We start from the raw sequence: 139,588 nt of genomic DNA, 5'->3' as shown, positions 1-139,588 counted from the left end.
TACAGCTTCTTACAAAAAATAATCATAGACCTTTCGGATAACGTTAGTATTACAACTTCCTTTCCCGTTACCTAAACCTTTAAGTACAGCGAGTTCGAGCTATAGACTAAATCCTAGAAGACTACCTTTCAACTACGTTATAGTAAAGCATTGGTTCAAACTATTCGAAACCGCCTACTATTTTTATAATATACCCTACAAAGATATCTATACTATAGATAAAAAAGAGGTATATAAAAGGCGTTAGGATAAGCCAGAATGTTATTATCCTTTAACGTAATACAAAAGCCTTTGTTATACAACTAGGTAACCGGGATTAGGTTTCCATTATTAAATATATCTCCGCCGGCGGCTACCTTCTTCTATTATTCGTAATCCTCTGAGGCAAGGCAGTCCAGCTAAGTTAGATCCCTAACAATATGTTTATTAACCCGAAGACTGTTATCCACGCCTCCCCAAATAGTTAAACCGATTATAAGATCGCTCTAGAGTAGATTCAATACTTTAACAGCTATATTACACCTCAGAAGCTATAAAAATATTACCTCCTTATCTTTAACGGCTACTCCAGCTATATATCGCCTCAGTTTATTAACTACTACGCTAACTATAATATTAGACTTATTTTACTCCTTTTAAATATTACTTATACGCTTTAGCCTCTGAACGTTAATATAATCGGCCCTTTTACAACCGAGTACAAGCGTCTAGTTAACGAAGACGCTTTGCTAGACGCTACAAGAATCTTAATCGCCTAGTTCCTTACTTACTATACCTAGGTAAGGGAGATCATAAAAAAGAATATTACTAACGGTTAGCATAGTACGGGCTTATTACACGTTAATCCTAAGAGAGTCTATACAACTTTACGCTTAGAACGCCTAGATAAACGTTTAACAATACTATTAACAGATTTAAACTCGAACGGTTAGTAAACCAAGTTCGCTTTTCTAAAGCTGCTAGTCTCCTAGGTAGACGATTTGGTTAACGAGTTAATACTTGTCTGTAATACTCCGAAGAGGAAGAAGATAACCTTTATTAAAGATACTTATAAAACTCTTTAAGCTAATAATATTGCTTTCCAATACTTATCGAAGATACTTAGTAATAAGTAGAAAAATAATAGAAAGAAGAGCAAGAAGCAGGTTAAAAGGGCTTGTCTTTTTACTATAGAAGAGCAAGGCTAGGAGGAATATAAACGAGAACTGTATTTAGCCTAGGAGGCGAAAGAGAAGGAACTGCTTACAGCTCGACGTAGGGTAGTAAAGCTTGTAAAGCTTACTTAGAGGGAGTTACCTATAGCAACTGATTTGTTTAATTAACTATACTGTTTATTCTATCTAACCTCTAGCTTTCACTTGGTTTTCCTACGTTAATATATATATATTTATATATATTTAACTACGAATGGCTTCAAGACTATATTAATTTGCTGCTCTTAGTCCTCGTAATGCCCCTGATCTTAGTATTGCCAGCTGGAGTAGTAAGTAGGGATCCAGGGGTAACTAAAAGCCCTGTCCGGCTAAGAACCCTGTCAATCACGTTATTTTGCTTATAATACGAGAACCAGGTACTCACAGACCTATATTCAAGCCCTGGAGCCGACTAAAAGAGAAAAGGTACGTTTGGATCCTGACAAGGCCTTTACAAATATTAAACAAATCTATATAGTCCAAGAGAAGGCTAGCCAAGTTTCACAGAGTCCTATCAAAAAGAGCGATAAAGAAAGCCCTCATTCCACTGCTTCCTGTATAATAGTTGATTCAAGGAGGGTTACAGGTAACAATAGTCGTAGTAATATATAGACCAGCAGACGTTGCAAGGTGTTCCCAAAGTAGGTCATTCCTCAAGTAGGTAGGTTAACTTAATTCTTCAGTACTTAATAAAATTTATTCTACAGGGCTCTATACAATTAATTTTAACCGTAATACAATAGTCTGGCCCTAGGGAGCTCGCTATAACATTATAATTGGTCGCGGGACGGCGGGAGAATCGTACATATAGGTAAGTAGCTTCCCGGATAGCTAAGCGTATTGTCCACCGTATTATCTAAATCTCACCAGGCTATAGTAACTCTACTAAACGCGGGTACGCCAGTAGCTCTACTATTATATAATTATAGGTAGCATTACGGATTGATACTTTTAGTATGTAGGCTATTACTAATCTAATACTGATACTCTAGGGCACGTGTTTTTATATATATGCCGAATTCTCCAGTAGCTTTATACAAGTTTATTGAAGTTTAAACAAGTATAATGATATAGAAAGAGATACTATATAATGAATAGTAGAAATCCCGCTATTAGCCCAACTACTGGGGGAGACGCAAATAAATATTATTGGGTCGATAGAGAATTGTTAAGGATCTAATTTAACAGGACCACCTTACTTTAGAAAAGTATAAACTATGGAAGAAGGTAGCTAGCTATCGGCTAACATATACTTAAGTAATAGTAAAGACCTATTCCCAGTTACCTAGTTCTAAAGCAAAGGTCGTTATATTAAGCCAAGGAAAATTACCCTTATAGCTCGTGCTAACGCCTTTTACACCCCTCATATTACCTATGTTATAAATGCTTTCGTAATATACGTCATAGATAAAGTAAGCAGTTTAGAGTTTAAACTCAATACCTTGCTATAACTTATAAATATACATATAGGCACCTAATATCTATAGAGGCGGACTAGAGGTTACAGCGAAGGCACTTATACTAGATTAGCAGTAGGGTAAAAAGGTATGGTAAATTAAAAACTTGTAAAGCAAGGACCGTAACCTTTAAGAATACCCTATTATAATTCGTAAAGAGTAATAGTAGTTTAAAGGTGTATCAGGTTTAATAGGTACCTATCAGCCCCTATCGGGTTTCAGGCCTATAAAACAGTTTTCGAGAGCCGACGCTAATGGCATTATAGTTACTACACCGACATACTAGTATAGGGAGTACTAGCAGACCCAAGAAAACCCAGTACCATAGTATACAGCACGTCGGAAGTCTAGGTCGCGGTTACTATCGGCATTCAGAACCTCTAGGACTTTTACTCTCCGTTAAGCTAAAGTATTACAAACTTATAACGTTTGCAAATATAGTTTTTCAACGTGCTATTACAGTTGGGTATACTCTTAAGATATAAGCTACCTACAGAACTAGAACTAATCACACGCGTTCAATCTAATCTAATAGGTATTCTGAAGGGCCCTAGGCTCTTAATCGATACAGGGTGCCGTTAATCCGACTACTTCTTTGCTTCATCTCCAAACTATAGGACATTACAGACAGAAGACACTAGTTTTCTTTTTTTTTAAAAAAATAACAACCTCTTCCTATACTATATAGTTTCCCCTCCCGTACCATAGCCCTACCTAAACCATAACCCTTAAAGATTTAAAATCCTAGACTACGCGTTTAATGCTATCTAACACTATCGCTATCAATGAGAATTAATCGCTAAATCGCCTAAGAACATAATACAATCGAATAACAACACTTCTACTATATTCTCTGCTCCCATTAATACTTCAGCACCCGTCGTAATCGTATCCCAGTATATCGACAAGGTTCGCTATAGCGAATAATTAACTACGGCAGCTACCCGTCAGTAACGAATAATAGTATTAAGGACTAAAACGCATTACTACGCCTGCAGGCGATTAGCAACAACGAGAAGTTAACCGCGGATTTAATGAAAATTAACTGAGAGGGATGGAAAATAACGATTTCGCGAGATTTAATTAAAGTAATAATGCCTTTAATAGTTTTATATAACTTTAGAGGTCCAAGTATAAGGTCTAAGTAGGGCTACGGTACAAGAGGGGAATATACATAGTGCAGAAAGATATTCACTTTTTAATAGCGTGGAGCAGTACAGACTTTCCTACGTTACACTGATAGCGGAGCTAAGTTATCGATTTAAGAGAAAAACGCTTAAAAAGCAGCGGTACACGACTATTAATACCAAGGTAAATGCTTAGTATTAGTTAGTTTATAACGGTGGCGGACTTCCGTATCAAATCACTACTTTAAAGCTAAAATATTTAGTCTGCCTGTTAGTTAAACAACTACCTCACAATATCTCAAGGTACTTCAACTAATCCATTCTCCAAACGTTTTTGCACTCCCCCATCATTAGTAATACACAGACTGATAAACATATCCACACTATATTTTCGGATACTATAATATATCTGTAAGGATGAATTATACGACTGTATTCGCTCAGGTATCTCTTAACATTGTTATTAGCTCACCCTAACAATATAGTTATTGTCAAAAGTAGATTTCCGGCAACAAGACACCACTATACGTATATCGCTTTCGTATACACCTATTGCACTTATATTACTTATTGGAAGCTCATTTAACATCTTACGATTAAAATAACAACGCTTAGCATAATACAGTCTTAAAACAATCGTATTATATTTACATTAATGAACCTAATCTAATATTTAGTATTATTAGAAAATAGACGCAAAATAAATGTTAAGCTTTCACCTATACTTTCGATTATAGCTATAATACAAACACTACGAAGATCTATATAAGGTTGTTGCGAAATATATTTTCTAGTATAAGTCAACCTATCCACCTGCGGAACGACCCACTTTGGGAACGCTTCGTAACGTCTACACCGTAACTTTACTATACTACTTTTAACTTCCAAAAAGTAAGTAAAACAATGATCTTCTGGCTTCAAAATCTAACAGTGGATAGATCTACGAATAGCCTACTCGGAAGCTGATTTATAATTAGCCTTCAAGGCTTTACATGCTGGAAAATCGAGTTTACGTAAGATCGCCCGTGACTTTGGTATACTAGTATCAACCCTTTACAATCAGTACTATAACCTCCGAACCTTGTAAGACTAAGCCTTCCAGATATTACAGGCCCTTAGTCCGGTCCAAGAAGAACGTCTTGTATAGTATACTGGCTCTGAACTAATAAGCCCTCGGCTACTCCAACTTATATAGAACTGCGGGAGTTTGCTAGCCAACTACTACGTATCGGAGGATCTAAAGATTCCGTAGGCGTTGGCTGGATAATACGTTTCTTATGTAGGTATCCTGCTTTTAAGACTTAGAAGCCCCGGAAAATTAACTCGGCTTGTATCGGGGGGGCTATAGTAAAGGTTATGCGGCCGTAGTTTCGTTACTTTAACGTTCTAGCTATTAACCAGATATAACTAGCTAACCGTTGGAATATAGACGAATACAGCCTTATAAAGGGTATCAGTAGTAATAGTCTAGTAGTCGGCAATGCTAAAATACCTGTCATTGAACGAAAACAGTTTGGTACTAGGACCTGGACCTCGTTTATCGAATACATTTCGGCAACAGGGGTATATCTCCCTCCTACTATAATCTTTAATGGGGAATACCTTTAATAATAATGGTTTCCGGTAGAAAAGAGCGATTTTAAGGACTGGGTTTTTACTACAACTTAGAAAGGCTAGACTAATACGACTGTTGCCCTCTACTAGCTTAAGAAGGTCTTTATCCCATGTATAGCATTTACGGATCTAAACAAGCTTCGTCTATTAATATTAGACGGCTACAACAGCTATATAGATTACGAGTATATATAGCAGTGTTTTAAAAATAATATCTACCTTCTCTACCTTCCGCCGTATACCTCTTATATACTCTAGCCCTTCGACTTAACAATATTTGGTCCTTTAAAAGAGGCTTACCGTAAAAGGCTTAACCGTAAAGCATTTTAGACCGATTTATCTGTTGTTAGTAAACGGATAATACTTTGGTACCTTATATCTTATATATAAAGAAGCGTTAACGAGCCGGAATATTAAGTCTGGGTAGCGAGTATTAAGCTTATAGCTAGTCTATACTTTTAAGCCTTTGATAAGCCGTTTATTATTAGAGAACTCGAATAACCTAGCAAAAGAGATATAGACTCTAGAGCTATAGGATGCTCCTGTAACCCAGCAACGTGTTCTATCTACTTGTTTAGGTTTTACAATGGTTGTTTCAATACTATATAAAAGAATCGAGATACAAAGGGGTCTAGCTAAGATAAGGGACGACTTCTACGGGTTACCTATACGTAGGCTTTTATTCCGTAAGATCCAGAAGGCTATTAACGAAAAGGACTTTTAGTTAGCTTACTTGGAACAGGAGAACCAGGCATTAAAGACTCGTATCGAGGCCTTGGTGCCGACTAGAAGGAAGAGGATGTATTTGGATCCTAACAAGGTCTTTATAAAAATTAAGCAAATCTATATAGCTTAGATGAAGGCTGGCCGCGTTTAGGAGGGCCCTATTAAAATAAGCGATAAAGAAAGTGCTTATTTACTGCCTCCTGTATAGTAGTTGATTCGATAAGGGTATAATAAGGAGGTGATGGTAGTTACAGTAGTGGGTGGGTCAGAGGACGTTGCAAGGTGTTCCCAAAGTGGGTCGTTCCGTAAGTGGATAGGTTGACTTAGTGTATTAAAAGGAAGAGTTATTCCATATAATATCTATTATTAACTGGGCTATAATAGACAATACTAAGTTAGAAGAGCACTATACTCATAGCGCAGAGGATAGGTTACCCTAAGACAATAAACAGGGTATCTGTATATCTAGGATAATGCATAGGACGCAAAATCATTCCAAGGTTCAATAACTATAGTATCGGGTTCTAAGTCTGCTTATAGCGCAACCAGTATCCAAGTCCAAGGAAACACAGACAAGCTATATATAGAACAAACGCTAGTATATATTACAATAGTATATACTGAACAAGGATATAGTAAATAAATAGAACATATCACATTCATTTTATATATTCCTCTAATGTTATCGGGTGTATCGATCTAATGTTATATAGGGCAAGAGACAATATCAACTTAAGTGCTTACTAATAGTTTTCACATCCCAGCAAACAATAGAATCAATATTATATCCGAAAGCCGGTAGACAAACAAAGTTAATTTTAATCAAAGCCCTAACATAATGTTCTAGGACCAAAAACATAGTATTGTAATATAGAAAATAAAGAAATAAAGGTATACGATATGCTATACTAGATACAATACAGGTTTGGATAGTGTATAATAGTTAAGAGAAATGCCTATTAAGAAAACGATCAACACTGGGAAAAGCAAGACATAGCTTGCAATTTACAATACAAGTAATTAGAGGGGTCCAAGTATCCAGATACCCTATTTAATTAATATTAATAATCCTACTAACTTATTAATATATCATTATACTTTAATAACGAATGCAGCGTTACTACTAATGCTATTAAACTTATCAAATTCTACATAGCAATAGTACCTGGGTAGCAGTATCGATAATAAGATAAACTGAGAAGACAAGTAGCAGAATGAGTACCCCCCCCCCCGGAACAGCCATAATATACATCATATACATATTTTCTTCACAGCTGTACCTATATATTTAGATCGGGCAGCTCCATCGCTAAACATACCCGTCTTCCAATCACCTCTACTTACAATAAGCCGGTTATATAATCTGTCAATTATGTTTTAAATATTACTAAGTATATTATCTGTCTAAATAGGTCTGGCAAGCAGTTGTTGACCTTTAGTTCACTACTACGGGTTAATGTTCTCCAGAAGATAAAGATCCCACTCAGGGATATATCACTACTAACACATATTTCAGCTCTTAAATAATCTTACAACTAGATAATATCAGTAGAGCGCCTCGTATAACGGAAGTCCTAGCTGTAACTGAAATAAGCTTACTAGTAAACGTCTTAGTTATATCGAAGAAACCCCCGGAAAATGCTCTACAGAATTGTTTTTAAAAGATACCTTCTATACATATTCTAATAGAATTTATACTACCTTACCACAAATACCGATACACATAGGAAATTCCAATATAAATTAATGTTAGAGAAGGAAAGTCGTTTGTCGGCGCTCAGCATTTAGCTATTAATATAGTTCTAACATTAACTATAATAAATTAACGTAATTAACGGGGTTATTAGCCGGACAGGGCTTTTAAGCAATGCAATCTCTACCAAAGCGAAGTATCTTCAGCTAGTTCAGGAGTATCATTTGCAATCAACTCAATAACCTTAAACATTACAAACTCCCTCTCTAAAGTAAATTTTCCCCTCTTTTTAATGCTTAGGAGATGTCCGAAGATAGCTAAGTATATTAACGACAAAGAACTACGTATAAAGCACCGCTAATCTAAAGCTGGGCCTTCTTAAACCTGCTTATCTGTTCGAATTTAATTATAAGTAATTACTACATTCCCGCTGTTTAGAAACATTTGTATAACGAATAGACTAATTGAACCCTCTTTTCCTTTTTATAGCGATACTGACTACTATAATAGTATTCTCAAGGGTTCTGATCACAATATCCAGGCTAGCGCCGTCTAAATTAAGTGCCTAAAACGTAGAGGCCGCGGAAAATCATATTAATTCAAGGAAAACCACTTCAGCTTAACTTTAGAAACGTCTAGGCTATTACTAATAGTATCCGTAAAGATATATGGAATATAGATAAATTCACGCATATAAAGCGCATGGGTACCAATAATATACTTCTTAGAAGCTCTAAAGCTAATATAGTTTAAAAGATATCCTCCTGTATATACGTATAAACCTCCTTTAACAAATAATTATCAGTAGCTAACCAGCCTCTACCGCTAATCGTTATTTTCAAGGGTAGCTCCATATAGTAAACTTGTTTCCCAACTCTTCTTATTTAAAGGCTAAAAGTATAAATTAACCAAGAAAGTCTATCTAAACTAATACATTAAAATGCATTGGTTTAAAAACGCATTGAACCACCGGACCTAGCTACGGAAACTAAGATATACCCATATACCTATCCATAACAGCTACAAAACTATATTATACTAAATTTTATATTGCTATATTTCTTATCCATCACTAAGTTTTATTTTCTACTATTGTATACCTCCTATATATTGTAAACATTTGATTCAACAATAAGTCGATTCCCTACATTGTGAAACACCCCCTTTTTGTAACAGCCTACACAGCCCACACCTGACGTACAACACCATTAATTTATACCATCACTACTCAACTATTTAATACAGCTCAGATACTTTCAGCCACTAGTTCTACAGACTAGGCTTTGCTCTCTTCATTGGCGTTTTCTTTTACTATGCCAGCTACTTCTAGACGCGTTTTATCTCTTCAATATTTGCGAAAAACTTATTTAGATCCGTAGCTACCTTCTTCCTCCGAATTGGTTTAATAGCTTCCGACTAAGCCTTTAAAGCCCTATTCTCCGCCTTAAGATAAGCCTTTTCGAAGGCTATTTTATCTAAAGCCTTCTTAACCTTCCTAAGAACTAGCCGCTTCTTTAGATTACTACGATAGGTAACTCCGAAAAGAGCTAGGCTTACTCGGATATCTAACCGCTTAGTTAGCGTTCGAACAGTTACCTCCGAAGGCCCAGCAGTAGCATAATTACGTTCAGAGGTTACTACCGTATATAAGAGGGTACATAACGATTTACAATATCTTCGTTATTAAAGTTCTTTCGCAACAAACGGTTTATTAGGAGCTTCGATATATATACCGGCTACAGACCCGATACCCGCTACCCTATAATAGTATGTTTAGCTACAACTGCCTCTTTTCTAACAGATAGAAGGCAGATAAATAAATTCCGTTTACTAATAACAGTAGAATCGGACTAAAATGTATAATTATTAAGTTTTAAACGGTAGAACTTCTTTAGGGGGCTAAACATAGCTATATTGAACGGCTAGAGTATATAGGAGGTATATAGTGGTAAGAAAGTAGGTAAGTCGTATTTCAGAAGTATAGCTATCTTAAATCTACTATAGTAAAACCATCGTAGCCGTCGAAGACAAATAGACGGGTATAATTTTAGTTCTATAGCCACGTCCCGAGGATAAATACTTTAAACTATTCTATCGTAATGTATAAATTTATCTAGCTTTTCTTAATTACAATAAACTTCCAGTTTTTAGATGAGGAGAGTACTATTAGAAACTATTATTATTATACGGAGCGGCCCTTAAATATAACGATAGAAAGCGGAGACGAGCCAATTGCCGATATATATTTGATAAAGGAGGTCTATACGTAAATACTAGGATATTTCTTCTGGATCGAACGAGTTTTAACGTTTCCGATAACTATACTATTAGTACCCTTGCCCTTTTTAATATTTATATTCTACCTATTTTAAACACAATACGGGTAACGGCTGGGAGGCTAAAGTACAAAGCAGCATTACGGAGTGTATGGGATAGTATCCTACAGGCTGAGATTGATAAGCTTATCGATTCGATGCCGGCTCGGATGGATACATTGGTACGGGCAAAGGGGTGGTATACTAAGTATTGAAGTCCTATAGCAGACCTTTCGAATAATAGTTTTATTTTACTATGTGGCCTTGTTTTTGCAGTGTTGTGGCTGTTCAAATCGTGGTGGTGATGATGGTGGAGGGGGGTGCCAAGGTTTTGTCAAGCTAATTGTTGATTGGAGCTATAGTTAAACTAAGGCTGTATTACCTCGGTTATAGCACTATTAACTTAACCCGAGTTAATCTTCCGAGGCCTCTAGATCTTAAGAGCTGGGTTATAAGCGACAAACTTATTAATCTAGCGTCTACCTGTATAATAGGCTATTTTAATTGTCCTAACGATACAGCTAGTAGGCTCCCGGACTTACATATAAATTAGTAGAAGGCTAAGGGCTTGCTAAGTTAAAATCTAGTTAGCAAGACGTTTCATTTATATTGCTACAAGCGTTTAATATAGTTTAAAGGCTTCGTACTACGTTTAGTAGCGGTCGTTAACGTAGTTAGAGAGAGTAGTTAGAGAGATACCGAAGTAAGCAGCTGCTTTACAGGAGCTATACCCTTAGGCTTTAATCAAAGCTACAACGGCCGTAAGATCTTCCTATATATAGGTTATTAGCAAAGTTATTAGCAGGTTTAATTTTTTCGTAATGGAAAAGCAAGTGGTTAGATGTTCTGATGTAGGCTATACATGTAGGCTGTTACAAAAAGAGGGTGTCTCACAAGGTAGGGAATCGACTTAATTCGCGATTCAAAAACGTTCTACCGCTCAAAGTTTCCAATTATATTTCTTAACCCGATTTTACTGTCATTAATCAACGGAATTTACTTAACGTAACTTATATAGAGTTCGGCAGACCATAGGCATTCGGCCGCCTATCATCCCGCTTCTCAGGCGGGAGGGGCATTACACCAGAAATCATTCATCACTATAAACTACAGCAACAATAACAAATAAATTTAAAGCCGTTCATATCCTAACAATACATTACAAACAAAAACGTACCGGTAGTCTAGTAGAGAATTGACCATTCGAACACATCGGGCTTTATTCGCAATCTCTCCTATCAGACGATTTTGACGAATCTGACAAGTGCAGCTACATCTATACAATATTCATTTACTTTACGTTCCTTAGCCTTAATATCTCATTCCCGTATCTATTAGAAACTCTCCTCAACGGTCAACACGCAAGCCCTATCAAATTCCTTTCCCTAACCCTTCATTATACTTTTCTATTTATTAACGAACTTGTTCTTCAGAAATTGAGTGTAGTTGTTAACGCGGAGACTGTTAGTATTTAGCTTAACCAGAGTATATATAGCGTCGCTATACGGCCATATATTATACTTAACTTAGAGGCCAGGGAATATATATAGCGTTCATGGGAGGGCAGGAGCTATAACATCGTAGTTAGTACGATATTAGAGGAAGCTAGGGGAGATATATAGCTAACGTAGCCGTCAAGGATAGCGAAGCAGTATTTTAATGGCTTTCGGAGCGTAGTATAACCTTCAAAATATTTTAGCAACTCGATAGTCTCGCTATCGGTCCAGCCACTCAGCGAAGGTCAAATAACCCTTAAAAAATTAATAAATACATTCCCAAAATTTCGGTTTTACAATACCGTCCCACCTTAGAAGATGACGAATAATAGAAAAACGAACCAGCCGCCCGACATATACTCGATAACATAAACCTAGTCCCCATTACCCAGTTAGATAAGAAATACCTTCATATCGTAACGAGAAATAATATCCTTTACTGTTCCAACGCCCTTTATATACCCCTTTTTATCTATATTATATTAATTATCTTTGCTGGTACTAACGTGACCGACAGGGTTTTTGGCCAGCCAGGGTTTTTGGCCACCCCCTTTTCCCCACCTGCCGGGTCAGCCCACAACACCAAAATCAGGAGTCTCGCGATGACCATGAGCAATACAAACAGGGCAGTTTTGAGGCTATTCGCAATTAAACAGATACATACAAACGCAGAGAAATTAAAAGAAGGCTGGCGGTAAGGAGACAAGCAAAACACACAGTCAATCAGTTAGTCAAATAAGTTAGTGGCTTTAGGCAGCTTTTTCTAAGCGATCTTTGCGATCTTAACTACCCTACGTCTAGATGTACGATGTTCCTTCTCTTTGGCTTCCTCTGCTACACGTACCTCTCGCTCATACTCCTCCTAGCGATAGTCCTCTACCGTCAAGATTCGAGCCCCCTTGACCTGCCTTTTCTTGCTCTTCTTCCTACCGTTTTTCTGCTTGTTAACGAGCTTGTTGGTTAAAAACTGGAGGGTAAGATTATCAGCTTAGAGGCTTTCGTAAGCGGATTTAATGTTAGTAACGTGTTGTTTTACTGGGCTGCCGTATAGCTGAACCAAGTCCCTAAGTAAGCTATCGATCCTGGATGCTAAAGCCCCTGTAACGAAGAACTCTGCCTGGCGACCTTGCAAATCTGTAAAGCGTACTGTTGGAGTTGCTGGGCGTAAGGCAGGGCTATCTCCTGGGCGCAAGGCAGGGCTATCTCCTGGGCGCGAGGCAGGGCCATCTCCTGGGCGAGGGGCAGGGCGAGGGGCAGGGCGAGGGGCAGGGCCATCTCCTGGGCGCGAGGCAGGGCTATCTCCTGGGCGCGAGGCAGGGCTATCTCCTGGGCGAGAGGCAGGGTAAGGGGCAGGGCGTTCAGATGGGCATCCTAGAGTAGCGTAGACCTTCTCGGGGTTGAAGGGCAGGAGACCTGCGCTACGCTAACCGCTGGCGATATTCTTCTTTATCGTCTTCCTCGCCTGGGTATAGTAGGTAAGGAACTGGGCGTTGAAGACCCTTACGACGCTAAGGAAGGCGCTTTCGTTGACTAGGCGCCTGTACTCGGTAGCTAAAGGGCTGAAAACGCCTATATCGAGAGGCTGGAGGGCGTAGGTAGCGTAGGGAGGAAGGCATAGGAGTACGATATCGTGGTTAGCGTAAAAGTCGACGAATTTAGGCGAAATATAGCTAGCGTAGCCGTCGAGGATAAGAAGGCGATATTTCGATAGCTTCCGGGGCGCGGTATACCGTTTAAAATGCTAAACCTACTCCATTGCGATCTTGCAGTCAGTCCAGCCATTCGGGGAGGCGTAAAGAACCGTTTTCGTATCGATAGTTGTATCGTCAGGGACCTAATTTAGCTATACTACCTTACCTTCGAAGATAATAAATAGTAGAAGAAAGTAGCTATTACCGGAGATATACTCGATTACAGAAACCTACTCCTTATTTCCTGGTTGTATAACGAAGGCTTCTATATCGCGCTAAGGGATAATAACCCGCTGGCTTATCCCAACGCCTTTTATACAGCCCTTTTCATCTATATTATAGATATCGTCGTCGGGTACGTTGTACGCGAGGCGGGCGGTTTAGAACAGCTCGAACCAGTGCTTAGCGGTATTGTAGTCGAGGGCATCTTTACGGGCTTAATCCATCGTACAAGCCCGCCGGACCTATAAGTCTAGGTGGCGAGAAAGGAAATTACGATACTATCGCTAGCCGAAGGGGGTTTTATCGCCTTTTACCTAAAGAAACTGCGTTACAAGGTTGCGAATAGCTTTAATAGTTATCGGCCAGCCCTAGGCATTAAGCTAATAACAGGCTTTAACTATTGCTTCTTTTTCGGCTAGCGAGAGGCGTTGCTCTTTCGAGTGTACGGTTTTTTGCGGCTGGTGCTTGTTAGAACGGCGGTTGGCGAGAGTGTTGCGGTTGAGATCGAATAAATAAGCAGCCTGGCGAAGGCTTATCTTTGGATTAACAGCAAGTACCTCGAGCGCGCGTTGAATACGCAGCTCTTTTTCGTCAACACTGTTCGCTATCTTGAGAGGCCTTCTAAGCATCGAAAAGAGGGAAAAACGTACCTTAGAGAGCAGGTTGTTGGTGTTAAACGCTGTTCGCTTAGTTGTGATCGATGTCAGGAGGTGGCTTGCGATAGTCGACTTGGCGGAGCTGCATGTAGCTAAAAACCCTGGCTGGCCAAAAACCCTGTCGGTCACGTTACTTTGAGAGACCTGGATTGTTGTAAACAACTTAAAGTAGTATCAAGCTGTATTATACTTTAAATTATCCTTCCGAATTTAATTTATCGTATACATATACCGAATACATAATCTTATTATAGCGATTTAGGAAGTTTGTATATTACTTATCGCTAAAAGCTTTAAAGTTATTATTTGCTTCAAAGAGAGAGGTAGCGAAGTTACAAATAGCTTTAATATAAAGAGGCTAGTACTAAGTATTTTGTTAGTAATGTGTTTTGGCCAATATTGCTTCGTTGGCTTATAAGAGGCGGTATTCGTATGTATAGGTATTTCTAGGGCTCTTGTATTTATTGTTGATGTAGTCTTGCAATACACTCTAGGGGATATATTAAGCAAATTAGCCGCTTTACGTATAGAGAACCTTGTAAATTACTTAGAGTCCTTACTATATACAGAGTTCTTTAGGCTTAGTATTATTAGCTATTTTCAAAGGTCCTCGATACATCAAAGGGAGGGGAAGACCTACTCATTAAAGCGAATTAATAGCATTAGTATTACTTATATTAATCGAAATAATATAGCGTAGAAGTAGCAAGTTGATAATATCATACCCGGCTCAACCCCCCAGTCAGTCTCGTGAGGTGTATTACATTATCTTTACAATTCCATAAACGGCTACAAAGATTCGTGCTCTAGGTAAGTCTGCGCTATAGAGTAAACCCATCAAAACTTACTCAACTATAGTACTGTAAAATTATAGTTGGTTTTATCTAAACTATAAGGCTTAACAACAATATACTTGACAAGTAAACCTACAAATATAAGTAAGCACAAGTATTTAAACGGCGTAAGGACGAGCTAGAAAATCAAACATTCTGTTGTATAATATCCAGACATTAATTATATAATCCGGTAATCGAAAGTGAGTTTTTAATATTATAGGAATCTTTAGCCTCGACTATATTCTTCACTACTCATCATCTTCAACTACAAAGAGTCGACTACTGAAGTTGAATCCCTAATAATAATTTTTTAATTGACCTGAAAGTATTACTTTAAGCCTCCATAGATAACTATACCTACTACTGTAGGATCGCAATATAGTAGTAGCTTTATCACTTTGATTCAATAAAGTATATTTTCTACTACCTGTAATCTAGACCGCTAGCCTTTTCTTCGTTCATTATTTCTTTCTTTACCAATCGCTTTCAAGACTACCGTACTTAGACTACCCTACTTGTCACTCTAGTATCAAGATAATAGCATTAATACTGTAAAAGCCCCTATATCATGGTAGGGTAGCCAACTTACCTATATAACGGTTCCCTGTCGGCCACGTGAATTAAAATAAATTCCAGAAAGATTTTAAACCTGTCCATAACGTACACTTTTCAGGGGCTCTTAAGATACCAAACTATACAACACGGATATAGTATAACCAGCTACTTTTATTCTTACTGATACATACCTTATCAGTATACATTATGTATTATAAGATTCCAGACGGCACATTGCCTCGTAGAGTACTCCTCGATATAAGTAAAGACCCGTACAGCTTCTTTAGGTCAATTGGCACAGCGTTAACTACGCATCACTTTAATCATATTCGTCAAAATACATACCACGTACTAATCAATAAAAGTTGTACATAACACTATATCCAAGATTACTTAGGTGCCTATTCAGTAGGACGCATATATGTATCGTATCCATGTCAAATTACCGTTAGCGCTGACTCTGTTGAGTGCTAGCCTCGTAGCGACTGCAGACGAGCGCACTGAATAGTATTGAACTTAGGGGAAGAAGAAAGAGAGTATCCTATCTACAGGGCGGCGGCGTACCTTTTGATATTCCTGTTGGTGCCTAATCCTGCCCGACTCCGGCACTTTGCCGGGACTTTTCCGGGGCTTCGCCAGGCCGGCGCCGGTCCGTCGCCTACGTCGATATTCCCAGGGCCGAAGCCCTTAGGACCTACCTCTAGGCAGAGCCCGGCTCCTGACAGACTTGTATCAACCTATTATATATTTTACAAAGTCTCTACGAGGCTGCTGCTTCTTCAATAACTTCTCCTGATAAGAACCCTGTGTAGTAACTATAGGGTAATAACTAGGGAGCGGCGTAAGAAGATAAATAAAGCCGGGTTATACAAAGCTAAGGCCTGCTACTTAACAACATACTACAACTCTTCTATTTAACTAAAACTATTAAATTTTATATATTGCTCTTTGGAAATACTAGGCGGTCGTGTTATACTTATTAAGATTGTAGATACAGCTAAAGTTTATAGTGTAAAAATCCACCAAACAATTGAATACTTTGGGACTTACGTACACCCATCTGAATAGTGAATAGTACAGGCTGTTCCCGTAATGCTTATACAAAACTGCTGTCATTCTATACTCCGTAATGCTACACTATATATGTACTAAACGGTGGAGTGTATAATAAACAGGTGTCTTACAAGTGTGTAATCTTACAGGGCGCTCGGTTGTAGTTGTGCTGTCGGGTTTTGTTATGATGCTACAGTTAAAGTGTTCAGAAGCGATATTCTTCGTGTAGAGAGACGTGTAAAACATAGAGTATACGTACGATATAAAGGATATTCGCTAGAAAAAAGTTTTCCCGAGATATATAGATACTAGGGCTTTGAGAATAACAAATTGCACTATAGCATTTACCAATATAGGCGAGGGCTAAAAGAATAGAAATAATCCATTCCTTAAAAGTCTCGCCGCCGTAGCTAAATACGAAGTATACTACTACCCTTTCTTAAAACTATCTCCAATTAGTAAAGTTGTCAACTTGCAAGTATATATATATGAGTAGATGATACTCTATACGCAGACCAGGCACACTATCGCCTTCAGCGTCTCAATATTGCGTTAAGGCTACCCTATTAGTTAAGTAAAAGCGGTGCCCTTCTTCTCTATATTCTAACGCAACTTTACCTCTTATTATAATTTACCTAAAGAGATCTAAGCATTGTTAAATAGTAAAAAAAAGAAATGCTTTTACTAACTAACCAAAGGTCCCTAACCTACCTTAAGTCTAAGCAGCTGCCAGCTAAACTAGGACCGGTATATCCTAATACCAGGCCTAGTTCTCCAGCTACCCTATTTTTCACTTTCTCTGACCTCAACAAACAACTCTTCACTCTCTATAAAAACCCAGGAAAATACACAGAAAGTATTTTAACCGCTTTGCGGACACGTCTAGTAAAAGATCCTAGTTATCTAATCTGTCCAGGGTTATACTTTTATCGTCCACCGTATTCTCTAGCGTTATTCGCCCTACTTCCATTAATCTATCACCTGCTTATCATAGGCCACTAAAGACAGTGTAGACGTTAATAGATACCACTAGGAACCTCACTAAATCCTCTTCGCCCGAGCATTCGATAGTTGCTCTATAGTCCTTATATAAACTACGGTCGTATACTAATAGCAGTCTTCTTACTTCGTACGATTAACCATTTAAAAGTTCTTTATCTACACCAGTATTACACTTGAGTCTCAGAGCCTTATTCTCAGCCTTAGGGCAAGCTTTTTCGAATACTACTTTATCCAAAGCCCTTTTAAATCATCCCAAGAACTAGCCGCTTCCATAGGCTACCGCGATAGGTAACCCGTATAAGAGCTAGGCTTATCCAGACATCTAACCGCTGAGTTGGAGTTTAAACAGTTACCTTCAGGAACTCAACGGTAGCTTAATGATATCCAGGGCTACTACTATATATAGGGGTATTGATGCGGCAGTAGGCCCCGGGAGCCGTTCTGGACGATAAGGTCCGGATGGCTTTATCAGCATCTGGCTTATGTAAACTTAAGGTTCAAAGCTTTAAGGTTCCGGACCTAAGGTCCAGGACTGATAAGCTGATAAGAGCTGGACCTCTTGTGTAAATAGTCTGCCCTGCGGATTTGGGAGGACTTCTTCCTCCTACAATCCGTAAGATACTACACTACGAAGACCTTCTTAATTGATTAATATACTGCAACCATCGCTATCGCAAACTATACCGCTATAGTACACTACTGGTTACGCCCCTCGTATCAAATTAGTAGCTGCAACTGTATACGGTTGCGTACTACTATTACCAACTACCCCGCCGGTCGTCGTACTATACGCGTAATATTATTTAGATTCGATTCTGCTACCTACCGAACGTTAGGTAGGTTGGTAACAGACCGACTCTTCCCTTACTACCCTTATTATCGCTTAGCTAGCCGAACTCTGGGTAGGCTAGCCGACTACCTTTATCTATCCCCTTCCTTACCGCGACGCTGTAGCCATCTAGACCCTGCGATAGCCGCTCCCTGTAAGGCCGACCGCCCGATACCAAGCGGCTTCGAAGACTCCGAGGTAGAAGGAGATACTACTAATATATAAATCTAAAACTAGCTGTTTAGCGCCCCAGAAATAGAGGAAGTCCGCGGTATATTTTATCCGCCTATTATACTAACCCGATACAGCCCTGGCCAGCTACGTTAGATTCTTACTAACCGCGTTCAATTAAGTAAGCCTACCGAGAAGAATCCTCCCCCTACAAGCTCTCCTACAAAGAAAGGTATTAAAGATAGCTTTACTGAACCCGTAAAGGACTTTACCGTAGCCTTAAGGGACGACTATTATAACGTTGTTAAGTAACTATAGTAGCCCGCCGAATACCGTTAAGGAAGTACCGTAGCTAAGTTTAATTGTACCCGACTAGCCGAAGGTCTGTATAACAATCGGTAATCGATTAAATAGCTACAAAGTAAAGTCGATTTCCTTTCCTAAAAAGCTAATAAATTTATCGAAATTAGTACCGACTATATAGTTAAACGGTGTAAGGACAACGGTAAAGCCTTCGAGGTACGTACTATAAGGACCTTAAAGTACCATAGCCGTATAAATAATGCGACTATAAAGCCGGAAAGATCTAAGCTATAAATACAGTTATAATATAATTATTATTCCTTCCCCAATACTTCAATGTACGTTTATAATTGACTGAGAGTGATGGAAAACCTACGATTTCGCGAGATGTGGTGAAATTGATAATGGCTTCGATGGTTTCACATAATTTTGGAGTTGCAAGGGTTAGCCTAAGGTCTAAGTCGGGCTACGGTGCGGGAGGGGAAACTGTATAGTGCGGGAAAAGGTTCTACTTAAATTAATGAACCGGATTTAAGAGAAGAACTCCTGTATTAGAAGCTGGGCTCAGGCTAGAAGTGGGCTTTAAAGGCCTGTACACTAAGGATTACAACGCGGGACCCGGACCGGCACCGGCCCGGCGAAGCCCTGGAGAAGTCTCGGCAAAGCGCCGGAAGTAGGGTAGCATTAGGCATCAACGGGAGTATTAAAGCTCGCCGCCGCCCTATAGATATAATACTTTCCTCTTCCTCTAAGCAGCCGTTACAAGGCTAGCATAAAAATATCCTGCAACTAACAGGTTTCGTTACATTGATCAGTCTAATAGTAATAAATATCTCCTGTGTCTTAGCTATACTTTCCTACTCCTAGGCTATCTACTAAAGCTATTATTAAAGCTATACCGGAGTTTAATACTTTTGACTGTAAAACGACAAGCTTTATAAAACTAACTATACAATTACTACCTGGCCCTTTATTAACGTTAACGGTATACTACTTATATTTAGCTAAGAGATAATTATAGCTGTATAGGATTAGGGAACGTAGGGACTTGCTAAAGGCTTAAAGATAAAAAAGAAATCCGGGTTAACGACTGTTGGACTCAGATAAACGTCTTTCTAGATATAGATATTAATATAACGTAATTAGCTGTAGCCTCTCTGTAATATACATACCGGAAGTTACCTTTTTCCTCTAGTCTAGCCTTACCTTATAAACAACCTTTCTATTACTACTAACAGGATCTATCCTTTAAGTTTCTAAACCAGGGATACTCTAAGGTATAAGCATACATTCCATTTATATTTCGTTATCGCTGATAATACTTATGTACCGCTATCCTAAGTACACCCTAGTATATAATAGTATAGTTTTAGTTTAACTTCTATAATAAATCCTCAACTTACCTACCCTCGCTTCGCTATTATAGTTTTATTTGTAAGGTCTATACCGGAGTGGATTACGCTTTACTTCGTTAAAATTACTTATAAACCATTAGACGATAAAGAGGCTCACCTAACGTTATTTATCCTTTTACATACATATACGGAGCATAAAAACGTTTTCGCTAGCGTTAAATATCTGCCGCTCCGGGTAAATACTGCGCTTAGGTATTATATCGACTTCAAATATAGCGTAGAACCGTTGTAGAAACTTATTTATTCTAAGGCTGTAACGTTATATAAGTAGCTTAACGAACTAATTTGGAAGGGATAGATCTAACCCTTTATACACTTTATAGGTGTATCTATTCTCTTCGTGCTTAGAAACAAGGGAAGCTCTACCTTATCGTCAACTGCGAAGCATTTAACCAGATTGCATTTTAGAATCGCGCCCCGTTGCTACTTATTAGGGAAACTTTAAACTGTTTAAGTTGAGCTGAGACTTTTACGAAAATTAACCAGATGCGTATTACTGGATTCGTAATAGGAGCAGCGATAAGTAGAAGACTGCGTTTTAAATTCGGTACGGTTACTAGAAATTCTTCATAATATTTATAGGGTCGGTAAACGCTTTTATTACCTTCCAGATATATATTAACTAAGCGTTAGCAGGACTGGTTAACGTTACTTATGTCGTCTACTTTAACATTATCCTAATCTTTAGCAAAAACGAAATACTATATAAATCGTACATGCGTAAAGTATTAAAATGCCTATAAAGAGCTAGTCTCTACGCTATTATAAAGAAGTATAAGTTCTATGTAGAGGAAGTAGGCTTTTTAGAGGGCCGAATATCGTTGATAAGCATTTTAATAAAACCTAAACGGGTTATAGCTATTGCTAAGTAGAAACTTCTATAAAGCATATACGATATCTAAATCTTCTTTAGGTTGATAGGGTGTTACTGCCGGTTTATCAAGGGCTACGCTATAGTAACTACACTGTTATCTAACCTATGTAAACGTAATAAAAAGCCTACGGACGCTTTAGCTGACTCTAGCCGCGGGTAAAGCATTCTAATAGCTTATAAAACGCTTCTCAGGGGCGTCTATTCTATAGTACTTCGATCCGAACCTCCATATCTATATCGAGACAGATACTTCTAAATTTATAATTAGGGCGGTTCTCTTTTAATTACGAAAGAGGCGTCAATACTTTATAGCTTTTCGATCGCGGAAGAGAATTAATAAGGAACCGTAATATATAACTGATATAGGCGAGCTGCTAGCGATATTTAACGCTTTCCGTATAAAATAGTATTATCTACTATATATCTAATACCCGGTGACTCTAGTAACGGACTATTTATACCCCATAGCCCTCTAAACTGAAAACCTCTTCGTACGTATGTAGCAGTGTATTAGAATAAACAATTAGCCAAATTTAATTTCGTTCTTTAGTATCGTTTAAGCCGGTAGAACTTAGCGGATGGCCTATTAAGACGGTTAAACTATGAGGATAATAGGAGTAATAAAAAAGAATCGAACGCTTTAGTAGTACTATTGTAGGAGCGTATAGCGCGAAAAGTCTCTGGGCTGGTAGTAGCGGTATAGAATACTCTACCCCTAGGTACGTTTAGATATATCCTGAGGATAAAAGGAGATAGAAATCTAGCTACGTGATATAATAATTTGCTAGAAATGGAGCGAAGCGTTTAAAGTACGTAGCGGAACTGGAAAAGAAAGCAAACAACGTTCTGAGAAACATCGCTAGAAGTACAGCTGCGTAGGATAAAAGCGATGGAGAGCAAAAGTAAAATAATAGGAGTAAAAGAAATAACGAGAAAAATAGAAAGTAGAATAATAGGTACAAAATCCCAATAGTACTATAAAATGCGGGCTAAAAATAGAAAGGTATAAGGAGGGTTAAAATAAGTAAAGCAAAAAGGCATTATAGTTGTAGCGGATACGTCTAATAAAAGAATATTCTACCGAATCGGGAAAGCTATACTACTATATTAAAGGAATTTACTGAGACCCGGGAAAACGCCCAATTATTCTGATCCCGTCGTTGCCGCTATAAAAATAGGGGAAAGGAGACTTTTTTAATACCTAAATGTAATGTAAAAGGGTCGGGGACCGGGCTTATAGAGAGATACAGGAGGGTCGAAAAACCCTACGGAAGCTAAAGGATTAAAGGACGAGGAAAATATATAAAAGCCGGGCTTATAAAAAGAAATGGAAGGATCAAGAAACCTTATAGAAGCTAGGCTAAGTAATCTAGACAAAGGAATAACCTTTAAAATGTAAAGAAGCCTGATTAGCTATATACACAGGATACGTAGGTACGGGACTAAAAGTTCCCGTTATAAAAGAAATTTCAAGGATAGTTTTAAAACAGTATAACATACGCAAGGTATCAAAGGCATATCTATATACCTACGGAAGTACGTAGAAAGCTATTTGCTAACTACTTTAATATACCGATAGCTAAATATTAAAGAAGAATACCGATTAAGGATTATGTAAAAAGGTACTAATTGTAAGGGTTTGTAAAGTCGGACCTGGAAAGGAAGTTCAAGGAATATAATATTTAAATCTGAACGAAAGCTCGTCGTTACAGTTCAATAATAAACTCGTATCGTTAGAGGTCCCTTCGTAACTATAGGAAGTAAATATAATAATCGTAATTACTAGGCTATCCTTTAAACCAATAGGCTTTATGACGCTATTCTAGGCGTTATATATAAACTTATAAAGTATTACTTTTCTATTGCTACAACAATACAGCTTACGGTATATACGTTTTATAAGCTCTTCTTTAACTAACATCTCCGACACAGAGTTTGCCAAGGCATAGAGTTCGCTAAGCCACCACAATCTCGCTTACAAAGGTCGAATCACTACTATTACCAGGACCATTACATTAATAACAACAATAACAAATATAAGATTTAAAGCTATTCACAAGCTCGTAATACATATAAATAGAAGAAAACGTAGTATTAAAGCAGCAAAATTAATTAAACAGCCCAAAACGTATCAATATCTCTTTACAGAAGACTTTTCTAATGAAACGTATCCAGCTACGCTAGACCAACCGGTATTCCTTTACAATACGCGCTGTTTCCTCCTTAGCCTAGTCTTATTTCTTCTTCTCTCTAGTATCCTCTAAGGAGAGTTGTCGTATATTATAAAAGTGCTTCCTAGTCTTTTATTTTTAACTTTTAAGCGTTTAAAAACGAGCGTAGAATTTAGCTGATATATAATAACGTTATCGGTGTAGAGTCTTTTATAGTTTTACTTAATCTAAGCGACTTTGGATTTAATAGGGCGGCTATAAGCAAAGATTAAGTCCTAGAGAATATTATTAATCCGGTTCTTCAGCGATAGCGTAGTAATCAGGAAGTTAGCGTACCGACTTTATAGGTAAAAATAATTATAAAATGCCGGGTATAACTAACTGCGAGATGCTGAGCGTAACTAACTATAAGATGCCGGGCGTAGTATTATAGTAAGGATCTTGTCAGGGTTATGCTGCACTAAACGCTAGGGATATTCTACCTTATTACCTTACGCATAGCCTTAGTGTAGTATTTAATAAACTAGGCGTTAGTACTCCTCTTAATACCTAGGAAGGCGCTTTCGTTAAGTAAACGCCGATACTTAGTCGCTAAAGGATTAATATAGCTTATATCCAGAGGCTGGAGCTTGTAAGTAGTATAGGGAGTGAGGTAAGGAGGTACAATGTTATAGGTAGCGTAGAATTCGATAAATTTAAGCGAGACGTAGCTAGTAACGTAACCGATAGGGTTTTTGGCTAGCCAGGGTTTTTGGCCATATACAGCTCCGCCAAGTCGACTATCGCAAGCTACCTCCTGATATCGATTACAACCAAGCGAACAGCGTTCAACACTAATAACCTGCTCTCTAAGGTGCGTTTTTCCCTCTTTTCGATGCTTAGAAGGCCTCTTAAGATGGCGAACAGTGTTGACGAAAAAGAGCTGCGTATTCAACGCGCGTTCGAGGCACTTGCTGTTAATCCAAAGATAAGCCTTCGCTAGGCTGCTTATTTATTCGATCTTAACCGTAACACTTTCGCCAACCGCCGTTCCAACAAGCACTAGCCGTAAAAAACCGTACACTCGAAAGAGCAACGCCTCTCGCTAGCCGAAGAAGAAGCAGTAGTTAAGGCCTATTATTAGCTTGATGCCTGGGGCTGGCCGATAACTATTGAAGCTATTCGTAACCTTATAACGCAGCTTCTTTAGGTAAAAGGCGATAAAACCCCTTTCGGCCAGCGATAGCATCGCAATTTCTTTTCTCGCTACCTAGACTTACAGGTCCGGCGGGCTCGCGCGATGGATTAAGCCCGCAAAGATGCCCTCGACTACAATACCGCTAAGCACTGGTTCGAGCTGTTCTAAACCGTTCGCCTTGCGTACAACGTACCCGACAACGATATTTATAATATAGACGAAAAGGGCTGTATAAAGGGCGTTGGGATAAGCTAGCGGGTTATTATCCCTCGGCGCGATATAGAAGCCTTCGTTGTATAACTAGGAAATAAGGAGTAGGTTTCTGTAATCGAGTGTATCTCCGGTAATAGCTACCTTCTTCCATTATTTATTATCTTTAAAGGCAAGGTAGTATAGTTAAATTAGGTCCCCGACGATATAACTATCGATACGAAAACGGTCCTTTACACCTCCCTAAATGGCTGGACCGATTACGAGATCGCGATGGAGTGGGTTTAGCATTTTAAACAGTATACTACGCCCCGGAAGCTATTAAAATATCGCTTCCTTATCCTTAACGGTTACGCTAACTATATCTTACCTAAATTTATTGACTTTTGCGCTAACTACGATATCGTGCCCCTGTGTCTTCCTTCCTACGCTACCTACGCCCTCCAGCCTCTCGATATAAGCGTTTTTAGCCCTCTAGCTACCGAGTATAGGCGCCTGGTCAACGAAGGCGCCTTCTTTAGCGCCGTAAGGGTCTCCAACGCCCAGTTCCTCACCTACTATACCTAGGCGAGGAAGACGATAAGGAAGAATATCGCTAGCGGTTAGCGTAGCGCAGGTCTCCTGCCCTTTAACCCCGAGAAGGTCTACGCTACTCTAGGATGCCTATCTAAACGCCCTGCCCCTTACCCTGCCTCTCGCCCAGGAGATAGCCCTGCCTCGCGCCTAGGAGATAGCCCTGCCTTACGCCCAGGAGATAGCCCTGCCCCTCGCCCTGCCCCTCGCCCTGCCCCTTGCCTAGGAGATAGCCCTACCTTGCGCCTAGCAACTCTAACAGTATGCCTTACAGATTCGTAAGGTCGCTAGGCAGAGTTCTTCGTTACAAAGGCTTTAGTATCCAGGATCGATGGCTTACTTGGGGACTTGGTTTAGCTGTACGGCAGCCTAGTAAAACAATACGTTACTAATATTAAGTCCGTTTGCGAAAGCCTTTAAGCTAATAATCTTGCCCTCCAGTTTTTGACTAATAAGCTCGTTGATAAGCAGAAAAACGGTAGGAAGAAGAGTAAGAAAAGGTAGGTTAAGGGGGCTCGAATCTTAACGGTAGAGGACTATCGCTAGGAGGAGTATGAGCGAGAGGTACGTGCAGCAGAGGAAGCTAAAGAGAAGGAATATCGTGCATCTAGACGTAGGGTAGTTAAGATCGCAAAGATCGCTTGGAAAGAGCTGCCCAGAGCCACTGACTTATTTGACTGACTGATTGACTGTGTGTTTTGCTTGTCTCCTTACCGCTAGCCTTCTTTTAATTTCTCTGCGTTTGTATGTATCTGTTTAATTGCGAATAGCCTCAAAACTGCCCTGTTTGTATTGCTTATGGTCATCGCGAGACTCCTGATTTTGGTGTTGTGGGCTGACCCGGCAGGTGGGGAAAAGGGGGTGGCCAAAAACCCTGGCTGGCCAAAAACCCTGTCGGTCACGTTATAGCCGTCGAGGAGAAGGGGGCGGTATTTAGAAAATCGTCGGAGCGTAGTATAAAGGTCGAAATGCTTAAGCTATTTAATAGCAATCTTATTATCGGTCTAGCTATTTAGAAAAGTATAGATAACTACTTTTAAGTCGCTAAAACTATTCTTAGATATCTAGTTTTATTAGAGTTTCTTCACTTTAAAGATAATAAATAATAAAAGAAAATATCTGCTAGTAAAGATCTATTTAATAATAGAGATTTATTCCCGGTTACTAAATTAGGCAATAGATACTTCTGGATTAAACCGAAGGATAATAACCGTTTAGCTTATCCTAATACCCTTTATATAGCCCTTCTTAACTATAGTATAGATATCGTAGTCAGGTATATAGTAGAGAAGATAAATAGTTCCGAACAACTTAAACTAATATTTTATTGTATTGTAGTTAAAAGCGTCCTTATAGTTTTAGTCTATAGTACGGACTCTTCGTACCTGTAATTCTAGGTAGCGAAAAAGGACGTTCCTATACTAACGTTTACTAAGAAGCTTTATATCTGTTGTATAAAGGAGTAACTACGTAGTAAGGTTCCGAATAATAATAATAGTTATAGGCTAGTCCTAAGCATTTAGCTAGTAATAAGCTTTAACTACCGGTTTTTCTTTAGTAAGCGAAAGGCGTTATTTATAGGAATAAGCGATTTTTATAGGTTAATACTTATCTTTAAAGCGGTTGCGTAGAGTAGTCCGAGGATCCTTTAAGATGTTGGCGGCTCTTGAGAGGGAGAGAGAAAAGTTGGCGCGTATCGCTAAAATTATATACTATATACGTAGCTCCTTCGTTACAAAGTCGTTAGCTATTTCTGAAGCTGTTAGTGCATTGGAAAGGAAGAAAAACGTATTTTAAAAGACGATCTTTAGTGTTAAGAGTTATTAAGTTGGTAGAAATAAGGTAGCTTGTTTATTTAAATTAGTACTAATTGCTATTCCTAAAATGCTAGCGGTCTCCCTGTCCTGGTAAAGACTATACCGAAGACGTTATATCTTGCGTCCCTTTAGCCTCCCAGCAGTGATTGTATTAGACTGAGGAAGCTTGTATACCAGTTAGTTTTAAAGCGCCCTGACCGAGCTTCTGGGAATCTAAAGGCGGTTAAGCATTACGTATTGTCTATAAACTGACGGTTAAACAGAACAGGTAAATTAAATAGTACAACAATACGTCTAAGCTTGGTAAAACTATCAGTAAAGCAGTTAGGTACTATACCTACAGCTTACAAAATACGTATAAAATACATGAATATACTCCGCCATATAATAAACGCTAGGATACCTCCTCTTCGGGTTTCAAGTAAAGGAACTAGAACCCCACTTCTAACCGCGAATAATATATACTTATAGTAGATGTAAGGGTAATATAGGTAGTTAAAAATGGGAAGCATGCAGCCTTCTAGAAAGGACTAATGAAATATACGTAAAGTAGTATATCAAAAAGCGTACCTATTGCTTAGTAAAGAACTAGAACTGGCTATTAATAAACAGTTTAAAGTGAAAACTGCCAAATAAAATACATTTGGATAAATGTACTAGGCCGTTTAAAGTCAAAGAAGTCGTAGAAAACGCTAGAATAGCCTACAGATTAAATCTACTATAATACTATAACCTTTATAGTTTGCTTTTAGTCTTTAGCTTCTAATTCTTCGCAGGCCCTGTACTAGAGGTGTAGGTCTATTATAAATAGGTTAAAATCGAGATTGAAGAGAAATAGTAAGAAGTAGAAGCTATTTAAGATTATTGAAATCCCCGAGAGAACCGTTAATACTTTATTAGGTAGCAGGACTACGGAGAGAAGGTCGATTTATAGAAGCTGAGGGACTAAATGGATGACGGCCTATTAATATAAGTATCCAAAGTAAAACTAAAGAGGGAGTAATTAAAATAAAAGCGCTCGATAAGTATAAAAGGCGTAAGGAAAGTCTATACTATTTTATTTAAAAGTATTAGATACTACGAACGGTACATTCAACTATAAAAGACGGTAAAAGCATACTAAAGGAGTTCATAATATACTACTTTCTTTATAGTACTATCCGTATTACTACTTCTATGCCTATCCATATTGTTATTCTCTATACTAACCTTTGTAATACTACTTTTACTAGTATTACTGTCGTTACTATTAGGTCTATAAATATAATAGTAATAGCAGTTTATATAACGGCTCTCTAGCTACCGCTAGTATATAGTAATATATTACTTCCCAAACTAAAAGTATAAATAGTATAACAGTAGGACTCTAAGGAATAGCGCTAGGTTAGTAACCGATAAAAGGATTAATAGTATAATAGGTATTTATAATCTAGAGAAGGAGGCTAGATAGCTAAAAGAATATTGCTAAAAGTAGTACTAATGGATGGCACGAGTATACTACCGAAGGAACGTAAAGACTTACGTAGCTCCACTTCGAAAGCTCCCTAGCTTTAATAGTTAACAAAGTTAGCGGACTTTACAAAAGGTAGCGAAAACGAGACCTTAAAGCTCCGCCTAACCTTACCAGCTGAGTACCGGACAGACTACTCGAAGTCAGCAGCGGATCCTGAAGCTGTAAGATTACAGAAGATATTAAAGTAATACAAGAACCTGCATACTATAAATAGAACCGAATATAATATACCCGCGACGAGGATAATACGTTTAGGGAAAGGGAGCTATTATTAGTATAACAGGTATAGTTATAATTAACGTAGTGAGCGTCATAGTAGCTATACCGGCCTAGGAATAGCAGTTAGGGTTATATAGTACGGATACAATAGTAGTATAATAGGAGTAAACTAGGGATAGGCCTTAGTTTAGTCCTATATATCTAGAAGGGTCTTTAAATATAGCTGATAGTTATACTAGATCAGTAATAGAGTAAAAGGCAAACGGGAGCCGCAGATACATTTATAGTACTAGCCGGAAAACATTATCACTATTTCTAGACCCTACCGGTTCCTTAGCAGGACCGGATATAGGCAGGCGACTAGAACTTTAATAACTCGTCAGGAACTAGGCAGCCTAATGGTATACAAACTATATACTTTATATAGACGTTTAGCTAGCGAACCGAAAGCTTTATCCTTCTTCTTATTTGTACTCTTTTTAAGTTTCTTTACCACTATTAGCCCAAATAATAAACGACTACTAACGAACGACTCACTTATATAATAACCTTCGAAGCCATATATTAGGTCCGGTAAGGATTAGCGAGATAAACGTAACGACTTATCGACTAATATATTGTCAAATCCAGGTAGCCGCGCTATTTACCTTTATAAATATCAGATACATTTCCAGGGAAGTAGACGTATTAGCAATATTCCTAGGGTAAAGGTTAGTTACGAAAGAACCTATATTCGTATCGATCTATCGGAAAAATAACGTTAACTAGCTGACCCGATATGCCGTAACGATTACGAAGCAAAAAAAACGTATTAAAGAAGTAATATAAGTAACAATTTTATTAGAAAGAATCGGGGATCGCTAGTAATTATGGTAAAGTAATTCAAGGGAAGGAGAGGAAAAGGAGGACTTTATAAAATGAGTATTATAAAAAGGAATGAGATAAATCGTTAAAGGATCGGGTAGCAACTAATTATACGAAAGTACGGTTACAACTATTTTACCTTATTCGGTTATAATCAAGAAAAGAGGATAAAGAACATAGCCTTTAAAGAAGATACCGGGGCAACTATAACCTTAAAGTCTATACAACCCCCTTCCGAACAGTACCAGCGTTAGACATCGACCCTTAATACTACTTAGATAGCCTTGCAAAACGCTACTAACTAATAGTTAAAGAAGACTAACAATATCTATACTATAGCTACGTAAAACCGATAGTTCCTAGGGATAAGAACCCAGAGAAAGGAAACTTTATTAGAGCTAAAAGGCTGGGAATGGGTCCCGGGCTAGAAAAATAGATCCGGCATCGAAAGTAGAGTCGATTATAGAATAGGAAATGAGTAGAGGTATACGTTAAGGATGCAGGGGAATCGCGAATAATCCGTGTCTACCTCTAAAACTCGAGATTATAAATCATAAAGAGTCAGAGTACGCTTCGGCAGCGTAAATGGAGCATATTTATCAGAGGAAAGACTATGGTCCATATTAAAGGTACGAAGGGACTACAACCCTTAAGGAATATTTATAATCTTAGGATTTTAGATAAATAAGAGAACTAAAATACGTAGTAGAAGCGTAAAAGAGGCGTTTCTACTATTAGATAGATTAGGGTACAGAACTAGGGCAATAGGCTAAGACTTATATTAGAAGTATAAAGGGCGAGCTAATAAGGCAAGGCGGGAACGGGCAGCGTAAGATTACAGGGAAGTATAGGAAGGCTGGATAATAAAGGATAAAAGAGAAGGCAATAAGCATTATATTCGTAGAGGTAGCGTTTAAAATACTACTTAACCCTAGTATTAAAGTAAGCTCGAATAAAGAAAGAATACAGTAGTATAATAGTTAGAGTTTAATTTACAAAAGCTTAACCGACTATATATACACCTTATAACTATATTCACGTACGGATATCTATATAATGTATCTCCTTTCTATTACTATAGATTATACAACTGATGCCTAAATACGTACATTTTGGTTTAAGGTATTGTTCGCTAACGTAACCCGTATAAAGTTCGGCCGACCAAGAAGTTCGGTTCCGTATAAATTGTACTGACTTGCTTCTTCAAGCTATATCATTTCGATCAACTCAAACAACATCAACAATAACAACTCGCTCCAACAAGGAGACTTTTCCCTTCTTTCCAATACATTGAGGACTCTTAAAGATAGTTAATAGTACTAACGTTACAGGACTGCATATACAGCACGTCCTTGTCATAATTCGTAAGGAAAGGCTTTCTATATATAAGGCGGCTGGATTGTACAATATCCCCCGAAGTATATTGTAACACCGTACTAACGGTGAGTATCAGTGCCTTCGAGACGCCCTTATTTATAAATAACGCCCTTTGCTAGCCGAAGAAGATGTAGCAGTTAAAGCCTGTTACTTGCTGGATGCTTAGGGCTAGCTTAGAGTTGTTAAAGCCATTTATAGTCTACAAGATAACGTAAAACGATATAGTAAAGCCGAATACATAGCGATATATCTATCGACCGATAAACGGTTGGTCGAGCTTGGCGCTATAATATATAACTACTGTCTCAGAATAATAAAGCCTACAGACTCGGTCGTATAATGTGTAAATTAAGACTATATAGTACATCGACGCTACTTAATAGAAACTATAAGACTAGCTACTCTATAGTTTAGACTATTTGTTTCCAACTCTGAAGTTTACTAATTTTCTTCTCGGATACTGATTTTTTACTTTAAAACTGTTAGGAACTGGGCCTTGCCCAGAGGTGGGTCCCGAGGGCTCCGGCCCTGGGAATATCGACGTGGACAACGGACCGGCGCCGGCCCGGCGAAGCCCCGGAAAAGTCCCAGCAAAGTGCCGGAGTCGGGCAGGATTGGGCATCAACAGGAACATCAAAAGGCATGCCACCGCCCTGTAGATAGGATACTCTCTTTCTTCTTCCCCTAAGGAAGTTCAATAGTATTCAGTGCGCTCGTCTGCAGTCGCTACAAGGCCAGCACTCAGCAGAAACTACTCTAAGACTGTTTATAGGTAGGACGGGATATAAAAAGACAAAAGAGACTCAGCAGCCGTACTAAAGCACGTCAATACGGCAAGAGGCCTCGAGAGTAGTTCTGGACGATAAGGTCCGGAACGGCTTTGTCAGCAACTATCTTATATAAGCATAAAGTCCAGAACTTTAAGGTTCAAGACTTAAGGTCCGGGAATAATATACTGATGACAACTAGACCTCTTATGTAAGTAATTTACCCTGCGGATTTGGGAGGAGTTCTTCCTCTTTTAATCTGCAAGATACTACAACACCAACACCTTTTTATTAATTAATTTAATATACTGCCATTATAGTCATCGCTATCGAAACTATACCGCCACTGTGCGCCATAGGATACGCCCATCATATCACACGTTCTCAAATAATAGCATGTTGTATTCTTTCTCATTCTACTGCATAGTATCTTTTCTAATCCAATAAGTTCCCACTTATCCGGATAAACGCTTCACTAGTATTCGACCTAGTATTATAATAGATCACTCCGAATTAATATTTATAGTATAGTCGTTGATTCTACTGTATAACTTCCATTCCTGGTCCAGGCAAAAGTATAGATGTAATTTCAGTATACTGTTCAGGGTGCTATTTACTATGAAGTAGTTGTATGAACATTTTTTACTAACTTTCATTATAACAGTATATAGCTCTTCACAGTATACTCGTTACAGTTTATTATACTATAGGATTAAATAAAAAGCTTATAAGGAAAAAACCTTATAAGGCTAATAACAAAGGATTTACTAAGTATATAAGTTTACTGATTATTACACAGTACTTATAATCCTATATATCAAAACCAACAATTACTCTGCCTTTCTCTACTGCTAAGATTACACTGAGAGCTGGATATATATAGAATAGTAGAGAAGCGTATAGCAAGAAAATAAACTATACAACATATATTATTGTAAAGTGTTTAAAAGAGCTTTTATAAAGGTTTTAAAGAACAGTGTCCTATACATTAATACTAATAATCTGTAGATTTCGTACCACTTCTACTAGTAAATCACTAGGTATATATTATACCAAGCATTAACGCTTTATAACAACAGTTATACGTTATTATTGTCTTTAGCCTACGAATATATAACTATATAGTAAGCGTTTAGAGGTACTGGTACCGTGCTAGAGCGTCGATAAAGTATTAATAGTTTTTAAATTTTCATAATTCTTCGTCTGTAGTCCAGCACAATGCTATAGATATAGTCAGCCTGCCTTCTCGATCCAGGACAAAATTAACTACCGATAGTAGTACTTTCAATATATTAAATACGTCTAGAATTCTCCAAGAATAACCTGCAGTCCATATCTCTACGCTTAATATAACTTCTTAGATTTCAGCACACTAGAATTCCCTTAAATAGAATAACCAGTATTAATTATGGGTATACTAATGTTGCAGCTTTTCATATTATTCTAGATTATATACTTTAGCTAAAGATAGCTGGAAGCTAAAACCTAAACCAAACACATACAGAATATATTAGTATCATTCAAAACGGGACATTGAATATTAAGACAAATTATAACACAACTGATACCTCTCACTAGGTATTAAATATAAGACGACTGTTTAGAGATTCGTTAATATTTTATTTGATAAGAAGTACTGGTTGTCTCTGATAAATAATTTTTAAATAGACTACAGTAAATTAGAGTTGTATAGTTAAAGGGATCACGGGCAATTAAGTACACCTTCACTTTCGCTTTATTCTCGTCTTCTCAATCATTTGTCGAGTTATTTACACTTCCCTTTCTACATCTAACGGGGTTTTAGCCGCTGTATAGTAATTATAATCGCCTTTAGGCTTGAAACTAAGGCTTTGCTATCGTTACACTGTATTAATTCTTCTGTACTATAATCATTTAATACTTGTAGCGTTTTAAAAGTTAAATGCCATATTATAAACCAGTATATTATGCTTGGAACTATCCTTTCAAATCTGATAATACTTAGATTGCGTTTTCTACAACGCTAAATTATCACCTCGGTAAAACAGCCTTACTGCTCCAATTACCCTTCTGGATTATGATACTACTAGGCTACGTAAAGTACAATAAACTGCTAGTATTAATACCTACTAAATATTTCGAGCATTAGTAACAAGACGAGAGTATTCAATACCTTCAAGCTGCTACTTAGCCCTGTTTATATTCGGTGAAGTTTATTACTTTTACCCCATTCCAGGTACATTATATAGGTCAAATCTATTATTATCATTATTAAATAAAACATAGCTAACAAATCTTTATCTAGATTGCCGATTCTTTGTAGTACAGAGCGATAAAAGCATTTAGAAAGTCTCGGCCTTAAGATATACTATTATAGCAGCAGACCGGAGGGTACGCTACCCTTAGGCTGCATCAACTGTTTTAGCTGCTTTTAAGGCAACCTATCTACTTAAGGAACGACCTACTTTATAGATACCTCGTAGCGTCTACACCGTAACTTTACTACACTACTTCCAACTTTTAAAAAGTAAATAAAATAATGACTTTCTGGCTTTAACATTTAATAGTGGATAGATCTACAGATAGCTTACTCGGATATCAATTTACAATTAGCTCTCGAGGCTTTACAGGCTGGAAAATCCGGCGTACCCAAAATATCTTGCGAACTTAGTATACGAGTATTAACCCTTTACAATCGGCATTATAACCTCCGTACCTCGCAAAACATAACCTTCTAAATATTGCAGGCCCTTAGTCCGGTCCAAGAAAAGCGTCTTACATACTAGGCTCTGAACCAACAAGCCCTTAGTTAGATACCCTCCGACTTAGATATAACTCCGGAAGTTTACTAGCCGACTATTATATATCGAAGGATTTGACGATTCTGTAGACGTTAACTGGATAAAACGCTTCTTACGTAGTCATCCTGCTCTTAAGATTCAGAGGCCTCGGAAAATTAATTCGGCTTGTATTAAGGGGGCTATACCAAGAGTTATCCGGCCGTAGTTCCGTTACTTTAACCTTCCAGCTATCGACCAGGTACAAGTAGCCAACCATTGGAATATAAACCAATATATAGCCTTATAAAGAGCATTAATACTTATAATCTAGTAGTCAGTACTACTAAAATCCGTACTATATAACAAAAACAGCCTGGCGCCAGGATCTAGACCTCGTTCATCGATTATATCTCGGTGACAGGAGTATCTCCCCTCTGTTATTATCCTTAAAGACAAACACCTTTAATAACAATAGTTTCCGGTAGACAAGAGCGACTTTAAGGACTAGGTTGTTACTGTAAGTGAAAAAGGCTATACTAATACAACTAGTACCATTTACTAGCTTAAGAAGGTCTTTATCCTATATATATAGCGCCTACGGATCTAAACGAGCATCGTTTACTAATACTAGACAGCTATAACAGCTATACAGAGTACAAGTTTATACAATACTGATTTCTTAATAATATCTAACTTCTTTACCTTCTGCTGTATACCTTTTATATACTTTAGCGTCTCGACTTAACGATATTTGGTCCTTTTAAAAAGGCTTACTGTGAAAGGCTTAATTGTAAAGTATTGTACACCGATATATCTATTATTAGTAAACGGATAATACTTTAGTACCTTATATCAGAGTATACAAAAGCGTTAAGGAGCTGGAAGATTAAGTGTATATAGTGAGCATTAGATGGTAGCTAGTTTACACTTTTAACCGTTAATAAACCGTTTACAACTAGAAAGCTTGAATAACTTAACGAAAGATATATATACTCTATAACTATAAGATACTCTTGTAACCCAGTAGTTTATTCCATTTACTTATTTAGGTTCTATAATAATTATATCAACACTACACCAGAGAATCGAGATATAGAAAAGCCTAGTTAAAATAAAGGACGACGTTAATAGGGTACTTATACGCAGGCTTTTATTCCGTAAAATCCTAGAAGGCCTTTAACGAAAAAGACTTCTAGTTAGCTTACTTAGACTAGGATAATTAGGTACCGAAGACTTCCATCGATGCTATAAAGCCGACTAGAAGAAAGAAGGTGCGTCTGGATTGTGATAAGGTTTTTATAAATATTAAGCAAATGTATATAGCCTGGGAGGGGGTTGGCCGAGTTTAGGAGAGCCCTATTGAAAAGAGCGATAGAGAACGTATTTATTCTACTACTTTCTGAATCGTTGTTAATTCGAGAAGGGTGTAGGTAGGTAATAGTAGTCGTAGTAGTATATAGGTCGGCAGACGTTACGAGGTGTCCTAAAGTAGGTCGTTCCTTAAGTGGATAGGTTAACTTTTATTAGCAAACTGAATAACAGGTGTTATTTTATATATATACCTTATTGGAATATACGTATTTGTTTTCCTACCAATTAAATTTAATATACGTTAAAATTTTAAGCTTAGGAAAATAGCCTTTTATACTACTACGGCTTCTTTAGCTTAGTATAAGCTACTACTATTACTATCTTATTCGTTTTAATCAAATGTAGCCTGTCTTCCTAAATATACAAATATATCAGCGTATATCTATCTTGCTTGGTTTTAGTTTATAAAGTGTATAAAGTACTACAGCTATTTTCGTAATCTAATATAGAGTAGCCGTAATAATATTAAAGGGCAGTATAGATTAATAATATATATAACGGATTATAGTATACAACTACATTGCAGAGCCTTAGTTGTAGACGTGAGAAGCAGGTTTTCTTATATAGATTGGTATATTTCTTGATAGATATCTAAAGCTACCATCTATATAGTGTATAAAAGACCGAATTTTATTCTCCCGCCTTTTTCTCAATTTTTATACCGAGCCTCGAACAGTTATTTACTCGCGGTTCGTTTTTATTCTCGACTAAATATATAGCGATGTTGTTTTTCTACAGAATCGGTTGAGTAATAACTCTGCTTATAATATATTTTACAGTTCCAAAGAATTATCTGTTAATAATACCTTTAGTAGAACAGCAATAAATATTTCTAATTTAGCCGATAAAGCTTGGTTAGGCACAAAGGAAGACTTCTACCTAAAGTAACTAACCTCTCGGTACCCTACTCAACTTCCTCCTGGTATCACAATAGACTAGATGTATACAACTACGTAGTATGTATATCCAGCAGTTATTCTCGGATAGTTGTCGCTATATACGATACATAATGTACAACCTATATAGGACTTAGCTATATAAAAGTCTTGGCTGTATGTAACAACTGTAAATCTAACTGTCCTAGGCCACAAACTATTATTTGCTTATTTTTATAAACTGGTCCTAACGGTACTCAAGACAACGGTAAAAGGCTGGGCTTTTCTTATTTCTTGTTACTCTTCGGATTCCTAATGAAAGTGTTGGATATTAACAACAAGTAATTATATATCGGTGTTTAATTAAAATATATTATACTAATGTATCGATAAGGATCCGAAAATAATGTAATTTGTCTATTGGACCCTACCGGGAACACTTAAGGGCTGTCTTCACAGTATACTTATTAAATAAACTACCTATCCTGTATTATATAATTTTTGTTTCGTAAAGAGTTTGTTTACGGTTTAAGTCGATACCTTATTTTGTAGAATACCCTTCTTTTAGAATATCTTGTAAACATACTCGAGAACACCCAACCATCTGCTTTTCTACTATAAAAACTATGTTTTCCTTTTTATTCTTTTATTATAAAGTGAAACCTTCTTGTAGCCCTGATAATAACTTCTATACAGGCTAATTTAAGGGCCGTAGTAGCTGAGATTCAAGCCTAAATTTATAGTGATTATATGGTAGCTACCTAGTTCAGGGTCTTCTAACTCCACTCTTTAACTATGTTAACAACCGCTGTTAAACGCGGAAGGGAACCTTTACGCTATTTTATGCTCTATTAGCAGTGGAAGAATATATTTTACCGACTAGGTTTTAACTAAGGAAGCTATTGGTTATCTACTAATTTATATATAAATCCGGGAGCTCGCTAGCTGTATCGCTCGGACGATTAAGAGTAGCCGACTATATAGGTAGACGCTATATAAAACGTTCTATCGCTTTTAATTACGTTTTTAAAACCCAGAAGATTCGGAAAACCGAGTCAATTTAAGTTGATAACGTTGTAACTAAGGTATTACATCTTTCGTTTAACTGCTTTAACCTCCTGACTATTTCTTACATTCTGGTTAAAAGTAGGTTTAATATATATGTAAGGTTTAGAAGGGCAAGGATATTAGCTCTATTGTTATTAGAAGATCCTAAACCTATATAAACCAGAGGAACTGTAGTAGTACTCGTGTATAGACCTCCTTTATTAGATATATATTAGTAACCGGCTAGTCCTTGCTTTCTATTGTTGTAATAGTAGTTTACAACAGATCTCTTCTTTTTATTTCAAGACTAGAAGTTTATAGTAGCTAAGATAGGTTGGATAATTATACTTAAAGGGAAAATTAAATAACGTAGCTAATCTATAAAGCGGCGGCGAGCCTTAATATTCCTATTAATGCCCAATCCTACCCTACTTCCAGCACTCTACCGAGACTTCTCCTAGGCTTCGCTGGGCCAGTACCGGTCCGGGTCCTGCGTTACAGCTCTTAGGGCCCAAGTCTTTAAGGTCCACTTCTAAGTAAAGCTGTCAGAGCCGGAGGGCTGAAAAGTGGGTCCCGGACCGGGAAAGTGGGCCCGGACTCGAAGAAGTGGGTCCAGGCTCAAAGAAGTGGGCCGGGGAGCGATAAAGGATAAGGGTGGGTCCCTAATCGATAAGAAAGGCTAATCGATAAGGGAGTCCTTTATACCGATGAACGGGCCTAGGCCTAAGAGACCGTACCTTTCGGGAAGGAGTAGTGGGGGAGCTGAGCCTACTGAGATATCGGAACCGGGGAAGAAAGGAGATGGAGGGCGTAGCGGAGGCGTAGAGGAGGCGCTTCCCCTTTAGATAAGAATATAAGTATAGGATTTGGCTGATAGGCGGAGGACGGTGTAATAGGGTACGGAGGTGTGCGGGGACCGTACGCGGAAGGTATAGGAAGGATAAGGCTAGGGCGACTATAGGTAAAAGATGAAAGGAAGGGAGTTGTATACTATATTAAAGGAGGTCAGAGTTTAAAATACTATCTAACCTCCTTGTAACTATCTACGTATAATCCTTATATAACGGCTACGTATACTTTACTTTTATTGTCTTTTACTTCGGTTAGTATACCCTTCTAAAAGCTTTGGCTCTAATATATTAAACTCTCCTTCCTAAGAAGGGCGTTAAACCGTTAAAGGTAAAAATGGCTCCGCGTCGTACTCTACGCTCTGTATAGCCGTCCCGCCCTATAAGCTTACACGATATAGGGACGTCTGCCTCCTCTAATCCGCTACTGTTAACGGTCCTTCCTAAAAAACCGCCTACTTCCTATAAGTAGGGCTAGTAGCCGGACGGAGGTATTAAGGTTGTACCCGACCCTCTGGACGAAGTATATAATAAGCGTTAACGCTAGGAGCTAGCCTAATTGGATAGATAAATAGCCGATACCCGATACGTAAAGGAGTTATGGTGTAGGCGAGAGACGTTTATACGGATCCTATACGAGGATAAAGACGTTTAAGAAGAGAATATTTAACTATAGTAGCTAACCCTTGTATATAAAAACCCTTCGGCTCCTCCGCTACGTATTTATAGCGGGGGTACCCCGCCTGCTAGGACCCCTATATACTCCGGAGAGGACTTTACTGCGTTAGACCTCTTTATTTACAAATATTAGTCTTTTTTAGCGTAGCGAAAGAGTAATACTAATCTTACAAAAGCTGTATATAGTTCAGGGTTAACTGCTTTAATAAAGCTATAAGGTCCGCCTAGCTTTAATACAATTATAGGTAAGGGTAATACGCGTTAATTAATAGTCCGGTAACTTAGAAAGAATTTATATAATTCTTTAAAGGGCGGATATTTAGTTTTAATAGCTCTGTATCCGATCTGCTTTTATAGTTTACTTAAAGGAAGGATAACAGGGTTTTTAAGTTCTTTGATTATTATAACCTACGTTATAAACGATATATTAAAGAGATACTGGAAGCGGGCTACGTTTAAAAGATAGTCCTTTAATTACGTTTAGAAATCACTAATAGTATCCTTAACCGATACCCTTCTATATTAATTACGTTTAGGGAATTAAAAACCTTTATATACGAGTTTAAAAATATATAGATCTTTAAAGGAACCTTGTAGTATCGAGGAAAGAATAATAAAAGCGTTACTATTGCGTTTACACTATAAACCTATACGGTACTCTGCCTACCCCTAGGGGCTTTACAGTCCTATTATATATACGGACGGGAAGGCTATTTTATATAGGACTGCTGAAGCTAAACTGTATTTATAGCAATAGCGTTACGAGAATATACTTGTTGTATATATAGAAAGCTAAGGTATATTATACTTATCTGCCTTTAAAACATCTGTTCAAACTACTAATATATTAAGTATTCTGCCTCTAAGTATTTTTAATTATAGGACGACTGGCTATATAAGTTCGTTTCGAGGGCTCCGACTAATACTAACGTTACGCTGATTAGATATAATTAAAGAATAGTTGTAGCAGCTTAAGATTAAAAAAACGTAGGGATATATTAAAGGATTGAAGCTAAAGGATATATTTAGGTTAACGGTACATAAGCCTAGATAAACGATTTTTTAGATATAAATACCGATATTAATTTAATTAGCTGTGGCTTCTTTACAAAGTATATACCGGAAGCTAACTTCTTCTTTTATCCTAGCTTTATATCCGTAGATAACGTCTTTATTATTACTACTATAACTTATCCCCTACCCTTCCGAATAAGGGATAACCTAGGATATAAATATATATTTCTATTATACTTTATTATTATTAATATTACGTTATGTACTACTATTCTTAGTATACCCTGGTACGAGATAGCGTAACTATAGTTCGACTTCCGTAGTAAATCTTTTATTTACCTGCCTTTGCTTTGCTATTACGGTTTATTTATAGAATCCGCGCTGGAATAGATCTCCTTTCATATCGTTAAAATTACCGTTAAATTACCCAGGGATAAGGAAGTTAAACTAACGCTTTTCGTCCTTCTAAAAGTATACGTAGATTATAAAAACGTTTTTAATAGTACCGAATACCTACCGTTCCCGGCATATACTACGCTTAAACATCGTATCGACCTTAAAGATAGCTAAAAACTACCCTGGAAGCCTATTTACCTACTAGGCGAATATAAGGCTGTTACATTATAGGAATAGATCGATAAAGTATTATAAAAGGGATGGATCTAGCCTTCTATAAGCCCCGCAGGAGTATTAATCCTATTTATACTAAAGAAAGGAAGGGAGCTCTGCTTCGTCGTCAACTATTGTACGTTTAATTAAATTACGTATAAGAATCGTACCCTGCTACTACTTATTAGTAAAATCCTGGACCGACTAAGCTAGGCTAAGATCTTTACAAAGATTAACTTTAAAGACGCGTATTATCGGATCCGTATTAGGAGTAGTAATAAATAGAAGACTACGTTCCGAATATATTATAGGTACTATAAATTCCTAATAATACCGATAGGGCTAGTAAACGCCTCCGCTACCTTCCAGACTTATATTAATTAAATATTAACGGGACTAATAGACGTTACTTATATTGTCTACCTTAATAATATCTTTATTTTTAGCAAGGATAAAGTATTATATAAGTAGTATATATATAAAGTACCAAAGCAATTACAGAAATATAGCTTCTATATTAACGGAAAGAAGTATAAGTTCTATATAAATGAAGTAGGCTTCCTAAAGTATTATATATCGTCTATAAGTATTTCGATAAAGTATAAGTAGGTTACAGCTATTACGGAATGGAAACTCTTATAAAGTATATATAATATTTAAATATTCCTAGGGTTTGCGGGATTCTATTATTAGTTTATTAAGGAATTTACTATAGTAATAACGCCCTTAACAAACCTATTTAAAGGTAATAGAAAGTAAGCGCTTTAACTAACCCTAGCTGCGGAGGATATATTTCAATAGTTTATTAAACGTTTCTAAGAGGCGTTTATCCTATAGTATTTCGATCTGAGTTTCCTTATCCGTGTTAAAATAGACGCTTCTAAGTTCGTAATCGGGGCGGTCCTCTCTTAGCTACGAGAAGGGCGCTAGTATTCTATAACGTTTTAATTACAAAAGATAACTAGCGAAGAAATACAGTATAGGACTAGTAAAAGTAAACTATTTATAATAATCGATACGTTTCGTACCTAACGCTATTACCTCCTTTATACCTAGTACCCGGTAATAGTAATAACCGATTATTTAAATTTTATAGCCCTTTAAACTAAGAAGTCTTCGGCGCGTACATAGCAGCTACGTTGGAACAAAGAGCTAGCCGAATTCGACTTCGTTATTTAATATCGCTCGGGCCGACAGAACCTAGCAGATAGACTATTAAGAAGGCTGGATTATAAGGGGGACGAGAATGGCGAAGAAAAGGCAAACGCTTTAGCAACGCTACTATAGAAGCGGGTAGTATAAGGAATACCCGGCCGAATAATAATAGCGTAGGAAATCTCCTTAGATACGTTTAAGCCCGTCCTAAGAATAAGAAGAGATAAAGACTTAACGGCGTAATAGGATATATTATTAGGAATAGAGCGGGGCGTTTAAAAAGCGTAGCAGAACCGTAAAAGAGAGTTAATAACGCTTAGAGAAGCGTTGTTAAAAGTAGAGCCGTATAGTATAAAAGCGGCGAAGAGTAAGAAAAGGATAGCGAAAGAAGCTATAAAAGAATTAGAAAGCGAGATAATAAGTAAGAAAACGCTAAAGTTATAACAGATACGTCTAACGAGAAAAGACTCTACTAAGCCTAAAAGGCAACCCTATTATACTAAGGAAAGTTTACCGAGACCCAGGAAAGCGTTTAATTACTATAATCTTATCGTTATTACTACTATATAAGCGGAGGAAAAGAGATAACCTAAGGGTACGAGAGTAAAGTAAGACGGTCCATTACTAGGTTTACAAAGAGAAGCGGGAGGACTGAGAAACCCTGCTGAAAATAAAAAAGTAAAGGAAGCGTAAGAAAAGTAAAGTTTAAGCCTATAAAAAGAAGCAGGGCGGTTAAAAGACCCTGTAGAGACTAAACTAAGCTGCCTAGATAAAGAAGTAACCTCCGAGATGTAAAGAAAGCTTATTAACCGTATATAAGAAGAGTAGGTATAAGATCGAACGCTACTACTATATACAAAGGCTAAAGGATAGGCCCGAGACAGTATAAGGTGCTGGAGATACTAAAGATATATCTATATACCTTTGGAGATATGTAGAGAGCTCTTCGCTAGCTATTACGATACGTAAACGGACAGCTAGACGGAACGGGTAAATTAGGTGGTTAAGTAATACCTCTAAGATTTCTATAACTATAAGTAAAGCGACTAGGCACCGTACCTATAGCTTACGGAGTACGCCTACAATACAGCTACGTATTTGGCTACATAGAAAACGCTAGCGTACCTCCTATTCGGATTCTAACTAATAGAACCTAACGACCCGTCCTTTAACCGTAAACAACGTATCCTTGTAGCGGAAGCTAGGATAATAGAGTTAACCGAGAAACGAAAGGATATATACAACCTCCTGGAAAGAATTAACGAAGTATATATAAAGTAGTATAATAAGAAGCGTATCTATCGTACATTTGAGATAGGAGAGTAGGTTTAGCTGGCGATAAGGAATCTAAAGCAGAAAAGGCTCTGCAGGAAACTCTTAAACAAATATATCAGGCCGTTTAAAATTAAAGAAGTCGTAAAGGATACAAAGATAGCTTACCGATTAGATCTACTACGGTACTATAAGATTTATAATATATTTCTAGTCTTTAGTTTAAAATCCTTTGAGGGGCTTACCCTATAAGCGTATGTATATTGTAAACAAGTCGAAGTTAAGCTTAAAGAAGAGTATTAGGAAATAAAAGCTATCCTAGACTACCGGAGTCCTTTAAAGAACCGTCAATACCTTATTAGATAGTAAAGCTACGGTGAAGAGGACGATTTATAGGAGCCTAGGGACTATATCGATAACAGCCTACTAATACAAATATATAAAGTATAAATAAAATGGAAGCTATTAAAGCCAAAGCGTTGGACAGGTATAGACAACGTAGAAGGAAATTAATACTGTTTTATTTAAAGGTATTAAATACTATAAACGGTTCGTTTAATTAGGATGAACGGCAGAAATACGCTAAAGGCATTACTAATATACTACCTACTTTATAGCCTCCTCTTTACTAGAGTTATTAACGCTACTCTCTTTATTATCCTTTTTATTTACTATTATAGCGTTATTATTATAATCGTTACTATTAAGTTTAATAAGTATAGTAGCGATAGCCGTCTATATAACAGTCCTCTAGCTGCCACTAGTATTAGATAGTATACCTTATATAATAAAAGGGGCGAAAGTAATAATAAGGATAGTAATCTAGAGAATAGTAACGGGCTAATGAATAGTAAGAGTAATAATAGTATAGTGGAAGCGTACTAGTTAAACGGGAAGATCCTAAATAGTTATAAGAACGTTATTAAGAATAGTAGGGACGAGCGGGACAAATATATTACTAAAGGAGCGTAGAAACGTATATAGCGTTACTTTAAGGGCCCCCTACTCGCTTTAATAAATAATAAAATCGGGGGACTTTACCGAAGGCGCCGACAACGTTATTTTAAAACGCTATTACGTCTCGCTAGTCAAGTACTAAACGCGTTGCTTAAGATCGGTAGTAGACTCCGAGGCTATAGGGTTATAAAACGCGTCGAAGTAGTAAAGGAACTTGTATATTACGGGCAGAACTATAGGATAAAGCTATTTAGAGTTAGCTAAAGGAATTTAATATATTTGTAGTAAGGATACTACGCTAAAGGAAGGGGAGCTACCTATAGCGTAATAAGAATAGTTGGAACTAGCGTAGTTAGCGTAGTAGTAGCTATATTAGCTTAAGAATAAATGGTTAGTAATAAACGGTATAGGCGTAGCGGAGGTATAGCCGGAAGTAAACTTATTAGTTTAATAAGGATAAGCCTTAGTCTAGTCCTTTATATTTAGAAGGGTTTTTAAATACGGATAATAGTTATACTAGGTTAGTAATTAAATAGAAAAGATATAAAAGTTACGAAAGGAGTTTATAATACTAGCCGGAATAGGCTGTTAATATCGTAAGAACCTTTAGGCTCCGAAAAAAGGTTAGGCAAAGATTAACGGCTAGAGCTTTACGAACTAGTTAGTAATTAAGCGACCTAGGAAACACGGGAGCAGCGTATTCAATGTAAAAACTTCTTCTTCTTCTTCTTCTTATCCTTTTTCTTTTTATCGTTTTTATTTTTCTTATACTTCTATACACTAGTTAGCCCGAATTATTAGGACCTACGCTATTAATATACTTATATAACGATCTTTACGGCTAGAAGATAAATCTAATAAAGATTAGTATAATAATTATATTAATCTATTAACGAAAGCGTTGCTAAAAAGCGAACGATTACACTACTTAGACCTGTAGGCGTCGGATATTTTTTAGTAACTTAGCACGTTAATAACGATCTTAGAGTAAGGGTTAATCGTAGGAGGACCTATTATTAGGTCGATTTATTAAAAAATAACGTTAAATTCGTCGATCTAACGGATTACGGTAAAATTAAAGGTAAAAAACGTATTAGGAGAGTAGTGTAAGCAACGATTTTGCTAGGAAATTTACAAAATCGCTAACGATTACGGTAAGGTAGTTGGGAGGAAGGAGAGAAAGGAGGGGATTTATAGAAAGATTATTATAAAAAGAAGGAAGAATTTAAAAGTCGTTAAAGGCTAAGCAGGAAATAATTATAAGAAGGCTGGGTAGGGCTATTCTTTGATTTAGCTATAATAAAGAAAACGAGGATAAAGAAAAGGATTTTAAAAAAGGAGCCTAGGTAACTATAACTTTAAAAAAACTATAAACCTCCTTTTAAACGAGCCTAGTTATAGTTATAACCCCTTAGCGTTATCGAACCGATTGATCGGCTATATTCGATTAAACGTTAGGCGGCGGTAACGCTTTTACCGTACGGTCCTGGAGGTTCTTAGGGACAGGAACCCGGGAGGAGGAGGGCTTTATTAGAGCCGGAGGGTTAAAAAGTAGGTCCCGGACCAGGAAAGTAAGTCTAGATTTAAAGAAGTAGGTCCAGGCTTAAAGAAGTAGGCTAGGGAGCGATAAAGGATAAAGGTAGGTCCTTAATCGATAAAAAAGGCTAATCGATAAAGGAGTTCTCTATACTAACGAACGGGCTTAGGCTTCAGAAACTGTACCTTTTAGGAAGGAGTAGTAGGGGAGCTAAGCCTACTAAGATATCGGAACCGGGGAAGAAAGGAGATAGAGGGCGTAGCGGAAGCGTAAAGGAGGCGTTTCCTCTTTGGATAAGAATATAAGTATAGGATTTAGCTGATAGGCGGAGGATAGTATAACAGGATACGGAGGTACGTAGGGGCCGCGTAGGGAAGGTATAGGAAGGATAAGGCTAGAGGGACTATAGGTAAAGGATAAAAGGAAGGGAGTTGTATATTGTATTAAAGGAGGTCAGAGTTTAAAATACTATTTAACCCCCCTGTAACTATCTACCTACAATCTTTGCGTAACGGCTGCGCGTACCTTACTCTTGTTCTCCTTTACTTCGGCTAGTATACCCCCCTAAGAGCCTCGACTCTAACAAAAGCCTAGCTTCTAATACCTACAGAGCAGTTTGCAGGGTTAAAGAAAACTTAAATAGAGAGAGTAAAGCTTAGCCTACGAAACAAGTAGCTTAATGTATTATAGTTATATTAAACCGTTGAGTAGCAGTATTAAAAGCTAATGGGTTATATTTTTAACAAGTTCGTATAGAGTATTTTAATTTATAAACCGGGGTATTAGCTTATTTCTTATAAGATTTACCAAGGTAATATAAAAAGAGGTGCTTATAACCATTATCTCGCTTAATAAGTGTATTGCCTAAGTATATATCTCAAATACCTGGCCGTTGCTTCAGCCTTGGAATTTATACTAGTATTTTTATTTACAACTAGCTTTAAACGCTACGTAAGTTATTGCTTTAATAACTACAGGCTAATAACGTTAGTAACATAAGAGCCGATATTAAGTTAGAGCAGCTTACTTTCTTAAATGATTAAGTGCTCGCTTATTACATTTGCTTAAGCCAGTACTCTTCGGGGTATAAAGTAGTAGCAGGGTACGAGAATACTCATCTTACTATAAATATATAGGTTGTATAGAATACCACTTTCCAGGATTACAGAGCGAGAAGAGAAGTTTTGAACTCTTACCTTCATAGCTATTTTATTAGCTGCATTCGGAACGTTTTTAAATAAGGAGTTGCATTACGTTGTACAATTGTAATCTGTGTGAATATCTTATATAACACCGTGGAGCCTAAAATGACTGTTGCCAGACAGGACTGTCCTTGCTAGGCTTTCAATACGGTTAAATTGTTAGCTTCGTAGTCTACTATTTTAACCTAAGTTTCAGAGAAATGACATAGCCATCAAAAACAGCACTTAACGAAGATACAGTCACCCTAACCTGACCTCTTAACCCAGCACAAATTCCTGCAATATTTAAAAAACAAAGCACACCTTAGAAGCGACGTCTCTCCTAGTGCACGGTATTAACTATTCAACCGTATCTCGTAAATTTACACCGCTCGTGTCCTACAGATAAATCTCGTCTGAATACTATTAGAGAGATGTTGACATGTATAAAGACGTGTGGTAGTCGGAGCCCTCAATCCAATGAACTTGGTTTGCCGTGGCCCTTGGAATCACCTTTAGCAGGGGGTGCGGAGACCAAAAAAGTACTCGGATATCCTGAGAAATGGATAGGAAGCTCTGGAGTGTGACTTTTGGATCAACGACAGTTATAAGGAGCGCCCTATCTTTCAGACGTTGGTCACCTGATTTAGTAACGTCGATTTGCTCCTATATGCCAGAGTAGCGTGCAGTTAACCCTAGTACCCGGAGCAAAAGATATTCCCTGCTTTCGATATCTGTTGAGTATCATACAATGCAACACTGTATTTATGGAGGGGTGCTGTGTTGACAGCATATAATCTCGTGACTGCATTGACGTTCGTTCAATTCTGCTGCCCAAGAGAGACTATACCTGCTTCGACCGTGCTTGACTACCTAAGGCTTGAAAAATCAAACATGGAAGCCTCATATCGCCTCCGGCAACTTATATACACTGGTTGTTTAAACCCCGAAGTCTGACTTGCAGTATTTGTCAATTATCACGGCACCGTTTCGTTTCCTAGACTCCTGCTAATTGAATCCCATCACGGGTGCTCAGAGCAAAGGAAGCATCAAGAGTCCTGTCCTCGCTCACCATACTCCCCTCCCTGTCGCTGTCGCTTCCATCAAGCCTACCGACATATGCTCCTCTCTTCCCAACAATGTACCGACCACCGTCGTGGGATTCAAGATCCGAGTCCTCCAATTCGCTCGTGGAGCTTGCCATTTCAGCTTCAGACGTCTCGTACTGGTTTCCACTCTCCGATTCTTCCGCAGCCATGGCCAGCTCCTCTGCCAGGGACATCCGCCGTTTCAGAAGCGGCCTTTCCGGTGGAGGACCAAGTGCTGCATGCTGCTTAGCATTTGGGTACCTAGGTAGGATGGGGCTGTCAGACGCCGCGGGCGGATGGATGTGCTTACACTCTTGTCGGGTGCCTTGTATTGTATTCCTCCGCACGAACGACCGCGCGCCGAGCTGGTCAGCGAAGACGATCCCGCTGCTTCGTGTGGCATTGCTCGCAGACTTCGGCCTGACGGCGGGACTGCCGAGCGTGATCGATGATGGTGGTTGAAGGGTGCTATTTCCGGGTAGAAATCCGTTGATTTGCACCTCTGGGATTTTCACCTGGGGTGGTTCGTTTCCTCCTGGAAGTGAGCCTAGCTCTTGTCGTTGCAGATCGAGAGCCCGGAGCAGCAAACGGTTATACCCCTCATAGAAGTGCTTCTGGAGAAGGTTGATATCTGCATCGGTCTTGGTCAGACCCCCCTCCCGAGAGACGGGGAGAAGCCCCAAGGTGACAACTCACCACCGCCCATTCTCATGGCTTTCAGCTGGCCCTCGGCAAACTCAAGGGATTCAATGGCAACGTGAATGGCGGACTGTACGCGCATCTCTGCGCGCAATGATGTCACTAACTGGGAGTCTGGCTTGCTTGGAACGTCGGTTGCGACGTCCCAGTGGTCAGCCGTGGGACTGGCTTTCACCGGCAGAAATCTACCGAGTCGGACCCGAGGTTGTTGTCGTGACGATGCTCTTGTCGATGATGACCACGGGGAACGGGAATCCGGAGATGAGCGAGGCGGGGTTGTCTGATTGTGGCTCCCTGCTGGTGTGGATTGGTGCTTGCTCGAAGGACGGCCTCCCGGGTTGTGAACGAAGGCCCGGGGCGTGGCCTGATAGGAGGCATCGCCCGCAGATGTTGTGCTCATCCCATATATTATTGGTGACGTTTTCTGGTCAAGCTCGGGAAGCGTCTTCTCCAAGGAGGCCAGGAGCTGTCCGAGAGTAGGACATAACACCTCGCCGAGCCGTTCTCGTGACTGCTCCTGTGGTAGTAGCTCCTGGAGCATCCCGAGGGCGAGGTTCAGGCTGGCGCTCATGGTGAGCACGGCGCCGACCAGGGTCTCCTTGTCTTCTTCCGGTAACGGCCGCGGTTGTGAGTTAAGTCTCTCGATGGCCAAGATGGGGCTGTGAGCGATGGTGTCGCGGCGTATTGGGCGGAACAGCCATTCTGGGAACAGGGACATAACGTGAGGTGGAAGTTTGTCCAGATGCCGGAGTGGCCAATCACTTTTCCCGATATCGGCTTGACGTCTTTGCTGTTGAGTGTTTGACGGCTTTGGGAGCCGGGCTTGAAGAATGCGTGACATCAGAGACTGTGAGCTGAGAGTTGAGGGGCGCCTCGCGGTTTGAGTGGCTGGTGAGATGGCGTTGCAGAGGGGTGCTGATGGGGAAGAGCGGTGTGTGCGTGGCTGCTCTCCACTGGCAGATGCAGGATGCACGATTCCCAAGCGCTGGATGGAACCAACGCATGTGAACGGGCCAGGGTCAGGAGGGGACGCGCTAAACTGAAAACATCGTGTCAGGTGGAACTCGTCAGGAGTGCAACGCTGCCGTTGCCTGGGGGCCCGGCCAGGAGCTGCCAAGGGAAGCCGCTTGTGTCAGGTGCTCTTTTACTTTAGGAGATGCGTATTAAATGCGGCATTTGGAACTCGTACACAGATGGTGAGGGGAATAGGTAGCATGCAAGCAACAGGCTCTGGCAAACCCCAGCCCAGCCCTGGATCACCCAGACAGTCAATTCATTGGCCGCCTGGCCTCAAGGGCCTGCATCCGGCACAAGAGACGACAGACGAGAGACGATAAATATCCAGCTTTGTTATTGGGTGATTATTGGAGTTGTCTCGGAGTTGTCTCCGGCGGATGGGTAGTCAGATAACTAGTACAAGCAGGTGCGATGGTGGATGCCCTTCCCCGTCGTGGGGGTAATGGAAGTAGAAGCAGCAACCGACAATGACAGCGCGGGACCTACGACCAGAAGACCCATCTGACTTGCAGAACCTGCCTCCCCCAGGGACATTCTTCGTTCCCACGTGCCCGACCCAAGAGGTGCCACCCAGGAGAATTCAAAGTTGGCGCAACTCCTTGAAGTTCCGAACCATGGGGATGCCTCCATTCTCCTCCAGGGTTAGGGTTATTTAACCTTTAGCTCAAAATTTTCAAACATCATGCTAGTGCCCAGTCGGGGCAGCCATGCGACGAGACTGATTGCCTGGCTCCATACACAAACAGGAAGAAACTCTATTCGGGCAATATACTGGACGGGCTTGACCGAGGAATTGCACATCATATCGATCCCCTGCTTACCATGGAGGTCGAAATGGAGGTCGATCGCGGGTTTGATGATCGTACCCGGGATTTCATGAATTGGTTCCTCGCCCAGCCCGGGGCCATGCTCCGGTCTGATTTGATTAGCATTGAAGATTTGCGAGGTCGAAACGCTGGCCGAGGGATCAGTAAGTAGTGACAAGGAGAAATCCCATCATTGTGTCCTTAAGTGGCCACCAAAAGGGAGGACTCAGTCACTAACACGGGAATCCCATCTAGTTGCGAAAACCGATATTGCAGCCGACACGGTTCTCTTCACCATCCCTCGGCCTGCCATCATCTGCGCGGCAACTTCCGCCCTCAAGGACAAGATTCCAGGAATCTTCGACCTTGACGGGGACACGGTGTCCGACCCCGAGGGTGGAGGCGATGCGGGACCTCCCCAAGATTCATGGACCTTGCTGATACTGGCCATGTTGTATGAACACCTTCAGGGTACGGCCTCGCGCTGGAAGCCATACCTGGACGTGTTGCCGTCTAGTTTTGATACCCCAATGTTCTGGTCGAGCGCTGAGGTGTCAGAGCTGCAGGCGAGCGCTCTCGTTGGCAAGATTGGCAAGGAGGAGGCAGACCAAATGATCACCACCAAGATCATACCTGTCGTGAGAGCACACGAGGATGTTTTCTTCCCCTCTGGCAGCCAGAAGCTCAACAACGAACAGCTCCTTGGCCTCGCGCACCGCATGGGCAGCGCCATTATGGCATACGCTTTCGACCTCGAGAACGAGGACGGGAACGATGGCGAAGGAGAGGAACCTGAGGACGACTGGGTCGAAGACAAGGAGGGCAAGACGATGCTTGGAATGGTCCCGATGGCGGACATGCTGAATGCGGATGCCGAGTTCAACGCGCACATCAATCATGGCGAGGAGGCGCTTACGGCGACCGCGCTTCGGGACATCAAAGCTGGCGAGGAGATTCTCAACTACTACGGCCCGCTCCCGAACAGCGAGTTGTTGCGGAGGTACGGCTATGTCACGCCCAAACATAGCCGGTACGACGTGGTCGAGCTGCCCTGGCAGCTCATCGAGGAGGAGTTGAAGGAACGGGTCGGTGCCGACATGGCTCCCTCGGAGTGGGAAAAGGTCAAACAGCGTGTTCGGTCAGAGGATGAGTTTGAAGAAGGCCTCGTGCTTGAGCGCATCGGAGAGGATCCGGATCCGACGGGACAGCTGCTCAGCGAGGCCACTTTCTCTGGCCTACCTGACGAGTTGGGCATGCAGTTCAAAACGCTTATCAAGGCTGCGAAGAAATCAGGCAGCTCCAAGGTTGCGGCGGAACTCCTGGAGGACAAGGAAAAGCGAAAGAAAATCTACCTCCAGGTCGTACTGGCCGCCCTCCACGCCAGGGAACGCCAGTACCAAACTTCGCTAGAGGAGGACAAGCAGCTTCTAATGGGCCGACTTTCACGGGCCCAGGAGATGGCGATAGTGGTCAGGATGGGAGAGAAGAAGCTGCTCCGGGAAGCACAGGCGTGGGTTCGGGAGCAGATGGACGTGGCAAACCACCCTCTACAGGAACCAGGTTCCCAGGAGGATGGTCGGTCTGCGAAGAGACGGAAGCTGTAAGTGACTAGGAACAATCAATGACCACCCAGTGACGCCATCACGGCTGGGGTCATCGGGGGCTTGAACACTTATTCTGCTATAGGATTGAAGGATGTACATATTAGGTATTATTAGCAATGCTATGTCTTTAACGAACTCAAAGAGTGCCGAGGATGGAGGCTAGCAGACACGGGCAGGGTTGGCTCTGGGATGCGACTATCACCTCATGTCTGGGTTTCACACACCCAAGTTCCTCAACAGCAGGACCTAGCTAGGCGGCCTTGCTTCGGTTGTGCGAATTTAGAACGACCAACGCCCGGAAGAGGAATAGAATGACAGCCCCGTAAACTGCTCGGGGCAGCGAAGCACGTCGACTGGGGCATGGCCTCTTCGAGCCTTTCCTACGACGATCCCGGCGCGTCCGTCGGCTGAGCATCCCCTTTCCTCTTCCTCACCAGACTGCCGCTGAGGATATTGACCTGCTGCGGAATCGATGCGTTTACTACGGGCGCCTCTTTAGCTGGCTCCGTTGGCACTGCCGACTGACGGATGTCGTGATCTGACGGGCGAGGTGCATTCTTCCTCCTAACCAAACTGGTTAAGTTGGTCACGGCGGCGCTCGAGGTGCTATCCGCCGGCCCGTTGGCGGCGCTTGAACCAGAGAGTGCCGCCTTGCCCACAACATCAACGTTCGAAACCACATCATCACCCACGCCGGCCTCGTTGATCCACCTCCGCGAACTCCCGACGGCCTTCTCGATGGTGGAAAAGTCAAGGTGAAGGAGGAGCTCCATGATCCTCTTGTAATCAGCCTCTGTCACAAGCTTGTCGCCACGGCCTTCAGGTGGCCAGTAGTAGTAGGCTGTCATGGTAGGACGGTTGACCAGAGAATTGCGCACGTGGGTCTTGATTCTGGGCGCACGCGGTATGATTGGGCCGGTGAGTTTCTTTTGCTTCTTCTTCAACCGCTTCTTGTCGGTCTTGGATGAAGCCGCCCTGGGGATTTTGACATGGGGTTGTGCTGATGCCTCAAGCGGGTTCGGGTCGAAGACTAACCAAATGAACCCTGTCAGACGGCCACTGGAGCACTCTTGCCGAAAAGCCATCATCTCCCAGAACTGCTCCAGCGACCTGACACTCTTCCAAGCGGCGATATTCTGTTTCTGATTCGATACCTCTTCGTCGAGCTCGTCGCGGAACCGGGCCTTGGGATCATCGGGGTAGCCAGGGATGAGGCATCGCGGAGGTACCCGGCCAAGGTCGCGGGTATGGTGAGAAATGCGCTCCAGCGGGTGGCCGATGGTCCAGTTTTCCCCGCTCCCAGGCGTCCGGGGGATGAAGGCGCGCATTTCTCCTTCCTCCAACCCCGGTACCAGCAGGTATCCTTTGGTTCCTGCCCATGAACCTTTGCGCGACACTTCGATCAGCGGGTTGAGGACCCTACACCACCACCGAACGAGGCCCCAGTCGTCGAGGACATGCTTCCCGCTGTTGTGGACACTCCCCGGGAAGAGATATTGTGACTGGGCGCGGGCGAATAGGTTGACGACCGACTGCACATGGTTACGGCGTCGATGGTCGAGGAGATAGGCGAGAAACGTGGTGCAGACCTGGCGGATCGGGGATGGAGCGTCCTTGGGGAGGCCGAGGAGATGGAGGTAGCCCGTGGAGTCTGCTTTGGAGACGAAGAGCGTGGTTTGGTACGCTGTGGTGAACACAAAGACCTCGACGGCGAATGCCAGGGTTCGATCCCGAACTTCTGGTGCCTTCGGTTGGTCGGCTCCTGGAGAGGAGCGCTTTGCGGGAGCGGCGGTCGTGGCCTTGTCGGGAGGGTGGATGGAGACGGCAAGAAAGTGGCTCTCCCGGTAGGTCTTGTCGGGTCGTTGACCTGGCGGAGCAGGGCAGAGGGGCTCGGTTCGCGTCGGAGGCGTCGAAATATGGTGGACACCGAACTTGTATCCTTGGGGCAGTACGGATGCTAGTCTTTCGCGAAGAGAAGTTGCACCGTTGTAACCGGCGCTACTTGCGCCAGCATCGGGAGCTGATGGCACGATAGATGTCATGGTGGCAGGCAGAACGCGGCACGCGATACGGCTTCTCGTACCTGCAAAAGGATGGAAATCCAGGAAGTTGAAGGACAAGGCGTTGAGAGGAGACAAGGTACACGGCGCAGACAGGCGGTAAACGATGCAAAATGACGTTGGTAGGTGCAATATGTTGCCTTACTCAATGGGCATATCGGAGTCGTGTTCATGTGAAGTCTTGGACCAGGCGGTAACGGGATGCACGCCAGGGACAGAAGGGAACCTGGTCGTGTTGGTGGCGTCTCCTGCCAGGTGCAAGCTGGAATATCGAGGCGCGCGAGGCTTCCTGCGAAGCGGCGAGCTGTCGCGCAATTGGCCAACCATGCGTGGGGGAAAGACCCCGCTTCTGCACAAGGCTGTGTAATTTACGCGCTCGCGGTACACGTTAAAATGGCTGTACTTTACCGTACTTGACAGTATCACCGCCTTCCGTTTCTGGGGACCTTGCCTGAACAACCCGCCGTGTGGGAAGCAGACTTGGCAAACTCGGGTCTCGAAAAAAATCACGGGCGCCGACCTGAACACCACGAGCCTGGAACGCTGCGATCCTCGAGACACCACCATATCGATCCGCACCCCCGAGGCTCCCGCGCTACCGCTACAATGGCTCCAAATCCCTCTCGGACCGTCATATCGGCAACTTCACAGGCACTGCGACGATGCGCATGCCCCGCTCAACCGGCAGCCCCGCGGCGCCTGATGCAGGCCACCCGCCCACTCTCGTCCTCCTCCACAGCACGCAGTCCCGAGGCTTCTGAGTCGGCCACGGGGCAGCAGCAAGAACGGCCACGCTGGTCATACACGCCGGAGCGGATGAAGGGACCGGGATTCTCCATCAACCCCGTCAAGAACCCCAGCAGAACAATCTGGCACAACAACGAGGATCCCGCCAAGCTCGACGCCATGTACAACCGCCTGCTGGGGAGCAAGGGCCCGGACATGCTGCCAGACGAGATCAAGTGGCTAGCCGTGACGCACAAGAGCTTTGATCAGGGAAGGAGAGGATTCAACACGAGGCTGGCTTACTTTGGTGGGTGCAAGAGCCTCGAGCAGGCGAGGGGTGACATGCCATGAACAGGCGCGCTAACGTGGCCCGCTTGGCTGCAGGGAGATTGATCCTCTCGCTCGAGACGACACGCCACATCATGATCAGCCCAGCGCCAGCGCGGGATCCGCCGTCCCCGGATGAATTCGGCCGCGAGCCCTTCCAACACCCCGCTCTCGTCAACATCGACAAGCTCCAGACCCGCCAGCCGCAGGACATTGTGTCTAAGGAGAAGCTGACAAAGCTTGCCATTGAAGTTGGCCTGCCCGAGGTTGTCAGGTGGAAGCCGAAAATGGTATGTTGGCGGAAATCGCAATCTGCATCGCGTTGGTCTGGGTAAAGTCTCAGCCGGCTGACTCGGCCCCTGGCCTCCTCTAGCCCGAGAACCTCGAAGCTTCGGGATTGACCGTTGTCCTCAATACGTCACTGTTTGCCATCATTGGCGCCATCTCCTTGCAGCACGGCGCAGAGGTCGCTCAAAAAATCGTCCGCGAGAAGATCCTCAGGAGACTGGGGGCGTGAACGGGATGCTCGTGTAATGACTAGAACTTGTATATGTTGTACCATATGAATACCAATGGCGTCGTAAGGGACGGGGCCTCTGGGGCTCTCCGCTGTGGTTCATGATACTATCCGTTCTCCTTGGTAGAGGCGAAGAGCTCCTGCGAATGTCGGGTGATGGATCCTGCCTGGGTTTCTATAGGAAATCAAACGGGGCCGGGGCCTGTTTGTCTCCCGCTGCAGTTCCCAAGTCGGCTTAAATCGCTCCGGGATTAGTTCTGCCCGAGTGCCCGCAAGAGGCCGCCCACTTTCAGCCGTGGTTGGTTCCTGTCATTGGTACCTACCTAATGGTTCGGCATCCTGGCGAGGCTTGGTTTGAACAGGAGCATGGGCCGACATGACAAGACCTCCCATACTTGCGACATGACCAGGTTCATGTCGTTGGAGGCCACATGGAACTGTAAAGCCGAGCCAGGAGCAATCACAGACCCCATGTACTATGGTCAACCCTCTGAAAGTATCAACAGAATGACAGTGAGCTTCCGAAATCCGACCTTGGAGAAGCCAGCGTCAAAGGACTGGACAACCGGTGTGATGGATTCAGAAGCTGGGGAGGTCGACACGGTTCAGAACATATTCAAAGTCACTGGGTTGAGCTGTATGTTGGATGTGTGGATGCCATTGTGCTACCAAGGAGAAAAAAGAAAAGGAAACGGAAAAGGCGAAAAAAAAATAAAAAATCAAAAAGCCCATTCATAGATCCCAAGATATCCCATGCCACGAAACATCCCGTGCTGCTGTGCCGTTCATGATCCCAAATACCCAAAATGCTAAGAGTCCCGAAGAAGAAAAAACCCGACATATGTCGTTCTTGCGCCCAGAACATCCGCAATGACCGAACTGCAGGAGAAGAAGAAGGTGCCAAGTGGCTTTGGGAGTCGCCTGTCGCTTCCGGCGTCGCTCGAGTCCAGATGGCTCGGTCCTGGACTCGGACCCCAGGCTTAGGGAACTATGCAGAGCGCGTGCTTGATGGTGCCGTCTTCTCGACGGCCTCGCCATTCCCAGTCACCCACCATTCCACCGCAGTGCAGGATGCAGACGACGATCAGAACTGCCCGGGGTGGTTGGCGTACTGGCTCCCACCGGCGCGGCGGGTGCCGACCGAGCTGATGCTTTCGCTCGGAGCGATGCAGGCGTTGTCGTTGAGCTAGTTGCGGCTGTAGAGGGGCGACTCCTCGACGACCTTCCAGTCGCCAGCATCGGTGGTGGCGGTGCGGTTGAAGGTCTTAGCGTCACGGGGCGGGCTCAGGGGCGGGGCGGCCGATCCCGCGGGCGCCCACTTGGCATAGCCGGCCCTGACAACCACCTGAACACCGGCGGGAAGGGTCATGTGGCCGGAGCCCTTGGCGAGCAGGATCACGTCCTCGCCGGTGCCCATGCGCTCGCCGCGCATGAACACAATGTCGCCGCAGTCTCCAAAGTCAAACTCGCGCTCGAAGTTCGCCGCAGGATACTCCTGGTACTCGTAGCGGTCGCGGGCGCTGAAGACAGCATTGGTCTTGTCGCTCCACCGCCTCCTCTGTCACCGGTGTGTTAGCAGCTGGAGGGTGATATGCTGTGGATGGGAGATCACTTACGAGCTCAGCAGCGTCGACGGCCATTTTTGGTGATTGTGCGAATAGAGAGTGTGTGTTGAGAGGTTATGGGTGGCTTGGTGAGGCCTCGTTGGTGTCGATCTCAGGTGGACTGATGGATGCTTTGTGTGTTTGAGCTGTGTGCTGGAGAGGGAGAGATCGAGGGCACATCTCGGGATGATTTCTCGTCTATTTAAGCTTCTTCGTCGAGGAGCCGGTGATGCCTATTCATGCCCGAGAGATCCTCATCATCTCGTTACATCAGACTAGGGCGTTGCATGAGTGGCGACGTTCATGCTGGACCCCATCTCCCCATCTCCCCAGCCATCACCAATCGATCTCTACAGAATATGGACATGATCCAATCATGCCGCTATCATGTCCCCGAGAATTGGTTGGAGCCTGACGAGACTGCTTTGGAGTTTGCCGTGGGAACCCAAGACCGACCCACGACCACTTGGCAGGGACCCGTTTCGTGACGTGGCGCCCGCCCCACGGACCCTCCTGCTGGCTTCGGCCTGCCACGGTGGGGCGAGACCACGAGCTACACGATGGATCTTGCCTCGTACCACGGGGCGAGAGGCGCGGCGGCGTTCCATTGGATGCTTCACCTCAGCTGTGGCTGTTGGGTCGTCGTGGCACACCAGCTGAGTTGAGCTCTCTTCACGTCGTACGGGTGTCGAGGCGAGGATGAGCGCGGCAACAGCGCGTGGATCAGGGCGTTACTGCAGTTCGATCGTGCAGATCTCGTGTGATCTGAGATGCGTTCAGGCACCACGTCGTGCCAATCAGGCTGAGGGGCCTAAAAGATGGCCACCCAGAAACGGCGCTAGCCGTCCGCCTCCAACGCTTTGCTGGTCTGCAGCCTCATCGGACGGAGAAGCTAATGCAACGCGGAACATGATCCGGTATACGATATGTCGGTGCTGTTGATGTGCGCATGGCTGGTTCGTGATCCTGTTGGCTCATCCACAGCCGCCTGCCTACTGTGTCGACGGTTCAGTGGGCATCTTCGCCAAAATTGCAGTCGCGCAAGAAGCGCTGGACGACCAACTCAGCGACGGGGCGAGATGACTTCTTCCAATTGTTACTTTCCTCGGCCTGGCCTTCTCTCCCTTTGCGAACTTGCATCGATATTCTCACAAAAAATCGAGGCCCAGGGGAGCACGGTTCTTCGCGATAGCCGCTGTTGGTCACAACAGTCCGCCTGGCCATGGCCCACGGAGGCCCCATGTCGGGCGATGAAAGTTTGATTGTAGACAAGCGCCTCACATCATATCCTGGTCACCCTCCGGGCCAAAGAACCGCGGTCATTTCGACATCACAAAGACGTATTGGAAGTGAGGGGGTAACTGGCACCTTGGGACCTGGATCCGTCTCGGCCCTCTTTCCGGGATGTTCAGTGTCGATTGTCGACGAGGACAATCAACTGCCATGTGCGAGGGAATGGGTATTGCATTATAGTTGCTTCAGACGATCTAGGCTAGAGAGGCCTTTGACTTCCCCTCCAACCCCAGTTAATTCCCAAGTTCACCATAGACCCCCAAGTTTTGCCACTCTCGAGTTTACTGGTGCCATGACACAAATTCCATCACGACCGCTGAACTCTCACCCCTCACAAGGTGCCAGCAGCGCCGAAGTCGTGGAGCAGCTCCGTTACCCGAGCGGACATGGTCTTCTCACCCTCGCGAACCCAGACCCTAGGATCGTACTTCTTCTTGTTGGGCTTGTTGGGGCCTTCGGGGTTGCCGACCTGGGCCTTGAGGTAGTCAATGTTCTTGGTGATGTAGTCGCTGTGGGTGGTTTCGTCAGCCCGATGTAACGTTACGGGAAACTCAAGAGTCCACGAACCGGATGCCGGTGGTGTAAGCCCACTGCAGATCAGTGTCGACGTTGACCTTGACCACGCCATGCTGTGGACTGTTGTCAGCTTTCAAAGCGTATGATGTGAGGGCTTGCAATGGGGCCTACGCTGATGGCAATGCGGTACTCCTCCTTGCTCGAACCGGAGCCACCGTGGAACACGAAGAAGACTTGAAAGGTCAGTCAGCATCCAACTCGGCCAGTGACAAGAGACCACGTACCAGGCTTCTCGTCCTTGCCGCCCAGCTGCTCGGAGACGTATTTCTGGTGCTTGCCGAGAAGCTCAGGGTGCAAGCGGACATTGCCCGGGGCGTAGACGCCGTGAACATTGCTACGGGCCCATTAGTGATTGGGTGACAAGACGGCGGCGGGGAAGCGGAAGTGTTTACCCGAAGCCAGCGGCGATCGAGAAGTAGTTGGAGTGAGGGCGGAAGGCTTGCTCGCTACACAGCATGTCAGTTCCACACCCTTGGCGGTTGGGGCATTTGGTGAACGCACATCCTCCAAATATCCTCGGGCCTGGTCTCCGCGTTAGTACTCCTTACGGCCCCATAGCTCATCAGGTAGGGCGTCTAAAACTCACTGAGTGTAGAGAGCAGCGTTGTCAACCTGCAGGCAGGGGTCAGTCAGGAATCACGGAAAGTTGCTGCCGGCTGAAACGTACGCCAGTGTTGTCGACGCCGTCCTCCTCACCACCCTGTACAGTTATTAGCACGTGCGCTGGTCAAGAAACGAAAGGGACGCGCAATCCTACAGTGATGCCAATCTCCATCTCGAGCCACTGCTTCATGGGGGCCATCCTCTTGAGATACTCGACGCAGGTGTTGATGTTCTCATCGACGGACTCCTCTGGGGGGGCGTCATATTAGCATTAGCTCGACGAACGGCTGAGCGAGAGAGGTTCGGAACCTTGAGAGGAGAGACGTACCAGACTATGACGGTCAGTACCAAGCATGCTATTCTCGAGGTAGGCTACAGTGACATACCAGATCGATCATGTGAGAGGAGAAGAGGGGAACGCCGTTCTTCTTGAAGAACTTCTCGTCCTCATCGAGCATGCCGTCGAGCCAGGGGAGGAGCTTCTTGGCGCAGTGGTCGGTGTGAACTAGAAGCAGCACAAGTCAGGCACAAGGGATCCCGCGCATGGCGACAGGTTCCACATACGGACAACGGGAATGCCATAGAGGGGAGCGACAGCGCGGATGTAGTGCGCGGCAGCGATGGCACCGCCAACCGAAGCCTCGCGCTTATCGGCGCTGTCCTTCACGCCCTTGCCGGCGAAGTAGGCAGAGCCGCCCTGGCTGGCCTGCAGACTGACCATGGACTGTCAACATCGGAACACCCAGGGGACTCGAGATGGGGCACAGTCGTCGAGAAGCTTACATGATAGGAGCCTTGGCATCACGAGCAGCCTCAAGGGCGGCGACAACGGTGCTGGAGGAGGTGATGTTGATGGCCGGAATGGCGAAGCCCTTCTCGCGGGCGTAGGTGAACAGCTTCAGGACGTCATCGCCTGTTGTGTTGTGTCGTGGTCAGTACTTCTCGCTTGACGCCGATTTCGGACGGGCATTGCGAACCGTAGATGACGCCGGCAGGCAGCTTGAGGTCCTGTGCAGGGCATGGTCAGCCAGGAGTCATGGATGGAGAAATTATCTGTCCATTGATGCGTCTCATACCTCGAGGATACCCATTTTGGCTGTTGTTGACTTGTTGTGTGGAGGGCAAAATCCGGAAGTTTGCTCTTGGACGGCGGGGTAATGTCTATCGATTGATTTGTTGAATGGGTCAAACCAAGGTTCTCCAACCAACCTCAGCGAGACGAGAGAAAGAGGAACAGGGGAAAAAAAGGGGGGGGGAGGGGGGCCGTGTCTCGCAGAAATGATAAACCGTAGCCGATGAGGGATTTGAATATGACGCACCAGAACAGACCTTGAACTGGACTCAGCTCCTGGATCTAGATCGAATTCGTCGATGTCGGAGACAAGTTCACCTTGATGCGGGAGCTCCAACCTGGAATTGGGGGTCATGAGCTGAGGGTTGGCGAGGGTGGGTGCGGGGTCGGCCGATAGCTCAGGTCTTCCCAAGCCCGCGGGGCCATTGAAGTGGGGGGCTCTCCCGTCTTGGCGCCTTCCACCCCACCAAAACTGACACTAAGCGGCACCAGAATTTACGTCACAATCTCACCGCATGCCCCACCAAGCTTCCGATCTCGATTATGCCCGCTCGGGAGAGGGCAGAGAAGCAGCCCATTGCTCAGGACACCATGGGTCCAGAACCAAGCGAGCATTGGGCGTTGGGTCTAGGTAAAATGGTGACTGCTATCTTGTGGCTGGTGCCATATGGACATGAGCTGCCGTTCTTCACTGCTCACGAGGCTTCATTTCTCGATGTTACAATTTCCTCCCAGCCCGAGTCTTTGATTCAGGTCCGTTCGGCACGAACGTGTCTTGGCTCGGCTCAGGACCGGCACGATCCGGAAACCTATCACCGGTGTGTTTGCCTGAACGTTGTCCATGTCGGGTCAGCCCGGCCAATCTCCAACGCCCAAACAACCGATGACTCGGAGTTCCGACTTGGATGACGGTCAGCTGACCTCGGTATGAACCGGGTATGAGTATAGTTGAACTGGGTGTAAGGAAGACGGGAATGGTGATCGGGACCACACTTCCACTACCGAGAATCCGATTGAGGTTGCCAGGCCCACATGATCTTGCCGGAGACAACAACATCGGAAATTACTTCATAACAGCCCTTGCGATTTGAGAGACATCTACGAGGTTCGATCAAGATTCTACACGAAGGCATAACACCATGGAGGATGCAGCATCCGTCAGCCATATCGTGAAGCACACACCAAGCGTGAGGCCGGCGTCCATTTTGTGGCACTTTGGGATGTTTGGGTTCTGTTGTGGTACGAGGCAGCGGGTTGGATGGGGCGAACCTCGGGATGAAAGCCTGAAAGTAAACAAATGACGACTTGGTTGGTTTCTGACTCCATCCGAACGTCAGCCCGTTTGTCCATGACAGTCATTGAGTGAGTCCGATAACCAGATATCGCTGGAAGGTCCAACGCTTAAGAGACCACGTAAGGTACTTAGGTAGCCAGGTTCAACGTTCCTCCATCTCAAACCAAGCGCCCCTCGACCAAGACATCTCCCAATGCTCACGCCTTGACCCTTCTCTTGACACGAATCGTGGCCTTGAGAGGCGGCACCCTGCTCATACCTATCCACATGTTGCGAGGGCGGCTCTTCATGATCTCGATGTCGTAGTTGACAACCAGGTGTGCCAGGACGAGCTTGAGCTCGTTGGAAGCGAAGAACCGACCGGGGCAGGCGTCCCGCCCATGACCAAACGCGAGGTATTCGGGCCCTGTGGTGGCAAAGGCCTTGGCTGCCCGCTTGACGTAATCGACGCTTTTGTCAGCCCGTTGCTCGGCGAAACGGAATGGCCGGAACTCCTTGGCGCCCGGGTAGATGTTGTCGTCGTGGAACACCGGATAGCTGTGGGCAGCGACATTCCAGCCGCGAGGGATCTTGACCCCCGACGGCGTAACGACTCCATCCTTGGCCGTTACCGCCCGCATCAGGCCGATGGTGACGAACGAGTTCAGCCGAGACGCTTCGCGCATGACGCTGTCGAGCTTTTGCATCTGCGCGAGCGCCCGCTTGTTCCACTGGCCGCCATGCTCGGCCAGGACGCCTTCGATCTCGGCCCGCAGCTCGTCAATGTATTCTTGCTTCGACGCTGCCAGCTCGAGGATCGCCGTCGTGATGGCGAAGGAGGAGGTATGGATGGCGGCGAAATTGAGGAGTAAAACCCGGTCCGCCAGGGCCTCAATTCTCCAGTGGTAAGGATCGCCCACGAGCTTAGCATGCTTGATGGACCACTGGAGAAAGTCGTTGGGCTCGGGCCCTAGCTTCTCACCGAGCCCCTGCTGACGGGCGTCGTAGTCGGTCAGGCGCTGCTCAATGGTGGACCAGAGAATCTTCCTGAAGCGCCGCGTGCGCACGCGGATGGGGATGGTCAGGAACAGGGCAACGAGCGGACGCAGCGGCCACCACACCAGATGCAGCAGCATCGACACAAGGGGCACGTCCTGGGCATACGCCATGCCCAACTCAAGCAGCACCGGGTCGCGACAGTGCGGCCTGCCCACAAAAACGCGATTCGAGACATGGCCGATGACCCTCCTCATAGTGTCGTACACGCACACTTCCTGGTACTCGGTTGGCGACCCCCACACTTCCTCGACCGACCAGGCGGTCTCGTCAGCGACGTCTGGAACAAGATTGCCGATCTGGCTGGTCAGGCTCGTAGTGATGACTTTGTTTTGCTGCGGCTGATGTATCAGCAACGGGTCGGTGACGGTATAGTCGGTCTGCAGGTCCTCAATTGTCTGGACGTGGCTGTTAAGGATAGAGTCTGGCTGTTCAGTGATCCACGGGGTCTCGGAGCGAGGCAGCAACACCGTCTTGTGACGGCCTAGCACCGGGATGTGAGCAGCCTTATCTCGAAACTTTTCATCGGCCTCAAGCACCGCCGCTTTGAAATCCAGCAGGTTCCTCAGCGCTGCCTGGTGGTAGGGGAACCAGTCACCCTCCCGGGAGCCGATAATGGGGAGTTTGGGCCGCTCCCGCGCAGCAACCACGAGCCGGCGGATGATGAAGGCTACCAGCGCCAATACCGGCCCCAACACTGCCGGCCTCAGAGCGAACTCGATCATGTGCTAAGATCGCACGACCCTGGTGGCCCAGGGCGAGGGTTTTGATCCCGACGCGCTTTGACGAGAAAAAAGAAAAACCTTCCACCAGGGCCAACGAACGTTGGGTTGTATGGTGTGGTTTTTGAGGTGTCAAATCCAGAAAAGATAACAGTTTCACCACCGGCTTCTGTAAAGGCCGTTGTTGTGACGGGCGATTTTCTCAAGAGGGGTGAGCGCTGGGAGATGACAGTCGTATTGCCACGAACCTGTTGCGTTACTTTAATAATCCATGAGGTGTACGTGTTTGAGGAGAAAGCCGAGAGTTCAACCTGGCATCGATCCTTCAGGCAGGGGGGCAGGCAGGTGTACGGTGGTATGTGTAAGCACCTGGTCATGTTATCGAAACTGTGGCTCGTTTCGAAACGAGCCATTTGCTCTCCTGGTATTGCGCCTTCGGAAAGCAAGATGCCTTCTGGTATCAGCGCTAACGCTCCCGAACTTTTTTCCAGGCCAATGGAAGCTTGCTGTGCTGCCAACCGAGCCGCCCTCTATCGGCCTGGAGTTCTTACGACAGATTTCCCCCAACCTTGAAGGTTGCCCCCTGGCCCAAAGTTCCCAACTGAGCGCCATTCTGGCAAACTCGTGGGAAACCAACAACACATCACGGGTGGCCAATGCTACCCTGGCCACTGCAATACAACCATTTTGGACGGTTGGCTGGTCTGAAGGACGTCTTCTGAACTTGACGCTTTGGGGCTTAAGAGCAACCCAATGTTGACACCATCGAGCCGAGCACGGCGTAGTATCTGCCGACCCCCCAGCAGAGAGACGATAACTGATGATGCATGGTTCCAAGAGTGACAATCGAGGTCCAGGCTCAATACGCCAATAGGTGCTGGGCAGTAGAGCGTTGCTGCAGTATCATGCAGCCGATGCGGCCAAGGGAGGCAGACCGTGTGCCGGCCCCATGACCACGCACCGGGGCAGCTTGGCACAAATAAGAGCCTACTACCGCTGTGCGTGGGGTTCCGCATCAATCGCATAAACGCTTCCAGAGAAAAGCTATTATAGCAACTCTGCGTTCTTTGGTCCTATCACAATACTGTAGACTTTGTAACAGCATCGACTCACGGTGAGACTAAAACGGCCAGCGTGATTACCCTTCCCTGACTTCCTTTCTAGTGGCAACCATGTGTGTGTAGATGCGTTAGCTTTTGCCTAGCTTTACATACAGTTGAATAACAAAGCTGCGCCGAATCCTTCATCCCGAGTCCCTGGATCTGTCCCTTGGCTCCCGCAAGCCAAAGCTGCCTCTGATACGTGGCTATGTCCTCGAAATATTCATCCCGCTCTTTGCCGTCTTGGGTGCTGCCATGCCTGCGCTTGCGGCCAAGCCTTGGCTTATTTGTTTGATACATCCATGGCTTGGTTCCATGGCAGGAGGCGGGATATAGCCCAACGAATAAACGAACCCTGACGGCGATCAAATACTCATGGCTTGGTATCAATAGACAGAGAACGCTACCGGCAGATGATATAATAATAACGCGACAAACAAGCCACGTATGGTGAACCGAACAAACATGAAACGACCTTGACTCCACAAATCCCTATAACTTGGAAAAGCATCACCTCTGTGGAACCGAACTGGCATGACATTTGCAGACGCCGTGTAGTCAACGCCGTGAACAGCCTGTCCGGTGGCTTACGGCAACTCTTTCTTCTTATGGGACCAAGAAGCCTTTGTATCGTCAAGTCTGAGACGTTGAACCATGAGAAGTAAGCTCAGCATACCCTTTCGCTCCTTAGGATGCCGTGTCGTTGACTTTTCAAACAGAGCTTCATGCTGGCACCGTTTATGTGCTCCATACCTTCTCATTCCTTGGGGCTGCTACCCGGACGACAAGCCCCTGGGACCCGGTCGAGTTGTCACTTAGTGTCTCTGGTAGCTGCGCGGTGGCTATTGATGATACAACACAGCCGGATTTCGAGGGGAGCAGAGGTGTTCCTTGGACGCATCCGCCGAACTGCGTTACCTCTGTGTTTTCTGGGCCGCTGGAGAAGCTATGTCTCTACTCCTCCACCGCATACAACGACGGTACCGGCATTAGCCTCGTCGTCAGGCCTCAAGTAGCAGCCAGCATGGCTAATGCCGTTGATGATCCCCTCCCAGCCTGGAAATCTCGACACCATGTTGCCCATCGGGGCCGCTTGAAATCAAGAAGCGATGGTCTACCCTACATCGTGGTCCCGATCCCAGGAAAAGGGTTAGGAGTTGTGGCAACTCGTCGCATTAAAAAGTTTGAAACCATCATGACGAGTTTTCCAGCCATTGTTGCTGATAAAGCCCTCTTCGACTCGAATGAGGACAAAGAAAATGACCGCTTGTTCCAACTGGCACTTGCGCAGTTGACAGACCAGGAAAGGATACTCAGCCTGGCAAGGGGAGAGAGGTGGCAAAGAGATATGGTCAGCGAAGTGATTCTAACCAACGCCTTTGGGATCACGGTAGATGGCCAGGACATGAAAGGGCTCTATCCAGAGATTGCGGTTCGTCCCCCCTTCCTTTCCACAAGAGATGTCAGTCACCGCTTCACTTACTGATATGTCGGGCCCATCAGAGACTCAACCATGATTGTAACCCAAAGTGAGTCGACGGCAACCCGTTCGTTGGACAATGTTTTCGACAACTGACAAGCCCAAGCGCATATCCAAGATTCATGTCGCAGGATCTCTCTATGTCTGCTGTAGCAATACAAGACATAGAGCCGGGACAGGAAATCACTATAAGCTGTAGGACAAGCCAATGTCCCAATGAACTCGTCCAGCAGGATTGCTGACCCAGACAGATATCCCACTAGGGATGCCGACGATCCACAGGAAACAGGCCCTGGCAAACTGGGGATTCAACTGCACCTGTGACTTGTGTACGGCACCACCAGAGACTCGAGAAAGATCAGATGAGAGAAGGGAGCGTCTGGTGGAGATCTACTACGCCATGCAAGATGAGACGACCAACTACGAGTCCCTGATCGAGCTCAGCCGTGAGCTCATTGAGCTGGCACGAGATGAGCGATTGTTGGCGAGAGTCCCCGAGTACTACCAGTCACTCATGCGCATTTTCTACAGCTTTGGGGATGTAGAGACAGCCAGGACCTACGGGACGATGTCGCTCAGGTTCGCCGAAATCCTTTCAGATCCAGACGGAGAGTTTGTGTCTGGTATCCGGCGAGACTTGAACGGGATTGATGGCGTTTCCAGGGAAAGGTGATTGATTCGGTTGCTGCGGACTGGATAGCTCGAGGGAATCCAGCACAAACCCAGGGCTTCTCACGAGCGCTGTTGCTTGGGGAGGGGTCCGGACCAACTCCCATGACACAGAATCGAGCCAGTGGTTGAACAGAGCAAGAGGCGGGTAGTCAGTCATGGCGAGAGGCAGACCCGAACCTGGGTAGGGGCTGATCGCGACAAAGTCCTGTGTAACATATGGACGGGCGTAGGATAGGCGCCCCGTGTACCTAGCCGTGCGGCTTTGACTTTGGCTGCGCTCTGGACCAACCAGTTTCGCGTCCGTGTCGGTGGAGCAGGACGGCTCGGGTTGTTGAAATGGCTAAAGACATCCATCACAAGCGATGTGGAGATGGTTGTTGCATCGCTTGCGCGCCGTTGACACAGCGCACATCGCCATTATACCGTAGTATGTACTTGATGGCCTCCAAGTTGGTCCGATGTGCTTTGCAACACCATGGCTGGCGAATGGGAGCCGGTTATAATTGTATCACCACGGCCGGGTGGCAACAGATACGCCTTTGTAGACAGAACAACCCGATGAATCTCGTCTGCAACTTCAACGTTTCCGACCCCTGGGTGTTGTGACATTGGAGGAAGAACGAGAGGGGAGAGGTCCCCTACAATCAGGAAGAGGCGGTTGAGCACAGCAGCGGCCCCGCGTCTGAAAGGGATGACCTGCAACTCTCTCTGGAAAATGTTCCACATCACTCACAACCCTTGGATCTCAATGGCTCGGGTTTCCATTTACCCGGCGGGTGCGGATTGGAGGTGGCTACAGATAGTTGAAGAGAAAAGGCGGTTCGGGAGGGCCCCCTGCTGGCTTGCCATCGATTGTGGCTTTTTGTCTCCTTCCCCTCCCATGATGAATGTAGCCTACCATTCCACTGGAGAGCCCGACTCCCAGGTTGGACGGACATCTTTAGCACCTACACGTTGGATGGCGGTCAGAGTTTCTTGAGAAGGAGAGTGGAGGCGGGATTGGGATACCACAAGATGAGGATCAGCGATAACGGAGGTGGCCAACACAACCCCAACAAGTGAGCGTTGGCTCTTCTGAGGACAAGCATCGTAAACCCAAGAAGCCAAGCCAGATAAGACGGCAGTTCAGCCTTGGTCTAGCCGTTACAAAAGCTAAGATCAGCCGCATGTGGCAAACTTAAAGCTCAAGCCAAATTGACAAGCCGCAAATAGAGCAAGCCTTGGCTGTGCCAACGCGGGCAGTGGAGGCTGGCTCAATGTGGGGGTTCTTCAGCACCTGGTGCGCCGTGTAGATACAAAGCTTCCCATGGTTGTGTTTCTCGATACCTTCCACGCCAGGCTCTACCGCCATCATAATAATACACCAAGGCCTCGGACTCGGGTTCTGCTTTTTTAAGACCTGGACAGAGTTCAAACTCACCGCCAGCAGCTTCTTTGTGCTACACCACTCACTCTCCACTGTAATCTTACGGAAACAGGCTGCGGAAAAACGGGAGGGGAAACGATATCGGCGGCCATTGGGTTTTCGTGCTGGTCGGTCAGCAAACCCTTCACACGAGTTTTGTTGAGCCTGAGGTCGCAGCGAACACGACATTTGCGACAAAGACGTCGGGGATGGTAGCCAGACGACCTGCCTTTTCTGGCTCTGGGCGTGCGGCGTAGAACGGCTCTGGGTGGCTAGAATGGAGGGGTCACTTCGGCACTGGGGTCAGACGTGCCGCCGCCTTGGCTTGCCTTGCTGACCTCTTGTTTGCATCTCGGACGGGCGGATAACTACCGGATTGGGATTCCGTGCTGGGGCCAAACACAACCAGGGAGGCCGTTAGGCAAGGGGGGAGCTGACCATGGCTGGTTGATGGATGGGAATCTGGGCGCTGAGCTAGCCTCATCGGTTTGGACATCGGCCGAGATTGGCGTCGACGGAACATGATGGCTGCGGACTGCGGGTGGGTTGTGGGTTGCGGCAAGGGGATGCTCAAGTGTTGACGGCATGGAGGTTTGAATTTGGGGTTAGCTCCGGTATCCATCACAATGAAACGGCAAGGCAAACGCGCCTCGCCGTGTCTGGGGGGATGTGCGGGAGAAGACGATGAGAGCTGGGAGGGGCTTGCGAGCCAAGCGGTGGCCACGGCAGGGGACCCCCCTTGCACTGCATACTGCGTAGCTTTGGGTTTCCACCACTTGGATAGTTGGTGGAACACAAGGAAACGCCGTGATCCGGCACCTTGCCGAAAAGCTATGCAAGGCCTCGGGGAATTCTGGTGCATTGAGCTAGCGTGTCCGATGTCTCCATCGCTGCCACCACCTTGCGAATACGCAACCCAGGACCGCGGCATGGCGGTCACGAACAGCTGAAGGACTCCCGGAGGAAAGGAACTATAGCCGGATCCTTGATTCCAAGGTGGCCGAGCTGAGGGTTCGAGGCCCCAAGAATGGCACCACAGCAGTGCCAAACTGGGCCGAGGGTGAGGCGCTGACAAACAAGGGGGGGGGGGGAGGAGTCCAACAACCTCAATCATCAAGTGGAACAAGCTTTCTGGGGAAAAATGGAGAAACGCCACGCATCTCTGGGGAAGTGGGTTCACAACCCCACGCATGGTCGGGTCAGGGGATCGGAGTCGGGAATGGAGTCGGGAATGATGGAGCAAGGAAATCCGAAATCCAGAATGGAAAATAATCCGGGGAAGCAGTGCAAGATTGGCGGAGAACAGATGTGAGATTGCGAGATCCTGGGCCTTGAGCGGGATCTGGGGAAGTGGGCTCATCAGTTGTTTTCCCCAGACTCACCTGATCTGATCTCAGATCAGACTTGACGGTCAGAGGAAGTGTGCTGTGTAGGTTCAGAAGTCCTTTTCGTTATATTGATGGTCCTTCACTCCATAAAAAACACCAGTACGCGTCGCCCTGATGCAAGTAGCCTTGAAAGTTTTATTACCCAACTCATGTCAACTCATTCTTCCCACATGCTAATCAATGCAATGATCAGCGGCAGGCCAACCAGATTCAATGTCTTGAGACGCGCTTCCGTCGCGGCAATATGCCAGACATACACCACCCGACCGCGGAGTGCTTGTTTCCTGTCACACGCGGTCCGGGACCTGATGTGCGCCAGACCAAATCTGGAATTTGCTAGCTCAAGCCTTCGTCCCCGTCCAAGCGCCTCTCCAGTGCGAACCACGGGACCGCCCTGGTCGTATCATTCCAGAAGCCTTCCGCTGTCATCATGCTGAAGCTCCGTTGGTCCGCCCGGATCTCTTGCGCAGCGCCATCTTTCCGAGGCGGACATGAGGGTGCAGGCGATGGACGAGAATGCTCGGGCTTGTGGATCAGATGTGGAGGTTTTGGTGCATTAGTCTCTGCCAAAACCATGTGCGGTATTCTCTTGAGAGGCGTGGAAGGCGATGTGAGCTCTGGATTCAAGAGACGCATCACCATCATCGTTCACCAGTTTGAGCGCTGGGGGACTTGGTGGTTCGTGAGACGGATCGTGTCGTTTCCCTGGCCGTCAGATACACACCCTCCCTCCCTCCCCCCCTGGTACAGCAGACGCTAGCGTTACCGCTCGTTCCGCGCGTCCAGTTGGCCAGGGCATTTTATCCATCCGTCCGAGAAGCTTCAACCGGCTTGCCGTTGCCGAATGCCACGTGCGGGGGCCGGCTCTAACTTGCTTTTGGCGGATTCTGGGCGACGCTAGGGTCTTAGAGCGTGTTAGGCACCACGAAGAAAACGACACAATGGATGCTCGTGATCTGCCCGCCAAGTCGGACGTGTTGCACAGATCAAGGTCTCCACGGTGTAGCAGCACCTTCAGCCTCTGCGATTGGCTGCTTCGAACTCCATTGCTCTCTCTCGAGATCTTGCAAGGTTCATTGCAAGAAGAGTGAGGGTGGGGGAGGACTGAACACCCCTTCAATAGCCTGCCCTGCCATTGGCCATCTTGGCATGCAACCTACGGTTGGCATCCATGGAACCACGGGGGGTGTTTCACTGCACATCGGCCCGTCCGGATGATGGATCGACCTCCAACCTCCAGGCTGATTGTGAAGCTCTCGTTTGTTTGCGACTCGCTGTCAGCCTGCGAGAAAAGATGACCACCTACCATAGTAGGTACCCGAGACAGAACAAGGCTTCTCACCACTCATGCACTTGGCATGCTTTGAGAAGCCACAGCTGCTGAGAAACCCCACGGAATGTGGGCCAAATCCCTCTTGTGCCGTGCAAAGTGCTAAGGGCGGCGCAGGACACAGTGCATACAGTTGATGCCTCCACGTGGAGGGTGTTATGGAATGTACTATACCATAGATCGGTGTAAGTATGTATGTATTCCGTACGTCATCACCATCTGCATGCTGACTTCAGATTGAACATTTCCGCACCCCTCCCCCTGGCAGTGCGGAATCCCTGGGTTATCAGTGTGTAGCCATGCTAGGCCAATCGCACTAACCCATCCCGTTAAGACACGCCGTCATGTCTGAGATGAGGAGAACCTGTCTGGTCTGTCAGATGTGTGAGCGCAAGGCCTCTATCAGACCATCTTCGGCAGACGGGATGAGCAGTGCGTGGCCAGCGTACTTACTGGAAACGTTTAGCAAGTGTAAAGACACGCTAGCCGTTTAGCCTTGCTCCGCTCCGCCGTTAATCCAGGGTTTTTGTGTTTGCTTGGGGTTGGCCGGGATGGGATATGACAAGCAGACGGGGTTCTGGGGAAGTGGAACCTCACACCGTTCCCATGCTCCGTGGCCTAGCCCCCTTGACCGGCCTGGGATCTGCATGGTAATTGCCAGATACACAACAATGCGACCTCATCATCGGCGACGAGGGGGCGTCCAGCATACAGGACGCCAGCAGAAGCGCCAGCCCGATCACACCCCCCGATGGCAGCCGGGGGTCCGGGTCTCCGACTGGGCGGAGGCGGCAGAGGATGCTTCCTCATGTGTAACAGTATAAGATATGGCGTCTCATCTCTCTTGCGTCCTTGCCCGGATGCATCCCCCTCGTTTCCAAGGGAGCGGTATCTCCATAGTGCTTTGGTATACCCCGAGTCACATTCGAACCGTCGTGTCTCATAAGTTGCATACCACGCACCTCTGGTCTCCCGTCCCCCATCTCCTTCTCACATCCTGAGCTGTCTTCCTCAGAAGAGCAATCCGCCTGCCATGGGTCAACACGACAAAGTATCGGCACCCGATGTGCCCACGACCGAGTCTGACAGCGTCACTAACGAGAAGAACAACCTCACGGACCCTGCCATCGGCGATATCAGCGTCGAGAGCGCCGGCTGGGATGCGTCCTCGACCAAGAAGCTCATCCGCAAGATCGACCTGGCTCTGATTCCCTTCCTCTCGTTCCTCTATTTGCTCTCATTCCTGGACCGCAGCAACATCGGAAATGCTCGCCTCGACACTCTCGAGGAGGACCTCAAGCTTGATCCGGCGAGGCTGCAATACAACGATGCTCTTGCCGTCTTTTTCCCCTTCTACGTGTTCGCCGAGGTGCCTTCCAACATGGCCATGAAGCGCTTCCGCCCGTCCATCTGGATTCCCAGCATCATGGTTGCCTGGTCCATCTGCACCACCCTCATGGGCATTGTCCACAACTACGCCGGCCTGATGGCTTGCCGCTCCGCCTTGGGCTTGGCTGAAGGTGGTCTCTTTCCCGGCATCACCTACTAGTGAGTGTGCTTCTGCGTCTTCAACAACCGCAAACGGTTGATACTGACAGTCCTTTACCCAAGTATCACCATGTGGTATCGTCGTCATGAGTGTGGTCTCCGCATGGCCGTCTTCTTTTCTGCCGCTACTGCCGCCGGTGCATTTGGCGGCCTGCTTGCTCGCGGCATCATGGAGATGAGGGGCGTTGGTGGCCTTTCGGGCTGGCAATGGATTTTCATTCTTGAGGGCCTCCTTACCTTTGTTGTCGGTACGTTCAGAACTCGCGGAAGAGGGGCTCGATTCTCGGCTTCATCCAACAAGCCTCCGCACCTCAAATGACCATGGGCGCTAACCCCCGATCTTGCTCTCCAGCCATCATTGCCTACTTTGTCATGCAGGACTATCCGGCAACGGCGAAGTTCTTGACGCCCGAGGAGCGTACCGAGGTCGAGGCTCGTCTGAAGCGTGACCGGTCCTCGCTCGCCGACGAGTTCCACATGAAGTTCTTCTGGGACGCCGTCAAGGACTGGAAGATCTGGGTGCACATGTTCATCACCATTGGCGTGTACACTGGGCTGTACTCGTACTCGCTCTTTCTGCCCACCATCGTGAACGACCTCGGCACGGCCAAGACCCCCGAGATCGCGCAGCTGATGACGGTTCCTCCCTATTTCGTGGCCTGCATTTTCTGCGTCGGCGCTGGCTGGTACGCTGACAAGCTGGGCCAGCGTGGTATTTTTATGATTGGCTTCATGCTCATTGCGTAAGTGTCACGGCAATCTTCGACAGGCGTGGTCAGATCAAACGAGAGCAACGCTGACCAGGGAAAATCACAGGATCATTGGCATGATCATGCTCATTGCCACCGACAACAGCGCTGTGCGCTACCTTGGCTGCTTCTTCATGGCCACGGGCATCTACCCCAACGTCCCGCAGGGTGTCGCATGGAACGGCAACAACATTGGCGGCTCGCTCAAGCGTGGCGTTGGCATCGCCATGCACGTCGGCTTTGGCAACCTCGGCGGAACCATGTCGGCCTATCTCTTCTTGGCCAAAGACAAGCCGAGGTACATTCCGGGCTTCGTCGCCCTACTCGCCCTCCATATCATGGCCCTCATCCTCTCCATCGTCATGACCATCTACCTGCGCCGCGAGAACGCCCGCCGCGACCGCCTGTACAAGCCCCCGAGCGAGTACACCGAGGAGGAGAGGCTTGCCGAGCGCGAGAAGGGCGATTTGGCCTCCTTCTTCCGCTACACCATTTAGGACGTGCGGCATGCTTTTGCTTCTAGGACATGTTTGGCTGGTTGTTTTGTTTCTGCAATGATATAATGGGGAGTGACATGTTCAAACTCCAAGTTTTGGTCTTTGTCGAGGTTCGACACCTTCTTGTGTGTAGTGCTGGGCGATGTCGACTAGTAAAAGGGACAATAGAGTTTCAATATGTTGGACACTGGTTTATAACTTGGTAACCACATGGATACATATCGTGGTGCTCAAAACAGGTTTTGCGAGGTGAAATGTCCCATGTATAGGCACCTAGTGCAATTTTAGGTGCCTAGGTACCAGTGATATTTGGGTTCATCTATTGTGCCCTTGTTCATGACTATATTCATTAATCGATTGTGGACTGATCCTGGCTGTTGTTACGATTACTATACACATCTCTGGTGTTTCTCGTTTTTGATGAACCACTATTCTCAACAACCTCAAAGCCTCCAGGTCTCGGAGATTTCCCGACTCTCCCCGGAAGTATCAATCTGTTGAGGGATGATTGAGCCTTTTTTTTCTTCTTTTGTGACAGCAAAAACGGATCCGCTGATGCTGCCATCAGCTAGTGCACCATATATACCTGCTACTGCAACATCTTTTTACTGAAGCCGGAGTTGTCGTGGCAGGACAGCTACCATAATGTCCATCAGCATAAAGGGTAGCCAGAGAAAGCTGAAATGCTACAGCAAGCCTGAAACGATTTGCCTTATATCATCATCAGTCTGGTTCATAGCTGTGTTGAGTGGTAGTTATTTGTGGGCACATGACACTCCTTAACATTAGCACCTATAAACTTCATTGATTGAAGTTACAGCATTGCAACGATGAACCTCTGTCAGCTGAGTATTAATACTCCCTGGGTCTTGGATACGCAGAAATTGGTGATAGACTCTACGATCACCATGACATATGTGTTGGAATCCTCAAACATACAGCCATCCACAGCATCAAGAGAGATGCTCCCGTGTGAAAGGAACACTTCACAAACAACACCACCTAGGAATACAACGAACGAACGAACAAAAACTTATGTTGAACGCACCCCAGCAAGATGTTTCATTGATTGCTGTTTGGACACGAACAACCCATGATAATACTCTGGAGTTTCAGCTATACTGGCTGCTGGCCACGTTTTCTCAAGAGCGATGTGACAGCAAGATTTCCTAAACATCCTCCCTTCTAGACGCAGATTCCACCGCAGTCGGCGCCACCATTCGTGGGGTCGCAGTCGTCCCTAGGGTCGTCCACGCATTTCTTGCCATCCTTGCACGGGATGCCAGCGATGCCGCCGCAGAAGACGGGCTTGACACAGATGCCGGGCCTATCGCAAGCTATACTGCAGCCGCCGACATACGGATCGTCGATACAGACCTCGCCCTTGGGGCAGCCCTGCGGGATGGGGCGGAAGCCGCCGCAGGACATGTAGGTTGGTTTCGGGGTGCTCGGTCTTGTCGACGTCACAAGGGTCTGGGGCTGTGGCATGCAGAAGCCGGCACAGTTCTCGCCGCGGTCACACTTGGGGTCGACTTTCTCGCAATAGGTGCCTCGGGGGCAGGGAGTGATCTTGAAGCCACAGGGTCTCTTGTCGATGGATGCGACTGGGGCCACCGTGGCCGCGGCGAGGCCGAGGAGCGAAAGAAGGGCGAGTGAGAGACAGTGCATGATGAGGGTTTCGTGGCGGGCTTTTGGCAGCAGGTTGTAACACAAGGTTGTGGCTGTTGGAGGTGTTTGTGTGGTAATACTAGGACGGGACGTGGACGGAATCAGTTTGGCCAGGCTCTGGGAATGTAAGCTGCCTTTTTGTATCCGGTGTCCCGTCCAGGGGTTCCAGCTATGTGGTTCCATCAACCATGAAGTATGTAGCATGGAAGCCATTCGGTTTCTCGTGTTTGTCTCGGCTGAAATGAAAGTGTGGCTCACCTGGAGAACGGCTTTCATCTTCGACGCCCGGATACCACGACGATCTTCTCCACGATCCATTTGGAGCCAAGCCGGGGCCAGCTCCCGCTTGCGTTTTCGGCAACGTCGAGACAGGGCTCCCGGCTGAATTGACCCTATTTTTAGCTGTATTGACAAGTCAACGGGGCCACTTGGACCGAGACCGCACGTTCTCCTGGGTTGAAAGACTTATATTGACCGTGGTCGACTTCCTGGGTTTGTCTCGGCTGTTGGAACAATCCGACGAGCGAGAGCTGACCGCGCAGTGGTTACTGAGAAGAGTTGGTTGGCCAGGGAATATCTCGGTAGCGACCCAACCTCGGGTTACCCAGCAGCTTAGTCAAGGGATTTAATGGGCAATAGCGAGCACCCCTTGGTATCGCAGAGTGCTTCAATTGACTCAAAAGAATGTTGCGCGAGACAAGTGGCTCAGGTGGCTACAGGCGATCTCGAGGACTTACTCTCCCGATGGCGGGGAGCTCCTGAGCCAAAATCGCCACCCCAGTGCATCTGACGCTCCCAGGTTGAATCAAGAACATGATTCTGAGCACTAAGGCACCTCTGGGATGTTCCGTCAGGTAGGTGACGCAGTTCCTGGTTGCTTGGAGCGGTCTGGCTCTAGGGGGTTCCACAAAAGTTTGATGGTCCGGTTGGTTATGGGCCGGGAACTACAATTGCAACATCCGAGTCCAACATACCGCCAAAAGGAACAACAGCATAGTGACCAAGTACTTGAGCATTGCTTTTGATGGCCACGTCATCCAGAAGCCCTCTGCTTATGTAGAGATGCAATGTAATGTCTCTCATGACTGGCATAATAAAGATGGACTCAAGCCGGGTCGGAGCAATGCCTGCGAGTTCTGAGTGGCAGAAGAGCATACGAGTTCAGAATCAAGAAGATCCAAAATTAAATTGTCTGGAACAGTACCTAGAGGTAGAACTGCAGGTAGGGAAAACAATTTAGATGTGTACCTAATTATGGTATCATTAATTATCGGGCGGTGCATTCAAGTCTCCCGAGTACCAGCTAAGGAGGTGCTCGTCTGTTCCCATTTACCAAAGGTCAGTTCAATGGCTCTGACTTGTTTCACGGAAGTTAATAATATCTGTTAGCACCGGATTGCAGCTCGCTGTTCAGCGTACACCGTATGGGGTGATCTGCATTGCAGGCGGGTGACATAGAAACGAGCCGACTGTGCCTATGGGTTCTCCATTACAACAGTTTTTGGTGGATCCCGCGGCCAAATTGTCAGGTTCTCTTCCAAGTAGGTTCCATTACAAATGTTCCTGTCCAACTGCGCCCCACAAATGCGTCATTTTCAACTGTTTGCCTACTCTGGGCGCTTCTCCATGCCGTGAGGGGGTTTGATCTAGTTTCCGTTCACTCAACCTTGGAACTCTAGGATCCTAGCAATCCAGACCCTTCAATACTTAGCAGCCATGGCCTCTCCTCTCAAGGTTGGCTACGTGCCGGAGCACTTCTCAACACCCCTTCACTTTGCCAAGAGGCACTATGGCCTCGAAGCCGAGCTGATCCCCTTCCCATCCGGCACTGGACACATGATCACAGCTCTGCGGGGTGGTGAGATTGATGTCGGAATCGGTCTCACGGAGGGCTGGGTGGCTGGTCTCGGAAAGAGTCAAGAGTCCGGGGATCCAGATGGTGGCTACAGGCTCGTTGGGACATATGTAGAGACTCCACTTTGTATGTGTTCATTCTTCGCTCCTGAACTTCTGACCGATGTGTCCTGGTACGACGCCGCTGCCCTTATCATTGCTGACACCAATCTCTTACAGGCTGGGCCATCTCAACTGGAGCGAATCGGCCCGAGATTCAAAATATTGACTCTCTCCAGGGTGGCAAGATTGGCGTGTCACGGATCGGCTCGGGCAGCTACGTGATGGGCTATGTTCTTGCCGACCTCCGTGGATGGCTGGCGGCCAGCCAGGAACAGACGTCCCCGTTTTCAGACACGGTTGTTCTCAACACATTCGAAAACCTCCGCAAAGCTGTCAACTCGGGCGAGGCCGACTTTTTCATGTGGGAGCACTTCACCTCTAAGCGCTACTACGACAAGGGCGAGATTAGGAGGGTTGGCGAGATCTACACCCCCTGGAGCAGCTGGAAGATTGTTGCCACGACTAGCCTGGTGGACGCAGACAAGCTCGATCCGCGGGTGGAAGATCTGCTGGAAAAGCTCAATCTTGGCATCAAGCATTTCAATGACAACCAGGAGGAGGCAGTCCAGTTCATCAGCACGGAGCTGGACTATTCGGAGGAGGACGCTCGCGCATGGCTCGATACTGTCAGGTTTCCGGAGACGACTGAGGGTGTTGATCCCGCCGTGATCACCAAGACGGTCGCGATCCTGCGCACAGCAGGAGTCCTGGCACCGACTGGGGATGCAGACCCGGACGCCATGATTGCGAGAAGGCGCTAAGTAGGCAACTTTGGTTTGGATTCGTGGTAGCCTGCCTGTTTTCAGAGATTTCAAGCCTCCGCATCGCACCCAGACGAGATGGGCACCTGGGTGGGTGATTGGGGTGAGGGAGGCAACAGTAGGCTCGGCTGCTTGAACGACGACGAGATATTTTTGGAAAACAAGAAATAATTGTTGCAGTAGCAGGTATATATGGTGCACTAGCTGATGGCAGCATCAGCGGATCCGTTTTTGCTGTCACAGTTATGAGCCCGGTCCTCTTCTGTTTACGCAGCGGTATGTTGATAACTAGTGCTACCTGCACTGTAAAAAGTCACATACAATGAGAAGGCTCTGAGTTCGAAACCTGTGTTTGCACCCCTGACACCCAGAAAAGGACGTTTTTAGGGTGGCGTCTGATAAATAAAACACCCGGGCACCCCTGGGGGGTGCGATGGAGGGTAGAGATGAAATTTCCTCTAACTCCAAGTCAGGGATAAATAAGTGCACCAGGGGACTCAGACCTCGACTACTCGCCTCGGTCTGGGGGGGTGTGTTGCAGTAGCAGGTATATATGGTGCACTAGCTGATGGCAGCATCAGCGGATCCGTTTTTGCTGTCACAATAATAAATAAAAAAAGAAATCAATTGTTACATCACTCCGTCATCAGGCACCTGCAAAGATTGTGGCGTTCGGGAAAGCAAGCAAGGTGAAAGGAATCCACATGGGTGTTGTGAAGAACCATCACTCGTTTCTTCCCACACCCTAATAGAGGGCATTCCTTCAGCTGGCCGGGGGAGTGAGGACATATTAATTAGATCTCGCCCCCAGCGCCATTGTCGCTGCCCCCAAACAAACCCCTACCGGCAGGATCGCACGCAACCGCTGTCAGACGGAAGCAGCTGCTCATCGCCAGACCCATGACGGCGCAACCGGCCGGATCGGTGGCGCTGAAGATGTCCTTGTAGCCGTCCTGGCTGTCAGGCGGGGCGACAAGGTCATAGCTGCCATGGGCCAGCTTCTGGAAGGGAATCTGGACGACCTTGTAACCGGTAGGCGGCTGGCGGTTCCACAACCCGTGGAAGGCGACGTACATGTTTTTGGCGTCGGCGTCGAAGGCGTTCCAGATAGGCGCGCTGTGGGCGAGGAAGATCAGGTGAGGCGGGATCGCCTTGTTTGTGTTGCAGGCCGCGTCATTGTACGTGTTGTTGGGCGAGACGATAAAGTTGTCACCCGTTCTGAGGCTGCCGTCGAGGCTTGAAGGGTCCCAGACTGCGAAACAGGTCGGGTAGCCGTACCTTCATTGCGCGTTATCAGGAGGTTTCCGACTGTTGTAGTCACGGACTAGTTAGCCTCATCCTTGTGTGCACCTTAGAGGCCCTGGCAAAGGAAGGACACAAAATCCTATGATTGTTGAGCTCCTCGGCTGGGTTGTTGTTGTGAATATCCGGCGCTGGCCGTTTTCGGTGTGAGCAAAATCGACACCGCTGTTCTCAATGCCCCAGTAGACGTCAGACGGATCCGGGACGAAGCCGATGGCGTTACACAGGTGTGACAGGATCTATAGGGACTTATACCCTGGTCCTGAACCCCAGCAGGCATTCTGCCTGCTCAGACCGCCATTCTGGGCATCCATCGTATATATAAGGAGCCTCCAGGAGAGGCACATTAGATAGTTGTTTTCTTCTTTTAAACAACAGCTTCCAACCACTCCTTTCCGCCATATATACTCTCATAGGTCCGGGCTATCACAGTTATAAGCCCGGTGCCTTCCTGCTACGTAGAAAGAGAACCTCCCCTTCTTGTTATAAGCCTTTAAATCAATCTTCAAAGCGCTCAGCTCGTTCATTTTCTCCTCTCTCTTTTAAAACCCGTCGCTAACTGTTAAAGTACCTTCCTCGGCAAAATAGACTTAGTCCTTAAGGATTACACTCTTAACGTTATACGGCTAAAGACCTTCCGCGACTAGGGACGATAGTTCGATTATATCTGAAACGAAGCTCGTACCTACGGCATATAGCAGATCTGTAGACTAGAAGCAAACGTTAAAACGGTTTTAAAGATCCTTAATAATAATTAAAAGCCGTTTTACATAAACGTTTACTTAAAGGTCTAGCAATAGCTTAGAATTTAATACTAACGAAAGTTTTAGGACTAATAGAACGCTAATCCGGAGGAAAGGGGCCCTAAACCGGAAAAACTAGGAGAACCCTTTAAATCCGACGTAGACTACGTATACGAGTAGAACCTCCTCCGGTATTTTTTAAAGACCCTGTAAAACGATTTAAACGACTGGAGGAAGGCTTATAACGCAATATATTATCTTATCCTTAATATTATTTAGAAGGATCTGTTTAAAAACGTCTTTAACCTCTTTATATCGATAAGCTAGCTATAGATCTACTATAACGTTCTACGTATTCTAGAAGCCTAAATTATTTCTATTTAAGCAGTAAGGATAGAAACGTTTTATAAAGCCTTCCTTAACGTCCTCGACAAAGCTGAAACAGCTATAGACCCTTTCGAATAGATTATAAACTTCCGTTGTAAGTATTATAACGTACTTGTAAACGGAGTTACTAATACAATTAATTTCCTAGCTATTATAGCCTTTTTAAATACTGTTTAGAAGCGTATTACCCTAGGATAAACCTATACTAAATATATATTTCTAGCCGACAAAGTTATTTAAAGCAACCTTAAGGAAACTATAGAGGTATATATAAACTAGTTATACCGATTTTTCTTCTAGAACGGAGCCGGGGTACGTATTTTACTATATATTTACGTTACTTTCGAAGGATATAAACAGTTATTTAACTAGTAAGACTTATTAAAATAAAGGTTTGACAAGAAAAATAACGGTAACGGTAAAGGCAAGCTTTTTAGGTTAAAGGGTAGCTATAGATAAGGAAAAGGCGGGAATAATAGTAGAAAAGGCGGTAACTAAGGCTATAACTAGTCTAATAATTAAAATAGGAAAGTAAACCGAATACCAAAGGTTTATTATAACTACCTATACAGAATCCTCGAACGATATTATTAGATACCGATTAAGTACTTTAATTTTAAAGCTGTTATAACTAGTAAAAGCGAAAGAGGTAGTATAATATCCTAGAGCCTACGCTAACGTATCCTTAACAACCTTATAAAGCTTTAATAGACGGACTTTAGAAATAAGTTATAAGTTTAAAGGATAAGACTCCTTGGTCCTAAAGCATTACGCCTATTACTAGGACCGGGTAACGAAGAACCTTTTCCTAGTTCGATCGGAGTTAAGTTGAAACTCGATAATAACAAAGACTTTTCGGGGCCTTTCGTTAAAACAGTAATCCCCTACGACCTGTAAGTAAGAATTTAGCTTCCCCCCGGCATCTATATTATATTTATTACTAATTATTACCTGCTTTATAATTCTATCCTTCTAAATAATTACAGAGTAGTTTACATTATTAACGATAAGTTACGATTTAAGCCTGGATCCTAGTACAAAGTCGATAATCTAGACGACTATATAAGGACGGGTATAACCTTTTTCTAAATATAAACCTATAGGCGATAGAGGCTTAGGAATATATTAAACGGTAATAAAGGTCCTAATACTAAGGACCTGATTTTAAAAGATATAGTTTTTATTAACGGGTTCTACATTAATATTATATTAGAAGTAGCTTTTAAACGGGCAGGCCTTTAATATTATAGGTAGGATAGAACCCTTTGTTACAGCCCTATAAAGCGTAGTCTAGTAATAAAATAGTTAGTCCGTAAATATAATTTAGTATTCTTCGAATACAATATTCGTTCTATTTACTCGAGGGTTCCTCTACCTAAGTACACCGTAACTATATCTCTCGCTGTTATTAAGACCCGTTTAGCCGCCCGATCGAAAAAGCTATTTCCTAAGAGAAAGGATATAAAACGTTTATAATACCTACGCGTAGGATATACAGGGCCCGAAACAATATAAAAACTTATCTCTATAGTTAAAGGAGTTCGGTACAAAGTAGATAGTATCCTAAGAAAGGAATATAAAAGTTGTATACGGGTATACGCTACTCGAGTTATTTTACGTTAACCCTTTAAAAACTACGCTATAAAACCCTTCTAGAGGATTACTTAGGACCTCTTTAAGTTTAATCCTAGGTCTAACGGTTTAAAATAGCTGCTTATAATCAGAGACGAATAGAGTAGGAGAGTAATTATAAAAACTTTAACAACTAAATCGCTATATACTGTAGCTAGACAGATTAAAGATACTATATTATAGGTTAATATATAGTTTAGCCTTAAAGTCTGTAAAATTTAGTAGAATAACGATACTAGTATTATTAGTATTAAAGGATATACGGATTATAAGGTTTAGATTTAAAACCTAGGGATCGATTTTAAATTTACTTTAATCTATACTTCGGAAGCTAACGGAGGATTTAAGCGTATAGGACGTAAGATTATTGAAAAAGGGTTTACTATACTTTTCGGAGCCTGTTTACCTTACGACCTATAGCTAGAAGCTACGAAAGCGGCCGCCTAGCTAATTAATATTACGCTTTTATAACGTAATAATTAGAAATTACTAAACGAGAAACTATACTTATAGTTTTAGTAATACTTCCGTTAATACTAACCTAAGTTTATAGATAATTATATACGAGATCTAAAGCCTTACCTTAGTAACCTATACGTATATAGATACCGGGTATATCTACTTAATAAACGACGAAAGGCAAATACTTACCGGAAGCTGTTTAAAACAATTAAAAGAGTTTATATCGGTTACCTAGTTAGGTACTAAGCAACTAATATCTATCAGATTTATATTCTTTAGCTTAAAAGGGTTATTATTACGCGGAACGTAATCTTCGATAAAAAGCTCTTCTATAAACCTAGTAAAGAATATATATCCCTATAACCGCTTTAAATTATAAGGGATATTATAGAGCTGTTTAAGTCCGATACAGGGTACCGGGATACTAGTATAGTAAAAGAGCCTAACGATGTTAACTCTAAGAGTCTAAAATATTTAGTATCTTTTAAAAGGCTAGAGACGAGTTTTAACCGGCTAAAGGGTTAGGACTCGGGGATAAGAGTATAGGCAAAGAGTATACTTCCCGCGGATATTTTTATTAAGCTATTAAAAGTAAAATCGCTTATAACTGGACTCCCGACCTTAAGGCTATTTATTAGTCCTTTATCGCTTTATATAGGATTTAACGGGGTTACAGATATTAAACCTTATATTAGCAATACCTATTGTAAAGGTATAATAACTAAAGATTAGTATCCCGTTAATAAGACTGTAGAGCTTAGTACGCTTCTATTAAGCCCTTACAATAATAATACTATAGGACTCCTTATAGTTAAGGAGGAGCCTTTATAGCCGGCAAACGGTATTTATAGACCGTCGTAAAGCGTTTATTATATTATAAATACTATAATAAAATAGTAGACTATAGAAAGATAAAACTTTAATCTAGCCTATATTAAACGTAAATACGTTAGGAAGGTATATAGGCCTACTGTATATTAGAGCAGACGGTAAAGAAGTTAGGGGCTTAAAGGTAAAGATAATAATAATAAATACAGATTTATCGGATTTGTATTCGGGATATATTAAGATAATAGTATATATTTACCGAATTAAAGATATTAGGAAAGCTTCTATACAACTTTTTTCCTAGATAATCCTATTTATAAAGGTAATAGCCTTTAAACTTATATTATTTACTGTATAGTAGTAACGGCTGTAAACCAGAGGTCTGTAAAACGCTTAGGTACTGCTTTTAAGATGCCGAGAATATATTTTTTAGAACTAGCTAATACTAAGATACCTTAGCGCTTTCGAGATATTAAGAACTATAAGTTTAAATACCTGTTCCTAGAAGCTTACAATAAAGAGATTAGGAATCTCGTTAACTAAAAGACTTAGCGTATTATCTGCCGTATAAAGGCTAAAGGACGTCCCTTACCTTTTAAATAGGTATTTATATATAAGTTCGATAAGTATAGTTATATCGAGAAAGCAAAGGTATATATTTACGTTAAAGGCGATTTACAACGCTAGAATACTTTTAAAATAACCTACGCTACTACCCTCGCCGTTTATATATTTCGCTTTATAATAGCGATCGCTATATATTTTAACTTTAAGGTTTACTAGTTTAATATTAAACAAATATTCTTAAATACCCTTCTAGAAGCGCTAGTATACTGTAAGCTCCCGGAAGGATATAAGTAGCTAGGGAAGTATATTTAACTTCTACGGGCTCTTTATAGACTTTAAAAGTTACTTCTCCTTTAATATTAAGAGTTCTCCTCTACTTTACGTAAACTAAGCTTTAAAGCCTTTAAAGAAGAGCCTTGCTTTTTTTACGATAATTAACGTAAGGTTACTATTATATTCTACGTCGACGACTATTTTATCTTCTTCTATTAAAACTATACGGATAAGGCAAACCGTATTATAAATACTTTTAAGGCTAAGTATAAGCTTTATAAAAAGGGAGAGGCGAAGTAATTCCTAAACGTAAGATTTATCAGGGACCGTCCGAGGCGCCAGGTATTCTTAGTCTACAACTAATATATCGAAAAGGTAGTTAAAAGGTTTAACATTAACCTTATAGTTTATACACCCTATATTCTACTTCCCCCCAGCGATTTTATTAAATATAAAGGGACTGCTTTAAGCAACGAAATTAAGCTTTTCTAAAAGCTTATTGGTTCGATACTTTATATAACTATTATAATTTAACTAGATATAGCTTTTACTACGTTAAAGCTATCTTATTTCTTAATAAATCCGTTACACTAGTATATCCTTATAACGTATTAGATAGTTTATTACTTATATGGAACAAAGTATCTAGGGATTATATATATTAGCAAGGAAACCGAGTCGCAAATATTCCTTATCGCAGGGGACGTATTATTTACTAATTGCTTTAATACTTAAAGGTCTATCCAGGGCTATATAATAATACTCTTTAGGAATATAATTGTATAGAAGGCTGTAAAGCAGTCGATAGTTACTACTTTATCTACAGAAGCCGAACTAATAACGTTTACAAGTACTGCTAAGGAAACTATAACGCTATAACGCCTCTTTAAAGATATTACTCTAGACCTCGGAGAGCCGTAGGTAATCTACTGTAATAATACTAATATAATAAACCGATAACCTAAATATCTAACCTATACTTCTTTAGCTTAGCGCGCAGACGTACCTTCTAAGCCTCCGCCTCCTTCTCCTTTGCTTTAGTATCCTCCTTAGCCTTTACGTTAGCTAGAAGACGCTTTAAAAGCTCCTTTTCCTTATCCTTATTATTATCCTCCTCTACCGCCTTACCCTTACCCTTATCCTTAGTCTTCTTAGCAAAGGGAGACTTATCCTCCTTCTTCTTTTTACTAGCCGGGCCAGAAGGAACGGAAATTACCGTTAAAGAACGTTTACAGGTACTAAATAGCATAGAGAGACCGGACTAAGCTAGGGTAAGCAGCGTTAGAACGCTATTAGTAATATAAAGGGATAGAGTCCTTAGACTTTTCTTTAAAGCCGGGAAAGACTCCGGCTACCGACCTTTAATAATGTTAGCCTCCAGGTCCTTATACGTATAACGGGTATAATTAATAATCTATATATTTATCAGAACCTATAGATCGGGTCTTTAAAATAATAAACTTACGTTTTTAGAGGCACCGGCTTACTTATATCGTATATATTAAATAGTAGTAAACGCTAGTAAAAAGGGTTTAATACACGATTAAAAGGATTAGCTAAGAACGTAATACTAGTTGCTACAATAGCTGTCTAAAACTTTAAAATAATAAAAAGGAAGTTTTACCCGAGTTTATAAGACGTTACTATCTTATAATAATAATAGTAGGTTTAACCTATAACCGATAAATATAAGCTATTACTATACTTTAAAGCCGACTTAAGACAACTTATATAGGGCTCGATCCGTTAACCGAGAACCCTACAGCCGTCTTTAAGCTTTTATAGAAGTTTAAAGAGCGGAAGCTTAGTAGGGTTAACCTTACTTTTACGTAGCGTAACTATAACGTCCTAATTATTACTAGAGGATACTATAGCGCTGTTAGAAGGCGATTTTATAAGTAAATTAATATTATTACTTATATTAATAGGTTTTTTATTACTTCCGGCGGTATAGGAAGCTAAACAACTATTATAATACGTTAGAAAACTATAAATAATCGTAATAAAAACCAGTCGGTTACTCCTTTATAATTAAGGGGTAAAAAGAGTAGTTTTAAACGATTAAAAATATACTTTAAACGACGAGAATTAGTAATCTAGTTCGTTAAGCTGCTTAACAATATACTTTTAATACTAAAAAAACTAATAAAGCTAGAAATTAATATAGTATTTAAGGAAGCTATTTCTATAGTTATAATAATTGGAAAGATCGCTTTTATTATTATAGTTTTAGAATATTATAGTTAACCGGATTATTATTAATATTTCCGGAAGAAGAATAATTTCCTTTATTAACCTTTAAGTTAACCTTTTAAGGGCCTAGAAAGTCGATTAATTATAAAGACTTTAGATTGCCGGATACGGCTTATCCCGAAGTTTAAAACAGCCTATAGTATACTATAAAGGAATTTAACTTCTAACTACCCTGCTAAAAAAGGCGCGAAAGCTACGACGGTATTTCTCTCTTTTCTTTAATTTTCAGGATCCTGTTATAGCAGTTGCTCGCTGATTACGAACAACTGGGGGGTGTATAACAGGATCTATAGGGATTTATACCCTGGTCCTGAACCCCAGCAGGCATTCTGCCTGCTTAGACCGTTATTCTGGGCATCCATCGTGTATATAAGGAGCTTCCAGGAGAGGTACATTAGATAGTTGTTTTCTTCTTTTGAACAACAGCTTCCAACCACTCCTTTCCGCCGTATGCACTCTCACAGGTCCGGGCCATCACAACAGGCCATAGGCAAACACCTCCCCGTCGGTATTGTAGTTGTAGCCATTTGAAGGGACCTTGTTGACGTCAAAGATCTTGATGATGGGTCTTCCCACGCCGGGGTTGGCCAAGGCCATGTCAAAGTTGGCGTTGCTGCCAACCTGGAGGAGGATAAGGTTGGGTTGCTGCGGGACTACCGAGATGGTGCGCGTAAAATGGATCCCCGTGGACATGCCCTTGACCATAGTCTTTTGGTTGCTGATGGTCGATGTGGTGGGATCATAGCTCCAGCTTTAGGCGGTGGTCTCACCGCTGGCGTATAGCGTCCTACCGTCTGGCGTCAGAGCCAGCCCGCGGTTGAGCTGGGCACCCTGTATAAGCATGGCTGTGCTGTTGATGTATCCATCGGCGCCGAAGGTGTGCACCGAGATACCCCTCGTGGCCTGGGTAACAAGCATGTTGCCCAATGGATCAAAAACAATGGTCCGGACCTGTCTCAGGCCGCCGGCGATTTTCATATCAGACCATCCCGGCGCCAGCGTGTACTGATATCGGAAGTTAGGGACACCAGGACAGCTTCGAGGAAGAGGGGGCTGGGAGATGACTTGGGCATGGGCACCTATTGCGACGGTATCAGCCCCACGCCCACGGGAGGGCTTGAGGAGAACTGACCTGCTGAAAGCAGGGCCGCTGCCGTTGTGGCAGTCTCAAAACAAACGCATGCTTGAAATCCGGACTTCTATGGCTGGCGAGTCGAAAATGGTAGAAGCCACCTTGTACTAGTCAGCGTGCTGGAGAATGTTGACTCTCGCATGCAGGCGAGCACGCGGGCTCCACTGCCTTTTTGGGTGACGACGTTGTGTATCCATCTTCTAATCTAGGGAGGGTGTGGTTCGCGTCTATCTGATATCGAGGCAGGCCGAGCTGGCGTGTTCATGGTTCCCGTGGCCGTCGAGTCTATAGTTCTTCTATGCTGTCATATGGTCGTTTAGTGACGATAACGGGCGTACCGGCTAACCGTCATGACAGATTTGAATTTCAGATACTATGATTGATAGCCGATTCGGCAGATTGACCCCGGAAAGCTTATATACTCGGCCCGGGCACTTCCGGCCGCTGTCACATTGTCGAGCAACCCTGAAACCCTGAGAGTTTCTTCCCGAATCAATGTCCGTGGACAGGCCCCCATGGCCAATTAAACCACCTATCTTACGTGCTGACGACTCGGATGGTGGAGAAGTGATGGAACGCCGTGAATTTGCCCACAAATAAGACGAGTTTTTCTTTTCTTTCTCTTTTCTTTTTTTCTTTTTTTTCGGTGACAGTCCCTGAAAATTGTCGTGGGGCGTCATTCCATGCCCATTCGTTAGACCCCTCCATCCACGGTTGGCATACCGATAATACCAGGCTTACTGGGAACTCGTGAAGGTGCTCAGAGAACGAGCCCGACTGACGCCTTACATATCGTTCCATTGGAGGAGGGGAGATAGGAGTGTGTTCACCGCACCGCAGTGCGATTGAACAGGCTTAGCATAGATGCTGCCTTCTATCGTACGAGTTACCTGAGCATCAACTATCGGTTTAGGAATATATATGTACATTAGACATGTTCATCACCGCCCCACACTGGTGAGGTGTGTCCTGCATTACCAGAATCCATCCTGGGACCAGAACTTGGTGTGGTTCTTCTGACTGCGCTTCAAAGTGAAGCGTCTTCCCATACCTAAATATCCGTGGCATAGTAGTCGGAATGTGCATTTAGATGTTTTCTGGGGTCGGTCAACTGTACCTTGTCCCCCTTCCTTTTGCGTCGTCTTTTTTGAATCAAAGCATCTTACCAACGGAGCCTTAATTATTCTTTGCCTGCCCCAGATGCCTGGTTTCTTTCTCCACTCCAAATGTTTCTCCTTTTTATTCATTCCACGTCCATAGTCCTTTGTGACGACGGCGTTCCCTGGTGCCACCTACATCCAAGAGAGATTGGATTGCCAAATGTGGCAAGTGTTCCAGCATGATGAAGGTGGGTGGGTGATCGTGACCAAGCGGCGGCCGGCTGGCGGCTCTTGGACGGGCCGTGCCAAGGCGGGATTGGCAGTGGAGCCCGGGCCTCCAAGGCCACGACCAAACTGGACCCCACCATCAACCATCAACGTCAATGTTAACATTCCACCTCACCATCAGAGTCCGATTTGAACTGCGAACCGTCCACCTGCATCATATCCAACCATCTCGTCAGCCCCCAAAAAGCCAAACCGCCGACGTACCCCTGGCTTTGCGCGGCATAAACACCTAGACACCGACGAAAGGGCATCTTTGCGATGGTTCTCCAAGATCTCGGTCGCCGCATCAATGCGGCCGTCAGCGATCTGACGCGCGCGCCAAACCTGGATGAAAAGGTACGCCTCGGCATTCCGTCTATTGAATGAGGCCGGGGACGCCGTTGTCGCGATACTGACGGAGACACCCAGGCCTTTGATGCTATGCTCAAGGAAATATGCTCCGCTCTCCTCGAAGCCGATGTCAACGTCCGCCTGGTCGGCCAGCTGCGCAAGTCGATCCGTTCCACCGTCAACTTCAAGGAGCTCCCACCAGCAGTAAACAAGAAGCGCCTCATCCAGAAAGCCGTTTTCGATGAACTCGTCCGCCTCGTCGACCCGCATGCCGAGCCGTTCAAGCCAAAAAAGGGCAAAGCCAACGTCATCATGTTTGTCGGCCTTCAAGGTGCCGGCAAGACGACGACGTGCACAAAGCTGGCCAGGCATTACCAGTCACGAGGCTTCCGTACCGGCCTGGTGTGTGCCGATACCTTCCGCGCCGGCGCCTTCGACCAGCTCAAGCAGAACGCCACAAAAGCAAAGATCCCCTACTACGGTAGCCTGACCGAGACGGATCCGGCCGTCGTGGCGCGAGAAGGCGTCGAAAAGTTCAAGAAGGAGCGGTTTGAGATCATCATTGTCGACACATCGGGCCGCCACCGGCAAGAAAGCGCCCTGTTCCAGGAAATGAAGGACATCCAGGCGGCCATCAAACCAGACGAAACCATCATGGTGCTCGACGCATCCATCGGCCAACAAGCTGAGGCACAAGCAAAAGCCTTCAAAGAGGCCGCCGACTTCGGCGCCATCATAATCACCAAGACAGACGGCCACGCCGCGGGCGGCGGTGCCATCTCGGCCGTCGCGGCGACACACACCCCTATCGTCTTCATCGGTACCGGCGAACACATGCTGGACCTCGAACGCTTCGTCCCGCGGAACTTTATCAGCAAGCTGCTGGGCATGGGCGACATGGCAGGACTGGTGGAGCACGTGCAGAGCCTCAAGCTGGACCAAAAGGAGACCATCAAGCACATCACCGAGGGAATCTTCACGGTGCGCGACCTGCGCGACCAGCTGCAAAACATCATGAAGATGGGGCCGCTCAGCAAGATGGCCGGCATGATCCCCGGAATGGGCCACATGATGCAAGGGATGGACGACGAAGAAGGGTCGCTCAAGCTCAAGCGCATGATTTACATTTGCGACAGCATGACCGACAAGGAGCTGGACAGCGACGGCAAGATCTTTATCGAGCAGCCTTCGCGTATGGTGCGGGTTGCCAGGGGGTCGGGGACCACCGTCCGCGAGGTCGAGGACCTGCTTACTCAGCAGCGCATGATGGCCGGCATGGCCAAGAAGATGGGTGGCAGCATGAAGAACATGCAGCGTGCCCAGAGCGCCATGGCGGGAGGCAACAAGGCCCAGCAGCTTGCTGCCATGCAGAAGCGGATACAGAGCATGGGTGGTGCCGGAGCTGGCGGCATGCCTGACATGGCGAACTTGCTCAAGATGTTTGGAGGGGGCGGCGGCGGTATGCCTGGGCTTGGAGGGATGGATATGAATGCCATGATGAAGCAGATGAGCGGGTTGATGGGCGGACAGGGAGGACGTGGTGGTAGAAAATGATGGCGAGCCCAGATTTGCGGTTTGATGCATGGATGGCACGGGGGATGAACCTAACCCCGGTGCCTACACGTGGTTATTCACGCATATCCGGGGGCCTTTTTTAGTTGCATTGCCGGGCGTCTGGGGTAATCAGGCTGTGGGATGTGCCGTATCCTCAGTTTCCGAGTAGCTGCTTTTTGAACATGACGGGTCCTCTGCAGGCAATGGTCTATCTCGGTGTCACATTATCCAGCGTTTTTTGTCGAAAGTCTTTTGCTGTTAAAATCATGCGGAGCACACCCATGCCTGTGATGTCATTCCCACCCGTTGAAGACTCCTTGACCACACCCCTCCCCTTCTCGCTCGCCAGGGTACCGAGCCCGAGCTTGGATGTGGAGCTGGGGGATGACACGGCGGCAGGGTCGATGTTGGAGCCCCATCTCAGCTGAGTTGAGGATCTTGTGAAGCCGTGGTATGAGCCTGATGGCATTGGGATCAATCAATCCATGACATCGGACATTGGAAACGCAAGCCCGTGAATCAGAAGGGAGCGCTGGGTTTGTTCAGTTAGTTCGCCGGCTTTTCCATCGTTGGCCCCAGCTTCCTGCCTCATTCGGTCTTGTTCTTGTCCTACGCTAGTTTCTCCGCTAGTGTACGCAGTACATACTATAGAGATGTCTGAGAGTTCGGGACCTAGCCAAGTGGGCCCGAGAGGGAGGTGGAGATATTCGTCGAAGAACCTGGAAGCCACAACGGCGGTGTGGCATTCCAGCCTCCTCAGAGCAGCCGGGCCGTTGCTTGGACCCGACGCGATCATCAAGGCCCCGGCGGATTTCGTTCGGTAGTTGCCTTGGTTATGGGGAGTTGAATTGGGTTGTTTCGTTCCTGACTAGGTAGGGTTGTCTCTGCCACAACCCACCCACGCCGTAATTACTGTGTGTGTAGCGTAGATTCGCACTTGTTGCCTTCTTTATTTTCCCTTGTCAATCACATCTCTTGCACGATCTGAAGGGGCTGGGCTCGACCCCAAGGCAAGGCGAGCCATGAACACCGTTCATTGACCATTGACGAACATAGACACCGCCGATTGCATCTTGGGTCGCAGGCAACCTCTGGCCAGGCAGACTCGGGGAAGGAGGGGAGAGAGACAAACAGCCCCGACCAGGCCACCGCAGGTCTCTGGGGCGACCATCTCACCGAGCTCAATCCGAAACCCACAACCCCGATAATGGGAAGTTCTTTCTCTGTCGGCAAGCGTGTGATGTCAATGCTTCACGCATTGAGCGTGTGATCATCTTGAAGCCTCGGTCTTGGCCATGGTTGACGACGCATTTCCGTAGGATGAGGGAATGGCACACTAATACCTAGTGTGGGAACCTGCCCAATGCTGCAATGCTGCCAGTGGCCAGGGCCTCTCTGGATGGGGGCAAAGTGCAGCCCAATTGACGAGATTTGATTTGGCGGCTCGCTGTAGTGCTGCAGGCGGTCTACGTGGCCACCGCCAGATCAATGGAGCAACCAGGGGGGGGAGGGGGGGTGGTGTCGGGCATATCTGAGCCCACATTGAAAATGGACACGAGAGGTTGGGTGTCAAGATGCAAATTCTGCAGCCGGCGAGACGCCATTGAGGGGGGCCATAGCCCAGGGCCGATCACCGCTTTGGGGCCACGTCGTTGGAGGGGTTCTCACATGGCCCCGGTCCCGTTTCCAGATCGGGACATTGGTGACGCTCCGGGACCGGGGGGGTCAACCGCCCTGCTTTGCGAGTGGACGAAACGATGGCTAGAGCGCATGGCCGCGGCGGCATCCGATTGGGATCTCTCGCCGACTTCCCCGGGCCGACGTACATCGTTTTGGATCGGCGTTTGAACATGGGAAAGGGCGAGCGAGGGTGGCGAGGAGGGGTAGGAGGCAGGGAGGGAAGTAGCAGGTGAGGCCGGCTCGCGCAGGACGGACAAGAGACGATAGTTACAAGATAACAAACAAAAAACAACAACCCCCACAAAACCAACAAACAAGGCGAACGACATGAGACCTAATGGACTCGACTCGGCCTCGGCATGATTAGTTGCCTGACAGCTCACCAAGGGGGGGGGGGGGGGGGGAGGGTAAACAACCTCCATCCTGCAGCCCCAGACATGCTTGAGGTGATCGGCCCACCCAGCCCACTATCCGGCAGCTCGGAGCCAACGGCGGCTCAGGCTCCTGGAGCCAGCATATCTCCCAGCCACGGCCACTGAGGATTGGGCTTGGCTCGAAGCGACCAGTCAGCGTTGCCATTGAGGCCCAATCTAGCCCCAGACGGTCCTGGCGATGCGTCAATGCCAGCGAGTGGCCGGGACTCGAGACGCGTTACGAATAGAAGCAGGGCCAGCTCACACTCCCGGTCCATCTCCATCACGGCCGTCCCACTAGCCCACCGGCCATGTATCGCTTCAGTACCCCCCAAGGGGGTAGAAATATGCCCTCTCCATCGCCGGGCCCCCTTGACCTTGACCTCGTCCATATCCATGACAGCGTCAACACCTTATTTCTGAGATATCTGCATCCCCCAAACCCGATTGTCACGGTTGAAGCCGCAACCCTCATCGGACTCACCTTCCTCACCGCCGTCTGGTTCATCCTCCACTTCACCATGGCCAGGAAAAGGAAAAGCGGTCTCCCCAAGCCGCCCCAGTCTCCGGCAGTGACCGCCGAAGGTGCCGATGCCAATGGCTCTGCTCCGGCAGGGTCGGCCGCCGTTGTGGCTCCCGTGAAGGAGCTTGACTCCCGGCCGGAGACCTCGTAAGTCACATCGCCTGTCCTCTCTTGAAAACTTGAGGGGGTGGGAGAATCGCTGCTAACTTGCCTATGCGCAGCCCCTACGCCAGCCCGCCCTGCATCCTCCCCTTTTCCAACCCGCTCACGGTGCCGCTCGACGTTCTCAAGAAGTGCCCCAAGCTTTACGAGGCCTACGAGACCCGGCTTCCGGAGCTCCAGGCTCTCTCTGAGGATGTCGGCCACGTCCTCATCCACTACCTGCACACGGGCACGTACGGGTCGCTGAGGCCCAGGTTGGCCGACTCCGCGTCCAAGCAGATCTGCGAGCTCAAGACCAGCATCCAAGTCTACGCCGCCGCCAGGACGTACGAGCTTCACGGGCTGATGCGATTGGCCGAGGCCAAGATCGACAAGCACGGCAGGGGCCTCTCTCTCCCGGCCCTGTTGGAGGTGGCCCGTGATGCCTACCCAAACTTGACCGACGACGACGATTGGTTTCTCGACTACCTGCGGTCTCGCATCCGGCCCCATCTCAAGGACCCCAAATCCCTTCTCAACTCCAACCTGCTCGGCCAAATCAGCAACATCCTCTCCCCAAACCCCATTCTCTTGCGGACCCTCCTCGAGCTGTTCTGCGAGAGGAGCGCCGTCCGCACGGACCGGGCTCCGTCCCCCGCCCTAAGCAGCCTCGCCAGCCCCATCACCAGCGCGGCCACCTCCCGGGCCGTCTCGCCTCTCCCCGCGACCCTCGAGGCGAGGTCCAGGTCCATCATCCGCGAGGAGTTCCCTCCTTCTCGGAGAGCCTTGAAGACGACGTCCTGGCCATCTCCATCCATGTCCGAGGCGTCCCTATCGAGGTCCACCACGTGCACCGAGTCCGCCAACCTGCCCGAGGTGGCCCCTCCGCCCCAGTTCGAGATTAAGCCGGTGCCCTTGCCTGTGCCGGCCCCAGCCCTGGCTCTGCTGCCCTTCGCGGACATGGGTCCCGTCATTGTGGACGTTGTGCCTCCTCCGGGCGCCCCGATCCAGGCCGACATCGAGCCTCAGCCAGCGGTTGAGTCTACCCCTGACATTGAGACAGAGCCCAAGGCCATCATCAAGCCCGTTGCCGAGTCGTCTGTCGAGACGGAGACCAGGACTCCTGTCGAGTCCGAGGCCGCCCTCGAGGTTACCGCCCCCGCTGAACTCGAGCCCGAACCGATCCAGCCAGCTAAAACCGTCGAGGACGTGCTGCCCATCGTTCAGCGCGAGAGGAAGGACTCGGGCAAGGACGTAGATCTTAGCCCCATTCCTAAGGACGAATCGGCCCTTCAGCTTGCGCGGGAGGTTGAGGATAGGTCCGGCCTCCAGTCCCCAATCATACCTAGCCTGCTTCGAGAGGCGGATTCGGGATTCTGGGAGGCCACCGATATCGACAACGTTACCAGAGATGCCGGGCCTGCCAAGGAGAAGGAGCCCGCTCACGCGGCTGCGCTGGAGCCGACCATCGCCCCCACGTCGGATCTCGTTCACGAGCCCGAGCCCGCGACTCAGTCCAAGGCCGAGTCAGGAGTCAACGCTCGCGACTTTGCCGCTCCAGCGGTTTCCGCCCTGACCGCTACCACCGGGGAGCCGGTCGAGGCCAAGGACGAAGCTACCCGCGAGACTGCTCCAGTTACCGAGTCCTCGGCGAAGGACAAGGTCGATACTACGCCTGAGCCGGAACCCGCGACGACGAGCTTGCCCGAGAGCGCTCCCCCCAAGGAGGAGGTCGATCCCGCCGCCACCCTGGCCGTCCCCGAGACCATCCCCGAGATTATCCCCGAGACCACCCCCGCCAAAGAGGTGCCAACGGAGGCAAAGGATAAGGAGGTTGAGGCCCAGCCGGAGACAGAGAAGGTAGAGCCTTTCCTAGGTGTCTAGAACAGGAGTCCTTGCTAACTGTTTGACAGGATCCAAAGGAGACCGTCGAGCCTAAGGCTGTGGAGAACCCCGAGCATGAGCTCGCGCACGAGCTCAATGCGGCGACGCCGGACCCGGTCAATGTTCCCGACGATGCTCAGCCCTCTGGGTCCTCTAAGACCACGACGGCTGAGCCCGCCGTCGAGCCGGGACCGAAGCCCGCTGGGGAGCCCGCGACACTCCATCGCGCCAATACTGACTCCGCCATCCACCCCGTCCCTGTCGCTGAAGAGACGGGCAACAAGTCTCCGGCGGTTCTCGGTGCGCAGCCTGCGCCCGAGCAGCAGCCGGGGGCCAAGGCCCAGGTCGAGCACACTACCCCCGCCCAGCAGCTCTGCAGTGCTCATGTGAGACAGCGGAGCTGGAAGAAGCGCTTCCTCAGCTTGAGGTACCCCGTCTTCTTTGCTCGGGGTATGTGACTCGGGCGGCAGCCGTCCGCCGCGTCCATCCGTGTGTCGGCACCGGTGGGCGGCGACGCCAAGCTCGCTGCGGTCCCCGCTAAGATGGGGCTTGCAGCGACGACAAGACCGACGCGCGACTCTCATTTGCATCAAAGATATACCATTTCCTTCGTCAAATCACGTCACGATTCTCCTTCGTCTTCGTTTTCTCGTTCTCGTTCTCGTTCTTCGTCTCCTTCGACATTTTCTTCGACTACTCTGGCTTCGGGTTTCTGGATTGGCATTGCATTAGCACTCACCTCGTCTGGTTGTTCATCGACAAAGGGCTGCGACGGTACCGCATTAGATTGGGTTATGTTGGGGTCTGTGGCATTTCAGTTGTACTTCTTTGTGACTGTTGTCTGGCAGGAGCTTCGCAGCTTGTACAGGCAGCCGAGCGACGCGGTGAAGCGTTGGATGGTTACTTGGGAATGGTTTTGGCTTTGGTTTGGGCACTGGCTGAAGGCATGGTGGGGTAGATTGTCCGCTATGAAGCCTTGGGGCCACGGAAGCACCGATGCGCCTTCGTTTCTAAGGAGGCTAGGTTGACTATCCGGGGCGCCGGGCAGGGATCCTATAGAACTAGGATACCTTACCGATATTTATGAACCGACTTGGGTGGCCTTTTGGCTTGAGACAAGACTCGCTCCATCCTTTTTACCAGTGTGTGCCATGTGGACATGTGATAATATCTAGCAAAAGGCGAACACTAATTACCGCTGCTTAGGATGACGTCGAAACGCTGTTCTCGAGCAAGGGTTTGGCGGTGTCCGCGGACAAGTCGCTGTCTCTTGGAAGTTGACTATACTCAGTATACCTAAGCAGGAGTAGGTATCTAGGCAGACAACCCGATGTTACAGTACTTTGTCCACTCTAATTCGTTGTACTTCATATGTTACACCACACAGGCCTCGATCCTTCTGGTATCACCGCTCTACCGTAGTAATGTAGAAAACGAGCCGCCTTTCTCCAGAAAGAGCCAGTGACGAGGTTGTCATGATATCATGGTCATCCAAGCTTATATAGGAAGCGCCGGTCCCGTAACCCCCATCCAAGCCCGTTCGCGGATGGGCCAAGAACGCCAAGGTAACAATGCCCGACACGGAGCCTGCAGGGCGCAGGACCTCTGAGATGACCCCAGAGTGTCTGGTCTACGGATCGGCCACATCGAGGGGGGCATGGACTACATCGTCTGGCTCTTTTATCAAAGTCCAGAATCACAAGCTTTTCATTGGCCGTCCTGGGGGGGGGGGGGGGGGCCGTTGATGGTGATATTTCAGGTCTCAGCAACTTACGCTGACGGCCAATGGAAGTGCCAAGACCTGCAACCCCGAATCACTTGGGCTTGGCCTCTTGTTGCAAATAAGACAGTGCTGGAGAAAATTGATGAAAAGCAAAGGCTGGAATGCCCTGAATTGTGAATCATGGCCTGGCCACTTTGAGGCTCAGGGGACTTCTTGTCGGATGAATAAGGAGATGCGAGCTTGAAATGCGTCCAAGTTTGCCTCGCAGCCTCGAACTCACAAGACGAAGCGGGATCCACGTATGGCCGAGGGGGAGGGTCCCTTAGCGCCAGCACTGGACAACACGTTGAACAGATCTTCATGTTTACCTGTAGCTTTATTAGGATTTCTTTTCGCGCACTCTTCTCTTGAAAAGGTTTGAAACAAGGTCGACATTGTTTAATTAGAGTCTTGCAGATATCCCGTGGTCGCCGGGTGCTACCGCTCCGAACGACTTATTATTATTACCACAACAAGCGGAGAGAATTCATTCACGCAGAACTCAACCCATCGCGACTCGACACCTGAAGACATGATGGATACGATACACGAGACGGTTTATGGGCGGCCGGATGGCCTGTCTGGTACTGCGTCCGAGGCCGTCATGATTTCCGCGGTCCGTCCGAGCCAGCTGAGGAGCACGGAAGCGCTCATGGCGGCCATCGACAACATGGCCGGGCGATCCATTTCCTTGAAGGTGGCCCCCAAGAAAAAGCCCAGCTTACGAGGATGGGTGAAGAGGTCCAACACCAGCCGGTATTGTTGATCGTCCTGCTATTTTTTTTTCCCGAGACATAAGCGAAGTTCTAACAAAGCTTGAATCCAGAACGATACGGACGACGGGGTTTGAGGCGACCAACTCCCAGCTAAAGGGACATATCAAGCACCTGGGCGGCGGCCGCATTGAGGAGGCGAGAGTCAAAGGCACAGCTACCAATATGACCCTGTTGGCTCCGGCGCCGATGCGTCCTCTCCGAAGCAGGAGCCGACCAGGTTCAACAGACAGCCGTGTCACTCAGTGGCTCGACTTTTACAGTCTACCAGCAGCTGGCCACAGGCAGCCTGACAGCCCTTCTCAACCTCCCACGATGACAATCACGTCCCAAGGATCTAGCCCCGCTCGTCGGCTCGGCCGGAAGGACTCGAACGGAAACCTTCGACCAGCACCGCTGCGTGTGCCTTCCTCGGAGCAAGAAAAAGCAGCCACCACCTCGCCGCCGCAGCCGTTCACCCGAGCGCTGGAGAGGAAGAACTCGAAATGGAAGCCCCTTCCTAGCCTCCCGGTCCAGCAGAGCTCCAAGTCTAGACAGCCGACGGCGGCCAGCCCCGCGCCGCCGAGCGCGGGCTCGACCGGGACGACAAGGAAGCGACAGCCAAAGGAAACACTGCAGATAGCTGTTACCAACAGCCGGCAACACTCTCCTGCCGCCTGGGGAGCAGGTGACCAGTGGCTCCTCTCGGCTTTGACGTTTGGCTCGCCGCCTCCGACGCCGGACAGCGACGCAGGCGGCGCTGCCAGGGCACAGGGCGAGGTACGCAGAGCTAAGGCAGAGGCACATGAAGGACGAGAGCGAGAACGCAGCCCGCGCCCGAAGAAGGCAGCCACCTCACCCCTTGATGCGTTCGTTGGCAAGGAGGCTCAGACCAAAGACGAAGCGGAACACCAGGTCCAACACACACGCGAGGAGCGGATCTGGCTTCATGCCAACTACCGCGGCGAGGCACCGTTTCTAGAGGCATGGGGGCTGGATATCACGAAGCTGTCCCACCGGCTTCAGGGGCTGGAGCTTGTGAGAGAGTTGATGATTGCTGAGAGCAGGAAGGGCGAAGCGCGCGATCTTGGGAATGTCGTTTAATTAAAGGCTCATTCTGCAGAGGAGACGATGGGTTCATGGGACGGCGGCTGGACGTTGGTTTTGATAGTTCTTTCCATTCCTGATACCCCGAGCATTAATTTTCTAGGTAGTCACTGCGGAAGCCTTCTCGAGGACGCGGCGGCGAACTTGTTTTGAGTCCTTGACTAGAAAAAGCCGAATAATATTTAATCACACGTCGTTGATAGCCAATCACTCAGTCCCACTCCGTATCGGCTCCTTGTGTTTATAGCATCGAAGGACTGTTCTCTCGCGGATATGCCTTGAGCCAGAACCCATGTTGCTCTACCATGTTCCACTCGATGGAAGTCCAGGGCTTTCCGGCGTTGATAACAACAAACTCGTAGCGTCGAAAGAGCTGAAAAGAGTACGTCGACGTTCATAGTTAGCCGTAGAAGGATGAATGGACAGGAGGCTTAATTACCTCAAAAATGGCCTTTCTGATCTCCATCAAGGCCACAGCCCGTCCAAGGCACTGGTACCTGCTACCTCCGGCAAAGTTCAACTCCACTACGTATTCCATGTCACGAAGCTTGCTCGAGTCGGACGCAGCCTCGATCCAGCGCTCCGGACGGAACTGCTCGGCGTCGTCTCCCCAAAGCTCCGGGTCGCGCATGACGCAGATGGAGTTCCAGCCAACCTCGGTACCCCCCGGCAGACGGTAGCCGTCCCACTCGTCACCCTCGGGTGGCGCCTTTTTGGGAGACATGTCCATGGTCGGCTGCAGCCATCTCAGCGACTCGCGGATGGTGGCGGCAAGGTAGGGTAGGTTCCGCGCTGTCGCGTCATCCACGACCTTGACTTTGGGGAAAGGAGCCGCAGAGTCGATCTCGGCCTGGAGCTTGCGCAGGACGAGCGGGTTTGTCGCAATGTTCAACATGGCGCTCCGAATTGCCGTGGCCGATGTATCCGATCCGGCCACCCTGCGCCTTGGTCAGCATTGGCTGCTTCAAGGGAGAAGCGAATCCAGGGAAAAGACAAACACCTGGAGCATGATCTGCGTCTCTGCCTCGGGCTGTGTCAGGCCTCGGGCGATGAAAGATCCCAGCATGTCTTTCTGGACCTTTCTATCTGGTCCGAACCGCTCCGCGGCGGCTTCTCTGGCCAGCCTATTAATGCCCCAGAAAACGCGTCAGCGGAGCAGACAAGAAGGCAACAAGGAGCCTTTGACAGGCGACCGATCGTACCCCATCAACCGGCCGATTCCCTCCTTGTCCGTCGGCTTCGGGAGCAGGCGATTCAGGACCGGCAAGCGGAGCAAGCGGAGGAGGCCCGGAAAGTTTGTGAAAAAGCTCATGGCTGGCATCGTCTTCTCGATGATGGCAATGTAACTGTACACGTCCGAGTCGGTCTCCAGGAAGCCAAAGGGCTTGCCGAAGACGAGATGTGCGATGGCGTCGGTCGTGAAATATTGTACCTTACGCGCAAAATCGAAGGGCTTGTTGCAAGCAATGTAGCTGGTTTCTAGGAGACGGATGAACGAGAGGATTTCCGCGTCCAGCTTCTCCTCAACCCCCACAACTTCTTTGCCCGAGTACTATTTCGCGGAGAGGCAGAAAACAGGTCAGCATGTGCTTCATACCAAAAGGCGCTCAAAGTTCCAGGGTATTATCAAGACCCAGGACGCCTACTCCGTGCTGCATGATGTACCTCAGCCTGGCGTGCTCGCGCTCATCAAGCGTCGATACGATGTGGTCCCGCTGCGGATCCAGGCGAAACCCAGTGTAGCGGTCCGACTTGGTCCATGAAGACCGGGCAGACATGATTCGTTTCCATAATCTCCAGTCAGACGTGACGACCGTCTTGGGTCCGACGCGAACGAGACGGCCTAATATCATGCAAGAAGATCAATCATCTGGGATGCTGCGAGCCGCCGGGTCGCGGTGATGTCTCCAAGGCCATCGCTCACCATATTTCCTGTTGATGTCCCGCATCCAAGTGGTATATTGGCCGCTCAAACCCAGCGGGGCAAGCCAGACCAATCTTGAGAACCCGGCCAGGGGCGGACCTGGGATGTGGGAAAGACGATACCATTGGCTCAGCCGACGGAAAGCAAAGACCGAGAAGATGAGGAGGGAACAAAAGGTTAGGATCTCGCCGACGCTATATCTCCCCGAGATCAGTCCGTTGAGGAGCTCCTCCACGGCGGGCATCTTGAGTACGCGGATGCGTGGGAGCCGATGGTACGCTGGGACCGGGACTGTCTGGGAGAAGAAGAGAGAATCCAGCGAGGGAGGAAAACGAGGCCAAGGGAAACCGAGCTCCCGCTTGGGCGGAGGTTTCGCTGGGATTGCAAGCGTGTCTTATAGGGCCCTACAGGTATGCAAAGGGTTGTGTTTAAGGTGCTTCAGAACCCCTCCCTTTAAACTCCTCATCCGCCTCTCCCACATTATAATACTATCTCGAGCATACGCGGAGACAAGCCTTACCGATCAGGATAGCCGTGGATAGGGTTGCATTAGCTCTTACTCAGTGACATCTTACACGGCGCGATGCTCCAATGGCGGACCGAGGTGGTTTGCGAGGCGCCCAAAGCCTGGGGTGGTAGGTGATGCGCGCGCATGGGCTAAACCAGACTCGATGCCGAACGTGCTGCATATTATCGCACCAGAACCAGGAGCTGACTTTCCGGGGGATTGGTGTAATTACCGCTGTGTCAGGCACGTCATCCCGTCCATCGTTTTCTGGGCGAGCATGGAAATCAAAGAGCTACCTAGGTACCTAAACGAGCTGACCATGTAATTTACTGCGTACAGGGCATCGTTTTCATGGAACCAGGAATTGTAATAGGTTTGGAGCTGGGGGTCGGAAGCGGGCGCTGCGTTAGCCAGTTGCTTATCGTGACCTCTCGGCTCCTGATGGCCCAGGACGGTACTGGCTGCGATGCGCAAGTCAGCGCATAGGTAGTTCTATTGAACGACCATAAGCTTACCCAGGCATGTCACACGGAGAGAGCTCCACTCCAAGAACTGTGTGTGTTGCGGTGCATTCTTAACTATTCTTCCCTGGGGGAGCTAGGAATAATAGCTTTCTCAACTCTGACTCGGAACCCGACATGGTTTTCAGGAACCACCACGCTCATCGAATCATGGCTGATCCCTGAACAACCGTCCCCGTTTTGACAGCCCTGAAGAGTGGCGGATGGCATGGTTATTCCCGACCTAGCGGGATGGGTCTGCCGGGCTTCAGAGGTTTTGCGGGTGGGGTTGGATGCAACGCTGCGCCGAGTTCAATGCGGTCTTCCCGAGCCAAGACGGCGCGGTTGAGCATGGCGCTCTCTCCAAAACACATTGAGCAAACCTTGTGAGTTGATGGAAGCACGCCGCGTGCAGGTCCAACATGGAGGGCACGCAGGACGCATCAATTCCTCTTGCGCATGGTTCAATGCTTCCTGAACGGCCCACGCGAACCCGTTCCCGCTCTCAGGGCCACTATGATGTGAGGTGGCGTGAGAGCACCCATGCCGGCGCTGATGGAGAGGACAACGACCGCCTGCCGACGCGGCGACCGTCTCATCTGAGAGCCACGAGCTACACCCCAGGCCTGCGCTCTCGCTCGAGACTCTCCTGGGACGGCCAGCAGCCGTTTCCCCAGAGCTCCTTCAGTCGCACACCATCTCCGTCGCCCTCGCGGTCCCCTCTCCGGCACGCCCTGCGCGAGCCGCGTCCGGTGTCTACCATCGGCGTGCCGGGCTACTACCACCATGACGCTCGCGGTCGTCCCACCGTCGTGACGGACAGGTGGAGCTACGACCGGGAGCGGATGCCGTCGCCGCCACCGCTGCCGCCCCCGGCAGCCTACGCGTACTCGGTGTCCGCCGCCTCTTCCCGACCGGGGACGCCCGCCAGCCCGGGCGAGCACGGAGGCTTCGCTTCTCGACCGGCCAGCACGCTCGCCGGCTCAGCGCCGCCCAGCCGGCCGCACTCGGCCGTCTTCGCTGTCGCCGACCACACCCCGGGCACGCACACGCCCACGCCCACGCCCACGCTCACGCTCCGCATCCTCCCGCCCGAGGAGCCTCCGAGCCGCCCCAAAGAGCCGCTCAAACCCCAGGCGTACCACGTCCTCACCAACGAGGAGCTCGACCTCCTCTCGCGCCCGCCGCCCCTGCACCCTCCCATGACGGCCTCGCCACCCGCGCGGCCCCCTTCCTCGTCGTCGGCCGCGCGGTGTCCGTACGACACCACCCCCGAGGCATCCACGCCGATCGGCGCGTTCGCACCGGACAGCACCGGGACTCCGTGCTCGTCGTCGCAGCTCGGCGGTGGTGGAGGCGGAGGAGGAGGAGGAGACGGCGAAGCGGAGACGAAGGAACACCGCCAGCCATGTCCCGGCGACCGCACCAGGCCGCACGAGCATCAGCACCCTGCCCTGACGGCCTCGGAGCCGATACCGCCTGGCGGGTGCTGCGGCGGGCTGTGCGAGTTCGCCACGGCGCGTGCGGTGGGTGGCAAGTTTGGCGCCTGGCTGCTGGGCATGGCGATCCCCCTCACGTTCAAGGCGGTGTCGGGATGTCTTGTTGCCGTGTTGGGGTGTCGGGGATAGTGAGCCCGTTGGAGATGAGGGGTGGCGGTGGAAGCAGGGCGGGGATGGGTCAGGGAAGGGCTGGACTGGGCTTGGTAATACCAAGGTTGCCATGTACCCTGCTGGCATGTCTCTCGCAAAGTAGATGCGAATGATGACGGTGATGACGACTACAACCATGACGACAACAATCGAATATTCGGGGGTGTGGGATGACAAAAAAGAAAAAAAAAAAGAAAGAAAAAAGAAAAACGCTGGAGAAACATGCCAAGGACGCGAGCATCACGGGGGAAACATAGGATCTAATACATAGACAAAAGGGTTTTATTACTAGGGGGAAAAAAAGGGCCACAGCGGAATGGGAGACACAGAGGGGCACACTCTTGAGGAAATTTTGGGTAACTACCAAGGCATTGAAAATATATTACCACACAGATGCTTAAAGAAACCATAGACATTGGGAACCAAACGCCGTGACACCGTAACCCTTCTTGTCCAGTCCGACCCGACCGCCCCATGACCACCCCCGTCCCAGTTTCATCCATCGACCCCAATCCGTCGGCCAACTCGTGCAGATCCAACGCCGTTGCTGTCATCATACCGACCCGCCCATCCGCCCGCGAAACCAACCAACCAACCAACCAGCCAGCCAACCAGCCATTGATCCATCCATTACCTCGTCAAGAGCGAAATAGGGTATTACCGTAACCGTAATTCGTAGTAGACCTTTGCTGAACGGACCCGACCCGAAGAAACCCAAAGCGTCCAACGTAAAAGAACCCAGAGGAATAGGGGAAAGAAACAAAGCGCACGCCGCACCGGCAGCATCACAGCACTTCGCCCGCTTCACCCTGCGACACCGCGTCGTCGTCGTCAACGAGCGAGCCGGGCGAGGCAGGAGCGCTGGCCGCCTCCTTGGCGCTGTTGCTCTCCCAAATCTCAAAGCTCTCCTCGTCGGCCGCGATAGGGCTGACCTCCAGGGCCGGCCGGCCGCCGTCGCCCATGATGTCGTCCACATCCAGGCTGTCGACATGCGCGAGGCTGGCATGCGGCTCGGCACGCGAGCGCTCCTCCTCGACCACCTCCGGCAGCGGGGGGAGATGCGAAAGAGCAGCCAGCTCAGCCTCGGCGGCCGCCTTTGCAGCCGCCTCCGCCTCGCCCACCACCGCCTCGGGGTCTTCCTCGTCCCCGGGGATGATGAAGACGCTCGAGCCGTCGCAGCCCTCGGCGTAGAAATCCCTGACGTTCATCTCGGCCAACGGCCCGCGGCCCTTGAGCAGGAGGACATCCTCATCGATATCCACGGCGTCCGTGCCGCGACTTGACGACGGCCCGCCGCGGGCCAGCGACGTCTGGCTAACATCCTCGGGCGGCGGGATGTTTTCCTTGTCGCGGCCCTCTGCGCGGTCGCGCTTGGCGCGGCTCTCGGACTCCTCGTCGCTGCTGATGTCGAGGGTGCAGGTGCTGTGCTGGAGGAGGTTGGTCATTTCTTGCTCGGGGGTGTCCTCGTGGATGTCGAAGCACCAGGCGGATTTGGTGTCGGGGGCCGAGAAGAAGAAGTCGACCGGCGCGGAGCTGCTCGCGGCGGACGGCTGGCTCTTGGTCTTTGTGGTGCGGAGGCTGCCCGAGTAGCTCGGGATGGTGCCCCTGAGGGCGGCGTCCAGGGAGAAGGGCATGGACGCGCTGCTGAAGGATGGCGGATCGGGGCGCGAGATGCGGCGACGCGAGAGGATGCCCATGCGCTTGGCGGCACGTGGGGGGGAGCGGCCGGCGGGAGGGGAGCGTGGCGAGGGCGAGACCGCCGCGGCCTTGGCCTTGAGGCGGGCCGCGGGGGACTTGGGCTCCAGGATGGGCCGTGGCCGAGCGCTGGCCGAGAGCTTGCTCGCCGGGCCGATGACATCCTTGTGCCCGGGAGAAGACGTCGTCTTGAGCGTAAAGCTGGAGGAGGGCTTGACAAGGCCGTTCAGGTCGCCCCAGAAATCAGCGCCCTTGGAGCGCTTGGGGAAGAGCACGGGAGCGATGTTTTCCGCATTGTCGACATCGTCGACCTCGGAGGCTTTCCGCTTGCCGGGCGACGCAGCGAGTGCTTGGGAAGTGTCAGCCACCGTCGGTCAACAGCCAGGCGGGTAAAGACGACGAGGGTGGGGAGCGGCGCGACGAAACCCGCCGGAACACGTTCAGGTTTGAGTGGGAAATAACAGAAACGTGGTGTGTCGATGCCGGGAAGCGATAGGAACGTGGAATCGAGGATGGAACCGTGAGAGAGGGAAACGTACCATTCTGCCTGTTCTTCACGCTCGCCAGGCTCTTCAATCGCGCCCCATCAACAGGAGCAAATGGTTGTCGGGCAAGGGTCGCCATTGTGTGATGTGAAACGGTGAGGAGAGTCGGAGGGGAGGAGGGAGATGTGTCGCGCGTGAAGCCCAAGATGGTTTTCGCGCAGTTGACGCGAGGCTGGACCGAGAAACAGGTTATGTGGTCCCCTGTCCAAGACAGACTCCACACACAACCCGGATTGTGCTTCCGTTGTGGACGCGCAGTCCCTGACCCCGGTTGCTCTCCACGGGGGACGTGCAGATGCGCTCAGAACGGTATTTGTAGTGAGATGCGAGATGCCACGACTTGACACGCCTCAAGCAGACGAGGGCGCGGACAAGAAGCGGGGTTCTCGGGCCTTTTCCGAGGCGTGTGAGGGAGACGCCTTGGGAGAGGGAGAGGGAGGGGGGGGGGGGGGGCGGGAGAGTGGTTCTTATCGCCCAGGCGGTCTGCCGAAACGGTGGGCCGGCTAATGTGGTCTCTCGCCGCGGCTTTGCACTGCGGCGCAAGACGCAAAGATGTTTCTGAGGCACGCCCGCGCCAATGGACAGTGCGGGTCTCAGAAGGTCTCAGCCGAGTCTATGCCCCAAGACTGAGAGGGGGATGGGAGGGGGGACAGGAAGAGAGATAGTATGTCAGGAAGGGAGGAGGAATAGAGCCGAGAGTTCGAGATGATAAAAAAAAGAAGCAACAAAAGCTAGACGCCAGGGCTTGGAGACGCGCGCGTCGCTGGCTCCCCTGCAACAAAACGGCAGCACAGACCCCGGAAGCGATGGGCGAGAGCGGTGAAGTTGAGCAAGGAACGCCTGGATCGGCTCGCGAGAGATGCGGACTGAGGAAGAACAAAGGTCGAAAAGCTCAACCAGGTCGAGGGGGGGAGGACATGGTATTTTAGGGGAAACTCAGGCTCATGGTCATGTCGCAAAAGCTGCAATGTTCCCTTTTGGTGCGCCACGGGATCGCAACAGACGGCAGATGAATGGCGGCCGAGAGTACAGGTCTCCGACGGGAAAGCTTTCAAAGCGTGCGAGCTGGTTGGCGGCAGTCATGCAGCAGCGCAGCAAATCTGCAGCTTCGCAGCTGCTTGACGAAGGGAGCAGAGCACCTCAGAGAGCAGAGCAGCCAAGCGGCGGGGGGGAGAGGGGGGGGGGGGGGGGGGGGGGGGTGTGGGAAGCAACGTATGTAGTGTATGTAAGGTGGTGTATAGCATATACTTCGTACCGTGATATCTTGTCTCTCTGTCTCTGTCTCTCATGTCCGGTCTCATCCCTTTCCCTTCCCAATCACACGGGGGCATTGATGATCCCTCGAGCGGGGTTCCCGACAGACAGCCCAGACAGGACAGCCCAGACAGCCCACGAAAGAGAACGGCTTCCTGCGGGAGGGCTTGCTGGGGGGGGCTAAAGTGGTTGCATGGCCATGAGAGCAAAGACTAGCCCAGCGATTCGCAGCAGCCGGAACGGGCTGGCACGGGCTGGCCAATCCGAGGTCTTCTTTCAGCCCCACTTAACGCGGTGTGCGCAGCGCCCCAAGGCCAGTGGCGAATCATCGCGTCGGCTCCTGCCCCGATGCCCGCTGCGTGACCCAGGGTCGCGTTCAGTGGCTCCACTTTCTGCCGCGAGGGAGAGCGCCTGGGACACCTGGGGATCGTCCGAGACACCAACTGAAGGACGACTCCTCCCATGGTTGCGCTCCCGTCTCCCTTGCATGAGGGGGATGGGGAAACTGCTGTCAGGCACACGATGCAGTCAACCTGAATGCCGAAGTCTTGGAGGCAGGGCAATCCGGGAATGGAGCAAGAGCAGCAAGGTTTCGACCGCAAAGGAACCAACCAGGTCCTGCCCGACGGGAACACACGCGGGGCGGGGGGGGGGGGGGGGGGGGGGGGCGGCTCGAGGGCCTGAATGACGGATTCCTACGTAGAGGTACCTACCTCGCTGCCCGCTCACCGCGGCACAGCAAACCTGCCCTGCCTTAGGCTGGGGAACCTTGGAAACCAGCGCCAGAGAGAGACGGGAGCCCGCACGCAAACGGCAGGTAGGCAGATAGGTCCATACTGAAGTGTGCCTGCTTGTAGGCTTAGACGGCGATCCGGCGCCTCCTACCGTAGGTACTGCGACCCCGGGGATGATGCTTGGAACCCGGACGCGACTTTTGGTTTCGCCAAATCTCCCAGCAGACTCAGGTACCTAAGGTACCTACGGTTTCCTTGCTCGCTAGGTGTGTAGGCACACCTCGGGCCCCGCTCACCACCAGGACCCGGGAGACGAGATCTTTTTCTTTCTCTTTCCCGCTTTCTCCCAATACCTGCTACCTACACAAAGGTAGTGTATGTACACTCTGGTCTCTCGGAGGTGGTTCGCCCAACGACGCACCCCAGGATGCAACATGGGCAGCCGGATCTGGGAAGTTTTTCTTTTTATAACGGTAACCAGGGTGGTAGTAAAAAGGTTCGAGTCGGCTCCGTCCCGGCAGCTCTCGGACCCCACCCTCGGAAGGTCACCACCACCCCCCCCCCTACGCTAAAGGTTGGCAGAGCCGACGGCCGGCCGTGATCCCATGATGGACTTTCTTGGTATCTGCTTGGGTGACGTAGAACTTCTCATGCATCCAAGAGATAACGGAATCTCCGGACTTACACCACCACCTCCTGGGTAAGGTAACTACCTTAGTGCAAAAAACCCCCAAAAAACGCCACATGCACCGGCTAGGTAAGGTAGCTGCTCGCTTGAGTTCGTCCAACACACGCCGAGGGCTTCTCGAACTCCCGTCCCCCAAACTCGCCGTTAAATCCATTGCTGCGATTGTCTGCCCAAAACTGGAACCCCCCCAATCAGCCCACCCTTGCAGTGACAACTGGCATCGTATCCGCCAATGCTCGGCGCCAAGCGGGACCAAGATGCCCCGCCCGGGCCTCAGCCTGGGCTCTTTCGGCAGCTTGTGCCCCGCGATGACGGGGACGTCCGGGCGTTCAAGCCTTAGTGGCAACCCACCACCACCACCACCACCACCCGTTGACGACCAAATCCCATCCCGATGAAGTGAACCAGCGCAGCTTACATTCACACGTAGTTTTTGCTGCCCTCGTTATTTTTTTTCATTGTCGACAATCAATTGGCCCAGCCACCTTATTTTTTTCGTCCCCCTCTTCCCCAGCGTCCAACGCAAACCCCTGGGCCGTCTCTCGCTCTCCCCCCCCAAGCATCCGTTTCATGTGGGACTTCCCCGATTCGCCGGTAACCTAGCAACCCGACCTCAGACGTCATGGCCTCCATCAACGATCTGGCTGCGGCTGCTTCTGCCCTCGTCAATCCCGCCGCCGCCGCAGCCGCATCGCCCCCGCAATCGGTGCCCGATCCAGGCCCCACCGCCGCCGAACCCGCCCCCCCGGTGGCCCGAGGCGCCCTCATCGTGCTGGAGGGCCTAGACCGGAGCGGGAAGACGACCCAGGTCAAGCTGCTAGAGCAGCGTTTTGTTGAGCTGGGAAGGAAGGTGAAGGTGATGCGGTTTCCGGGTACGTACTTGCTTGCTTGAACCGGGCTGCGGGCGGTCGGAGTGGCCGTGTTGTGTAACCCGGGGGGGTGGCGCGCGTTGGGTCGTTGAACATATGGGAACCATCTCCGCTTGTGTTGCTGTTGCTGTGTGGGTTGTTGAACAGAATTGAACGTGCTGACCGGGAGCTCAACTTTTTGGGGAACCACCCTCTTCCCCCCCCCCCAAAAGATCGTACCACACCGATTGGCCAAATGATCGATTCGTATCTCAAAAGCCAGGTCGACATGGACGACCATGTGATCCACCTGCTGTTCAGCGCGAACCGGTGGGAAGCAGCGTACGACCCCATTCCTTCTCCTCCCCCCCTTTTTTTTCTTTTTGTTTTTGCCCATCCCCAACTTGAACCCCGTTCCATGTCGTCTGTTGGTTTGTTCCCGTATGGAGACCTAGTAAACCAACGGCTTTCCCAAGAAAAACCATCTCCACCCTCCTCTCCTCGGGCGTGACGGTCCTCTGCGACCGCTACTACTACAGCGGCATCGTCTACTCGGCCGCCAAGCAGAACCCTTCCCTGACCCTCTCCTGGGCGCGCTCGCCCGAGGTCGGCCTCCCCCGGCCCGACCTGGTGCTGTTCCTGGACCTGGACGAGTCCCAGGCACGGCTCCGCGGCGGATGGGGTGGTGAGGCCTACGAGAAGGTGGAGATGCAGCGCCGCGTACGCGAGCTGTTTTGGGGCCTGAGCTTCGGCAAGATTGGGACGGCTACGGTACAGCCCGAGGGAGGCAAGGCGGGGGGGCCCGAGGACGAGGTGGCCGTTGGGCCGCCGTCCGCGGCGCCCCTGTCCGGGCCGGAATATCGGTTCAGACAGGAGGAGGAGGACTTGCATGTCATCGATGCCAGCTCGTCGGTGGAAGAGGTGGCCGAGGAAGTCTGGAAGGTGGTCAAGGAGAGAGTCGAGATGGTTGAGAGGGGAGAGCTCGGGAGGGTGGTGAGGAGGGTCCTCTGAGGGGACGACCTCGCGGGCGATGTTCGCGCCCAGCCGAGTTCGACACAAATCAGGTACAGCTCGCAGCGAAGCTCGAGGTCAAGCTCGAGGCCAGCAGAATTGGGCCCCGAGACCCTGTGAAGAGACAACAAGAAAAAAAAACAAATCGAATCCATTGGGTTCTACCATGGATGTGGGGCAGCGGTTGAAGTTGGCTGCAAACGAGGGGAGGTGATCCGTCCCACGCATCCTGTGTGTCTGCAACCCGATACCTTTTTTTTTTTCCTTTTTCCTTTTTAAATTTTTCAGGCTGACCAAACCCGCTAGGAATCCATCCACATCCATCATGGGCCCTGTGTTGAATGACCATTGTACCATACGCCCGTAATGCAGAACGAGATAGCCACCCGATGTTGAGATCCCCGCAGAATATCCGTCCCATGTCTCTGAACCCCAAACGCCAACTGCATGCAACGTTGAAAACGACCCAACAACCCATCAACAAGATACTCACGTGACACGCACTGCCGCAAAAGCCCCCGGTGCTTTTTCTGTTGTTGTTTTCTTTTCTTGTGGTTTGAAAACAAGCCGGCTCGGTCCCCGCGCCCGGCCCCAGCCCCTGCGTACCCCATGTGCTGCGCTGCACGACATTGTGTACGGGTGGGCCAACGTGGCTTCGTTCAGCGGTTGACGCCGATGAGGCTGAGAAACTCGTTCCTCGTTTTCTCCTTGCGCTCAAAGCAGCCCAGCACGCAGCTGGTGATGGTGGTGCTGCTCGTCTTTTGGACGCCGCGCATCACCATGCACAGATGGCTCGACTCCATGACGACGGCGACGCCTTGGGGCTGGAGCACCTCCATGACGGCGTTGGCCACCTCCTTGGTCAGGCGCTCCTGGATCTGCAGGCGGCGCGCAAACATCTCGGCGATGCGCGGCAGCTTCGAGATGCCAATGACGGCGTTGGCGGGGATGTAGCCGATGTGCATCTTGCCCGTGAAGGGCACCAGGTGATGCTCGCACATGCTAAAGACCTCAATGTCCTTGACGATGACCATCTCGTTGTGGCCCTCCTGGAAGATGGCGCCGTTGACAATGTCGCGCACGTTCTCTTGGTACCCCTTGGTGAAGTAGAGCATGGCCTTGGCGTAGCGCTCGGGGGTGGCCAGCAGACCCTCGCGGTCGGGATCCTCGCCAATGCATTCGAGGAGCGTCCTGACGGCGCCCTTCATCTTGGTCAAGCGGAGCTCCCGTTGCGCCTCGTCCTCCTCGAGCCGCGCGCGGGTGCCGACGCTGGGGCGGCTCAGGCCGTCAAAGTCGATGACGGGGCTCGGCGACCGGGTGGACGACTCGGCCGCCTCTTCCGCCGCGGCCTCCTCCTTGAGGGTGTCGGCCGTCGAGATTTTTCTCTTCTTCTTCTTGGGCGCCGGCTCGGGCTTGTCCCGGAAGTCCCGCGCGGGCTTGCTGATGCTGGACCGACGCTCCCTCATCGCATGAGCGGCGTCGGGCCCCGAGGGCTCGGCGTTCTTGCCGTCGCCATGGTCGCGCGAGCGCTTCTTGCTCAAGTCCCGGCTCTTGTGCTTCCTCTTGTCGCCCTTGAGGCCGTTCACAGCGGTCGACGAGCTCTCGGCGCCGGACGAGGTATCGGGTGTATGCGCCATCGAAGCGCCGGGGGGAGAGAGGGAAGGAAATGGGGGTCGGTGTGCTGTTGAGATGGGGAGAGAGGCTTTCAGAGAGGTTGCGCCGAGGCCAAGGCTGTTGGTGCGCTGGCCCAAGGGATGAAGGAAACCGAGCGCTGGAGGTCCGGGGATAAGAGAACTGCGCAACTTACAAGAGACGGAGGGGTACAAGGGAGCCGGCAACTCCGATCCCCGCCGGTCCAGGTTTCCCGTCCTTGCGAAATTTTCGGACCCCGGATTCAGCATCGCTGCGCGCTTCGGAGTTGGTGGGGCCTGGAACCGTGCTGGCTTGCCTTATCTTATCGGTTGACGGGGCGGGTGGCGGTTCCCGCTCCCTGCGTGCTGGGGATGGGGAAGCGGACCGGGCTCATGACGCGAGGCGAGCGCGGTCGGCCATTTCCCAAAACACTTGGCCCTCATTGGAAACCGAACGGGACGGACGAGCGCAACTCTCCAGCTGCCGATTTCCAGTCTTTGAACTTTCCTACTTACACTTGATACCCTATTGCAACCGGCATCCTTCGTGGTAACTTGATTGAACCGCATCTCTGTTGCGGTGTTCCTCTCTTGGTCGTGATTGAATAGTGATTACCGACCTACCTTGCCTGGTATCCTGGCTTCTAATTTGGGGCTCTTTTTTTTGCGCCTCCGAGGATTCTCCCTGCATCCTTTGGCGTCCAAACCCTCTTTGAACCTCGAAAAGCCGCGCGAAGCTGGGAGCTGGGTCCGTCTCTGCCCGCGGACCTGTTACTGGCTGATGCGCACCGAGTGACGCACGTCGATCGATGCACGTTGGCTGGCGCGCCCCAAGTACCCTGTCCGTCCCGACCGTCCCACCGCCCGATTCTGCCGTGTCCCAGCAGCGACACAACCCCAACCAAAAGGCATCTCCGCCGACCATGGCCTCGCCTTCCGCACAACCATCCCCTCATCCTCTTCACACGCAGCTGCCCTCCGACGCCGCCATGTCCGCCAACCGGAAACGCGCCGCCGACGGGGCCACCACGCCGGCGCTGAAGCGTCGGAAAGCCTCCACCCTCTCGGCCGCTTCCGGCGCCACGTCTGCCCATCCCCTCCGCCAAACAACGTTTCCCGACGACCCCAACATGTCCTCCTTCATGGTCCGATCGCCGTCCGTCGACCACGACGCCATGAGCCTCATCAGCGCCAGCCAGGTCAGCACGTCCGCCGCCCCTGTCAAGAAGAAACGCGGCCGCAAGTCCAATGCCGAGAAGATGCGCGAGCGCGAGCAGACGCCTTCGGTGGCCGGCGGTCGTGCTCCCACGGCGATCAGCAGCCTTAGCGACGGAGCGGGCCGGGGAGGCAAGGGCTCAACAGCCGGTGCCGCCGCCGGCGGTGACGATGCCGAGGGAGAGGACGAGGGTCCCACCGAGGTCGCCGCTACTGCCGACGCCCGGACGAAGGAACAGAAGGAGGAGGAGATTCGTCTAAAGAACATGCTGGTCGGCGCGCTCTCGGAAGATCAGTTCAATCGCTACGAAAATTGGCGCGCCGCGAACTTGAGCAAGGCTTCCGTCCGAAGAGTGAGTGGAAGGCCCCCACCCCCCTCCCCCTCCCTGAGTCGCCGCGTCGCCATCATCACCCACGAGCCATGGCTGACCCCTGGAGCAGTTGGTCAACGCCACCATCTCCCAGTCCGTTCCCGAGAACATCGTCCTTGGAATGCGTGCGGTAGCCAAGGTGTTCATCGGTGACATTATCGAGAGCGCCCGCCGGGTACAGGGCGAGTGGATCGACAAGATGGACGAGAAGCAGACCGACTTGCCGACGCCCCCGCCCACGGCCGCCGCGACTCAGGATACCAACAGCGAAACCGAGGCCCCGGAAAAGGAGCCGCAGCCAGACGACCGCCGAGGCCCTCTTCGGCCAGAGCACCTCCGCGAGGCCATGAGGCGATACAGGAAGGGGTTCGAAGGCGGCGGCGTTGGGATGCAGTGGATCTTCCATCAGCAGCAGCAGGGCGGCGTTGAGAGATTCCCGACGCGGACAGGAGGAAAAAGGATCTTCAAGTAGCGCTCCTGGCTGCCTTCTGCCTTTTTTTCTCTTTCTTTGGCACGCTGTTTTTCCTTGATCGAGGCTGGTCATAGAGGCAGGCGAGAGACGGCGTTTACACGGGCACAGGAGCGACAATTTGATACCCTTGATACTCAAACTCTTACATGATATTGCCTGAGACGGCAACCTAGCCTCTTGATGGCTAATTCATACCGCTCAGGGCTTGGTACAGCACATTGAGAGGGGGGGAGATACCATAATACTCAAGTGGAAACTTGATTGGAATGCAACATCCAACAGCATCCATGTCTTAATGGCTCTCAGCCGCGGCACCTGACCTCTCACAGCACGTCTTCCAAGACCGTGACGTGCAGCATAGCGTTGGCCATGAAGGGATTGCTCACGGTGCACTCCGTCCCCTGCGGCACCTGCCACACGCCGTTGGATGCGATGCGGAACTCGCTCCCGGGCAGCAGCTTGACCATGACCATCCCGTGTGCGACGGAACAGATGCGAGCTCCCAGACGCCCAGCGGCCCAACGCAGGTTCCCTCGAGGAGGCAGCTCAACCGTCTGGAACGTGACGCCATCAGCGAGCACGGCGCGGCCCTGGGCGAGGTAGGCGGATGAGAAAGCCACATCTGGGGGTTGGATGTTAGGTACCTGGGCAGCTCACAACGAGCGTTTCAAACAGCAAGCCAAAACTCACTTTGCGCATCCTCACCCATCCCTAGGCGAATCCTCCCAGGCGCCATCTCCCACCCGGCCGGCGCCAGCGGCATGTCCGGCGCAGTCCCAGGGTCTCCTTGGAGACCACCATGCCGACCACCGACACCGTGGCTCTCTGCCATCGTCGGATGCTTCGCACCACCACCGATACCCCTTCCATTCTTTACCCTCGACCTCAGCTTCGATACCTTTGATGGAGAGGCGCCACCTAGTTTCGATGCGGGAGACGCTCCCGTCGTCTTGGATGCTCGGGCCTCGACCTGAGAATCGAACTGCAGCTGGAGCTCTCGCAGCCGGCGGGATCGCCGTCTTCCAGGAGTCCCGCCCGTGCTCCGGTCATTGGCTTTCGTTGGCGCTGCCTCTGCCTCTGCCGTCGGCCCGACACCACGCCCCTCCCCATCCGTCCGCTTCTCGCCCGCCTCGCCGCATTCCGGAACGGGCTTCTCGCGGGGCGCGCGCACCGCAGCCTCCCGCCGCACGGCCTTGGCCCCGAGCTTCGCGGCGAGCCGCCGGATCGAGCCGCGACGCTTGGCATCGGTGCCGTCGCCCCGCACGCTGCCGGGCCGCCCGCCGGCGCTCTCGGTGTTGCTGGCTCGTCCGATGGCTACCATGCGCGGCCGGCCCGCGAGCCTTTGCTGCACGCGCACGGCGGTTCGGCAGGCCGGGCTGCCGCTCGTGGTGGCAGGGGAGACGATGAGGTCTGTGTCGCCGTCGCCGTCGCCGTCGCCGTCTGTATCGCTCTCCTTGTCGGCGTTGTTGTCTGGCGCGCCGTCTTGGACGAGGGTGGTGGGCGGCTCGGGCCTGGCTGGCGTTTCGATGGGCTCAAATCGCGTCTGAGGAACCCCCTTCGAGACGCCCGCGTGGCAAGGCGGTTCTGTTTGCACCCCGGTGAGATAGACGAGCATGGCGCACGCCATCTTGCCTGATGAAAGGTGGCCATCCTGCAAGAGTTGCAACGACCGCGGCTCCGGGAGCTCGCGCTGACGGTATCGCAAAAAGGGGTTGCTGCGGACCTCCTCCTCGGGAGAGCTTGTTTCCGACAGACGAACAGGAGCGAGCGGCTGCTGATCCCGAGTGCGGTCCTCGTCGTCCGGGTTGAGGGTCTGAACCGATGCGCGGCTTGATGCTGGACGGGGAGGACTGAAAGCGTCGGAGAGGGAGCCAGGCTGCTTCTGCGTCTCGCCCGTCTTGTTGGGCTCCTTTCTCTTCTTGGCGTTGCTCCCTTCAGCACGGTTCACGACCTTCTTTCTTCGCCCAGGGCGATGTGGAGCGGCCTTGGGAGGAGCGGTGGCGGGGTCGATAGGCCTCCTAGAGACGACAAGAGGGGGCATGCGGCCGGAGACGGGATCAGGTGCTGTGCGTTTTCCTATGACAGACATCGTGCCATCTTGGTTGTCATTCAGAAGAGCACCGCGGTGGAGTGCCTTCGTGGTTGTCCCCCCGTCAGTCCCCCAGCGCAACCTAGTCTCGGTGATCTGTCGACTTACGCTGAAGTGTCCGCCAAGCGCCCACACCTCAGGGAAGATAACCTGACAATCCCGCACGGGGCAGACCCACGGCTCTGGCTCTTCGAGGCGAGGCTGATAGCCCTCTGGAAACAGGGCGCCTCCTCCTGAGATTTGACGTCGAGCCCCATCTAGAGGAGGGTGTTTAGTGTGTGGCCCATCATCCTGGGTGGTGAACGTACTAAAATATCCTATCCAGTCGGAATACTTTCTCTTCCCGCACATGACCAGCGGATTCGTCTCATCAGCAGCGTTGACGATGGCGCTGTCATTGTCGGCGTCGTCCTCTGTCTCCTCTCGAACGTCCTCGAGGGCCCGCGGGACGTTCAGGCGCGCACCTGTGTCATCTTCTGCATTGTCGGCCGGAGTGCCCTTGGACACGGCCTCCTCGCTTGGAGAACGACCCTGGCTTGTCTCAAGCCGCACCGCATGTTCAGCCTCAAGTCCTGCCAGGAGAGCCTCGGCGTCGAATGCCTCCTCTGCTCGGCGTGAGCCGATGACGGGTGCTGAAGTCAGCTGCCAAAAAGGGCGGCCGCGTCTTTTGCGCACATATCCCTCATCGCGCGATGCAGATGGATGCTCGGTGGGATGGACAGGCCAGCGAGGGCCAGAGAACGGATCGGTTGAGGAACCCCCTCCCTTTCCCCAGAAGGTTTCCGTTTCGACATCCCCAGGGTCACCAACGGGCGGCGAAAGTCGACCACGTCTCGGCGCCAGAAAAAGAGACCGGATCGGGGCGGTGCTTCTTCTCGAGAGCCCTCGACGCGGCTCGCCGCCCTCGGCAGCGGTACGAAGGTTCGGTTCGAGACAGGGAGCGGAACGTCGGAACGAGGCGGTGATCGCCTCTGCCGCCAGCCTTCTCTTTGGTTGAGGGGAGCCATCGAGAGGATGATCCAAGCTGCGCTTGGTGCTTGAGGAGCTTCCAGGGCCAGCCCGGGATGCCTCGGACCTCACTGACCCCAGGGATAGCTGTGAGAGGGAGGGTGTCACAGTTCGCTGGTGCGCGCCGGTGGCGGACGGAGCATTGTTGCTGGCAGGCGGAGTCACTGGGAGACAGCAGTCAGCCACGACATGTATCTCGATCGGACGATAGAGGAGACCAACCTGCGTGATTTCTGCCACAACTGCGGTCCCAGAGATGAGGGCTTGCTGTAGCTCTGAACCCAAACAAGGACCGAACATGGGTGGTATCCAGAACCATTCCATTTCGGCGTGGAGAACCCGTGAGCTGCTTTGCCGTCCCGAAGAATGCCGAGCGCCTTGCAACCAGAGGACTCGACGAGCTGTCACTGTCGGTGCCATCCTCGGCGAGCCCGTTTCGCTCCTTGTCCCAGCGGACAGAGGACATCTGATCTGAGCTTCCAAACATAACCACGTCGAGCGCGGCCCATTCAGACAAGCCAGGAGAGCAAACACAACATGAGGTGGGATTTCAGATCTCAGGGGCAAACAAACAATCAGCCTGCTCGTTGGTTTTCTTGCCCTGTAGCGAGCTGAGGGAAGAGGCACGCCGTGTCATGGATATAAACGAATTGACGGGCACTTGTTTGTTGTTTTGTTGAAGCCCGGTATCTTATCATTTCTGCTGGTTGCATTCCAAAGCCGGGCATCTCATGTCTTCGCGGCCAAGGGAGAGCAAACAGACAGAGGAATGAAGAAAGGGGCGCCCCTGCGCCCTCGGGAGACAGCTGGCACGCCGCATTGCTTTGTCACCCGAGAACTGGCGTCAGCACATCCAAAGCCGGAGGAGCCTCAAGGATACGCTTGAGGTTCACGATGCTGGACGAGACGGACAGGAAAGATATTTCGGACCATGAGACATGAACAAAGTTCTATTTGTGACATCGTTATTGTACAATGGGCGAGACAGACGCCAGGAGGCGAGACAGCCGCTGGGGCCGATCCAATGCCCTACCGTCCACCCAGTTTCGTACGACACACACAGCCGTCGTTGTCGTCCCGCGGCCATCAAGCCGACACCTTCTTGGCCTCCGCGGCCTTGGCGGCCTTGGCAGCCTTGGCAGCCTTGAGAGCAGCCGCCGCCTGTAACTTCTGCTCCAGCTCCTTCGCCCTCTTCTTTTGCATGCGCTGGTTGAACCGCTCGCGGCGCGCCGCCCTGGCCAGGGCGCGCTTCTTGAGCCCCAGGAAAGTGACGATGCGTTTCCTCCTCCGCAGGCGGAACTTGGCCTTCCTCGACTCGGACTTCTCGGTCCCTGGAACGACACCGGCGTCGCCCACGATGCGACCAATCTCCCAGTTGTGCTCGCGGTAGCTGTAGTCATCCTGCAGGTGGAAGACGCGGGTGGCCCTGCGCTCCTCGAGCTTCTTCTGCTCCTCGAGCTCCTGCGCCTCTTTCCGCGCCTGGGCGATCTCCCTGGTCCTGAGCTTTTCCTGGACCAGCTTGGCCACGACCGAGTTGCCATCCTTCAGCGGCACCGGCTGCTCGTACTTGGAAGCAGCCTTCTCGGCGGGTTGCGGTGTCGTCTCAGTCGCCGCTTCGGTGGCCTCCGCAGTTACTTGTTCTGGGTTTGCGTGGCGCGTGACCGAGAGAGGAATTCCGCTAGGCGAAAGATTGTTGGTGGGAGCCTGGGGTTCGCGCCGGGGAACGGCAACGAGGTTAAGCTTCCTCTTGCGAGGCTCTCCGGGCGGGTAGGGCAGCTTGTCCTCGCGGTTGAAGACAACGCCGATATATTGGCGCTTGGGGTGGCGTGCCGGGTCGCGGTAGTATTTGACGTAGCCGGCAACGGCGGCATGGATCGTGTGGTCGCGGCCCATGATCGTGTTCTCGCCGGGGTGCCATATTGTGCCGCGTTGCTTGTAGATGATGTGGCCAGGAAGAACGTACTGGTCTGAATGGAGGGGCAATTAGCAAGAAAGCAACCGACCGCAGCCGATCTGCCGCGGGACACAAAGCAACTCGGAACCCGCAGCTGGGGAAAGGCGGGGGGTCGCGTGGTCATCCGAGCAGGAGTGGACAAGACCTACCGCCCGTCTTTTTGGCACCCAGCTTCTTGGGGATGGTCTTCTTGTTCTTGAGCTTGTAGGCACCCTGCGACTTGACGGTGGCATAACGGCGACCCTCCACGGCGGAATTGGCAGCCATTGGCGATGAGACACGGAGGTTCGCGAACCGGTCTTCGAGAGTCGTCATGGATGTCGTCGTCACAGCCGGCCGGAGGGCGGTGCTGAAGCTGCGGCAACTGTTGGCAGCAGCCCTCTGGAGGGGCCGCTGCAGCTGTGAGAGATGCATCGGGCCGGACTCTCGCGCACCGCGCGGCAGGGAGGACCGGGGGAGCGGGTTGAGAGTGGTGTGCGGGATCCGGAGCCGGAACACGGAGGAGGCCGGATTCTCGCCGATGCCCCCCTCACTTGGTGATGCCCGCGCTGTTTGCTTGGTGCTGGGGTGAAGTTTTCTGCTGAGTCAGCAGGCATACAAAGCCGGGATCCACGGGCGCGATAAGATAAGGACCCACTGCGGGACCCAAGCCAACGGTCCCGTCCCGACCTTGGATCTGGCCAGCTAAGAACATCATTCATGATTTGGGGATGTGAAGCTCTCAGACAAGCGCGTTCGCCTTTGTTCTCCTACCAACCTACCGCGAATTGCAGACGCAATACCATTGGATACCCAAGCTCCTGAGAAAAACGGAATCGACAATGCGCCTGCTCGCAGTCCTCTTCCTGGCCCTCGCGAGCGTCGTCTCGGCGCAGTTTGGCTTCTTCGACCACATGTTCCACGGCGGACAGCAACACCAGCAGCCTCAGAACGTCCCAAGCGATTCATCCAACTACCGCGCGCAATACTCGAGGGCCCACTGCGACAAGTACCTTTGCCCGGACACTTTGGGTGAGCTCCCAGACCATCCCGAGGCGACAGATTCGTCCGGCGTTGTCGTAACTAACATGTGTCCAACGCACCAGCATGTGTGCATTTCCCACACCACTGCCCCTGCCCGTGGCCAGCGCATGAGGACAAGTTCGAGCTCGCCGAAGGACAGCGTATTTGCATTTCGAAGGGAGGTTTCAAGGCGGGCGAGGCAGCGAGGAAGGTCGAGCTGGCGCGCAAGGGCCTGCTATGACGCTGGGCAAAGTGCTGCTCAACCAGTCAGCGAGCTGTACATACATACATACCCTTTGGCAATGGTTGGCGTTCAATAAGATAGAGAAATTAACAAAATTGTCAGCCAAAGCAATATATGATACAGTTCTGAAGCCCGGTGTGTAAGGAAAAACATCTTCGCAGCCGTAACACCATGGATCCGTCCATCCAATCCCCCCCCCCGGTGGTGCCCCCACAGACGCTCCTTTTCATCGCAACGCCTCTGTCCCTTCTTTGCCTACGACGATCCGTTGGCCTGGCTGGGTAGCGGCGGGACAGGCGGCCTCTTATCCCTCTTCGCGCCTTTCCTGTCCGCCTCCTCATCATCTTCATCCTCATCCTCATCTTCCAACTGCTCCGGATGCCCAAGCAGCGCCGCCACGTTCTTCATCTCGTAGTGCTTCTTGCGCATCTCCTCAAACTTCCGGTGCTTCTCCCGCTCCTCGGCACTCAGGCCAACCAGGTACTCCTCGTTATCCGTGTCGTGTCCGCTGCCGCTGCTATCGACGTGCACCGCGCGGTGCCGGTTCGGTGATGACGGCGCGAACGCCTGCTCGGGCAGCTCCTCCTCGGGCTCGCCCAGCGAAAGGTCGGGGATCTCGTCAACGGCCTGCGCCGCGCCCGGCCGCCGCCGCTTTCCCTCTCCTTGCTGGTCCTCGTCCTCATCGTCATCCGAAGGGTCCTCGGCCGGGTCGTAGTGCCTCGCATACGGCGTCTTGGGCTCGTTGATCTTCATGGTGGCCGTGCGCTCTTGTTCTGTCAGGTAGAGGTTCGCCTCGTCCCACTTGAGCCGCGGGCCGTGCTCCTGTCCCGCATGGGCGGCGTCGTCGCCCGGAGGGAGTGAGCCTTGCCTGCGCAAGCCAACCGGTCGCGAGGCGCTGGCTGCCGACGATGACCGCCGGTGGCCTGCGTTGTATTGGGTGTTGAGGATGGTGAGCTCGCGGGCTTCCTGGGGCGTCAGCGGGTGGTGCAGCGGCGAGTGGCCCGGCGCGTGGCTGCCGGTCGGGGACCCGGGCGGCGAGGCGCGATGGGAGTTCTTGAGAATTCCTGTGACGACAAGACAACTGTTAGCATCTTCGCTGAGCGTATTCATCCAGAAGTTCGTTGCCAGGCGGGCTAGGTCGCTCGTCGTACCCTTCGGGCGCGGGGCTTGTGACCCTGGCGTGGGGTTCGTTGGCTGGTCCATCGGGCTTGTTGTGTCTCGGGGATGGGCAGGTAGGTCCAGGATATTCTCCTTGTATCAACCTCGAATTTTCGTATGTATTGGGTTTCTCAAGTAGCTTATTCCAGGATCAGCACTTGAAAGAAGGCGACTGAGATCAAAAGGACAAGGTCCGGGCGGTGGAGTGACTTTGGCACTCCGGGCGGGCCCCGGCGGGCCATTTCATGGAAGTGGGGTGCCGAGCGCCAAGCCTTTCGCTCAGCGCTCCCGGCCCTCTCAAACGGAAGGAATCCTCGAAATGGGCGTCCAAGACCTCGAAGCGGAAGTTCTCGAAGACAGTGGTTGGTTCTCGGTAGGCAGCCTTCAATGAGGCGAACATACTTGGACAAACTGCATCTTCCATACCTATTGCTCTGGCTTAATGACTCCCAACTGTATCCAGTTTGGTTTAGAATCAATTCATTCACACCAGATCCACAGCCACTAGAAAGAGAGCGGAGGTTGCAATCCTGAACTTGGTCTTCCAGGTGATCAACGTTCACCCAACACTCATTCCAGTCTTGGCCGCCCCAAAAAGGGAACCCTGTCGTACACGTCCATATTCATGTAGTGTTCTATGCAAACATCCTGAGAAATGGGGCAGAGGAAGTCCTCGACATCATTAAACTATCCGCATGGCGTAAAAAAAAAGGAAGCAATGTAGTATTTATACACCTGTGGTCGCGGGGCAGCTTAGGCGATTCATAGAAAGTATTATCGACAGAGGGGGTCAGATGGCGTCGATATACCCCGGGCAAATGCGTACCTCCATGTTTCTGGGTTCTGGAAGTGGCCATGGACAAGTGGAGAGGAGACCCCCCTCCGTGACCATGCATCTTGACTTGATTTTGTCTGATACGCTCACACCACGGGGGCATGGAGGAATGCGTCCCACCCATCCAGAAGGACAAATGTAACTAAGGGGGCAATGCGCCGTATGTACCTGATACAAGGGATTCATAGAGTTGAGCCGCGGTCTCAGCAGCACAACGGGACCGCACCAAGGCCCAGGATGGGATCGGCCAGGTCAGGGGGGTGTTTGGGGAACGGCGGGATGTGCCATGTGGGTTGAGAGTGTTGACCGTCTTGTCTAGTTTCCTTCCAAAGCCCTGGCCTGTGCGAATATAAAGTCCAGCATCCAACACGGGGTGAATCAATAATTTCCATGCCTCTTCTGGTCCCCACCCCCAGGACAGTTTCTCACAAATCTCTGGGCTGGCCTTGGATCGCAGCCTCTCATGCGTCTCATCTCTCTCCATGGACCCTGAGCAACTGTTCCCATCATGACCTCAGGGTAAGTGGCATGCCGTTCTCATTTCTCTCACAATAAACGTTCGGCACTGTTACGACAACCACGGCGTGGATCATTCCCAGCACGTCATGGCCACCGCATGTTGCTGTCCCCTGGTTCCTTTTCTCTCGTATTCTGTGTTCCTCGCGTTCGGATGCTCGATTCTGCCCCCCTTCTTGCGTGTTCCTCTCCCACCCATAAGAGGGGGAAAGGGGAGGAAAGCCTGCCGTTCCAGCACCATCAAAGGCGCAAGGGCCAATCTTCACGGTCCCGAACAACTTACTGGAGTCTCTGATAGAGCCGCCTCCTACGATTGAAGCACTTGTGCAAGAAATGGCTCTCCAGCACCGCCTACGAGCCATTTAATAGAACCTCGCCATCCCTGCCCCGGCATCGACATGTCCATCCAGGCCGCCCCCACAACTGATCAGAACAAGGCCCAAGACCACGATGTGCGTGGAATTGACATGCAGTTCTTGAATGACCCGTAAGTAAACCATCCCTTGAAACAATGTGTTTCTTCATTCATTGTTCTCGTTATTCTTCAGTTTGCTGACCTTGACCATCGACTCGGTCTTGTCAAGTGTTGTCGATAATTAACCCATCAAGAACGATATCCGAGACCAACTTCCGAGAATGATGATCTGTTCTGTTGGTGACGACAAGCGTCCCGACAGTTGCTTTGCTCTCGTCATGGATGTGATCTTGGACAAAGTCAATCTCATGGTGGATATAGGCAGAAGATTGTGGGATTTTATTTTGATGTGTTGATTAACAATTTCTCCTGGGAAAGGAGTATTGATCTGGGCTTTTCTGGTGCACCTTGCGTCCCATCGAGCATTGTGCAACGCAAGATCCGTTCTTAGCCGCTGTGCTGGGTCTTGGACTGGTACTTGTCCAAGAGATCGCCTTGAACCTCTTGCTCGAACACGTCGACCTTGGTCGAGGCAAACTTGCGAGCGCTAACCCCTTTCTCAAAGAGCAGATCCAGTTCGGCAAACGTACGGCCGGATGGTTCAGGGACGCGAAAGTACGTGTACACTACGCAAAGCCCGCAAATACCAGCCTAACGTAGCAAATAAAAATTAAACCCCTGATCTGGTATCATGAGTGGATAGGCACTTACCCAGAAGAATCCCGCAAAGTTGCTCCAGTCCCAGGCTCCGGGATTCAGCATGTATGGAGTGAGGACGGATGCGACGATACCAACGATAATGCTTCAGAGATATTAGCACAGCTACGGGCGTGCGGGACTGAGAGGGAACTCACTAGAGAACACGCCCCAGAGCTACCGTCTTGATCTGGAGCCTCCGTGTGGACAGCTCACCAACCAGGGAGTAGCAGACGGTTCCCACAGTCAACTGGTACGTCAAAGCCCAGCCCAGCATGATGCTGCCGGTTGCGATGGATCCCTCCCTGCGGTGCGCCTCCGGGACGAGCCCGAGAAACCCGAGGATAAGGAGCATGCTAAAGAGTCCGCACAGGCCGTAGAGGTAAAGAGACCGGCGTCCGATGCCGCGGCTCATGAGAAACCAGGCACCGAAAACGCCCACCATGTTCATTCCGTACTGCCCGAGAGCGAAGCCATAGGCGCTGTTTTCGTTGAGGCCTGCCTGCTTCAGGAAGTACGTTGAGTAGTTTGAGAAGGAGTTGCCCGAGAGGTTTTGGATGGCCCACACCATGCAGACGATCTGGAAGTTCCTGTTAGCGATGGATCTTTTAGTCGTGTCAACCCGCCATGCGGGACCATACCTCTGTCCTCCGGAGGTTATGACCCTTGAAGCAATCCAGATAACTGGCCCCCTTGGTCGCCTGCTCCTCGAGAGCCGTGGTATGGATCATCATGTTGATCGTTTCGTCGGCGTCAAAGTCTGTCTCGCGGCTGGAACTCGTGAGGCGCAGCAAAGCCTTTTTCGCCTCATCAAGCTTCCCCTTCCGGACGCACCACCAAGGGGACTCTGGGCAGAAGAAGACCCCGATGGCGAGAGGAAGGGGCCACATCCACTGCAACGCATAGGGGATCCGGTACGCCCATTCGTCTTGCCTGTCCAACATGGACATGATGACGCCGATGCCGATAAGCTGCCCAAGACCCCAGCAGAAGTTCACGTAGGTGGTCAGATAGCCCCGCATGGGAATTGGGCAGACTTCTGAGGCGTACGTGATGGTGAGGGTTTGGAAGACGCCCCATGGCTATGGCGCGATCCAGCCGTCATCGTTAGCGAGAGTTCATTCAACGACAAGAGGGCGGTTCTTCTTACAATGCCACAGAGGATTTCGGCCGCGAGGAGGGTCTGGACGTTTTGAGCGGTGAAGAACAACGCTGTCCATGCGTTGATCAGGGTCAGACAGACGATGACAGTCCATCGGTAGCCAAAGCGCTCCGATACCCATCCGTTGATGAGCAAGCCGATAAGCTCGCCAACATTGGCGCCCTGGTGGTGTGCATTAGTGGTCAGCCAAACTTGATTTTGAATCTCAGAGGCAGCATGATGGGGAGGGCTTCGGGGCATCAGCTCACGTTGCTGAGTCCGGCTTGCCATGGAGCTGGGACCTCCCACTCGCCGTTGGGCAGCTGTTCGCCATATTTCTTGTTGAATTGAGGAAACGCGTCTGCAGCATTGATTCTTAGTTGCCTAGTCTCCAACCGACCCAGCTTGTTCAGTCACGATGACTTACAGAAGTTATTGATCAAGCAGATGTCGTAACCTTCCATGACGATACAAGTCGAGATAAGGATGCTCCACGCGATGGCCTTTGGATACAAGCGAATGCCCTGCATCAAGGTCATATTCTGCTCAGTCTCGGTGGCATGCTTGGCGGCCTGGATGATGCGTTCCCGAGATTTGAGCTTCTCGAGTTCGCCTGGCTCGTCCTGGTCTTTCTCCTCGTTTCTCACCACTCGGGCGGGCGGCCCAACGGTGGCGGTAATCTCGTGCAATCCCATATTTCTTTGAGGTACTCAGATTGTCCCCTGAGATACTACAAGCGGGCGAAGCTGAGGTCCAACTCGTACCAGAGCCCGAGCTACGGAGCCTGGATTTCGTTCGACTTCATTAAATCTTGGGGTTTTTGCTAAACCCAACAGGCCAAATAAATGTCGGAATCCGTCGTCAGGGATCCATCCTGGGCGGAAAAAAAAGAATCTCGAAGATTCAACTCGGGTCCAATTAGGAATCAGTGATCATGATCGGGATATGAGACCAGTGGATCGATGGGTGGGGTGTGCTGGGAAGTCGAGGTTATGGAGGAGACAGTGTTCCTACTATACTATACTATAGTTCAGTTCCTTCCCACGTCCCCTGCAGACCGGCAAGGAACCAAGGTAGGTACGCAAGGCCCCGCGGATTTCAAGGAATGTCTCGGTCGTTCTCGGAACCGGTTGAAGTTCAACCGCAGGGCTCAAGTGACAGTGCACACCGAGTAGCGGCTTGTGTAACGTCTGGAACTTGGAATTGAAGATGCATGTACACAGTAATCTGTTCTTACCGAATAGGAGGAACCCTAAGGGACCGTGGTTCCCCGAGCTGCATTTACGATAACGACCGCGCTGCTCGTTGTGACATGGACTTCGATTGGGCTATTGCGAGCTGTGCTCGTGCGGGCCGTGTAGGTCCGTTTTTGAACACTGCCATCTGAAGCTGGTAAACTGGCAGGGCATGGCTGTGGCCGGGAGGCGACGGGCGGCCGGTTCCTACCATCCACATCGAGCGCTAGATTTCACTGTGGCTGGGTTAAACAAGGGTTAGAGGTTGTGCCCGCAGACAGGTTTCCAGGAGTCTCGCGAAGCCCTCGTCAGGGGCCCGCAACACGGGTTTCCCTGGCCCGGAGTGAGCAGCGTTGGGTTTGGATGAGGGATCAGATGAACGAGGTTCTGTGTCCAAGGCATGACATGGATTCCATCCATTGCCCCGAAGCCTTCTTCCTCGGCATGACTGCATCTGGGCTGATGAAATCGTACCAACTTTGCCAGTTCGGTCCATTCCAGAGTCTTGTCGGTGTTTGTCTTGTCCGTCGACGGCACGGCAGCAGCCGCGCCCGCTCAGCTCGGCTGACCAGTCAGGGAAAAGCGGGGTTGGGTGCGCCACATCGGCTTGCGTTCCTCATTGGCAAAAGCCCCAATTTCTCTCGTGTGGTTGTCAGCCTCAACGGCCAGGGTCCTCGTTGTGTTCGGCTCGGGTTGGGGAACGGAACCATCGCCATGAGAACTTCCCAGCCAAAACAATGCCTCATGATCAAATCCATCACCAATCCCAATGAATACCCATGAGATAATCTTTCAGCTTTTGCCGACGCAGTTCCGCCATCTTCCAAGACACTCGCCGCCGGTTCTCCACTCTTGAAGCTCGGGCCGGCCCTCTGGTTCCAGCGGGGGCTTGCTTCAGCTTCCAATAACTAGCCGCCGCGTGCTTTCGATGCCGATGCCGATCCCTGGCTGATTGAATCGCACGCACGTGCTCGCCACTCCGAGAGCATCCGGCTTGCCGATGCCGCCCGGTGCCGATAGCACTACCCCACTCGGGTCCGGGTCGGGGTTGGCGTCTCCACCTCGGGGCCTGGCGAAGTTTGGATGGTGAGCCGATCCTAGTTGCCGAGCGGGCGGGCCGAGGATGGAATCGATGGGGGATCAGGGCGGAGATTGAGTCTCCATCTCCATCGCCCGAAGCTAACGTTTGCTGAGCAGCGCCAGATGTCGACAGCACCATCTCAAATGTTGGTCGCCCCCATAGCGTGTTGACCCAAGGCGGGTCGAACCTGTTCTAATGAACCACAAACCGCGCAGGCGATAGAGTGACGCCAACGTGTGGTCGATGTCTACACGCTGCCGAGGTTTGCATACCGCCGGGCCTCAAGATACGCGAGCCAAGCAAGCGTTAGTGATCCCAATGTTCATGTTCAGCCAGGACTTGTCCTGATTGATGACGGGCTGCCGTTGCAGAAAAGTTCAAGTTCGCCAACAAGCAGAAATGGGTCAAGACGCCACGGAGATGTCAGTCCAACCCTCCATGTCCCTAGGCACTCGCGGTTGCGCCAATTGAGCTTGGATGTTCCCAATCTAACCGTGATGAGCCCGCAGTGGTGTTCATCGACGAATCCCAAACCGCTATCCACGATGCGTCGAGCCCAGAGAGCGGACCAGACGAGGCCGAGCCGGCTTGGGACTCACCTGTCATCGTCTCAGAAGCTTTGTCCCATAAGACCCCGTCGTCATCGACCAGCTTGTCACCGTTTCGAGCCCAGTCTCCCCCAGACAACCGCTTGCGGCTGATGATGATATCTTCGGTTGTGAACCCTCCAGTCTCGACCTGGCCCCTGACGAACCCCGAAGAAGCCAACCTCTTCCGCCACTTCGTGAGCCGACTAGCTATGTGGGTAAGATCCCCGGATGCTCAGGACCTCCTGCTCGGATGCCATGCATCGGACTGACGCGGTAATTAACCTCAGCTTGACCTCTGTGATCCAAATCGTATGTCCATAACCACACCCGCCCTGGCAGGCGAGAAGGTTGACGTCATGCCCTAGATACCTTTGAGATTGTGGTGCCTCAACGGGCGCGAGAATCCCCAGTCCTCCTCAAAGCGATGTTCGCCCTCGCAGCACGCCATTTGGGTCAGACTCGTCCTCCAGGCCAGCTCAAGGACACCTACAATCAACTCGCCGATATGTACAACGAGGCCTGCATCAACATCATGAAGAGCATCTTGGGGAGCAACAATTACGAGCCGGCCTGGACTGAGAACTTGTTTGCAGCTACCATTATCCTCCAGGTCATGGAAGAGATGAACGGTACGGCCCCGGTCAGAACATTCATGGAACTCCCGGGTCGTAACATGCCGAAAATCACGAGCTGACAATGCCGACAGCCGGGCTGAACGACGGGAATGATGACGCGGGGACCGACCTAGACAAAAAGGAGGCTCTGCATCGTGGCCACCTCCCAGGCATGTACCGTTTCGTCCGCGAACGATCTTTCGAACCCGGCACTCTCGGCGCTGCATCCTTCTGGGTCGGTTTGCGACAGGAAATCTACAGCGCCGTGACAAAGAGGCAACCGGTCTGTCTGAACCTGGTGCATCCCGGCTTGGTTGACAGGTCGCCTACCGAAACCGATGATTATGCGTGGGCGAACCTCGCCGTCGTCCACTGTGCCGACGTTCTCAACTTTTGCTTCGGTTCCGAAAGGCAACAACAGCAGCGATGGGAAGAGCTGGATGCTTTCAACAGGAAATGGTCTGACAAACATCCCCGGTCGTACGACCCCGTCTTCAGAGAGCCCAAGGGGGCAGGCATAATCTTTCCAGAAATTTGGTATCATCGCAGCTGTCAAGGCAGGTCTTATCGATACTCCCCTTGGGTGCCCGACCATGAGCTAACAGTTGGCGCCGTGCTTGCAGTCATTGGTCTCCAGCATCACCGCCTCGCCAGGCTGTTTCTGTTGGAGCAGCGTATCAAGTCCGGGATCAGCATGGTCCCTGAGATGAAACGCGGGCTTGAGGTGAGTTCGACGCCATCCTCCATTTCTCTCACTATGCTCTGTTAACATAGTGAACTTTCTGGCCAGGAGGAGATTCGTGACAATGTTCGCGAAATCTGTGGCATCGGGCGCGGGAACCAATGGACCCCGCCGGGCATGTTTACCGCATGCATGGCAATATCAGCTTGTAAGGTTCTCTCATACGAGCTGGATATTTACGGGATGAGTAACACCCTCGTTCGAACTAACCACCACACTAGTTGGCAACTACTTTGACAAGGTTGAGGAACAAGATGCCATGCTGGCGATACTCGAGCAGACCCAGAGAGACCATGCACGTCCTACGGAGAGCGTGAGACTGGAAATGTTAAAAGCCTGGGGCCGGCGTGGGTGATGGGGGGTCTTGTCGCCCAAGCCAAGACCACGGGAGGGGGCGGCGGCATCCTACCGCTCGAACCCGGGTACATAGAGGATGGACGGGGGGCAATAGTGCGGGTGCCCAGGTCAAAAGAGTAGTGCCTTTCCCATCAGCCGCAGCTTTCTGTGATCTATCGTTAGCGCGGTGTCTGAGCTAGATCAAGAGGATCAAAGATGTGGGAGAAGAGGCAGCGAGGAATCAAACACGAACGTTCTGCGGAGCTGTTGGTGGCAACGGAACCGGCGGTCTCAAGGCCAAGAGAAGCCATTAACTAATTTAATATCATCTTGTGACCAGCTTCGGTTCTTTAAGCACCCGGACAAGGGGCGATTGTGTGGACATTGCGTTGTTCCCAACCTGGTTCTGGCGGGATTATGTTGCCCAATCCAGGTTGCCCATGCCGTTACCCGTCCCGAGACTACGGGTCCCGGCATGGGGCTGCATGCATGATTGCATCCTGCAGAGCGTCAGTTGAACCTAGTGTTGAACCCCAAACCGGAAGACAAGCCTGCGCTAAACATCCTGCCCTGTCTGATACTGGCCGCTGCGACGACGCAAGGTCTGAAGCCGTATGCCGTGGCTGGCTGGCATCTTCATCAGCGAATGGGAGCTGTGCGTTCACCCGGAAAGGGGCCCATCTTCGCACGAGGGCATCGGAGAGACTTGCTTCATTCGATATGAAACCTGGCTGCCAGAGCGGGTCCGTGAAAAGTCACCGCGTTCACTTGCAACACATCGACAAAGGATGGAAAGTTTCGCCGCTGCGGTCGATCTCATAATCCCATGCGCGTACATTGCACCGACCACCTGACCCTGTATGCGGGAAAGCATAGCACTCTATCATTGACGACCCTGTTGAAAAGTGCTAGACCTTGTGGCGCCTAATATCTCCTGGTGATATGCGGAGCGAGCTGCGATGCCAGCTCACGGAGGCGTCCCCCAGGCCGGTCAACGGCATGCGCTGTTGATGCAACTAGCTGCTTCAGGAAACAGAGGGGGCGAGGGTATCTCGCTCCAATGATGGTTGAAGCAAGCAAGACTACCAATTTCTCTGTGTCGCTGTCCGCTTGCGGCGGCTACAGGTTTCCACCGGCCGAGGGCGCCGGGACTGCCCCTCCAGGGGAAGCCTTCCTGTGTGTCTAGAACTATATAAAGGCCCGGTTCCGCTGCCCTCTTGAGAGTATCGAGACCAAATCTCTTTGCTCATAGCCATACTCTCGGTCGCATGGCCAGTCATACCTTTAGAATCACCCAAGCATTCCTTTTTTCCGAACGACTATCTAGTACCACGGGAGACCGGTCATCCACCATGGCTATAGCGGTTGATGCTTGCTCACCTCGTGATGGTCCTGGTCTTGACAGCATCTCCGACGCTGTCGATACCATCAATGTGTTCAAAGGCCGAATCACCAGCGAAAAGTCGTCCCCCGATGACCCATCCATCTTCGATGCCGACAAGGACAAGACGGCTTTCCGACGATACAATGAGGCATGCGACCGCGTCAAGGCATTTTACGTGGAGCAGCACGCCAAGCAGACCGTGGCTCACAACCTGGCGGCACGAGAGCGCTTCTACTCGCCGGACCGCCGGCGGCCCGAGATGACAGTGTGGGAGGCCATCGAGAAGCTGAACGAGCTCGTTGACGACAGCGACCCGGACACGGAGCTGAGCCAAATCCAGCACCTGCTGCAGTGCGCGGAGGCACTGAGGCGAGACGGCAAGCCGCGCTGGATGCAGCTGACAGGGCTCATCCACGACCTGGGCAAGCTGATGCTCTTCTTGGACGGGTGCTGTGAAGGCCAGTGGGACGTGGTCGGCGACACATTCCCCGTCGGCTGCCGTTTTGATGAGCGGTGTATCTACCCAGAGACCTTCGCGGCGAACCCCGATTCCCATCATGAGGTGTATGGCACCAGACATGGGATCTATGAACCGGGTTGCGGCATGGACAATCTCATCATGAGCTGGGGACACGACGAATATCTCTATTTGGTTCTCAAGGACCAGTGCACCTTGCCTCGTGAGGCCCTCGCCATGGTGCGCTTCCATTCCTTTTACCCATGGCACAGAGAGGGCGCCTACATGGACTTTATGGCCGAGGGAGACGAGAAGTTGCTGCGCGCCGTTCAGGCCTTTAATCCCTACGACCTCTACAGCAAGTCGGATGATCCACCTAAGGTGGAGGAGTTGAAGGTGAGCCCTGAAGATGAGTGCGTACTTGAATGGCCCGACACTGACGCATCAGCCCAGCCATACTACCTGGAGCTTATTGATGAGTACTTTCCCCGGAAGGTTATCCGGTGGTAGCGGATGGGAGGCGAGAGGCTATCCGACTGTCGAGCATCAAGGCGGGGGGGGGGGGGGGGGGGGGGGGGGGGGCTTCATTAGAGGGAAACCAGTCGCTTCTCCGGAATAGAGCCATGGCATTAAAGACGAGGAGGAGCTCAAACAGCGAACACAGCCCAAAACCTCGAAGCAGCCATGGTCGAGTCCTCTCAATGGAAAGTCATACGAATACAAGGAAAAGAAAACTCTTCAAAAAATGGATCAGTAATTGTCTTGAAGGCAAAAACAGGGTTCATGGATAATTACTCTAGGAGTCACAAGATAGAGTGGCAATAATTATCCAGTTGACCCCTTTGCTACTTAACAAGGCCTTGAATGAGCCTTCGAGCAGCTAGAACTCTTGGAAGAAATACTTCACATACTCATGTTCTTGAGGCAACATTAGTTGGAATGTATCGAGGTATCAGGGTTGTGTAGCTATTTTACAATCCAGTTTCAATACCCTGTTGACCCCCCTATTATTTGTTGCCTCGCAGTGGTGACATCATCTCAATTTGATGATTCCACATCCCGATCTCCACCAGCCTTCAGCGCAGGTAGCGATCGGAGCAAACCTTGTACGGTACAAATTGGGGCGGAAATCCGAGACAACGCGCGGGTAAGCTCTTGGTTCAGCTGAGTATGTGACACATCGTCTTGTTGTTTTTTTCTTTCCTTTTTTTTGCCTTACTTTCGGCCATTTTTATTTCGTCTGATTGCTGTCAGTTTTTCTGTCGGTATCTATGTTCTAGTTTCTCGTATCAATAAGCTTCCCCTTGATATGTCAGTCGAGGCGTCCATAAGTTGATATCTGTCTCTTAACAAGGACGACTCCAGAACCTTTGGACCCATGCAAGTGGTGGCCAGTTCTTGGGCACGACATTTATTGGTCTTGCTACCTTTCTAGACAACCAAATTCCCGTTACTAATACGCACCTCAACATCACATCGGTACCGTCACTTTCACATGTTGAGCTTCTACACGTCGCGCCTCACCTTGAGATCAGTCTCTACGGCCGTGTCACGGATTCCCACCTTTCGAGTTTCCGGGAACCCCAGCCTTCCTGGAGTGCTTCTCTCGCGCTTAAGTACCGAGAGTTCGCTGCCATCGTCGCCTTCTCGGTCTTCTTCTAACCCGCTACGCCACTCATTTCTCCGAAGATACGACGGTGGCACTGCCTGCCGCCCAGCTCTGGCCATGCCACGGAAGAACACGACTCGCGTGCCATCTGGCAAGGAAGGAGAACTAACCACACACGATCCCGACGCCGCCGGCCGTCCCCAGGTTCAGCTACGACGCTCTGGCCGCATGGTATCCCGACCAGTACCCCCGGGAGATGTTGACAACGCGGGGCTCATGCTGTGCTCTACGCCCTTAGGGGACGAGGACCAGAGCACGGGTGAGCCAATGGGGCTTGCCATTGAGGAGCTCACCAAACTGGACCGACGGCTGAGGAGCCAAACCAAAAGGCAAAAGATCCTGATGGAGGCGGAGATGCGTCCTACTGGGGTGCGCACCGTTGTCACTGGTGGAATCAAAGCGACGGAACCGGTTCCGGCGCGGGCATCGATGCCGAGCATGCGAGAGCAGCTCCTCACCCCTGACGAGGGAACCGTGGAGATGTCTGACGTGGTGAATGCTGGGAGAAAAGATGATATGAGCCTTGGGGCGGGTGGCTGTGAACCTTCTGAGGAAGTCCCTGACATGGCCGAAAGGGGAGCTGCGCGGAGGCCCGCCGTCAACAGCTCCTACCTGCCATTGCCATGGACAGGAAGGCTGGGCTACGCATGCCTTAACACCTACCTGCGTTCGGCCAAGACCCCAGTATTTTGCTCGCGGACCTGTCGCATCGCCTCTATCATCGATCATCGCTACCCGCTCGCAGACCCTTCGATGCCCGAGCATCCCACCAAGAACCGACCCGACAAAACCCAGAAGCCGTCGGTCGAGCGCGGGCTGAAGTTCGTCCAGAATCTCGGCCTTGCCAACGCCAGAGACATGGTCCGTATGCTGCGGTGGAATGACAAGTACGGCATCAAATTCATGCGCCTGAGCTCCGAGATGTTTCCTTTCGCGAGCCATCCAGAGCACGGCTACAGGCTGGCGCCGTTTGCTTCAGATGTACTCGCCGAGGCCGGGCGGATGGCCGCCGAGCTGGGGCACCGGCTGACCATGCACCCGGGTCAGTTTACGCAGCTGGGCTCGCCGCGCAAGGAGGTTGTCGACGCGGCGGTGCGAGACCTGGAGTATCACGACGAGCTGTTGTCTCTGCTCAGGCTACCTGAGCAGCTCAACCGCGATGCCGTCATGATCATCCACATGGGAGGCGTCTTTGGCGACAAGGCCGCCACGCTGGACCGGTTTCGCAAGAATTACGCAAAGCTCTCGCCCTCTATCAAAGCGCGTCTGGTGCTCGAAAATGACGACGTTAGCTGGAGTGTGCACGACTTGCTTCCTCTGTGCGAGGAGCTCAATATCCCACTCGTCCTCGACTACCACCATCACAATATCGTCTTCGACAGCACGCAAGTACGGGAGGGCACGCTTGACATCAGCGCGCCAGATCTGCAGGCCCGCATCGCAGCGACATGGTCGCGCAAGGGCATCCGGCAGAAGATGCACTACAGCGAATCCTGTCCAGGGGCGGTGACGCCACGGGACCGGCGCAAACACAGCCCGCGGGTGATGACCCTGCCTCCGTGCCCCGCGGATATGGACCTCATGATCGAGGCCAAGGACAAGGAACAGGCGGTATTCGAGCTCATGCGCACCTTCAAGCTGCCGGGCTTTGAGCGGATCAATGACATGATCCCACACGAGCGGCAGGACGAGCCACAGCTAGTACAGTCTAAGACGTCGGCCACAAACAAAAAAGAGGGCAAGCCCACGGCCGCAGGGAAGAGAAAAAGGCCATCTGAAGAAGACAAGGACGAAGTCAACGACCTCAGCGCCGATGATACATCTAAGCAGCCGGCCGGTCGAGTAGTCTCGGACGAGGATTACGCCATGGGCGGCCCGGACAATCGGGTGTACTGGCCCCCGGGCAACGAGGCATGGCTGAAACCTCTGAAAAGAGGGTCCAAGGCCGTTTTGGAGGAAACCGAGGAGTAAAACAGTGGGATGCAAGAAGGACGTCTTGGGGGCTTTCTCACAAAAGGTCTCAAGGCTCAACCCCAGGGTTGGCTTGGAGCCAACCAGCGGCACAATGCTCGAAGGGTTGTGCTTTAATTAATACCGGAAAAAAATAATAGATACCTACATGGCCGAGTCCGAGTGGATTTGAAATCGGCGAGGAAATGCATCTGTGATGTACGCAGTAGGCAACGATGAAACTTTAGACGCGATAATAATACTCCCCACTTATCGTATCCTGATCATCTTGTCCCCTTGGGAGGGGGCTGTTGTGACAGGATCTATAGGGACTCATACCCTGGTCCTGAACCCCAGCAGGCATTCTGCCTGCTCAGACCGCTATTCTAAGCATCCATAGTATATATAAGGAGCCTCCAGGAGAGGCATATCAGATAGTTGTTTTCTTCCTTTAAACAACAGCTTCCAACCGCTCCTTTCCGCCGTATACACTTTTACAGGTCCGGGCTATTACAGTTATAAGCCCGGTACCTTCCTGCTACGCAGAAAGAGAACCTCCCCTTCTTATTATAAGCCTTTAAATCAATCTTTAAAGCGCTTAGCTCGTTTAATTTCTCCTCTCTCTTTTAAAACCCGTTGCTAACTATTAAAGTACCTTCTTTAGTAAAATAGACTTAGTCCTTAAGGATTATACTCTTAGCGTTATCCGGCTAAAGACCTTCTATAACTAAAGACGATAATTCGATTATATTTAAAACGAAGCTTATATCTATAGTATATAATAGATCTATAGACTAGAAGTAAACGTTAAAACGGTTTTAAAGATCTTTAATAATAATTAAAAGTTGTTTTATATAAACGCCTACTTAAAGGTCTAGAAGCAGCTTAGGATTTAATATTAGCGAAAGCTTTAGGATTAGCAGAACGTTAATCCGGAGGAAAGAAGCTTTAAACCAGAGAAATTAAGAGAACCTTTTAAGTCTAACGTAGACTATATATATAAATAAAATCTTTTCTAATACTTCCTAAAGACTGTATAAAACGATTTAAACGATTAGAAGAAGGCTTATAATACAGTATACTACTTTATCTTTAATACTATTTAAAAGGATTTATTTAAAAACGTTTTTAACCTCTTTACGTTAATAAAATAGTTATAGATCTATTATAATCTCCTACGTATCCTAGAAGCCTAATTATTTCTGTTTAAACAGTAAAGATAGAAGCGTTTTATAAAGCTTTCTTTAACGTCTTTAATAAAGCTAAAATAGCTATAAACCCTTTTAAATAGTTTATAAACTTCCGCTGTTAGTATTATAATATATTTGTAAACGGAGTTACCGATATAATTAGTTTCCTAGCTATTATAGCCTTCTTAAATACTATTTAAAAACGTATTACTTTAAAATAGACCTATACTAAATATATATTTCTAGCCGACAAAGTTACCTGAGGCAACCCTAAGGAAACTATAAAGGTATATATAGATTAGCTATACCGATTTCTCCTCTAAACCGGAGCCGGGGTACGCTTTTTACTATATATTTATATTATTTTCGGAGGATGTAAACAGTTATTTAACTAATAAGTCCTATTAAAATAAAGGTTTAATAAAAGAAATAACGATAATACTAAAGGCAAGCCTTTTAGGTTAAAGGATAGCTATAAATAAGGAAAAGGCGGGAATAATAATAAAAAAAGCGGTAATTAAAGCTATAACTAGTTTAATAACTAAAGTAGGAAAGTAAACTAAACGTTAAAGGTTTATTATAACTACTTATACAGAATCCTTAAACGATACTTTTAAATACTAATTAAATACTTTAATCTTAAAGCTATTATAACTAATAAAAGCGAAAGAAACGGTATAATATCCTAGAACTTACGTTAACGTATCCTCGATAACCTTATAAAGCTTTAATAAACGGACCTTAGAGACGAGTTGTAAGCTTAAAAGATAAAACTCTTTAGTCCCAGAGTACTACGTTTACTATTAGGACTAGGTAGCGAAGAACCCTTTCCTAGTTTAATCGGAGTTAAATTAAAACCCGATAATAATAAAGATTTTTCAAAGCCTTAGTTAAAATAGTAATCCTTTACAACCTATAAGTAAAAATTCAGCTTCCCCCCGATATCTACGCTATATTTATTACCGACTATTACCTACTTTATAACTCTATTCTTCTAAATAACTATAAAGCAGTCTATATCGTTAATAATAAATTATAATTTAAGCCTAAATTCTAATATAAAGTTGATAACCCAGACGACTATATAGAGGCTAATACAACCTTTTTCTAAATATAAGCCTGTAGGCGATAAAAGCTTAAGAATATACTAAATAGTAACAAAGGTCCTAATACTAAGGATTTAATTCTAAAAGATACAGTCTTTATTAACGGGTTTTATATTAATATTGTATTAGAGATAGCTTTTAAACGGGCAGGCCTTTAGTATTATAGGTAGAATAGAACCTTTTATTACAGCCCTAAAAAGCGTAGTCTAGTAATAAGACAGTTGGTTTATAAATATAATTTAATATTCCTCGAATACAACGTTTATTTTATTTATTTATAGGTTTCTTCGCTTAAGTATATTATAACTATATCTCTCGCTATTATTAAAACCCGTTTAACTATTTAATCGAAAGAGCTACTTTCTAAAAGAAAGGATACGAAGCGTTTATAGTACCTATATATAGGATACGTAAAGCCCGAAGCAATACAAAGATTCGTCTCTATAGCTAAAGAAGTTCGGTACAAAATAGATAGCATTTTAAAAAAGGAGTATAAGAGTTGTATACGAGTATACGCTACTCAAATTATTTTACATTAACCCTTTGAAAACTATACTATAAAACCCTTTTAAAAGATTACTTAGGATTTCTTTAAGTTTAATCCTAAGTTAAATAATTTAAAATAGCTGTTTATAATTAAAGACGAATAGAATAGGAGAATAATCGTAAAAGCTCAAATAATTAAATCGCTATATACCGTAGCTAGATAGATTAAAGACACTGTATCGTAGGTTAATATATAGTTTAGCCTTAAAGTCTGTAAGATCCAGCAGGATAACGATACTAGCATTATCGGTATTAAAGGATATACGGATTATAAAGTTTAGATTTAAAACCTAGAGATCGATCTTAAACTTATTTTAACCTATACCTTAGAGGCTAACGGAGGATCTAAATACGTAGGATATAAGATTATCGAAAGAGGGCTTACTATATTTCTCGGAGCCCGCCTACTTTATAACCTATAGTTAAAAGCTATAAAAGCGGCTGCCTAGTTAATTAATATTATACTTTTATAGTATAACAACTAGAAATTATTAAACAAGAAACTATATTTATAGTTTCAGTAATACTTCCGTTAATACTAATCCGAATTTTTAAATAATCGTATATAAAATCTAAAGCTTTACCTTAATAACCTATATATATACAGATGCCGGGTATACCTATTCAATAAACGATAAAAAGTAAATACTTACCAG

The 139,588-nt window shown here is 48.7% G+C and overlaps 28 protein-coding genes across 28 annotated transcripts; 14 read left to right on the top strand and 14 right to left on the bottom strand.

The window, feature by feature from the left end:
• Positions 1-48,216: 48,216 nt before the first annotated feature.
• Positions 48,217-49,847, bottom strand: VTJ83DRAFT_5287 (uncharacterized protein; the record flags this gene model as incomplete). The annotated part of the gene is made up of 3 exons (XM_071011870.1): positions 48,217-48,542; positions 48,618-48,938; positions 49,004-49,847. 3 exons carry the CDS (start codon positions 49,845-49,847, stop codon positions 48,217-48,219), a joined length of 1,491 nt encoding a protein of 496 aa, XP_070864662.1.
• A 998-nt stretch (positions 49,848-50,845) lies between these two features.
• VTJ83DRAFT_5286 (uncharacterized protein) lies at positions 50,846-52,433 on the top strand (the record flags this gene model as incomplete). The annotated part of the gene is made up of 2 exons (XM_071011869.1): positions 50,846-50,993; positions 51,085-52,433. 2 exons carry the CDS (start codon positions 50,846-50,848, stop codon positions 52,431-52,433), a joined length of 1,497 nt encoding a protein of 498 aa, XP_070864661.1.
• A 380-nt stretch (positions 52,434-52,813) lies between these two features.
• On the bottom strand, positions 52,814-54,475 carry VTJ83DRAFT_5285 (uncharacterized protein; the record flags this gene model as incomplete). The annotated part of the gene is made up of 1 exon (XM_071011868.1): positions 52,814-54,475. The coding sequence occupies one exon, from the start codon at positions 54,473-54,475 to the stop codon at positions 52,814-52,816; it is 1,662 nt and encodes a 553-aa protein (XP_070864660.1).
• A 624-nt stretch (positions 54,476-55,099) lies between these two features.
• VTJ83DRAFT_5284 (mitochondrial 54S ribosomal protein mL57) lies at positions 55,100-56,063 on the top strand (the record flags this gene model as incomplete). Its single annotated transcript, XM_071011867.1, has 3 exons — positions 55,100-55,526; positions 55,604-55,836; positions 55,920-56,063. The coding sequence occupies 3 exons, from the start codon at positions 55,100-55,102 to the stop codon at positions 56,061-56,063; spliced, it is 804 nt and encodes a 267-aa protein (XP_070864659.1).
• Positions 56,064-57,249: 1,186 nt separating this feature from the next.
• On the bottom strand, positions 57,250-57,703 carry VTJ83DRAFT_5283 (uncharacterized protein; the record flags this gene model as incomplete). The annotated part of the gene is made up of 2 exons (XM_071011866.1): positions 57,250-57,621; positions 57,680-57,703. The coding sequence occupies 2 exons, from the start codon at positions 57,701-57,703 to the stop codon at positions 57,250-57,252; spliced, it is 396 nt and encodes a 131-aa protein (XP_070864658.1).
• Positions 57,704-59,291: 1,588 nt separating this feature from the next.
• Positions 59,292-61,230, bottom strand: VTJ83DRAFT_5282 (uncharacterized protein; the record flags this gene model as incomplete). Its single annotated transcript, XM_071011865.1, has 14 exons — positions 59,292-59,469; positions 59,528-59,589; positions 59,648-59,709; positions 59,761-59,870; positions 59,929-59,982; positions 60,038-60,058; positions 60,123-60,148; positions 60,204-60,236; positions 60,294-60,386; positions 60,526-60,644; positions 60,704-60,852; positions 60,923-61,052; positions 61,117-61,147; positions 61,216-61,230. 14 exons carry the CDS (start codon positions 61,228-61,230, stop codon positions 59,292-59,294), a joined length of 1,083 nt encoding a protein of 360 aa, XP_070864657.1.
• A 1,472-nt stretch (positions 61,231-62,702) lies between these two features.
• On the bottom strand, positions 62,703-64,265 carry VTJ83DRAFT_5281 (uncharacterized protein; the record flags this gene model as incomplete). The annotated part of the gene is made up of 1 exon (XM_071011864.1): positions 62,703-64,265. The coding sequence occupies one exon, from the start codon at positions 64,263-64,265 to the stop codon at positions 62,703-62,705; it is 1,563 nt and encodes a 520-aa protein (XP_070864656.1).
• An 8,405-nt stretch (positions 64,266-72,670) lies between these two features.
• On the top strand, positions 72,671-74,431 carry VTJ83DRAFT_5280 (uncharacterized protein; the record flags this gene model as incomplete). The annotated part of the gene is made up of 4 exons (XM_071011863.1): positions 72,671-73,185; positions 73,249-73,433; positions 73,538-73,928; positions 74,002-74,431. 4 exons carry the CDS (start codon positions 72,671-72,673, stop codon positions 74,429-74,431), a joined length of 1,521 nt encoding a protein of 506 aa, XP_070864655.1.
• A 1,185-nt stretch (positions 74,432-75,616) lies between these two features.
• VTJ83DRAFT_5279 (uncharacterized protein) lies at positions 75,617-76,099 on the bottom strand (the record flags this gene model as incomplete). The annotated part of the gene is made up of 1 exon (XM_071011861.1): positions 75,617-76,099. One exon carries the CDS (start codon positions 76,097-76,099, stop codon positions 75,617-75,619), a length of 483 nt encoding a protein of 160 aa, XP_070864654.1.
• Positions 76,100-77,815: 1,716 nt separating this feature from the next.
• VTJ83DRAFT_5278 (uncharacterized protein) lies at positions 77,816-78,816 on the top strand (the record flags this gene model as incomplete). Its single annotated transcript, XM_071011860.1, has 2 exons — positions 77,816-78,080; positions 78,173-78,816. 2 exons carry the CDS (start codon positions 77,816-77,818, stop codon positions 78,814-78,816), a joined length of 909 nt encoding a protein of 302 aa, XP_070864653.1.
• An 11,225-nt stretch (positions 78,817-90,041) lies between these two features.
• On the top strand, positions 90,042-91,667 carry VTJ83DRAFT_5277 (uncharacterized protein; the record flags this gene model as incomplete). The annotated part of the gene is made up of 2 exons (XM_071011859.1): positions 90,042-90,119; positions 90,192-91,667. 2 exons carry the CDS (start codon positions 90,042-90,044, stop codon positions 91,665-91,667), a joined length of 1,554 nt encoding a protein of 517 aa, XP_070864652.1.
• Positions 91,668-92,145: 478 nt separating this feature from the next.
• On the bottom strand, positions 92,146-92,463 carry VTJ83DRAFT_5276 (uncharacterized protein; the record flags this gene model as incomplete). Its single annotated transcript, XM_071011858.1, has 2 exons — positions 92,146-92,199; positions 92,314-92,463. The coding sequence occupies 2 exons, from the start codon at positions 92,461-92,463 to the stop codon at positions 92,146-92,148; spliced, it is 204 nt and encodes a 67-aa protein (XP_070864651.1).
• A 1,818-nt stretch (positions 92,464-94,281) lies between these two features.
• On the top strand, positions 94,282-96,766 carry VTJ83DRAFT_5275 (uncharacterized protein; the record flags this gene model as incomplete). Its single annotated transcript, XM_071011857.1, has 3 exons — positions 94,282-94,430; positions 94,505-96,284; positions 96,338-96,766. 3 exons carry the CDS (start codon positions 94,282-94,284, stop codon positions 96,764-96,766), a joined length of 2,358 nt encoding a protein of 785 aa, XP_070864650.1.
• Positions 96,767-98,602: 1,836 nt separating this feature from the next.
• Positions 98,603-99,926, top strand: VTJ83DRAFT_5274 (uncharacterized protein; the record flags this gene model as incomplete). Its single annotated transcript, XM_071011856.1, has 2 exons — positions 98,603-98,826; positions 98,897-99,926. 2 exons carry the CDS (start codon positions 98,603-98,605, stop codon positions 99,924-99,926), a joined length of 1,254 nt encoding a protein of 417 aa, XP_070864649.1.
• A 244-nt stretch (positions 99,927-100,170) lies between these two features.
• Positions 100,171-102,097, bottom strand: VTJ83DRAFT_5273 (uncharacterized protein; the record flags this gene model as incomplete). Its single annotated transcript, XM_071011855.1, has 6 exons — positions 100,171-100,302; positions 100,369-100,867; positions 100,928-101,053; positions 101,132-101,481; positions 101,576-101,772; positions 101,854-102,097. 6 exons carry the CDS (start codon positions 102,095-102,097, stop codon positions 100,171-100,173), a joined length of 1,548 nt encoding a protein of 515 aa, XP_070864648.1.
• A 1,186-nt stretch (positions 102,098-103,283) lies between these two features.
• Positions 103,284-104,489, top strand: VTJ83DRAFT_5272 (uncharacterized protein; the record flags this gene model as incomplete). The annotated part of the gene is made up of 1 exon (XM_071011854.1): positions 103,284-104,489. The coding sequence occupies one exon, from the start codon at positions 103,284-103,286 to the stop codon at positions 104,487-104,489; it is 1,206 nt and encodes a 401-aa protein (XP_070864647.1).
• An 806-nt stretch (positions 104,490-105,295) lies between these two features.
• On the bottom strand, positions 105,296-106,829 carry VTJ83DRAFT_5271 (uncharacterized protein; the record flags this gene model as incomplete). The annotated part of the gene is made up of 2 exons (XM_071011853.1): positions 105,296-106,554; positions 106,745-106,829. 2 exons carry the CDS (start codon positions 106,827-106,829, stop codon positions 105,296-105,298), a joined length of 1,344 nt encoding a protein of 447 aa, XP_070864646.1.
• Positions 106,830-110,048: 3,219 nt separating this feature from the next.
• VTJ83DRAFT_5270 (uncharacterized protein) lies at positions 110,049-111,285 on the top strand (the record flags this gene model as incomplete). The annotated part of the gene is made up of 3 exons (XM_071011852.1): positions 110,049-110,298; positions 110,508-110,616; positions 110,751-111,285. 3 exons carry the CDS (start codon positions 110,049-110,051, stop codon positions 111,283-111,285), a joined length of 894 nt encoding a protein of 297 aa, XP_070864645.1.
• A 659-nt stretch (positions 111,286-111,944) lies between these two features.
• Positions 111,945-112,922, bottom strand: VTJ83DRAFT_5269 (uncharacterized protein; the record flags this gene model as incomplete). Its single annotated transcript, XM_071011850.1, has 1 exon — positions 111,945-112,922. The coding sequence occupies one exon, from the start codon at positions 112,920-112,922 to the stop codon at positions 111,945-111,947; it is 978 nt and encodes a 325-aa protein (XP_070864644.1).
• Positions 112,923-113,725: 803 nt separating this feature from the next.
• On the top strand, positions 113,726-114,974 carry VTJ83DRAFT_5268 (uncharacterized protein; the record flags this gene model as incomplete). The annotated part of the gene is made up of 2 exons (XM_071011849.1): positions 113,726-114,484; positions 114,573-114,974. 2 exons carry the CDS (start codon positions 113,726-113,728, stop codon positions 114,972-114,974), a joined length of 1,161 nt encoding a protein of 386 aa, XP_070864643.1.
• Positions 114,975-115,641: 667 nt separating this feature from the next.
• On the bottom strand, positions 115,642-118,395 carry VTJ83DRAFT_5267 (uncharacterized protein; the record flags this gene model as incomplete). The annotated part of the gene is made up of 1 exon (XM_071011848.1): positions 115,642-118,395. The coding sequence occupies one exon, from the start codon at positions 118,393-118,395 to the stop codon at positions 115,642-115,644; it is 2,754 nt and encodes a 917-aa protein (XP_070864642.1).
• Positions 118,396-119,157: 762 nt separating this feature from the next.
• VTJ83DRAFT_5266 (mitochondrial 54S ribosomal protein bL27m) lies at positions 119,158-120,439 on the bottom strand (the record flags this gene model as incomplete). The annotated part of the gene is made up of 2 exons (XM_071011847.1): positions 119,158-120,038; positions 120,175-120,439. The coding sequence occupies 2 exons, from the start codon at positions 120,437-120,439 to the stop codon at positions 119,158-119,160; spliced, it is 1,146 nt and encodes a 381-aa protein (XP_070864641.1).
• A 407-nt stretch (positions 120,440-120,846) lies between these two features.
• VTJ83DRAFT_5265 (uncharacterized protein) lies at positions 120,847-121,268 on the top strand (the record flags this gene model as incomplete). Its single annotated transcript, XM_071011846.1, has 2 exons — positions 120,847-121,036; positions 121,111-121,268. The coding sequence occupies 2 exons, from the start codon at positions 120,847-120,849 to the stop codon at positions 121,266-121,268; spliced, it is 348 nt and encodes a 115-aa protein (XP_070864640.1).
• Positions 121,269-121,526: 258 nt separating this feature from the next.
• On the bottom strand, positions 121,527-122,474 carry VTJ83DRAFT_5264 (uncharacterized protein; the record flags this gene model as incomplete). The annotated part of the gene is made up of 2 exons (XM_071011845.1): positions 121,527-122,335; positions 122,423-122,474. The coding sequence occupies 2 exons, from the start codon at positions 122,472-122,474 to the stop codon at positions 121,527-121,529; spliced, it is 861 nt and encodes a 286-aa protein (XP_070864639.1).
• Positions 122,475-124,642: 2,168 nt separating this feature from the next.
• VTJ83DRAFT_5263 (uncharacterized protein) lies at positions 124,643-126,727 on the bottom strand (the record flags this gene model as incomplete). The annotated part of the gene is made up of 7 exons (XM_071011844.1): positions 124,643-124,846; positions 124,907-124,997; positions 125,050-125,471; positions 125,533-125,973; positions 126,042-126,215; positions 126,302-126,393; positions 126,460-126,727. 7 exons carry the CDS (start codon positions 126,725-126,727, stop codon positions 124,643-124,645), a joined length of 1,692 nt encoding a protein of 563 aa, XP_070864638.1.
• A 1,540-nt stretch (positions 126,728-128,267) lies between these two features.
• Positions 128,268-130,649, top strand: VTJ83DRAFT_5262 (uncharacterized protein; the record flags this gene model as incomplete). Its single annotated transcript, XM_071011843.1, has 11 exons — positions 128,268-128,353; positions 128,465-128,493; positions 128,564-128,653; positions 128,720-128,770; positions 128,858-129,153; positions 129,226-129,247; positions 129,304-129,567; positions 129,645-130,109; positions 130,176-130,276; positions 130,343-130,442; positions 130,516-130,649. The coding sequence occupies 11 exons, from the start codon at positions 128,268-128,270 to the stop codon at positions 130,647-130,649; spliced, it is 1,638 nt and encodes a 545-aa protein (XP_070864637.1).
• Positions 130,650-131,898: 1,249 nt separating this feature from the next.
• VTJ83DRAFT_5261 (uncharacterized protein) lies at positions 131,899-132,981 on the top strand (the record flags this gene model as incomplete). Its single annotated transcript, XM_071011842.1, has 2 exons — positions 131,899-132,867; positions 132,925-132,981. 2 exons carry the CDS (start codon positions 131,899-131,901, stop codon positions 132,979-132,981), a joined length of 1,026 nt encoding a protein of 341 aa, XP_070864636.1.
• Positions 132,982-133,966: 985 nt separating this feature from the next.
• On the top strand, positions 133,967-136,111 carry VTJ83DRAFT_5260 (uncharacterized protein; the record flags this gene model as incomplete). Its single annotated transcript, XM_071011841.1, has 1 exon — positions 133,967-136,111. One exon carries the CDS (start codon positions 133,967-133,969, stop codon positions 136,109-136,111), a length of 2,145 nt encoding a protein of 714 aa, XP_070864635.1.
• Between the last annotated feature and the right edge of the window lie 3,477 nt (positions 136,112-139,588).

Source organism: Remersonia thermophila, chromosome 5, assembly GCF_042764415.1.
Source record: "Remersonia thermophila strain ATCC 22073 chromosome 5, whole genome shotgun sequence".
In the NCBI taxonomy this organism is placed as follows: domain Eukaryota; kingdom Fungi; phylum Ascomycota; class Sordariomycetes; order Sordariales; family Chaetomiaceae; genus Remersonia; species Remersonia thermophila.
Note: the sequence above shows the minus strand (reverse complement) of the source record. Positions and strands in the feature narration are given on the sequence as shown.